Source organism: Tamandua tetradactyla, chromosome 19 (assembly GCF_023851605.1).
Source record: "Tamandua tetradactyla isolate mTamTet1 chromosome 19, mTamTet1.pri, whole genome shotgun sequence".
In the NCBI taxonomy this organism is placed as follows: Eukaryota; Metazoa; Chordata; class Mammalia; order Pilosa; family Myrmecophagidae; genus Tamandua; species Tamandua tetradactyla.
Genome location: NC_135345.1, coordinates 70,726,743 through 70,854,105, shown reverse-complemented (window position 1 = coordinate 70,854,105; position 127,363 = coordinate 70,726,743). Strand labels below are relative to the sequence as shown.

Sequence of the window (127,363 nt, the reverse complement as noted above, 5' to 3'; positions counted from 1 at the left end):
TTACCAGTTTTGTTAACCCTGCCTGCATCTCTGTCAATAGCCTCTTCATTAAATTATCTTTAGTCAAACCCTCTAGAGTAGAATTTTGTTCCTTCAGGGCACCTGACTACAATCAAGTACTTTTTTTTTTAACAACTTGGACTACGGAAGACCTTTCTATCTAGGACTCAAATTCAGAGATAAATAAATTTGACCGCATTAATTAAATAGTTCCCTTGAAAAAAGTCAAAACGTAAGTGGCAAAAAGGGAAAAATATTATGCACAAAGGGATAGTCCTAATCTAAAAAATGAGAACTAGTCAAATGGAGAACAAAGGTGAGAGAGCATTTTGTGGTATATCCTTTTATACTTTTTTTAAAAAGAAAAAAAATTATTCAAGATTAAATTAAAAAAATAAAATACAAAAACAAACCCCTGAGTAAATGAGATAATATGCACTTAAATTAGTGACTTGCATATAATGAGTCCAATGAACATTATTTTGTTAGAGCTAGGACTTTCGTCTATCATATAGAACACATGTTCTATTTGGTGACATCAGTGTTTACACTTATTTTTATCTGCAAATATGGATGGTGTGACATTGCCATAGAGACTGAAGGGAAATGTTTTTGAGGCCCCAAATTAAAATTTATATATATACATCTACAATCCATGTAAGAAGTGACTGATTGTAATCAGTAATGTTGAAATCCTTTACTATTTTAGGAATTAAATCACATGATATAAAATCAAGGTCTATGTTCAACTTTCCAATTTGAAGAATTCCTTATATTCTCATAAGCAGTGGGACAACCAAATCAATAGGCTGAGCCCTCATTCTTTGGATTCACCGTTATGAAACATTCCCGCAAAGGATGAGCTAAGACTGCTTGTAATTATGCCTAAGAATCATCCCCAGAGTGACTCTTTTATTGCTCAGATGTGGCCTCTCTTTCTAAGCCAAGTCGGCATATAAACTCACTTCTCTCCCTGCTACATGGAAGATGACTCCCAGGGGTATAAAACTCCTTATCAACTTGGGATACGACTACTGGGCTAAGCCAGGACCTGGTATCATGGGATTGAGAAAGCCTTCTTGACCAAAAGGGGGAAGAGAGAGAGAGAGAGAGAGAGATTCAAAAATCACAAATTGCAAATCACAGTTTATAATCTTTCTGTTTAATATCATTCTGATATAATTTGGCAATTTTCCCTTCTAAAAATGGAGAATAAATAATTGAAGAAGTTTATATCATGGATATACAGCTTCTGAAACTGAACATATTTCTCCCATTAGGGGCACTCTAGGATCCCAATGGCAGGGATAAAGTTTCCAAAAAAGAAACTGGAAACCAAAGTGAAAAACTGTCAGGAATTATCTCTTTCACACATCTGGTATTTGCTCCTTGTCCTGTATGGTTTCCTCTACTCCTCGACTCACAAAGCAAAAGGAAGTAGGCTTCTTAGGTTTCCTGCTTGATTACATGTCCAAAAGACCAACTCAAAATGATTTAGAATTGCTAGGTTCAGTTATCCAATGCATAATCTGATTAGCCCAACCTTGGTGGAATAGTTAAGGGTCACTTTTACAAACTTAACCATTGAAGTTCCAACCCTGTAGAATTCAGAGCATCATTTTGAATTGGAAACATACCCTAAGAGAGGTTCATTACCTCTAGAGATTGTGATAAGCTTTTTGAATGTTTCATTTCATATAATCTTCCAGAAGCCCTATGAAGCAGTTACTGTATGATCCCCATTTATAGATAAAGCTCACAGAGATTAAATAAATAGCTCAAGGTCACAGTGATTAAGTGATAAAGCTGTCCTACTCCAGAGTCAGGCTCTAGACCACTATCACATGCTCCTCTATAGAAGTTTGGCTCAGTGGAAGCTATTCATTAAGGGAACAAAATGGTTCATGCTAAATCCATAGCTCTTTGTGATGTGTCTTAATCCAGGAATAGCATTTTAAGTATCTAGAGGAACAGATGAAATCACCCTTTTCAGAAATTCTCCATGAATATTGTTTATCATAACCAGACTTGTGATAAACATTGGACAGCGGAGAATTCAAAGCTATTCACTTTGGCAAGGTAAACCTAATTTGTTCTTTCTAGCTTGAGCAGGATTCAGAGGCAAGCATCGGACAAAGGAAGTGATGTTTCAACAAACCAACATAGAGAGGAAGCCTGGAGATTTTCCTGTCCCCTCAGACCTCTGTACTCACTGATTTGCTCAGCCAGGATCCAGCTGACGCATATTAAAAGAAGATGTGAAAGAGTTTTGCAGTGAACAAAGTGAACACAAAAATAGTTCATTCAGTATTTGGCCTGTCACGTAGTGACAAGAGATCATTGTTGCTGTATTTTACGGTGAGAGATTAAGTCAGGAAGTTAAAATCATCTGGGACTGCTTTCCTTACAATAAGTAGGCCAGACAGTCTCACTCTCAGGTCTGAACTCATTTCACTACCTGGGGTTGTTGGGTATTGTACTGAGAACATCATGAACTTCAAGCGGAGAAGGTGACTAACATTTGATTCCTCATCTCAGTGTATTAAAAATCTAGTACACATTACAATATTATAATCCATATCAAACATTCTCCATATCACTACCAGAGTAAATGTTCACCTGAAACTTTAAATTTGACCTTGTTTCTCCACGGGTGAAGCCTAATTTTCCTCATCGTACCAGCTGCAAACTTTCATAATCTTGTTCCTTATAATGATTACATATGCCTGGGGCTCTTGATACAGGAAATTTTATTTGTCCTATAGAACTGTTTTGTTTCTTAAATCCGTCAAAAGCACATAATTCCTAAATCACTTTAGTATCCCCTATGACATGTTTCTAAAATGCAGTCTTCTTCCCTTGTATTAATATTTGTCACCTGTGTTTTGACATATGCTAATGTGATCATTATGTATTCATTCTTCAACAAAAGTCTAGAGATTCATAAAGGCAAGAATCTGTCCATCTGGCCTACTATTGGTAGCCGAAGCCATTTGGGACAAATTTAGAAAATGACAGGGACTAAATAAGCATTCATTTTACTGAGACAATATATAAATAAATGCAATATGGTGTAAGTACACTCAGTAATTGTTTATATAACATATGTTGAGTTTTGAGAGGGAGAAATTACTTGTTATTAGAATTCAGAGCAGGAATTCTAAGCAATGGGCAGTCCCTGAGGTAATGAGGCCCAGAACTCAGAAGAAAAACTTTAGCTTCTTTTATCTGTGATAAAAGGAAATATCATCTTTTTTTTCTGCCTTCCAAAGGTTGAACCATTGTAGTATAATAAAGAAAAAAGCTTCAGTTGTATGAATGGGTGTAGATTACAACCACAGAAAGGAGCAAAGATTAACCAGCCTTTTCTCACCTCAGGAAAATAAAACATGGAACATTGTTTATGAGGAATCTGATTTGAGGCATATTATGGCCAGAATTGCCTGAATAGCTTCCAATTGCTGTGGACTTGGCTCCTGAAAACTGACTTTAGTTTAGAACTTATTAGTGGTTCTGTTTTGCTTTGACCTCCTTAGTAATAATGACAATTGTAAAATTGGAATGCGATCTCTTGCAAATGATTCAGTACCATTGGCTTGAGTTTTAGCTTCTTCTATTCAGTGTTAGAAAAGGGAATATCAGAGCCATTATCAATGTGTGGAGTACAGATTTTTATCTTAATGTCATATTAGTTTTTACTAGGTATGGTCTACTTGGGAAACATAATCTGTAGAGTCATGTTGATTCTTACATTGTTGTGTTCTTAGAACTGTTTATTTTCAAGACTCAAACCCTCTCAAAGTTTAGGTTCAGGGGATGACTTTACCCATGAAAGGTAATATTTTCAGGCCTAATATTGCCATGTCTAGGGATCTTTGTAAATGATCACATTCCCAGTCTTCTTAGAAATCTAGCCCTTGGACTAGAGTTAATGATTTAGCAAACAAAAATACAGAATGCTTAGTTAAACTTGAATCTCACAAAAACAACAAATAATTTTTGAAATATAAGTATGTCCCATGCATCTGGGAAATTTTTATACTGAGCAATATGCTGTTTATGTGAAATTCAAATTTAATTTGGTATTCTGTATTTTATCTGGCAATACTACCTTGGATCTCTTCTCTTATTTATCTCCATTAAGCAGACAGTTGATTACTATGCAAATGAAGGCAAGCATTCACTTCAATAGTCTATATATTTTTTGGTCTGTTGAGAAGTGCTAGATTCTGCAGGTCATAGAGCAGACAAAAAGCCAGAGCAGGCCTAATGCATATAACTCCTTCAAGAAAACTAAGAAAAGATACCCCTGATTCAGGGCACTTTATCACTGGTGGCTAGAAAATTGCTATACTATATTGGTTTAGATTTTAGAACAAGATAGTTAACTGAGTGACAAAATTGATACTGTAAATTTTATAGTAAACATACAAATCTATGATGTGCATGATAGGAATGGTGCCCTGTCAGATTTTTGTACTTGACTTCTGTAAAGTAACATCCTAGGGTAAGAAATTATTAGATTAGGAAGTATCCCAGAAGGTCGTCTAGGTTCATGCAGGATGGCAACTGATCTCCAAAGAAAGCACCACGATGAACCGTGGGGTAGCTATGTTTGCCTGAGACTCATTTTTGACAAATATAATAGAGCAACGCTAATGCCAATCATGCGCTGTTCTCAGCCAGCCACATAGAAAGAAGGAATCAAATCTTCATCAGCAAGCATTAAAGTTTAATAATTTACGGTTTACAAAGCGCTTTCACATGCAGTCATTTTAGCCTCCCAGTAGAAATATATGAGTTAGACATTTTCTTATCTTCCAAATAAGGAACTCAGAATAGTTTGGTGATTTGTCCAAGAACTACAGGGTTACTAAGCAGTGAGAACAAGTGCTATCAGCCAGGGGTCTGACACACACTCAGAGGCTCCAAGTGGGATGCTATTCAAACCCGTACATGCATGTAGCATAATTCCTGGACTATAGTAAGCCCTCTTGAAATATTAGCTGTTATCAGTGCTTAGCTATGATTTAGCAGTTTAAAAGATCCGGGTGGTTCAGTGATAGAATGCCGGAGACCCTGGTTCTATTCCCGTTACCATACACATACACACACACACACACACACACACACAATCAGCGAGAGTTGGGGCCAGGGCAGGCAGGGACTGCCCGTCAGAGACTCAGAGTCCTCGCCACGCCTGCCCACTGGTTCTGGCCAGGGCTGAGACAGCGGCGGAAGCCTGGTGTCCTGATGGCCATGGCAGCCTCCCGACGCCTGCATCTCACCCTCCGCCCAATTTCCCTGCCCCAACATGTGGCACAGGGGGCATGGCTGGTAGAGGAGAATGTCTGCTGACTTGAGGGTTCCAGAAGGCTGGTTTGTGCAGACTCCAGCATGTCCATCGCCTCAGGCTGCTGAGCTTTGCAGATCTGAGACCAGGGAGACAAATCAGTTCAGTTGGATGAAATGCCACCTCATCCTGACAGGGACGGGCAAAGGCCTTAAGGGGCCTGGTGGGAAATGAAAGTTTTCTGAAAATGCCTGAAATGGACCTTAGACTGCTCTAAGGAGGACACAGATGCATACTTGTTCTGTGAGTTAGAGGACAGGGAGCATGTGCCAGTTTGAAAGCATGTATGTACTCTAGAAAAGTTGTGCTTTAATCCTAATCCCATTTTGTAAAGGCAGCCGTTTCTTCTAATCCCTATTCAATACTGTATGTTTGAACCTTTAATTAGATTATCTCCCCGGAGATGAGACTCAATCAAGAGTGGCTGTTAAATTGGATTACGAACAGACGTATCTCCACCCATTCTAGGTGGGTCTTGATTGGTTTTTCTGGAATTCTTTAAAGGAGGAAGCACTTTGGAAAAAGTTAGAGAATGACAAGAGAAAGTCATGCTGTCTGAGACAGCAGAGAATGCCGCAGCACCACGAAGCAGAGAATCCACTAAGCCAACAATTTTTGAGATGAAGAAGGAAAATGCCTCCCAGGGAGTTGGAGAGGAACCTAGCAGATGACACTGTGTTCGTCATGTGCCCTTCCAGCCAAGAGAGAAACCCTGACTGTGTTCACCACGTGCCTTCCCACTTGAGAGAACTTCATCACCCTGAACTTCATCAGCCTTCTTGAATCAAGGTATATTTCCTTGAATGACTTAGATTGGCATTTCTACAGACCTGCTTTAATTGGGACATTTCCATGGCCTAAAAACTGTTAACTTGCAACTTGTTAAATTCCTTTTTTTAAAAGTCATTCTGTTTCTGGTATACTGCGTTCCAGCAGCTAACAAACTAGAACAGAGCAGAAGGCTGAGAAGAGGAAGAGAAGCAGGTCAAACTGGTCTTATATAGATGATATTTTCATATTATAACCATTGTTTTGAGTGTGCATTTTATTCCTCACTCTCTATAAATAGTTGTCAATGCTAAGTAGTTTTTTGAAATATATCCTCTTCTTAGATGTTCTGCAGTGCCTGACATATGTTAGAAAGAAAGATGATAAGAGAACACATTTTTAAAAATATCTTTTTGTTAAAATTCATCTGAAATATTGTGGGCTTTATTGGAATGACGGAACCACCTCTCTGAGTAGTGCACATTTTGTGCAGTGGTTTGGGGGAGGAGGGAGAAGTAAGATAAAAGGGTTCTGTGCCTGCATGTTTATTGACACAAGAGTAACCATTGTCCCTATGTTTGTGCATTTGGTTTTAATTTGCTGTGTATATAATGTACAAACAAGGCCTAATTTACAACATCTAACCTTCTAGATGCTAAAGACGTTGCCAGGGCATGACAAAAATAGTAAACTAGGGTGGGGCAACAGTGGCTCAGTTGCAGAATTCTTGCCTGCCATGCTGGAGACCCGGGTTTGATTTCTGGTCCCTGCCCATGCCAAAAAACAATATATATATATATTTATATATAGTAAACTAATATATATATTACTATATATTAGTTATATATAGTAATATATATAATATATAATATTATATATTATATATAATATATTATTATATATTAGTAAACTAATATATATATTAGTTTACTATATATAGTAAACTAATACATTCTGTGTTAAAATTCCTAGGAAAGATTGTCTTCTGAAATTTTGAGCATTATAGCCCACAGGTTTGGTGGAGGAGGAATAAGAGGGAGGGGTCCTAGACTACAATATTCATATTTAGAAGGCACCTTCAGATTATAACTGCTGCTACATGTGTGCAGTTTATTCAAGGCTGCTCTGTATACAGTGGACAATCTGAGTCTTTATTTGAAATATCTGGTCTGTCCAGATGTTTAAAAGTGCCTGATGCATGTTAAAAGTAGTAGCAAAATATTACTTTGTAAATATTGTTTTGCTCAAATTCATAGAAAATAGTGTCTTTTGGAAATGGGATTGTTAAACCTTCTCTGTGGGCAGCATACTGCAGCATACTTTCAGCGGTTTGGAGGAGTTGAGAGGGAAGCAATTGCAAAAGTTAATATGCTAATGTCTTCATACTTGATCAATCACAGACAAAGTTTTTCTGTATGTTCTGTGCATTTTATTTAGCTGTATAGATAGCGTATATAATGGACAAATGAGTCCTAATTTTACATCTAGTTCCTAAAATGTTAAAGAGGTGGCCAGTATATGACAAAGAAGAGTTAATCAAATTAGCATATTTTGTATACTTTGCATTGAAATTCATTGGAAAGCGTGTCTTTTGTAAATGACTTTTGGGTGTGAATTTGTTCATCCACTTCTAAGCATTATATTTGCCTGTACTTGTCCACTGAACTGGTGGTAGAAAAAGGAGTTGAAAGGGAAATGGCTTGAGGCCAAGATGACCATGTTTAGGAAATATCTCAGTTTATAACCATTGTTAAATGGTGTGCAGTTTTATCTAACAATACTATGCATGTAGTGAACAAGTATGTTCTTATTTGAAATAACCAGTCTTTCTAAATCTTTAGAAGGGCTTGATATGTTTAAAGATAGAGGTAGTAGGATAACACTGTAAATAGCTTTTAAAAAATATTGGGAAATTCCATCTTCGGAATGGAATTGTTAAACCACTTCTGAACATTGTACTCTTGTACTTGTTCATTGGTTTAATTTGGGGTGGGAAGAAATTGCAAAAGGTGTTTTGCTCGTGTGTACTAGAAATTTTCTGATGGTCCATTGCCTTGCATTCTATATGCATCCATTTAACTTTGCTGTACTGTATATATTGTGTATATCCTGGACAAATTTTTATAATATCTAATCTCTAGGCATTAAAAAGGTTACCAATGTATGACAAAAGTAGCATTTGTAAACAACACATTTTGTATACTTTATGTGAAAATTCTTAGAAAGGCTGTCTTCTGAAAAGGATTTTTGGAAATGAAATTGCAAAACCACATCTAAGTGACACATGTACCTGGCACTCATCCACTGGGCTTGTGGTGGAGGGAAGGAATCAGGAGAAACAAAGGGCTCTAGATCAGAATGTTTCTATTTAGAAGACGATTTCAGATATAACCATTGCTACATGTATGCAGTTTATTCAACACTACTATATACATGGTGAACAAATTTAAGCCCTTTTTGAAACAGATGGTCTTTCTAGACGTTTGGAACTACAAAATATGATAAAAGTGGAAGTAGTAAAATAACACATTTTTAGATGTTTTTGGTTGAAATTCATATAAAATGCCTTTTGGAAATGAAAGGGTCAGACTTTTCCAGAACTCTACATACTTTGTGATGTTTCAGGGAGGCCGGAGAAGGAAGTACCAGTAAGTCTACAGTTGGGCAAGACAAACAAACCATCATCCTATGTGTTCTGTGCATTTTGCTTTACTTTACTGTGCATATGATGTATATAATGGCAAAATGAGTCCTAATTTTATATCATAGTCTTTCTACATGTTAAAGAAGTTGCCAGTGTAAGACAGAAGTAGAGTTGGTAAGCTCATACATTTTGTTTTAAAATTCATAGCAAAGTCTTTGTTCTGAAAACAAGGGAATTTTGCTTGTGGAGCCAAAATTGTTAAAATCCCCTCTAGGAATTGCAGATGCAACCACTGGGTTGATAGAGGGAGAAGGAAAGATTTCTAAGCCAGAATGTTCCAATTTAGAAAATACTTTCAGATTGTTTCCTTTGTTATATGTGTATGGCTTATTCAATGCTACTGTGCGTATTGTGGACAAATTTGTTGTTATTTAAAACATCTAGTTTTTCTAAATGCTTACAAGTATACAACACTTGTTAAAATTAGAGAGTGTAAAATAACACTTGAAATATTTTTTCTGTTCATGCAGAGGAATGGCTGTGTTTGGGGAATGGCGTTGTAAACTGGATGTTTTGGAGCGCTATGCTGACAGGGTAATGATGGGGCAGGGAAGGAAGTACAGAAGGAAGGGTTCTTTGCTTGTAAGTTGTTAGGCAAGTTCAGATTGTCTGAGCATAGTTCTATATAGGTATTTTAGTTGTTGCTGTGCATTAAAGGTCAAGTCCTAATATCCAAACTATATTAAAAGTTAAGGTAGTAAAATAATCCCTATAGAAATGTCCTTGTGTTAGTTTATAGAAAGAACTTTCTTCAGGAAATGACCTTTTTAATCCACCTCATGGAACTAAACATATTTCTGAACTTAGTTATTAAATTGTTGGAAGAAGAGGAAGGGCAAAAGAAAGGTTCTTTGTTAGTATCTCTATATCTTGAAGGCCCAATGTTAGATTATAACCATATTTATGTGTGCATTTTTTTTTGTTAATATGCTGTGTTTGTTATGGATAAAGTTCATTCTTGATTTCACAACATCTAAATTTATTAGGTATCTTGAACTGGCAATGTGTGATATAAAGTAGAGCTAGTGAATTAATAAATGTATAAATATCTTTTTGTTAAATTAGTAGAAAAGATGCACATATGACATAGAATTATTAAACCATTTCTGAGCAGTATACATCAGGACTTGTTCATTAAGTTGGCTGCAGTGGGGCTGAAGAAAGTACAAGAGGAGGGATGTATGCAGATATGTACATATTTCTGTTTTGATGTAACAACTGCATGTGTGCATTGTATGTGGCTGTACCAGAGGAAAACAGCATTATGTAATGCAGTAGAAAAATACCTTCTTGCTAATATTTGATTACAGATCTTTTAATAAATTCTCTTCGAAGCATTATATTTATTGTACTCTTGCTTTATGTCTCATTTTATCTTGAGCATTAAGGAAATGCAGTATTTGTAACACTACCAATGCTTATATAGATAGGGCTGTTCTTATTTGAGTCATTTATGAAATTTTTGCCCTTAAGAAAGGCAGAAATACATTCCCCCCCCCCCCGAAAAAAATATCAAGGAGGGACTTTTTTTTCTTGGGACTAATAATCTGCCTTGGGACTTAGGTCTTTCTCTTTCATTCTCATACCTGAATCTTCATCTCAGTACCTTATTTTCTCTTAGACAGGAACTCAGAACTCAGATTTGCTTTTTTTTTTTTTTGTCCCCCTGTCTGCCTCGGAACTAGTCCTGTTCCCTAAACTTCAGAATTGTAGCAACACCCTTACCATCTGCTTAGCCCTTTCTGACCCTGTCTGTCTTTGACTGTACAACCTGACTCTTAGAATACCTCTACTTCTCCTTGCTTCAATTCCTGCCTCCTCATACCAATCTGCTTAGGACCTACTACCAAGCTCCCTCATTTCCATTGTCCTAGCATTTTCTGTCTGTCTTCTGTGGGATTAATTTTTTTGATCAAGAAATCTAATGCCTTCGTTTTAAAAATGAAGAATATACATTCTAGAAAATAGAATTAGGCGAACTCCTCACTACTCTCTTTTTATAACAAAGCTTCTTCTTGTGTGTGGATTTCAACATCATAGGTTTGTCTTTCCACCTACTAACAGCTGACCAAGTCTTCTAGGACTTGACTCCATATGGTAAATGTGAAGATAATGGATAATTATGTATAAACTATGTGTTACATAGTGGGCGTTCTGTAAATACTGTATACTTCCCTCTCCTCCTCATCTTCTCTGTCTTCTATTTCTTCTTGGTATTATTTTCGCCACAGGTGCATGAATAAAGAAGGAGTCCAGGTTACAAAACTAGGCTAAAATGTTATCAACAACAATGCTCTTTCATTTTTAAGTCAGAATATCATTCATTCATTTATTGCTTTGTAATTTTTTTTAGTTAGAGAAGTTGTGGGTTTACGGAACAAATCAAGCATAAAATACAGTATACACATATACCACCCTATCATTAGCATCTTGCATAGATGTGGTATATGTGTTACAATTGATGAAAATACATTTTAATAATTGTAATATTAACTATAGTTCATGGTTTAGAAACAATACTGTCTTACTGTTAAATTTTGTTTTGCTAAAAAACTTCCTCCAGTTATGTATTTGTCAAATAACAAAGAACTGTATGACACAAATAATGAACCTTACTGTAAACTATGAACCTTAGCTAAACTGTTGTGTTGATATTGGTTCTGCAATTGTAACAAATATACCACACAAATGCAAGACTATTACTAATAGGGGAAGTTTTGTGTGTGTGTGTGTATGTGTGTGTGCGAGAGGGTATATGGAAATTCTTTGTGCTAACTGCTCAATGTTTCTCTAAACCTAATACTACCGCTCAATGTTTCTCTAAATCTAATATTCTTCTAAAAATGAAAATTATGAAATATGCTTCATCACACTGTCATTATTACTCCCTTATCAATAGTGGATTCTTGTTATTTATAAAACAGACACTAAGATCCTTGGAGTCAACTCAAAGGAAGCAAGTGTGTGATACATAAAAAAAGAAAATACCCAATGACAATGTTTCCAGTGTGGATCCATAACTCATCAGGAAGGATGACTTGGAGGTAGCTATTTTATCTACCGATTGATGCTTATCAGCAGAGTGAATCCTCATTATTTGGAAGATTTTCCAAGGCTAACTATGTTTTGAACTTCTGTCCTTGCCAGCATCACATAATTTAGAAGCATTAGTAACATTCTTCCCACAACTGCTTATATGTAAAAGACAGGAGACTGGCCATAGGTTAAACCTGTTTTATACAAATCAGCCTTCTGGTTGCAAAACTGTTTCTGCTAAACAATGAGGAAGACTCACAATCCTTATCATTAAAAATAACAATAGTAGTTTTGTTTCTTTCTTAAGAGTGAAACTATGCCACAGAGTTAAAAATTAGTGATCCACATTAAGTTTGTATAGTTAATAAAAACAATGGTTTTCACACACCTTTTATTTGAATTCAAATGAGTTGACAGATTACATAAAACCAAATATATTCATATCTAAAGTTGAGCCCCCTGGTCACTCCTGCTTTACCTTGATTTTCTATCATGATAAGCCCACATCTCAGAAACTATATATATATATAACTCTTTATATTTTGGGTAAGGCTGGATGTTGTTGTCTTTTATAACTACAATTATTATTCTCTTAATTTCTTATCTTTCTTGTCAAATCAGCTGTTTTCATTCAGTAAATATATATTCAATGCCTAGCGTGCTAGACTCCAAGCAGTGTAATGATTATAGAGAAATATCCTGTCTTCAAGCTGCCATCTAGTACAAATAAACTTTTATTATAGCACAGTGGATTAACTGTTTGATGTGAACAGTGGAAAAACATATCCAACTTGGTCTTGCAAGAGTTGGAGATGGCTTCCCCAAGGTAATGTCATCCAATTAAAATTCAGAGGCAAATGAGATTACTAACCCGGCTGGTTGGAGGTATTGCTGGAGAAGGACAGGCAGAAGAAGGAATGTTTTCAGTTGAGGTCAGAATAGGTACCGACACACGAAGAAGCAAAAAGTCAAATGTTAGTAGATTCCACAAACCTTTGGCCTCTTTTGTTTCCCATGATTTTGTTTCATCCAACCGTGTCTGAAAGTCCACCGTATACAATTAAAGAAGCCAAACAACCCAAAGGTGAGTGATATTTATATTCTTTCTTTAGCTGTATTCAGCTTTTTTTTGCTTTTTAAGGCAAAGAATTAAAAGGCAAATCTTTTAAATAGAAGTTTTTTTTTCCAACTGACTTGTCAAGACACAAGCAACTCCTACAAAACCTTCTTTGGCAGTCCTCAGTAAACTGAGTTACGTCTCTAGATCTGAGGTCCTTGCTGTACTCCAGGTTCTTCCCTCTCACTTCCTCCTTTCCTCTCACTCCTCTAACTAGTTGATTATTTTGGAGACAAATCCAGCCTATGTCATAATTCATCAGCAAGTGAGTAAGGGACTCTCCCTTCCAATCTCTCTTATGTTTTGCCCCAGACCCTTCTTCTTCCTCTTTCTCGCCACTTCTTCACCCTCCCTCTCCCTAACCCCTTTGATGACTGTTGGCAAATTTAGGAATTTGACTATGAGCCAAAGAATGAAAAATAATAGCAGAGGCTTTCTATATCTCTGTATGAATGAACACGACTCTGTGTGACGAGCTGTATTTGCATGTTTGTATTCACATCTATGCTACTCCATTGCATCACAGCCTTCATAAAGCCAAGCCCCACAAATTATTCTCCACTTCCTTTTCTGGCCTTCAGAATAAAACCCACAAGAAACATTTCAAATGCACAAGTAGTACTTATCTTCTTTCAAAGCCTAAGACCTGTGTCGAGATTTGAAGAGATCATTCTGTTTCTTTCACAGGATCATCTGTCCAGGTTGTATTATGATTATGATTATTATTATTGGTATTAATGATCAGATTTTAGATATAGAAAGTACAGAATGTGAATTATGTATTATAAAGCTGTTAAAATACAGAGAAAATAAATTCTTTATTGGCATTTTGGTTAATAATGTCTAATGAATTTAAAGCTTTGCAAAGTAATTGGTCACTAAAAATAATATATTTTATAGTGCTTTGTTGTTTAAAGTGTTTTAACATAAAATGATAGTATTATAGCTAACTTGTAAGTCTTGCACACTGAACATGTTCTCTATTCTTCTGATGAGGGAATAAAACAAGATGGGTAGAAATAGGTTGAGTGGAGACTTGTCTTCTACTCAGGTGTTCACTCCTGCAAATGTACTAGAAGCAGTCTAGTAGTATTAGGAGCTTTTCCAATTTTACTGTGACCTTTGAGCAAGAGTTCAGATAAATTTAAGGGAAGTCCAAAGTTCTCAGTAAATCATTCAACAGTGCATTGTTTTTTAATTTTGCTTTAATATAAGAATCTATAGTAAAAACTAGAGAGTCCAGAGAGACTTGATTTAACAATTAAATTGAACAAATATTTTTGAGCATCTACTTTAGGACAAATATGGTGCAAGGGTTTGGGACAGAATGATGTACAAAAGGATAATTTCTGATCTCAGCCACTTTGCCCAAATTCAGGCTCCACATTTGCACCGTAAAAATTGTCATGATTTTTCCACTGACATGTTTTCAAACCAGACTTGAGAATAAATAGTACTGTTTGCACACACTGGAAATGTTAATAAAGATTTAAGGCACAAAGAAAAGAGGGGTGGTTTATATAAATGCGGGACATGAGGTGCAGAAGAATGGAGACTACAAGCAATAGTAGTGGAATATAGGTGACAGAAAATAATTAATGAGGAGATTTATGCTATTTTAAATACAAAGAAATTGTTATTTTGTGAATCAAATGTATGACTATCAGAAAATTCATATGATTCAAGGTAATATACACACGTGTGTGTGTGTGTGTGTGTGTGTGTATACACACATATAGGCAAAAGAACAATTTTGTCTGGATAATAAAACTAAATTGTATCAGTTGAAGTGAAGACAAATAATTAGCTAATATTTACAGAATAGTACAGAAATGTGCAGTTAAACTGCCAATTCATTTTTTTCTCCAACATTTGTAGATATACGAACACTTAGATCTCTACTGAGAATATCTCCATGTTTCTATGAATTCCTTTTTATAAAGGAAAAAATAATTAAATTGATTTTTGTGTTACTTTCTATTACTTTCTATTACATAGTTGCAGGACAGAAGTAACTATAGGCTCAAGATGACATATGTTTTTTCTCAATGAATATCTGTCCTTATACATCTGACTTGGTATAAGGCAAATTATTTCTTAGATGCATAACTTCATTGAGACCTAGATAAATTAGAGTTTGTAACTCATGCCATGTATTAAAAAGAAAAGGACGAAATATATTTTCTTATTTTTTCCTAATATATATATTTATATAAATTTGCACGACCGAGTCTTTACTTTTGGTGATTATCAGTACATTAAAGTAAAAAAAGCAATATACAAGTTCTTGAATTCTATCTGGTAATTTTTATTAAGAGAATCTAAAAGCAGCCCAAACAATTGTTCTGGTATTCATTGTTCTAACTCTCAGCCAGAAAGGACTATTTTAAGGCTGGCTGCTACTTCATACAGGCTACAAGTGAGTATATAAATACTTTCTCATAGGTAAAGCCCCGACCTTTAAGAGAGCCTTAGGGACATAAAATATTTAACCCTTTTCTTTCTTCAAGTGCTTTATGGTACTAAATTTAAAAACAAAAAAGCCAATATTGACATATATGTAGCTTGAAGCTAAACTACATAGGAAAGCAGACAAAATATGCCCATTAAGATATGAGGCAAAAAGATGAAATGTTTGGATAAGTCTAAGTCTGTACAAAGAAACCAGGTTTTCCACTCTAGAAAAAAGTGAAAGAAACTATCATATAACATGCAGAAATAATTTAATATCTTTCCACGAGAACATAACTCTAGCTTTGCTGAAGCTTCATATTTCATATGAGGACATCTAAAAGGCCAATCCATGGAGCAGGCACTCCTCCCTTATCTATTTATGCAGTAGTTTTCATGGATTTCTGACTGGATGTTGCAGACAAAGGCCAAGAAGTCACCTAGGACTTCCTCCCTGTTCTGGAAGTAGGTATGGAAGACAGTCATCGTCTCCTGGGTCTCCTTCTCCACCATAGTGCTACACTTGCTGTGGGATCCCAGAGCCACAGCTTCTTTGGCCTTCAACTCTCTCTCTGCAGGTGGTACTGTTCAATTTCAGCCCAAGATGCTTCTTTGGACTGCTCAAGCCTCTGGTTCTTTCGCTTTCAAGCCTTGGACACCTTTAAGTTGGTGCTCTTCTCAGTCGACAGCAGCTGCTGGAAGCCCTGAGACAGCCCAAGCATGGTGGTGGTGGCTCTACAGGTCAAAGCAAGTGGCCTAAAACTATATTTTTATATAAAATACATATATATATAACCTGGAATTATACTGCACATAGCATACTATCTTGAAGTCTGTGGTATTCATTTAAGAATACATTATTTCTTTGGCAATGAGTATTTTTCCTCAATGTCATTTTCACTGGTGCATAATGAGGCATCACAAAATGCCTTCCCTATTATTCCATGTTTTTGCTGTTCATAGTTTTTTAGTATAATCAACAATCTCTTGATGGGTATCACTAACTACATATATTTGCAAAGCTCTGATTATTTTTCCAAAGAGAGCTTCCTAGAAGTGGAGCTTCTGGATCTACATTCCTGAACTTTTTCATTTTATTATTTTTTTATTACAGAAATTATAGCTTTACAGAAAAATCATGCAGAAATCACTTTTTAAAAAGTCTTTGGAAAACACAGAATTCCCATATACCCTCCCACCTGCATTATTAATGCTTAGTGTAGTAATTTGGTTAAATTTGATAAAAAAAAGTTATAATTATATTATTAGATATAGTCCATAATTTACATTAGATTTCAATGTTATGCAGTCCTATGTTGTTGTTTTTAAATTTTTATTCTAGTATGATATATACAACCCAAAACTCCCCCTTTGAACCACATTCAAATATGTAATTCAGTGGCGTTAATTACATTCATGATGTTGTGCTTCCATCACCAACATCCATGTTAGAATTTTTTTATAACACCAAACAGAAATTCTGTACCAATTAAGTATTAATATCTAAATCTATAAAAGTCATATTTGATTTAATACCAACTTACTTTCAATAGTTCACACATGCACTGTTCCTATACCCTTCTTTTCCCCCATCATCTTTTTGTACTTGTCACAAATTCTATCTTTGTACATTGTATGTCCTATATCACAGATTAGTCACTACTTTTTACATGTTTGCACTTTAGTAACTGTAAGAAGCAAAAAGTGGAATTATATATCAAAACAACAATACAATAAAACAGGCCTTTATAATTACCAAAATAACTTACTTTACTGGAAGTCTTTGTTTCTTTAGGGAATTTCAATCCACTGCATAGCATCCTTTCCATTCAGTCTGAAGAATTCCCTTTAACATTTCTTGTAGGACAGGTCTTACGGTAACAAACTCTTTCAGCTTTTGTTTATCTTGGAATGTTTAATCTCACCCTCATTTTTGAAAGACAGTATCACTAGATATAAAAGTCCTTATTGGCAATTATTTTCTTTTAGCATTTTAAATATCTCATCCCACTGCCTTCTTGCCTTTGTGGTTTCTGATGAGAAATCAGCACTTAATCTTATTGGGGACCCCTTGTAACACTGTTTTTTTCTTGCAGCTTTCAGAACTCTCTCCCTGACCTTGGCATTCCACCAGTTTGACTACCATATGTCTGACTGTGGTTGTCTTTCAGTTCATTCTGTTTGAGTTCATTGGTCTTGAATAAATCATTTCCATTGTCTTGTTTTCATGGTCACTAATTCTATCTTCTGCCATATCCAATCCTCTCTTGAAACTCTTAAGGGAATTTTTTATTTCAGTTTTGCAGGCTTCAACTCTAATATTTCTGTTTAGAAATATTTTTCAAATATTTGAAAATTTCTTTTCAAATTTCTATGTCTTTATTCAGATTAATGTATTATTCATGCATTTTTTCCTAAAATCTGTTAGCGCTGTCTCCATTATTTCTTTTATCTTCTTGAGCATATTCAGAATCACTTTTTAAAGGTCTTCATCCAGCATGCCCAAAGCTCTTTCTTCTTCACTGAAGTTTTCTGGATTTTCATCTTATTCCTTTGGATGGGCCATCATTTCCTATTTCTTTGTTTGTCTTGTGATTTTTTTGTTGTATACTGTACATTTTAATATTTTGAAGTGTTAACTCTGTAGTTTAGTTCCTGAGCTGCCTTCTCCTTAAGTTTGTATTTATCTAGTGATATGATAAAGATTTCCTTTAGTGCCAAGAGCTAATAAAAGCAAGCAAGCAAACCAATGCAAAAAAAAAAAAAAAAAACACCTTTCACAATCTTTTCAAATTGACTTTAGAATGGCTAGTGCTCTCTTTTATAGTTTAACTTCTATCAAGAAGATCAATTGAAGATACATGTGAAATACAGTATGTCTTTTCTGAGCCCTGGATTTGTGAAGGCTCCTGACCTTAGAAATACCCTTATTTTTAGAAATTTGGATGCCTTCTCTATTCCCTATGAAATAGTTTTCTCTTTCTCCCTGTTGTTTTGTTGTATGCTTTAAAGTAGTTAATACTTTGCCACTAGGCATTTTAACTTAATTGTTTCTTAAACAATCAAACAGCAAGCTGCTTCTGCCTGCAGGCAAGTTCTGGAAAGGTGATCCAGTGACAAGTTCACTGCTTCAATCTTTCTGGTGGGCATGATTGAAAGGTGACCAATCTATTGGCACCTACAAACAAGGATCCCATTTTGTGTATAGGGATTACTCTGTTCCTCTGGACGAAGGTCAGGGTCACATAATGGGAGTGCAGTCTGGCTTTACACCACAGGGGGAAGGGGTGAAGAAGGGCCAATAAGGGCACTATGAGAATTTTCTTGATTTGGCTCTTACCCAATTAGTGCAACCCTTTAACTCTTTTTCTTGAGTTTTGAGGAAGATAGCTCTTCTGGTTTTTGCTAGTGGTTGAAAGATTCTGTGTGAGGAAAGGTACCCTAAAACATGTTATGTGGTCATCTTCATCAACCAGAACTCTCTGATTTTTCAAATACCTCTTTCACATACCTTTACCCCCTATGTGCAGTAACTAGGAGATGGTAGATACTTAGTGTATTAGTTAGGTTTAGGTGTCAACTTGGCCAGATGATGGTGCAGTTGGTCTGTTGCTGTGGACTTAAATAATCAGCATATTACTTTATCTATGACTAATTACATCTATGGTCAGCTAAGAGGAGTGCCTTTCTCAATGAGTGAGGCTTAAAAGGAGAAGTAGAAGAGAACTCAGCAGCTCAGATGTAGATGTTTGGAGATGCAAAATAGAATTGCCCTGGGGAAAGCCAGAAGTCAGAAGACAAGGCCAGCAGACATCACTGTATGCCTTCTGTGTGATATAGAAAGCAGAGGGAAGCCAGCTGCCTTTCCTCTGATGAACTGTGAATTTGTAACTAAATAAATCCCACTTATAAAAGCTAGTTCATTTCTGGTGCATTGTATTCTAGAAGTATCAGCAAACTAAAACAGCTTTTGGTACCAGAGAAGTGGAATGCTGTTCCATTTTCAAACACCAAACATGTTGGAATGGCTTTTGGAATGGCTTTTTAAATGGTTAAAAGGAGGATTCTGGAAGAATTATGAGGAGCTTGATAGGGAAAGCCTAGATTGTCTTGAAGAGACTGTTGGTAGAAATATGGACTATAAAGATACTTCCATTGAAGCCTTAAAGCAATGTGTTGCTGCAAATTGGAAGGAAGGCAACCCTTGTTTTAAGATAGCTGAGATTTTGGCAAAATTGTATCCTGGTGCTGGATGGAAGAGAGAACTTGAATGTGATGATTGAGAAAATTTCCAAGCTAAATGTGGAGAATGCAGTCTGGTTTCTCCTTGAAGCTTATAGTAAAATACTACAAGAAAGGGATAAACTGAGGACTGAATTGTTGGGTGCAAAGAAACCAGAAATTGATGGCCTGGAAAATTCTAGGCTTCTAGAAAGTTAGACCCCAGAGAATAGTGCTTCTCATGAGATTTACTCGAACGTGGAACCAGTCAGCCATTACAAGACAAGCCAGGCATGGAGATTCAGTTATCCAGAAAGGATCTGTGGAAGGTCTTATTGTCTGAAAGCTTTGATCCCCATATGCTATGTGCCTAGCCAACAAATTTTTGTGAGGGCTGTATGAATGCAACCACTTCTGGTCTGGACTGGAAGGTACAGAAAATGGACATGTAGAAGGAAGAATAACCTGAGAGGCAGAACTATGAAAGCTATATTCTGTAGACAAGAAAACTTAGGCTGGGATAGTGGAGCTACCTATTCCTGTTCAGGGGGTGATTTTTCTTTGAGGACAGAGGGTGGGCCTTCCACCTTGATATTCAGGAAGAGTTTTGGTTTCACCTCAATGTTCAGAAAGAGTTCTGGTGCCCCAGGCCTCAGAAAGGGTGGAGCACATTTCACCCCAAAGAAAGCTGTTTGAACCCAGAAGTATAGAGGGAGGGTCAGCAGATGTCACTTTGTGCACCCCCATATGACAGAGAAAGCTACAGGGAAGGTAACTGCCTTTCCTCCAAAGAACTGTAAATTTGTGACTGAATATATCTCCTTTATGAAAGTCAGTCCATTTCTGGCATATTGTATTCCAGCAGCATTAGTAAACTAAATCACTTAGGAAGACCTGAATGTACGCAATTAGTATGGATGGTAAAATGTTTTTCAGTCTATGCAATGTGGAAAACGTTTTTTTCTTTCAGTGTTCCAATCTATGATGGATTCTTCCAATTATAACTACTCTGAAAACTTTAGTATAGTCCATGGGTTTATAATGTATAAAGAATTTGCCAAATATTGGGATGCTGTGGAAGCATTCCAGGCAAGACCAGATGATGTTGTCATTGCCACCTATCCCAGATCTGGTAAGTCTCCTACATATATTGGGGTTGTTTCTCTTTCATATAGAAATGATAAACCTATCTTGAATGGTAAACATTCGACAGTTCATTTCTTACTACTCCAACTAATTCCACCTATTAAATAAGGTCAGATGTGGTAGTTTTGTATGAACACAGAATAGCAACATAGTATGGCTCTATTCTGTGACCACAATCTGTACCTATAAGCTGAATAGTACTTTGACAAATTTATATGTTGGCCACATTAGAAACTATTTAATAGTGATGGATGAATACAGAACCATCAATATAGTCAAACTATAAACTATGTTTGACTTATGTCATTAATGTCAACTTTGCATATACAAAATATAAATACTTTTCCTTGAATACTTAAAAAAATCTCTTATAGTTAACCTGCTCTTCTTTAAATCTATCCACAAAATTCCATTATTAAGGAACACCTTTTTTTTTTCAGAGATTAGCTAAACTTTCCATCATATTTCTTGTGATATAAAATCACAGACATTTAGAAATCAGAAAGGCCCATTCCAGGCTTCCTCTATTTGGTTCCCCTGAGCATTTAAAAAATACTAAAACTCATCATTATCTATTTATTCAAGTCTCCTTATCTTTTTTTTTTTCCAACATGGGCAGGCACTGGGAATCGAACCTGGGTTTCCAGCATGGCAGGTGAAAACTCTGCCAAGTCTCCTTATCGTTATTGCAAAAATTGAAGTCCACAATTGCCAGTCACCTTTAAAAAAAAGTCACAATTCATCATGGGAAAATCTGTACTCTTACCCAAACAGTTTATTAATGCAATATTCATATTTATTTATTGAAACTATTTTTAGGTCCTGTAAGAGTATATTTTTAAAGGAAATATTTCTTGAGTCTTGTGACTTTTCCAACACTTTCAAACAGCATTGTATCTTTGCTTACAAATAACATTCCATCAGTACCTTCTTTAACTATAATTCCAGCACTCCCTTCATTAATCCTGCATAGTTGGCAAGAGACTCATTTTAGATTTGCTTCATTCTTGCAGGCACAACCTGGGTTAGTGAAATCATATACATGATCTATAAAGAGGGTGATGTGGAGAAGTGCAAAGATGCTATTTTTTATCGAGTACCTTACCTGGAATGCAGATCAGAAGGCCAAATGAATGGTGATGTTCAATTTTTTTTTCAATTATTAGAGAAGTGTACGTTTCCAGAAAAATTATGAGGACATAGTGCTCCTGTATTATCACCACCATACACACAGACACAGGCAATTTTCCCTATTGTTAACACTTTACATTAGTATGGCATATTTGTTACAATTGATGAAATGATATAACCAAAATTATACTATGAATTATAGTTCATAGTTTATGTTAGGGTTCACTTTGTTGTATAGTCCTGTGCTTGTTTGTAAATTTTTATTCTAGTAACATATATAACCTAAACTTTCCTCTTTTAAACACCTTCAAATATATAAATCAGTGGTATTGATCCCATTCATTTTGTTATGCTACCATTTCCACCATCAATTGCCAAATTTTTTCAGTCATGTCAAACAGAGGCTCCACAAATTAAATATTAACTCTTCATTCCTTATTCTCACTCAGATACTGGTAACCTATATTCTAGTTTCTGACTTTATGAAGTCAAATTAATGGTAATGTGACTTACAATAATCCTACAATATTTGTCCTTCTGTGTCTGGTTTATGTTACTAAACAAGATGTCTTCAGTGTTCATGCTGTTACATGTATCAGTCCTTCATTTCCTTTTAGGACTTAATAATATTCCATTCTATGTAGATAGCACATTTTGCTTATCCATTCATCTGCCGATGGACACTTGGCTTGCCTCCTTTTAACAATTATGCATAATGTTGTTATGAACATTGTGTGCATGTATGTGTTTGAGGCCCTACTTTATATTCTTTTAGGCAGACACCTAAAAAGTAGGATTGCCAGGTCATATAGAAATTCAATATTTAAATTTTGAGGAACTTCCAAACTGCTTTGCACAAGGGTTGTACCATTTTACATTCCCGTCAACAATGAATGAGTATCCCTCTTTCTCCACATCTTCTAAACACTTATTTTCTGCTTTCTTTTGTTTTTAAATATTAGCCCTTCTATTGGGTGTACAATGTTATCTCACAATGGTTTTGAGCTGCATTTTCCTGATGGCTAAGGATGTTGTTTATCTTTGCATGTACTTTTTGGCAATTTGTATCTGTTCTTTGAAGAAATGCTATTCAAGTCTTTTGCCCATGTTTAAATTGGATTGTTTGTCTTTTTGCTGTTATTACATTTCTTTATAAATTTTGGATATTAAGCCATTATCAGATATGTGGGATTTCCAATGTTTTCTCCCATTTTGTGGATTATCTTTAATATCTTAGAGTGTTAACTTGGGTATTTTGTCCCTCTTAGTAATTACCCTAAAATTAGACTTAAATTGGAATTCCAATGTCCCTTTTACTCCCTATGAAATAGACTCCCCCCCCCACCTCTTGAATCCTCTAATGTATTTCTTAAATCACATACTCCTTTGCTCCAAGGCCTGTTGACTTAATTGGCTCCTAAATTACTTTAGCTGTGCAAGTTTCTTCTGTTTGGGAGGGTGAGGTAGAGACATGTTTCCTGTTTATTCTCTCTGGCAGCCACCCAATAAACTGGAACCTACCTACACCCCAGTACACACATTGGGATATCCTTCTCCTGCTGTAACAGGGTCAAGTTCCCACCATGGGACTGAGGACTTGTTGAGTTGGGAGAGTGGTCAAGAAGGGCGCCGTGAACTTCTCCTACCATATTTAAGGCTGTGTTTTTTTGATACAGCTCTTGCCCAGTTACTGCTTTGAGGAAGAATGCTTTGTTAGTTTTGCTAGTTGTTCAAAGAAACAGTGAGGAAATGGGACTCTGGAGCATTTCATGGTGCCATCTCTGTTGATCAGATGTTCTCAAGTTGATTTCAAAAGTGATATACATGCACTTTAAGGTGTGGATATAGAGAACACAAGAAATTAATTTTCAGCAAGGGTAGCAGTTAGAATTATGTATTCTATATAGAAAAGCATGCAAATTTAAATTTAAATGTTGACAGGGTTGATAGTATAACACATATTTGTAATAGTTTGAATAATGGCAGTTCCTTTATGTGTTCAGTGAAGCCAAGTTACATGTGTTATTTATCTCTCTACGGGCTAAACCTAGTAATACTTTAAGCACTGGGAAATAGCCATACATTTTTAAGAATAGATGAAAAAGGATATTCATCACAGATTCTTTTAAAATTGTGGAACATTGGAAATAACCTATAGATTAATTAATGAAAAAAAGTTAAATGTGGTACAATAACACTATGAAATCTGTAAAACTTTTAGGATGTTTTATTTGTTATGGAACTGTAGTTTAAGTATAATATATTAAGGGGAAAAAACAATAAAAATATATCAAAAATACTGACTGTATTATGGTATCTTGGTTGTGAGTCTGGGCATATATGGAAGGCTGTTTATTAAAATGTTAATGTCAGAATGTTTTTTTCAGGAGGTAAAATTTTAATTAATATCATTTTTAAAATAATTTCTTCTATCTTTATATTTTTTCATATCAAGTATCCATTATCATTATGAACACAATATAAAGGTCACTTCCTTTTAAAAATAAGTATATATATTCATTTAAATTATAAATACATATAAATTATATATTTTTAATTCTGATGTTGTCTGACACTCATTTTTTAAAAATCAGGAGTAGAACAATTAAAAGAGATGCTGTCACCTAGAATAGTGAAGACTCATCTGTCCTCTGAACATCTTCCGAACTCATTTTGGGAAAAGAACTGCAAGGTAACTAGGGTCAAGTATTCCTAAAACTGCATCCAACTAAAAGTACTAATAAAATGATCAAATCATGTATCACTCTAACATAGATTTTAGGTATTTTTTTAATCTATAAGCATTTTAAAGATGTGGGTTATCATCAGTATAATTAGAGAAACCAGAATGCATTTTCAAATCGTATATGGTGTGAGGTAAGGGTCCACCTTCATTCTGTGGTAAATGGGCATCCAGTTTTCCCAGAAACATTTATTCAAGGGAGTGTTCTTTACCAATTGAGTTATCTTTGCCCCTTTGTCAAAAATCTGTTATCCATAAATCTGAAGGTTGATTTCTGAACTCTCAATTCAATTCCATTGGTCTGTATGTCTGCCCTTGTGCCAGGACAATGTTGTTTTAAATTTTTGTGGCTTTGTAATAAGTTTTAATATCAGGAGGTGTGTATCCTCCAACTTTGTTCTTCTTCTTCAAGATTTCTTTGGCTATTTAGGGCCCCTCAGCCATCCATATAAATTTGATGATTAGCTTTTCCATTTCTGCCAAGAAGGCTATTGGAATTTTTATTAGGATTGTGTTGAATATGTAAATTGCTTTGGGTAGAATTGACATCTTAATAATTTTCTTCCAATCCATGAACACAGAATGTCCTTCCATTTTTTTAGGTCTCCTTTAATTTCTTTTGGCAATGTTTTTTGTAGTTTTCTCTGTATAAGTCCTTTCATTCTTTGATTAGATTTATTCCTAGAAATTTGAATCTTTTAGTTGCTATTGTAAATGGATTTTTACCTTGATTTCTTATTATGACTGTTCATTGGTTGTGTGTAATCTCTACTGATTTTGGGGTGTTGATCATGTACCCTGCCACTTTGATGAATTCATTTATTAGATCTACAAGCTTTTTCATGAATTTTTCAGGACTGTCTTGTCTTGAGCTTGTACTTGCTAGTTGCATAGGAGTCCCCCTGTTTATATGAGTTTGAACGCCTCTATTTCCCATGTGACAGACCTCCTTTTTCTCTCAAATGTTTCTTTTTTTAACATTTTTAAATTGTGAAGTATAACACATATACAGAAAAGCAGTTAATTTCAAAGTGTATCATAACAAGTAGTTATAGAACAGATTTCAGAGCTAGGTATGGGTTACAGTTCCACAATTTTAGGTTTTTCCTTCTAGCTGCTCCAAGATGCTAGAGAGTAAAAAACATATCAATATAATGACTCAGCACTCATACTCATTTATTAATTCCTAACTTCTCTAACTCCTCTTTCTCCCTTGATTTCTCTCCCAGTCTCTAGGGGTATTTGGTCTCGATCTATTCCAACTTTTTCATGTGGGAAAGAGCTGTCAACAATATGGGATAGGGAAATGAAACTAGTTGATGTTCTGGAGAGGCTGGGTCTTCTGGGTTTCAGGACTTATCTGGCCTGGGAACCTGTCTGGAGGTTGTAGGTTTCTGGAAAGTAATCACAGTGCATGGAACTTTTGTAGAATCTCAGATAGAGCCTGACATGTTCTTTGGGGTTGACAGGAATGGCTTTGATTGGGGTTTGGTAAACCATGGCAAATAGCAATATCTAGCTGAAGCTTGCATAAGAGTAGCATCCAGAATAACCTCTCAACTCTCTCCCAAATGTTTCTTACACTGTTTTCATTGTCTCAAGCTGCTTTTGCATGAAGATCAAATTCTGGGAGAGGGACATGCTGTGGAGGAGGTTCCTAAGTTAGTCTTTCCTAGATGGAAAAAGGCAGGAGACCCTTAGTGGAGACATAGACCAGTTCCAAACTGTCATGGAGAGGGGATGAAGGACAGGCCAGGAAGAGCTTCTTCCATGGCTCCCAAAAGCTGATTTTCTTGACGCCCCAACAATGCAGCCCTTCATTTGTCCCCAAAGCTCAAAGGAAGCCTAGCATCTTTAAAGTTCCTCTGCTGCCTTTGTCCAGAATGGGTTGGAATAATGGTCGCCCTTAGAGTTGTGTCCCCAGTGATCTGAAGTCACTAATCAAAAGCTGTGATAAGTATTTGGGCTTTGCCTACCCTGGATCTTGGGGAAGTAGATTTTTATATCCCTTTCTTACACCCACTGTCTATGTCAGGGACCAGACCCTACTGTGGGCTGCAGAGACAGTGTGGATAGGTACCAATATCTGCTGCTTCAAGTGATGAGTATACTGATATTTATTGTAATTAATGAGACTCTTCCTCTTGGTTTTGGTGGATGCTACACAGTGTTCTACTGGATTCTGAAATTTCAAATAGTTGGTTCAGATAGTTCCTGCACGCATAATAGTTGTTTTAGTAGAGGGACTGATCCTTAGATCTTCCTACTCTGTCATCTCCCCACAATCTCCAGAAATTGACTTTTGACCAGAAAGTGCATTTTTATTCTGTAATAATTGGAGTGTTTTACAGTAGATCCTTAAAAATATGAGGCAAACTTTTCAAGAATAAACTAGAAAATTACTTCAAAATTGTTCGGAAAAGGAAAAACTTGAGTAAGGCAAAGTATTGCACTAATCAGATCCAATGATCAGTGCAAAGTCAGGAGCATCTCTCCTAGAAAGCATTGGTTAAGTGCTGGAAGGAAGAGGAGGAGGCCACAACTACAGTGGAATTCACTTTTGAAGATCTTTTTCTGGAGCATTATATATCAGATCTAGACACCATAGCAATTTAATCCAACTCACTTACTTAGTGAAAAGAAAATTTGGTCCAAAATGATCAGTGTTTTGCAAAGATTACAGATCTTCTTAGTCCAAGAACTAGCAAATAAACTATAGAAATCTTCCTGGCTTCTAGTTAAATGGTGTTTCCACTGTATGTCAAACGGAAACTCAGCAATATGAGGGTAGAGATGATATTTTCACTGATGTAGATGTATGTTTAAATAAACCCTCAGAAACATGCCTTTTTCCCAATATCACAAATGAGGAAACTGCAGGACTCTTTATATCTACATACAGTAGTACGCATTATGATGATGCAGGATGAAGACCAGAGGATACATTCTTGTTTGCTGAATGATTTACTGTTATCATGCCCTCCAATTGATTTGTTCTCTACAGCTTCAGTTTAGTTTCTCCATTTAAATTTAGGATAGTTATAATCTAATTATCCCAGTCTACATCAAGGGGATTTGGGAGACTCAAATGAGCTATTATATGTGAAAACTGCATAACTAACAATGGACCAATCTCTGTTACTAGATTATGGAATGTGTGTTATTCTCTAGACTTTTAAATATTTTATACATTTTCTAGAATGAATATGTATCAACTTTGTAGCTGGAAACATAAATGCTTTCTTTTTAAAGCCTGATGAGACTATATTTAAAACAAATGAAGTCATCTAATATATAATTTTTTCCCATTAGATGATCTATGTCTGCCGGAATCCCAAAGATGTGGCAGTTTCTTTTTATTATTTCTTTCTAATGGTACCTATTCACCCAAATCCTGGAACCTTTCCAGAGTTTGTGGAGAAATTCATGGATGGACAAGGTAAGAAACATTTCCTTTTGCTTGCCCTCTTCAAAGTAAGTGATATTAAGACAAATAACATCTCAGCCCACAGATTTCTGTTATCTGTTATCTTCCCCTATCCTTAGTAGAAGCACAGAGATTTTAGAGGCCCTTGAAGATTATTGCAAGAATAGGGTATCTAGATGTGGATGGAAATTTGCAGAATCTTGTTGCTCTAGTCCAGCTACAAATAAATATATAGAAGTGTGTTTGTCTCTAAGATTGAGACAAAGTGACCAGTTCTGTCTCTTGTCTTTTTTTTTTTAATTAGGAAATTATTTCACACTGTTACCACAACTCCTTTGAGCAGAGAAGAAAGCAATAGAAGAGAAAAAATATCTACTTGTTTCAAAGTATGATTTCAGGTCTTTTAGCTGTATTATTCTGTTTAACAAAAGAAAGCTGGGGAATGGCTCATAGAATTTAAGGCTATACAGGTGGTAATACTGCCCACAATCCACAAAGAAATCCGAAAGTTTGGAAAGCCCTTGCTCTTTCTATCCAGATGGAGTCTCAATCTTTCAACCAGATTTCTTGGACAAGTTCAAGGTGTCTTAAGAAGAAATTCTGGGAACTTTTGCCACTACATTTAACCTCAGGCTAAAGCAACTGAGTATTTAGATTTAAGGAAGAAATGGTATAGGATAGACTAGTGTTCGCTAAAGAAGGCCGGTCTAATGCTGGAATAATAATTATAAAGAAAAATTGCACTAATGCCATTTTGTACACAGAGAAGATAACATTGACCCAATAAAAGCAGGATATATGTGCTTTGTGTCTTTTGGAGGTAATTTGTGTGGAAGCATCAGGAATAAAACATATTTCCCCGAGATAAATGACCCACTTTGTAGGGCAGAAGAGAAATGATACACATCTACAAGAGTAGTGAATAATGATATTCTATTTATCACTATATAACTCTTTCTGTAATATCAGGTAAAACAAAATTACCGAAGAGGTATATAATGACTTAATGCAAAGTAGAATACTTTGACTCAAACATATGAATGGTCAGCTTTTTATTGGATGAAATACCCATATATGGGTGAGAGAAGATAAGGGAAGAGAAGAGACAGCGTTTGGTCATATAATATCATCTCCAAAATCTTATAACTCTAGAGAGAATCACACTGAGTCCCTAAGATGAAACTCCTTACCATCTAACCTGCCAATGTGTAATAAATACTTATATAGTAACTAGTTCCAGTTGGTAGAGCTAATTTGCAAATGGTGCATTTGAGACCTGGATCGACTCATCTATCAGAACTTTGATAGTTCTATTACCTCAAGGCCCTTTACTAACAACCTGATTTTGACCACATACATATAATCAATTTCATAGTGTCTCATAAGTTATATTATAATAATGAAACTTGAGAATGAGTTTCTCTACATGAATTATTCAACATACTTTTCCTCTATTGCGTAGAGAAATTTGTTTAAGATGTGAGGTTGTACTATTAGTTCTTATCCAATGATCACTCATTTATTTTTATGCTGTTTGATTGAGCACTCATTTTCAAGCTGTACAGAGATGACACTATGCCTTTATACTGTTTTCTCTCTGATTTTAGTTCCTTATGGTTCCTGGTATAAACATACACGTTCTTGGTGGGAAAAGAGAAATAACTCTCATGTGCTATTTCTTTTCTATGAAGACCTGAAAGAGGTGAGAACCTGGAAACACTCAGGCAACTTAATTTCTAAAATGTTAGCATTACACTCTGGAGTGTAAAAAATATCTGACTCTAAATATATAATGGTAGCCTCCTCCAAAATTTTTAAAGGAAGAGATCACAATAATTCTGTTACTTTTGCACAGACTTGAAGCTAGTAAATGAAAATTTTCTGTGAATGAATACATTTCAAAAAAGTTCCAAAAATAAAATTGAGAAAAACTTTAGTTCATAAAGCATAACACAACAAAACAACAACAGGAACACACACACAAGTTATCACAATGGACAAGAAGAGTCAATGGCTTCCAAATCTACAGATGCTGGAATTATCAGATGAGACTATAAAACACATATGTCAAATATGTTTAAATAGATAATAGAGGAAATTAAAAACTTTACAAAGAAACAAGAAGCTACTACAAATGAAGGGATGATTTGAGAAAATAGCCACATAAAATTTCTAATAATTACAAAAAGGAAGTAAGAAAATTAAGAAATGGATTGAATAATGGATAAAATATAACTAACAAATTAATGAAGTGCCAAATGGAGGCTAGTGAATTCCTTAGAATGCAGCACAATAAGATAAATAGGATATTTGAAAATGAGAGTAATGGATATGTAGGATAGAGCGATATGTCCACATATATTAAATCAAACTTACAGAGAGAGTACTGAAGGTATTGGAATAGCAATCTGCAAAGGGATGATTGCCTCAGGTTTTCCTCATAATCTAATTTTTCCTCACTTCATTAGTAATACGCATAATTCAAAATAAAAATCATTGTGAGGTACATTTTCACACCCACTAGGCTGGCAACAATTGAAAAGCCTGAAAATAACAAATATTTGTCAGGATGTGAATCAGTAAAAAGATACAATCATTATAGAACAATTTGTCATTATCTAGCAAGGCCAAACTTGCACATAACTTGTCACCCAGAAATTCTACTCTTAAATTCATACTCTTGAGAAACAAAGGCTTGTGTGCATTACAAGTACAATGTTCACAACAGCATTTTCCATAACTGTAAAAGTTGGAAGCTATCCAAACATAATTATATCCAAGAATGAATGCATAATGTATGGTATAATCCTACTGCAATGTTGCAAATAAAAGGAATAAACTTTGAACATTACACATCAATATGGGTGAATTTTGGAAATATAATGTTGAAAAGAAAAAAAACCAAAAAGACAAAATATATATACATATACTTCAAAACTGGTAAAACTGAACTATGTATTTTCTAGGGACACACATGCAAGTTTGAAACCTATAAAATAAAACAAAAGAATGATTACTCCAATTTGGGGAGAGCAGTATTTTGTTTGTGGGGGTGGTGTGAGAAATGAGAGTAGAAAGCGAAAAAAACACAGACAGAAACTTGCAAATGAGAAAACTCAAAAACTGTGAATTTCTATTCCTTAGTTGGGTTGTAGGTAATGAGTGGCAGATTTATTTTTATTCTTTAAGCAACATATCTACACACACTTCATAATTTCTATCAATAATCATAATTTTTAAAAAGATAGAAGAACATCATCTCTTTATTAAGAAATGAGAAATTTATTTTTCTCCCATCTTTTATTAGCTAGCATCAAGAAAGCAACTGATCTCTATGCCATGATCAAATCTTTGCATAGTTATTAAAATACATCACTGTGTTGAAATCATCCAGAATTGTTTTCCTGTAGCAGTTTTTTTTTCTTTTTTCTCCACATGGGCAGGCACTGGGAATTGAACCCGGATTTCCAGCATGGCAGGTCAGAATTCTGCCATTAAGCCACCATCATACTGCCCCATCCAGAATTGTTTTGATGAGGACATATTTAAAAATATATTGTTTAATACTTTAAAAATTGAATTATTTCTCTGTAGAATTTAGCACAAATAAATGTAAGAGAAAAACAGTCAGGATGTGCACTTCATTATGTTATATAATATTGTGTCTGTTAGTAGATATCAAACGCAATTAGTAAACTTAAAATGCACACAAAGAAAATTTGTTAGTTAATCCGCCCATCCCCTCACCCAAATTGTACAATCTCTCTCTCTTATTCCCTAATTTGGTCAATAATGGCCATATTTAGGTTTTCTCTACATTTAAATCAATAAAGAGCTGAAGATTGACTATTTTTTGTTGTTTTTACAGTATATGAAGAAGAAAGAAAACAAGACATGTTAAGAATGTATACAAAGATCCATCTTGTGAGGAAAATAGTCAAGTAAAATAAAAATTATAAGACTTCTTATATTGTAAAATAGATATATGATAATTTATGGGATCAAAAAGAGGGTCATCCAACTTAAACTGGTAGCCAAGATGATACTTCAGCTGAAGTTTTCCAGGCAAGGTATAATGTGTTATGCAGAGAAGTTAGGAACAGCATTCTGTGTAGTTGGTACTGCAAATAGTTGCATTGGGTGGTTTGGCAGGATAATAAGGTACACTATAGCAGTGACATGTAGATGTCTCCGATAAATTAAGAGAAAAAAAAGGAAGCCATGTGCATATTCTTAGCTCCCAAATTTGATCTTTCACAGGGGATATTAGTCTTTGCGAATTTATGATCATATTCATGCGTATTATTTATTAAGCACATACTAAAATACTAAGCACTTAAACACCATCTCATTTAATTCTTCTAACAATCTTAATGCATCTCATGTATCCATTTTATGGATGGAGTTAAACTAAATCACTTCCCCAAGAAGTGGCATTTCTGTTGTCTATTGTTTCTTGTCATTGGAAGTCTAATTCCAGATTAATGAAAAAAGGGAAAGATTATCTCTTTTTAAAATCAATCCAATTAGCAATTTTCTCAGTTTTTAGCATTTTTTTCTCCTAGGATATCAGAAAAGAGGTGAAAAAAATTATGCAGTTCTTGGGAAGGAAGCCATCAGAGGAGATTGTGGATAAGATTGTACGCCATACTTCATTCCAAGAGATGAAGAACAATCCAGCTACCAATTACACAACACTACCAGAAAACATGATGGACCAAAAAGTGTCTCCTTTCCTTAGAAAGGGTGAGGAAATCATGGGGTTTGCCTCCATTGCTTTCGGAAACTACAACTTGAAATGGTGATAATTAAAAACCTATTGAGGTCATTTCATGATGTATCCATGAGGTTTATTCAGCTTCCGCTTTATTCAGGGCTAATGCCCTTTCGGGTACTCTCGTGAATGAGCTATCAGTACCCAGAAGCATAAAACATTTTACTACTGCTACTACTAAATTGCTGTTATTCTTTATTATTTAGTATATTCAGAATATAATATTAAGAATAACCAGCAGCTTCCCCTGCATCAGCATGAATACATCACTCTACCAGTTATCATTTACTAGGCCTAACTATGTACCTTGGTGTTGTGCCAAGTACATTACATGGATATGTTTCTTTAAATTCTAGTGATCTTCTTTTTAGAAGAAGCAGAAACAGAATGAAGAAAATGTTACTCTTTGAAACAAATTATCAGCGAGAGTCAGAGGATTTTTAAAACAATATGAAAGATGACTTGCCACTAGGTAAAATCAGGGAGCCGCTGAACAGGGAGCTAATTCTCAAATTACCTACTGAGTTGTAATTATCTACTACTCAGATTAACTCAGTCTCCTTTTCCAAAACAACCACATATATTTCTAAAATAAAACATTGAGTTTAAAATAATTGTTATGCTTGCAGAAGGTTGCCTACTGCTATTCATTCAGACTCTGACCAACCCTCGGGTACACATTTCCTTTCTTCTGCTTTTTGGGTTATCACAGCATGAAAGCTTAGAACTAAGAAATTGGAGGTAGGTAAATCACTGACTAATTTAAAGAGGAGGGTTACTTCTGTCTGCCAAGGGAATGTTCGGTGTGTTGAAAACAGAATGGAAATGGCTTGTTCAGTTTATATAATAACTAAGGATGGAAATTCTGAGAAGCTTCCCTAAGTAGCAGTGGCAGCAGACATAGCAAGGAGACAATGGATGTGGAGAGAACATGAATATGAATAAAGAATTAGATATTAGGATTAAGGGGAAGAGTGATAACTTCCAAGTTTATCCTCTGGATAACTTGGTGTTGCCATTAATCAAATGATGGAAAATGACACAGAGAAAACAAAATTTGGTGGGGAAGAAAATGAATTTATTTTTGTACTAGTTGAATTTGGGAGGCTTCTAAGGGAGCAATGCCATATAAAGATTTGAATATGGACGTACAAAGTTGGATTTGAGTGTTATGAGCATGAAGGTGATACTTACGATCTTGGGAGTGGGTGAGAAATAGATCACATTCTAGTAGCCCAGCACCTGAAGGGGGTACTGGAGAGGAATTACGAGGTCGCGTAAGCGAAAAGAGTTAGAAAATGAAACGTGCTGTACTTTTATTAAAAAAACGAAAACGAAGACAAGTGCACCTTTACAGGTTAAACTATGTCTATCATTTATGATATACATTTCATTATTATAATTGAAAATTATAAAAGCAAAATTTGAGTAGGAGTTCTCAAAGTTAATGAATATTAGAAAACCTCATGGTTGTGGCTTGAGGACATAATTAATATTTATTGTTTTTTATCCTCTTTTGTTACAGGTGTTATAGGAGACTGGAAGAATTACTTTACTGTAGCCCTGAATGAGAGATTTGATATGCATTATGAGCAGCAAATGAAAGGGTGTACACTGAAGGTCCGAACTGAAATCTAAGAATGTTTTCTTTCTTATTATTTCTGAGAAAAAATTTCAGAAAAAAAGAGAAGAAAATTGAAAAAGTTATTTTTAATTGTTCCTAGATTAAGAAGTGTAGTAATAATTTCTTTCCTGATTTTTTTTTCACTTTCTGCAAAATGGCTTAATTTGGAATTTATCTTTCCCTAAATTGGTGACTAAAGTTGGCCCTTCTTTTTGAATTATCAAGCCAGGTGTGAAAGGAAACCTATAACTGATTTGTGTGGAAAAAATAATGTATTTCATGAAGTATTCTAAGTTCTTTGTTCCAAATCCCAAAATATTCTAAAAGATCAATATTAACATAGTAAAGAAAGCCTGCTGGTATTTTCAAGCCCATCAGTCAAGAGTTGGATTAAGCTACTATGTTTTAGGATAATTTGTAGCACTGCAAAATATAACTGATCCAATGTGGAAACAAGATATTTGCAGAAACTAGTTTCATCTCTCCACAAAATACAAGTCAATTACAAAGAGAGAAATGGTGACATCAAGGTGGACAAGCCTATCATTCTTCAAATTGATCAAAGTGGCCCCGGGTCTGTCTTTCTCTAGTCCAACAGAAATTAAACTTCATGAAGGCAAGGGGTTGTTTTATTTACTGATATAAACCAGGGACATGGAACAGAGACTTATACATAGTATGTTCTCATAAATATTTACAAGAGTTTCGGAAGGAAATTTCTTATGCACACTCTTTTCCCAATTAAAATACCTTTTCCTCATTTTTGTCAATTATTGGAACTGTTGAATGATAATTTTAACTGAATTATCCAATCCTTTTTGTTCACACCTCTGAATCTCAAGATCAAAGTTGTCTGTGAAGAAGCAGAGTTATTATACAACTGCAACTATTATTTAGAACAGCTACTCATAGGTAAAACATTACATTTAAACTAGTCTTCATCTTAGCAATTATTTTAAGAAAGGTCTATGAAAAGTAAGTGTATTTGTTACCTTTGCTGAAGCAACAAACAATCCCAAATCTCTCATTAACTGCAACAATATGATCACATTACTTTTAGGCTGCCACATGTTTTCAGGCTTTAGACAGGGTATGACTCTGATGGATGTATTTTTCATTCTGACACCCAATCTGAAGGAGCCATCCCTTTGGCAGACATGCATATTCTCAAGGTGAAGGAAAGAACAACAGACTAAATATAAATGTGATTTCTCTTAAAGCATCATTGGAATGTTCTCACTTCTGTTCACATTCCATTGGGCAAAGCAAAGAACTATGGTTAAAGTCAAAAGTCATTTGGGCAGAGTCTTAATTTCCTGGAAGCTAAAACAAATAATATACAATAGTTTGGCTTAGACAACATGAATTTATTGGCTCACAGTTTGAGGCTAGAAGTCCAAATTTGAGGCATTAGCAAGGTGATGCTTCCTCCAAGAACACTGTGACATTCTTGGGCTGGCTAGCAGCTATCCTTGGTTCTTAGCTTTTCTGTCAGATGGCAGTTTCCTCCAAGAATACCATGACATTCTCGGGCTGGATAGCAGCTCTCCTTGGTTCTTAGCTTCTCTGTCAGATGGCAGTGCGCATGGCAATGTCTTCTTCTTTCAAGATGAATGAAGGTGAACCTTGATCCAATATGGCTGAACTCCTTATAAACAAAGGAAATTGGGCACAGAAAGAAAGAAGCCATGAAGAGCAGCCAGAAGCTGGAAGTCAAGAGAACCCAGAAGAGAAAGAAGACATAATCCATCATTAGAATACAGCATGTCTTTTCATTTATTTCAATCTTGTTTAATATATCTATGTATTGTAAGTATATAATCACAGACTTACTTGCACATATATATATATATTTATATATACACATACATATGCATTATATACACACATAGGTTCTGAAAGTTTGTGCAATTCATTACTAGAGAATATTTTATATAAATATTTCAATCAAGTAGGCAGTGATTTATAGATCAATAATAATTAGGATTTGGGAAAGTGGACCCTCTGAAAAATGACATTCATCTTGAGCACCCCTTAATGACATCTTTGAAGTTCCTATTTACAAGTGAGTTTCACCCACAGGACCCGGGTTTGGGACCTGAACATCTTTTGAGAGAGACATTATTCAATCCCCAACACTCAGAAAATTACACTCCTCCCAGAGGCAAATGGAGACAGAGAATATTTGTTAACATTAATAAAATTAACTGTCATGGTCTTCTGTTAACTTTCATTGTCAAAACTGATGGCATCTGTTTAATATCTTACAATAAAATTGAGTTATTGAGAGATTGAGTACATCTTTGTTTCATTCTTAACCCCCACTCACACCTAACACATAGTCATTTATTCATTTTCTATCTATGGAGTTATTGACTGCATCTCATGGTACTCACATTAAGGCTTCTGACATTCCCAGTGTTTGGCCCAAATGCCAGACCGCAGGGCATTCATTTGAGACTTCTGGGCCACAGATAAAACATCAAATGTCCCCACACCATAAAGATCTTCCATGGCCCATATTGCCAGACTAGTGCATTTGGGAGATCTTACTCAAGAGCTTCCCATTGACGTCAAAGAAAATATTTGTTTGGCATGTTCACAGACAATTATACTTTATGTTAGTGTATCTTCATATTTCATTGGATTAGAGTTTTAAAATACACATTCAAATTTCATTATTAGACAAATTGATAAATTTGAAGATTTGAAAATCTTTGCCTCTAGTCAGAAGCATCATTGAGGAGCTGTAGACAAAAAGGAAGCATGTCTTAAATAAGATTTTCAATGGAGAATGACAAGAGTGATTCAAATCAGTTCTATTTTGAAGCAGATGTTATGATCACAGTCACAGCCAATACCAAGAAGTTAAAAAAGGTGATATACCAACTTGCTTCTGGCTGGTTTAGGCATCATTTAAGGAGCAGGTTGCACCCAAACTTTTCTTGACTGCACTGCCTCTTCCATTTCCTACGACTCAGAGAACATGCTCTTGTCTGTCTAACTTGCTCATACAGTTCTAGAGGTACAGACAAATCAACTTGCTGTGGAAGTTTCTTATTAGAACACTGGAGCCATGAAACAGCATCTGTGTTTTGTTTGGCTTTTATGGTTGAAATTGGAATCGTTTAAAGTGGAATTATAGGGCCTTTATTTACTAAATATAATTATGTGGTAGCAGAAATTCCAGATTCTAAGCTTAGTAGATTTCCACTGAGCTTTGATTCATTCTACCTGTGACTGCAACCAACAACTAAAAGCCTGCCCTTAAGTCTTTTATACTTAAAAGAAGAACAGATTCGGAACAGCTTAATCAACAACTTCACGCAATTCGTTAGACTTCATCTTTTGCATTTTTAAGGTGAATAAATTTTGGTCAACTGTAAGAACATTCAGAAACGTCCATTAACCTGCTGCTGCAGAAACAAAATTTGGACCTCCAGCTTCTTAAGACAGGTAACTTGTACATGATTTAGCAATTTTGTCCTTAAAGTGTCCATATTTTAAATAATTCTGAATTCAAAAATTAAAAAAATTAGACAATGAGGAATGGAAAGTTATAGTAAGGATTTTGTTGTTTTAAAAGGGAAATATTTGAGAATTCTTAGGTCCAGATCTCTTATCATGTAGACACAGGGTTAAGTACAAATTTAAAATTGTCTTGAGGTATTCTGCTTTACCAATTTTTGTGATTATAAAGTTAAAAAAATAATTTTAAAGCATATTAGTCTGCACATTCTCAGTATTTCTATTTAATTTCAAGGAAAATTCTTGCATGGTCTACTGCCAGGTTGAGTTTTAAGAAAATCTGCATGTCAGAATATAAGAACCAGATTTAAGCAAGTATGCAGTTTTCAAAGTCTGCTTTTATGAACTTCTTCTTATTCCCCCAAATGTATTTATACATTTGCCTGTATAAATGCTAGGCAAATGCATTTGCATTGATGAGTACTTTGCTTTCCCTTTTCTAAAATATATTGCTTCTATGGCATGTGTTTCATTACAATATGTGTACAATCTTTTTTTATAATTCAATCTGAGAATCATTAGAGTGGTGTGTTCTTCAAATTCATGGAAATTCATTAGTTCTTAAAGGATTTTGAAATGAGGTTTGAGTGATCTTCTTTTATTCACATAAGTCCTTTTATTGTCACTGTAATTAATAAACACTTCTTGGACTCTTATACATCCATTTGTCTTTTGATTTTGGTTTGTTTCCAAAGCCATATTCTTCTTTTTTTGTCTTTCATGTAACTTTTTATTAAAAATAGTTTTTTATACTGGATGTAAGTTTACAGATAGACTTTTAAAAGGCAAAGGCCTCAGGCATACAAATGTGGGCTCTGCTTTAATCCTTTGAGCAAAGATACAAATTAAAGACATTAAAAAAACCTCAGATGTGCCTGAGGTAGTTATTTAGGACAGTAGCTAACGTAGAATCTTCATACTTGTTCTTTCGAGGGATATTTAAGTCTTGTTCTTGTATCATTGTGGGTTAGCATACTCCTATACTATTGAAACGTATTATCCTGTAATTCAAGAAAACATTCACATTTCTCTTTGAAAAAAGGGTTCTGATGATGATGATGATGATGATGATGATGATGATGATGATGAAATATTATTTCAAACTTATGGTAGTTCTTCAGAAAGGAAAATTAAAGGAACTCTTCATAAGATATAAAGATGACTCTTCCTACCGGAACCTAAACTACAGTTATTTAATTAGGAAGTGTCAAGAGTAGATAAGGAAATGTTTCAGGGACCCGGGCCTCTTAGATTTCAAGAATAAGTGTAATAAGAGCTTGGAACAGAAAAGGGACGTAAAACTTCCTTGAAAGAGAATGTGTTTATATGGTATCTTTACTTGCCATATAAGGTGAAAGTTTCTTTTCATATGTACCTTTGATCAGAAAGGTGAAAACAGTGTTCCATTCTGTGGTGCTACCAAAACCATGTTCTAAAAGACCCATATCTGTTCAAAAAGTCCTGCTAAATGAAGGCCTTATTGTGTCTTTAGTTGTTTATTCTAGTAATATGAATGTTTAAATGTTCTATTTGACAACAAATCTAAAAGGCTTAATACGGATTTTAAAATCTGAATATTTTAAGCTAAATAATTCTAATGTCAGATTGTTATATTTAGGTTAATACCTGTGGCCAATCAATATAAGGTCTTTCAATCACCATTAAATAAAAGGTGTCAATATTTTCTCAGAAAATCAACCATTTATTTGACATTTATAACCTAATGTTCTGAAATTACATTTTCATTTTTAATGGAATATTTATTTTTCAGCTCTCAATGTACATAAAGTTACACTAGTAACACTATACTGAGTTCCTAACATAATGTGGATAATATAGTTTTAATTGGAGCTTTTTGATATCAAAATTTCTAAATATACTGAAAGAGGTTTTCATGTGATTAGAAAAAAGTTTATTTATTGGGTCTTATGACTCATTTGGTATTTCATACCATACTTAGATTGTTCGTTGAATCTAAGAGAAACTTCCTCTTCTTGTGTTCCGAAACTAAATACAAATAAGCTTAAGAAAGTGTTAGAAACTGATTTCAAAATTTGATAGGGATAAGCTTTAAAAAGCCTTTCATAAAATTTCAGAATACTTTCAAGGATTTGTGGCAGGCAGAATGTAAGATGGCTCAGTCTTTCATAAGCAAGTAGGCTAGAGGAGGCAGCTATCTTCTTCTCTGAAGAATTGAAGGACAGCTTTATTAAACAGCACAGTGTATACATCTTATCGCATCTCATGTCACTGCTTCCTAAGAATACATTTTTAGAGAGGAGGAAGAATAGAGATAACATTAATCTTTCCTGGAGAAGAGAAATGTATTGCTTGGAGAAAAGTTTTGCTGTGAAGTCTGAAGACTCACATTGCCAAAATAATTTTCTTTGGGCCTGATTCAGCCCTCCATGAATCACTTTGCTATCTACTGCCTGTGAACATGTGGATTTAAGTCTAACGCTAACTCCAGTTTTATCCTCAAGTTAACATAAATGATCAACACTTTAAGCCTTTATAAACACCATTGTTTCTCAAAGGCAATGAATTGTTTACTATCCTCAAAAGAAACTATTGCTAGAAAAATTACAGTACTCCCAGAAGTATAGACGGGCAAGGAAGAAGGAAACAATATAGAAAAATTTTTATAGCAAAGCTTATCCATTTTGGCTAAGAAAACCAAAAGGAATTGGTGCCACCAATTTTAGAGGAAACAAAATTTGTGTTAAAAATGTTAATGAAAGGCTTTTCTGCAAGACAGCATGTGGTTGAGAAGGGATTGTGGGAAGAATTGACCTATGTTCCAGAAATAAAGTTCTGCAACAGATAGAGTGGAAGAACCCACCATAGAATCAAAGAAGCATTTTCAACTCAGAGTAACAGGGGCTGCAGCTGACAAGATGTGCACAGTCATGGTGGGACAGAACTTCATTCTGTCTACTGCTTTTAACAAAGCAACAAATACAAGAAATCATTTATAAATAGAATCTACCATAGAGGTGACTCTTCATTCACTGTTGATTTTCTTTTCCTTATTCTTTTATTTTCTCTTCTCTTTCCCTTTTATTTATCATTTATCATTAGAATCTACCATCATGGTGACTCTTCATTTAATGCTGACTTTATTTTTTTTGTTTGTTTTTTTCCTTTCTCTCACTTTCCCTTTTATTTTTTTAAATATACTTTATTGTTTTAGAGTACTTGGAGATTTACAGAAAAATTACACAGAAGGTAAAGAGTTTCTGTATATTTTCTCCTACTCAGGCAGCTTTCTCTATTAATAAAATTTTGCATTATGTGGTACATATGTTACAGTTGATTAACCAGTAATGTTAGAATTATATTAACTCAAGTTCATAGTTTACATTAGGGTCTTTTATTTTAACCCAGAATATAAAACTCTGAGAAGTACAAGTGTGCTAATGGAAGATAGGAAGTATTTCTTTGTGACCTACAAAATATGGTTCCTTCAAAACTGATGGAGGGGGAGGTGAAGCTAGAAATAGAAAGGAGAGTATGAAAAGAGAGACAACACCACATAAATGAGAATTTTCTGGCTCCAAAATCCAAGAGCTTGAAAAATGCTGTTTGTTTGTATCAGATGCCAGAGCAGGGGCTTATAAATTCACATTTCAATTTTAGTTTTATTAGTGAATGCTTAGAAACGTCTAAACGTCTTTGGTGTTTGGGAATCAGAACCCCTGTCAATTCCTGTGCAAGTTGAATTCATTTGTAGAAGATAATGCTACATTTCTGTAAATCTGCATCATGATATAGAAACTTTAAATACATATTCAGTAATTTAAAATCCCTGCAGAACATCATGTGAAGTAAAGCATTATGCTTATAATAAATTTCAGAAAAGAAAAAAAATTAAAAATAAAAAGTATAAAGAAGTGACATGATATTTTAAGATTAAAATAATGAAAAACATCTTTTAATAAAAATACTATTAGATTGGTTTAAAATCAAAACAGATCATATATATATATTTCAAAGGACTTTAAAATAAGAATGGGTTAAGAAATAGACATTAAAAAGGCAGTAATACAGTGTTTCATAAGATAGTATCGAAAACAATTGAGATAGAAATATCCATTTTTAATAACAAATATTATATTAAATAATAAATACAAAATTTACTATGTTTAGTAATAAAAATAATCAGTCAAAATGTTATGCTTTTAAATAGCATACCTTCAATATAAAAAACTGCATAGATTTTGTATGTTAAAGATACTCAGAGAAATTCCTATTAATATAGCCAACAGATTAACTTTTAAAGGGATTTAGTAGATTTCAAAATATAACGATATTTAATTCATTTGCATGTGTGTGTGTAAATATATACATTGATACTTATAATATCAACAGATAATATAGCTTTCAAAACAGTGATCATTTATTGGCACAAGAAAATCATGATCAAATGCAAATGTGGAAATTGTGAGGTTAGCATTTTTTGGAGATGCAAATTAACATAAAAAATCTAATTGAAAAATTATTTGTAAAAATATAAGATCAGAGAAGCCAAGATGGCAGCTTAGTGAAGTGTGGGATTTAGTTCGTCCTCCAGAACAGCTAACAAATAGCCAGAAACAGTACAGAACAATTGCTGGGGCCACGTCAGTGACCAGACAAACAGCGTACCCCAGTCTGGACCAGCTGGATTGGCTGCGAGCCCCCCCCCAGAACCATGAGTTCCCCAAGCAGTGGTGGCAGACACCCCTTCCCCACAGGCTGCTTCCCAGAGGAGAAAAGAAAGAGGCTTTAACAGCAGCAGGGGCTGAGCCAGACCAAACGGTAATTGTGGAATTAATTAACAAATTCTGAGTACTAAACACAGGCCCCCGCCTCAGCTGAACCTCTAGTAAAAGCTGAGGTTGATGGTTTTTCCCCCAGCACAGAGGGGCCAGGACTGATAGAAAAAGAAAAAGAAAAAAAAAACAAAAAACAGAGGTTTTTTTGGGTCAGACAGCACACAATACTTGAAAGGGTCTGGCCCCTGCAGGAAAGGAGGGGGCACATAGGACCTGGAGGTACACAAAGCAATGTACCAATTTAAGCTCTTGATTGGTAAACCCGAAGAAGTGGGGTCCTTCTCGGAAAGGGATTTTATTTATTTACTTTTTTGTGGCTGTGTTTCTACAGCTTGACTGCTGTTTGGATACAGCTGTAGGATTCTCAGGCTACTGCCCCAGGCATGAGCAGAATTAAGCTTGTTTGTGAGTTTGTCTGGAGGTTGTGCCTACCCCAGGAGAGGGGTGGGGCCCAGCTCAGGTGGATTCCCTCCCTCAAGGAATTCACACCCCAGGGTCAGGAAAACTGGAGGATTAAAGCCAGCCTGCAACTCTCCTCTGTCTTAACCACACCCCCAGCAGGGAGAGGCTGCTGAAGTTAAAGGTATCACATCACCTTATGCTGGTGGGACCCACAGGCAGACAAGCGCCACATACCTGGCAGGATAGGAAAAACACAGAGTCCAGAGGCTTCATAGGAAAGCCAACCTGCTTTCCTCAGGGAAAACTGAGAAAGGTGACTCTTTCCTCCTGAGAGGAGGCCAGTTTAGTCTGGGAAAATCTGGCTGGGGTCTATAATACCTAAGCAGACCCTCCTAAGGGGGGAAAAAAGGCACCATACAGGCAGGGTAAGAAACAAGAAAACAAGAACTGAAAAGTTCTGATCTGTTAAACAAAACCTAAGCTAGAGGTATAGAATAAGCTGAAATGAATGTCAAAGAACAGATAGACCACAAAGTCATCCAGCAAGAAAATCCTAGATAAAAAAAGTGAAAACAATCTCCGGAGTAAAGTAATTAAGGAAATTAAATGCCTAGACATCAGCAAGAAAAATTATTTGTATTACAGAAAAGCACCAAACTGTATTTTCTTTAAACATTTCTATTGGATCAGCAAAGTCTTTATGTATTAATACATAAAATAGAATATAATGAAATTTCTGTAATTTGGCCAAAACTGTGACCTGTGCAAAATTCAAAACCTTAAATGTTTTTATAGTGGATTAAAAAACTAATCTTTAAAATTAAAAAACAAAAACTAGGGGCAACAACCACACAGCACATGGGACGAAAACTTACCTCTTTTAAACCCTCCACTTACACCAACACACACAAAAAATACCAAAGTTGGGAAGGAGCAGTAAGGATGAAGAAAATAGTGACTTCAAAAAACAGAGGGGATAAAATAGAAATCCTAAATATATTCTATAGCATAACTCTTGGAAATGAGCAAAACGCTGTTCACCAGTAGAAACCTTTTCAACCTCGAGTTGAAGTGCATTTCAGTAGAGGAAAGAAAAGAAAGCTCTAAATTATATTTGAATAGAGTCTCCAGTTAGCCAAATGAGCTTGCTTTTTCACCAGAACGGAACAGCAGAATGAGGATGGTCTGTGAATTTTTACTTTACTTACAAGCTGTTTGACTTTGGGTAATGGTAGTAACTTCTCCCAGTCTCATTTTCTTCTTTTGTAAAACAGAGATAAACAAAATCTATCTTTAAAATTGCTATAAAGATAAATTATTATTATTGTCTATTTTTTCTGTCTTTTTCATAGGCTCGATATAAAACTATAAGGCATTTGGTGACAGAAATACAAAATTATTAAAGAAGGATAGAAAGAAAATAAAATAAAAAGCACATATATGAGCACACATACATACAATTATTTTTTAGATGAAGATGCATGTTATTATCCTATTTGTAACGTGTTTCTTTTAGGCTGCTAAACAAGCAAGACCTACTATAAAGTTGAGTTGTTTAAGCCTTCAGGAACTGTGATAATGATCTAATCAATCTCTTCCATTATTGCGGTGGTGCTGAAAGAGCTGTTTTCCAGTTACTAATTAGGCCTTAGGTCCCAAATCAAGAGGAATATAATGAACTCTTTCACCATCAAATATCTTCCTTAATAAAAAGAGCAACATAATGGTCTTTTTTATCCCCTTTGTTTTGGGGCAGGCTATGGAGAAGATGATGAATTCAATTTTGAATATGTCTAATTTGAAGTGCTACAGGATATCCAAGGAAGAGTTTCTGCAGACAGTTTAATATACAGATCTAGACCTCAGGAGCCTAATCTTTTTTTTTTTTCTTTCCTTTTTTTTTCTTCGCGTGGGCAGGCACCAGGAATCGAACCCGGGTCTCTGGCACGGCAGGCAAGAATTCTGCCACTGAGCCACCATTGCACCACCCTGTTCTGTTTTTAAATAAGGATTTGAGTGTAAGAGCTTTCCTAGGCAGATGGTGCAGTATCATCAGAAAAGAGAGTCTGCGATTTGGGGATGTGTGAGATCTAGATGCAAACCAACATGGAGGGATTGAGAAGAGGAAGTAAAAAAATAACCCTGTAAAGGAGTTTCAAGATATGAAGAGGAAAACTAGAAGAAAGTAGTACAACTGAAGGCAAGGGCAAAGAACATTTCAAAGATCAAATGGTCAAGTGATATAAGGAAAGTAGATTCAATTAATCAATTAATTAGATTAACAGGAAAGTATAGCTTTGGGGAGTTGTCAAAACACTGTGACATCCTTCCTGAACTTCTCCACAGAGCAGTTTGGAACTGGCCTGCTCCCCCTTCGTGGGTCCCTGGCTCTGCTTTGCCTGAGAATAGTGATTTAGGAAAGTCGTCTCCAGGGTGACCTCTTCCCATAATTTGCCCTCCATGTAAGTAAATAAAGGATCAAAGAATTACCCTCATCTCTGGGCTCCAGGTATTTGACCTATGAATTAAGCTGTATATGAGGTCTTTTATTCATCTGCCTTGTTTTACAACTGCTTAACTACATGGCTATCTTCAAATTGTAAACTCTATGAGGAAAGAACCATTCTTTGATGGTTTTGTAAATAGCAGAATCAGTGGAGCAGTGAGGGAGAATAATCCATGTCATCAGGATTGAAGAGTAAATAGGAAAAAAAGCAATAGTTGCACCTGGTATATATGATTCCTACGAGCAGTTTGTCCATGAAGGGACAAGGAGACCTAGCATTTTATGTAATGAATGATTGGTGGACACATGACAAGAAAAGTCACAAGCTCATTAAGTTTATAATCTATTTTGCTGCCCTTCAGTGCTACTTTTGATGTTGCCTTATCTCTTGGCACTGTGCAAGTTGCATGATAAGTTACTCAGAATTTCAGATTGTTCTTACTTTCAGGTGGTTAGGAAGGATCTGGATGAAATTTCTTAGCAATTCCAGTTATCCATAGTACTTTTATCTGAGTTATTTGTCCATAAAGCATGTCTATTATGGAGAAATTACATTGTACTTTGAAAGCATGCTATTATCAACCACTCTTTTGTAACAATGGCGATATTGGATAGGCCTACAAACAATTTTCATACTAGACATTTGCTGAGTCTTTATCATGCAGCAATCATGGAACTAAGAATTTCACACATTATCCCATTTAATCCTCATATCAACAATGTTCGTTGAATATCATATCCTATTTTTCTTCTAAATGAGGAAACCAAAGTATCATGGCTAGATTTTCAAAAATATTGTAAAACCAAAATTGGTATTTAAATCCCTAAAGCACTAAGTCACTACTTTTACTTCCTCAGACCACTGTATAATTCAATAAGGAAGTCCATGAATCTACTCAGCATAACATTCCAGGGCTACTTTATTTTCACAAAGTGAAATAAACTTTGCTCTCAATTCTACGTTAATTGTGTAGGATAATTATTTTCACTCATTCTTTTTTTTATGCAAAACCTATTCTTTTGAATAACTGTTATGTACAGTAGGTCTCTATGACAGATATAGTGGTTGGTAATAAGATGAATCAAAAATGGATTCTTTCCTCAAATAGCTTACAGTTTTGAATGAAGGCATCCATGTAATTAAGTAGTTACAAAACAAGGCAGATGAATAAAAGACCTCATACACAGCATAGTACAGAGGTTAAATGCCTGGAGCATTTAATTCTTTGATCCTTTACTTATTTACCTGGAGGGCAAATTATGGGAGGAGGTCACCCTGGAGAGGACGTTCCCAAATCAGTATTCTCAGATACAAAATAGAGCCAGGAACCCACAAAGGAGGAGCAGGCCATTTCCAAAAAGCCCTGTGGGAAGGGTCAGGAATGATGTCAAAAGCCATTTTGATAACTTCCCGAAAGTGCACTTTCCTGTCCTGCTCAGCAGATAGCATACTTCAGCAAACTTTTTCCCACAGCCCTGAAGAGGCCCTGCTTCTTTGAACTTCCATCATCTATGCCCTGGTTAAGAGTGGGGTTGAAACAATGGCCATGGTAGTCTTGACCCCAGTGGGCAAAAACCGTGATTCAGAGCCAGGACTCAGTGATCAAAATTTGCTGATCAAAAGCAATGATCAGTGCTCAGCTGTGCCCATTCTTGGGGAAGATGCCTTCTACATCCATCTCTGTCTGCAGCAGCCAGCTAGAAACCAAAACCAAGGCCATGGCAGTCCCTGCTGAGTAATTTACTCAGTTTGTTATCACAATGTCTCACCCTCTTTGTCCTGCTCTTCCCTGGGTACTGAACAATACTCCCTTGGCCTCTGGAGTCCCAGAACTGTTTTTTTTTTTTTTTTTTTCAGACAGTTTCTGCTTATCTACTAGCTGTTTTTGGAGGAGGAGTAAGCACCCAGTTCTGTACTCAGTCATCTTCCCTGGAAGTTCCAGAATTTATTTATTGATCAAACCAAAAAAGTCATATTGTATTAGTTAGGGTTCTACTAGGAAACAGAATCAGCAGGAGATATCTGTAAATATTATGAGATTTTCATAAGAATTGTCTCATGTGACTGTGGGGATGCAGAAATCCAATCTTCATAGGGCAGGCTGCAAGTCAGGAACTCTGATAAAGGTCCTTGATGAGTTCTCCAGGAGATGCTGGCAGGCTGGGGTCAAGATAGAAATTCTTTCTTCTGACTGCCAAAATCATCATTTCTCCTTCTAAAGCCTTCCAGCGATTGGATGAGACTTCTCTCATTGTTGAAGGTAGTCTCCTCAGTTGATTGTAGATGGAATCATCCTTAGATGCAATTGACTTACTGATAATTTAAGTCCATAAAATGTCCATACAGTAATAATCTAGCCAGAGCTTGCTTGGCCAAACAACTGGAAACCATAACCTGGCCAAGCTAACACATAAATTTAACCATCACAACCAGTTATCTTTTTTTTTTTCCACATCAGAGCTTAAAACTTTGATAGTTAGGTTCAGGTGTCAACTTGACCAGGTGATGACGCCCCATTGTTCTGTTGCGGTGGACTTAAATAATCAGTATGTGAAATTCATTATGGCTGATTGAATTTGTGGTTGGCTAAGGGGAGTGACTTCCACAATGGGTAATTAGATGGAAGCTTAAAAGAGAGAGGTCAGAAGAGAGCTCTGCAGCTCAGCCTACCTCATCTCAGCATTCAGAGGTCAGACCCAAATGTTTGGAGATGCAGAAAGGAATCACCCCTTGGAGAGCCATTTAAACCCAGAAGCTGGGAGGGAAGTCCTGCAGATGTCCACCATGTGCCTTCCTATGTGACAGAAAAAGCCAGAGGAATGAAAGCTGCCTTTCCTCTAAATAACTATACATTTATAACTAAAGAAATCCCCTTATTAAAAGCCAATCCATCTCTGGTGTGTTGCATTCTGGCAGCTTTAGCAAACTAAAACACCATGTTTCTTTGATATGGCAGGAAATACAAAATGGGATTTAAGAAACTAGAAATAAAGTCTGCTTTACTCTCCTAGCTCTAAGATACTCATGGTTCTCAAATTATACAAGGTTGTTCAATACATGCTGAAAGTATCTAGGGACTGGGCAGCTTAAGGCTCTTATGAAAGGAGGTAGATCATCCTGCTAACGCTTTTGGGATAGAGTAGCATGAATGAGTATATCTGTAGAAGTGGAGTCATCAGGAGTGATGGTCACAGACTCTTAAAGGTTGAGGAATTTCCTACAGTGTTATTTATCATAAACAAAGTAAAAGATGTCAAGCGATAGATAATTTGACTGCATAAAGGAGTAATATTCCTAGCTTCACATCATAGCCCATGATTTAATCTTGTTCCTTGTTTTTTATTGATGAAATTTGACAACTGACCTTCAACTAGGATTGTTTGTAAGATATATCATGTAGGAAAATAATATGGCCTCATTTATTATATTCCTAGGAATACAAAAAAACAAAATAATAGACACGTATAATCAGGTCATTTATTCCTATGATAAGCTACTGAAGGTTATGTACAAAAATGTAAGGTAGTATTTGCTTTGCTTTTGAGTTCTTATAAATGTAGGGTTAGAATATCCTGAGCAATTTTCTAACAATAAAGGAGTGTTCTTTTAAGCTGTCCATTACTTTCCTATTTTTGCAGTTATGACTTGTTAAACATACAGTTTGGTAATAAAAGAATGTTAATTTTTCTTAGAAATACATAATGTTGGAAGTGAAACAAATGAAATACCATTTCGTACATATTCTTTTCCAATGAGGAACATATTGTTTAAAAATATGAGATAAATAGGATCGTACTGCTGGTTTGTAGGAGAGATGGACTCAAATGCTTCTCTTTAGGCTCCCAATTGTGGCACATAAAAGTACCTCACAAATACTGCATTCTTCATCTTTAAAATATTTTAGCTTTTACATTTATAAAGCAGAGTAATAAATTTTTCCTGTGTATATCAAGGATCTGTTGAATATCAAAATATCATTTTCTGTGAAAATAATATTTTGCTTGTATCTGCTTAACATTCACTTTTTATGGTTGAGACACATAACCCTTAGGCACAAAATTTCATTATTTTAACTTACGAATGAGCATAAGAGTCAGTAGTTTTGTTCAGGTAAACATCGACTGTTATCAGCATTCAGAAGATTAAACTGTATCCAAGGTCCTCTAATTACCCTCCAGAGAAAGTTATATTTCAAGGGACCTTTTCAGAAAAGTAAACAAAAGAGGCCTGAGGGAAGCAATCATCTTCTTCCACCATTTCCTGAGCTTTTACCAACTCAATTTCTCTCACTTAGTAAGTTATAAGCCACTCAAGGGTACTGTCCTTTAAATTATTTTTTGGCTCTGATTTGTAATCTGAGGATATTCATTTCAAGATCTCAGGAGTTTAAAGGTAAGTTAAATTGGACTGCATTTCCTCCATGAGTACTTTAGTCGTTTGTTTTGAAGGAGTCATAATGCTAATATAGAATATTGACATTATATGAAACATCTGACTCAGATATAAGAGACATTAAGAGACATTCATTACCATTGATAAAATACTTTTCTATATGATCTATAATAATCAAAGGTGACAAGACTATAGTTATTTAAGGAATAGCAGAAGGTTCAAAGAACTGAATATAAATTCAAAAATAAATTCATTATACACTTAGCACACATGTAATAAAATTAAAAATGACAATTTATCCTTTCAAAAATGGCTCAAAATAAAATTTTAAATCATATATAATCAGGTAAAATGTGACTATTGACTGAAGACAAATATTATTAAAACAAATTAAGTTAGATTCATGTTTTTTAAAAGAGTCACTGCATTTTCTTTTAATATATTAAGTTCCCATATATTTGTAAAGCACTTTAGTATGTGAAACGTTGAGCAAAGAGGAATCCTATATTTCTCTCATCAAATTCATGGCTAAAATAAAATCATACCACCTGCATTGTACCTTGTCACCCACAGCACCATAATTTGGCACTTTTCTTAGGTCACATTTTATTATGATTTATTTTCTCATTTTTATATTTAGAAGGGAGTATAGAGTAGTGATTAAGATTACAGCCCCTGTAGTAAAATCAACTGGGTTCAAAATCCAATCTTGTCACTTAGTGGCAATTTGACCTGGGGCAAGTTACTTAAGTTTCTCGGTGCTAATTTTTTCCTTGGTAAAATGAAAATAATAGGATTTATAAGATTTTTTATGAGGATTAAATGACATATTACATCCAAAGCACTGAAAGCAAAAGATCTAATGATTTTAAATAATCACTTAGAATATAAACTCCTCATTTGTTGGGTCTATGACTTACTGATAGTTCCCAGTATGTTCAAAAGCTCTAGTTTGATGACCCAAATCATAATGTGAGGATAAAATAATTCAATCCATGTTTGCTCCACTCAGTACATGGGGAAGCTTCATTATATTTCAATGTACGTTTATTAACTTCAATGAAATATATGCTTTGGAACTGCAAAGTCAAATTTATGTCCCAATATTGGGACAATGATGAAAACAGACATTGGAAACAGATAATAATGCAGCATGTGATACTTTGGAGGTGTTAGGTGCACCAGAAAAGGCCACGTTCTTTTAATCCATTCTTGTGGGTGTAGACCTGTTGTGGGCGGGACCTTTTGGTTAGGTTGTTTAATCAAGATATGACCCACCAGTTTAAGGTTATAATCCTTTACTGGATTCCTTAATGAGACAGCAAAAGGCAGACACACCAACAGAGAGAGTTCAGAGAGAGAAACACCCCAGAAATGCTAGGAAAGGACACGCAGAATCTCAGAGAGGAGGCCCCTGGAACCAGGAACTGAAAACAGGGCAACCAAGAGAGAAGGACCAACAAATCCCAGCCATGTGTCTTCCCATGTGACAGAGAAGTCCCAGATACCAGCAGCCTTTCTTCAAAGAAGGTATCTTCTTGTTAATGCCTTAATTTGGACATTTTAATGGCCTTTGAGTTGTAACTTGTAAACTAATAAATACCCTTTGTTAAAAACCAGGCTATTTATGGTATTTTGCATTCCTGCAGCTTTAGCCAACCAAAATACAGTGCACTATGTAAAATAATAGCAGTATATTCAAGCTACAGAAATAGGGAAGAAAAAAATAACACTAATTTGTCTGCGACAGAAAGTTTTTCCAGAGGTTGTGATATTTTGAACAGGATTTTGAAGAATGAATAAGAGTTTTCCAGGTAGACAAGAGAAGTAAGGAGTATTAACTCAAAGACAAAGAGGCATGCAAGTTCAACAGCTTGATATAAGGGAGGGACACTATATCTTTATTGCTCTATTGCTGGAGGCTAAAGTTTGAAGTAGAAAGGAATGTAGTTAGAAAGGGATGATTAGGTCAGTTTAAATGTAAAAGCCGCATTAAAGATTTTAAATTTTATCCTTAGATTGATTATAGGAGTGTAATTAGGTTTTTGAGAAATCAAAGTGAGGGTTGGTGGGTGGAATGGAGGAACTGAGTTTGGAGACAAGGGTAATAATTTTAAGACCAACGCCAATATATGGGGTGGATGACAAAAAGAACCAGATATTTTCTGAGTAATAATAATGGTATTAACAGAAGCTAACATCTACTAAACATGCTGTTCTATCAACATAGACATTGTACCCATCAGCTTATTTCTCTATCACAACAGCCCTAGGTAATAATAGTATCATTATCTCCATTTCATAATTGGGAAATGGAGACTTAGACTGGTTTGTGATTTGTTCAAGGTTACATTGGCAGTAAATTTCAGAGTCCACATTTCTATTCTGAATCTAAAAACTCTGGACTCTTAACCATTAAGCTAGCTCATGAAGAGAAGCTGGTGTTTCCAAGGATACCTCGAAGATGAAAAAAAAAAACAATTAGATTTGTGAGTCAGTTGGAGGTAGAAGAGTCACGGAGAAAGCAGACTCTAAAATGAATTTCAGATTTCTGATTTGAGTGATGGTGTGAATGTGGTGTCAATGAAGAGCAAAGTTAGTAGCGTATGTGATTACTGAATCAGAGATGTCTGCTATCTGGAGGAAGATGGGCAACTGCAGTTGAATATATAGGTCTGGGGCTCAGAACAAAGAAGAAAACTGAAGATAATTCTACATTTGAGAGGGATCAGCTTATAGTCAGTATGATTCATTTACTCCTTGCTGAACATATCTCATACTTTTTTCTTTGCATTTGTTCATGCATTGCACACTCTGTTATGAATATTCATAGTGACTAGGCTTGTTTAAAATTCTACCACTCCTTTGTGCCTGATCTTAATGCGACCATTTTTCTCTAGGCCTCTCCTGATATGCCTTCCTTCTCTGAATCTTTTTCACAATGTTATGTCATTTTATGAGACATGTATTCAGGCAGCTTTGTAACAGTATTTTACTTTCAAGAATTGCACATTTGTTAAGATCAAAGCTTATAAAAAGAAGCAATATTTGTGTATATGTTAATACATAGCATATGATGAGTACTTTAATAACTATTGACTGTGATACAAGTAAAATATATTTTAAAGCTTGAAATAAAGTACTGGTTTATCTCATAAGCACAATGCAATACTTAATTGCAGTGAAAATATATTGTGATAAAATTTCTTGAAAAATTGCCTGATACGTTTGAGTATATTTCTTTTGTTAGGCTTAGGATTTTCAGTGTCATAATTTGGATCATATCCTGATTCACATATTAACCAGCCCATAACTTAGTATCTAAACACCCAAAAATTCATAGAGGGGGTGCCAGGATAGCTCAGTGCTAGAGTTCTTGCCTGCCATGTTGGAGACCTGGGTTCGATTCCCAGTCCATGTGCTTCCCCCAAAAAACAAAACAAACATGCAAAGCAAACAAAACACAACCAAAAATTCCACAAATGGTGCTGCAATAACAGGATACTCACATGGAAAAATAATGAAATGTGACCCTGCCATACAGCATGCAAAAAAAAATTCATAGAAAAATCAAATTGGAAGATTCTCAGACATAAATATTTTTCTCCTCGCATTTTACTTTACCAAAGGGATGAAGTGAAATGCTTAGGAGCTCATAAGAAAATTATGTTCAGTAAGAAGGGAAAATATGGCTCTCCAGGCAAATGAACTCAAGCCAGTTTCAATGCTATAGGAAAGAAAGTCTTTTACTACTATAACTTTGAGATGATGTCAACCAGTGGAGATACATATTGTGTTGCTTAGAGAGAATATGTGTATTTGAGATACTTGAAAGTACAAGAGGGCTATGTTTCCATTCAGAAGAGCATATCTCATTTTGGAAAATTGCATTTCTGTTTCTCAGAATTTAATATACTATAAATCATCAGATATACATGTTAAAGCTTAGAGAGGATGGTTTTATGTTGCTGATGGAGAGATTTTTAGTGAGACTTGTAATCAAGTTAAGACTTAAGCAATATGTACACCACTCAGGATGATTCATTCAATTACATTTCAGAATTAATAAAGTATCTAATATGGGCAACCACTCTTTTTTTCATTCTGAGGTTTTCCTACCCTTTCGAAATTTAGTTTCATGGAAGAGGCAAACTTGCATGCAGCAAATTAATATATTTTCTGACAAATTCTTAGATTCCTAGGATTACTGCAATAAAGTACCACAAGCATAGTGCCTTAAGACAACAGAAATTTATTGCCTCACAGCTCTGGAGGCAAAAAATCAAAATCAAGGTGTTGGCAGAGCCATGATCCCTTCAAAGTCTGCAGGGAAGAGTCTGTTCCATGTCTATTCTGCTGCAGGCACACTACGGTACTCTCCATCACAGCAGTCACAGGGCATGTTCCTTTGTATCTGTTTTTTTATCAATGTCCAAATTTTCTCTTCCATAAGAGCACCAGTCATACTGGATTAAGGGTTGATTCTACTCTAGTAGTTGACTAATTCCATTATTAATGACCCTATTTCCAAATAAGGTCACATCTTGAAGTACTGGGAGCAGTATATCAACATATATTTTGGGGGATACGAATGAATACATAACGAATTTTATAATAAAAGTATGTATAGGGTGGTATGACAGTGGCTCAGTGGCAGAATTCTTGCCTGCCATGCCGGAGACCTGGGTACATTCTCAATGCCTGTCCATGCAAAAAAACAAACAAACAAACAAAAACACACACACACACACACGCACGCACACACACACACACATATATATATATATATGCATAAGATACTATGATAGCACAAGTAGAGAGGGACTAAATAATAAAAACATACTCTACCTAAAATTTAGGCCTAAACTTTGACCAGAACATGTATTGAATCTTAACAGAACTTTTCCTTATCTTTTATTTATCATTCTTGTATATTATTTCCCTTAATATTACTTTTGGGACCACAAAACTTAGATTTTTGCCCCACTATTAAATATATGATAAAGCAATTAATCTCAGACACTTAACTTCCCAAAAAAAATTCACAGAGGCATTATTTAATTTGTTTAAATCTATGTGACTTATTAGGACAGAGAAAAGGATCCTTATTAAAATATAATTTCCTCAAAGACACTAAAATAGTGAACAGCCATAGATCTTTAGCATGTGTGCATTTATACGTCTGCTTTCCTTTTTGCTAGAGATGTTGTAGGTTGCAGAACAAGCATGTAATTGCTCTGTAACAATCGTTCAACAATCACACAATACAGGATTCCCATATACCACCCTATCATTAGCACCTTACATTGGTGTGGAACATATGTTACATTAAGGAAAGCGCATTTTTATAATTGTCCTATAACTGCAGTTATAGGATCTTTGGAAATTTTTTATTCTATTCATATATACAACCTAAAATTTCCCTTTTAACCACATACAGTTATATAATTCAGTGCTATTAATTATGCTCACAATGTTGTGCTACCATCACCACCATCCATTACCAAACTCTCCATCATCCCAAATAGAAACACTATACGTTTTATAGCTTTTGCTATTCCCTTTCCCACACCGTCTCCTGGTAACCTGTAGTCTGGATTCTGACTCTTATGAGCTAATTTATTCTAATTATTTCATATCAGTGATATCATACAGTATTTGTTCTTTTGTGTCTGGCTTATTTCATTCAATATGATGTCTTCAAGGTTCATAAAAGTTCTTGAATGTATCAGAACTTAATTTCTTTAAAGACATATAGGTCTTTGATTCATTTTAAGATGACTTTTGTATATATCTATTTTACTAGCACCATTTGATGAATAGACTATTCTTTCCCAAATGTATGGTGGTCTTTGACTTTTTGTCAAAAATCAGTTGGCCATAAATGTGAGTGTTGATTTCTGAGCTCTCAGTTCTATTCCAGTAGTCTGTCTGTCCTTGTAACGGTAACATGCTGTCTTCATTACTGTGACTTTGTAATAAATTTCAAGATCTGTAACCATGAGCCTCCCAGTTGTTCATGTGTTTCAAGATGGCGTTAGCTATTCCAGACCCCCTTACCCATCCGTACACACTTGATAATTGACTTTTCCATTCCTTTGAGAGGGTTGTTGGAATTTTGGTTAGAATTAATTGCTTTGGAAGGAATTAACATTTTAACAATATTTAGTCTTCCACGCTATGAACATGGATTTTTCTTTCATTTGTTTCATCTTCTTCATTTTGTTTTAGAAAAGTTTTATAGTTTTCTGTGTACAAGTCTTTTCCATCCTTGGTTAGATATGCTTCTAGATAGTTGATTCTTCTATTGTACAATGTATTTATATCTTTGAATTTAAGGTGAATCTCTTGTAGATGGCATATATTTGGGTAATGTTTCTTTAATTATTCTGCCAATCACTGCCTTTGACTGGAGTGTTTAATCCATTTGCATTTAAAGTCATTACAGGACTTTCTTATGTCATTTGTCTATTTAGCCTTTGTAATTCTTACACCTCAATTCTTCCATTAATGAATACTTCCATATTTATTTGATTTTTTTTGTATTGTACACTTCTCATTTCTATCTGGATATATTTTTCATATATTTTCCTTGTTATTACCATGAAGTTAAAATTTAACATCCTATGTGGCCTCATTCTCTCTAAGCCCAACTCTGTAAGTAAAATCATTGCTTTCCCCACTACATGGGACATGACATCCAGAGGTGCAGATTCCCCTGGCGATGTGGGAGATGACTCTCAGGGATGAGTCCAGCCCTGGCACTGTGGGATCAACAATTCCACCCTGACCAAAAGGGGAAAAAGAAGACTAATGAAAAAAGTTATAGGTGACTGAAAGAGTTCAAATAGAGTCTAGAGGATACTCTGGAGGTCACTCTTGCACAAGTTATAGTTAGACATTGCTACCTATCATAACCTGCCAAACCCCAACCAAAACCATTCCAGCTAATCCTAAAGAACACCTAAGGCAATATGTAAGAGTCTACAATGTTACATGCACTAGTGTAACTTTCCAGAAACTACAACCTCCAGATGGGTTCCTGCGCCAGGCAAGTCCTGAAACCTAGAGGGCCCAGCCTCTCCAGAACATCAGCTCGTTCCATCTCCCCACCCCATATTATTGTCAGTCCCTTCCAACATGAAAAAGTTAAAATGGCCATAGCCCAAATACCGCTTAAGAGAGGGCTAGAAAGATCAAAGTTGATGGTGGAGTCATAAAGAGAAACTAGGCTTTAACAAACAAATACGATTGCTGAATTAGTAAATTGATATTTCCTTTAATATCCAGTATCTTAGAGCAGCTAGAAATGAAAAACCTAAAATTGTGGAATTATAACCCATACCAAACTCTGAAATCTGTTCTACAACTAATTATTATGTGCTTAGAAATATCTATTTTTTGTATTATTTATCACAAAAAAGATAAGAAAAATTGATTGTGATGATAAAAAAAATATTTATTCCTTCTAGCCTCCTATATTCTGAAGCAGTTAGAAAGAAAAATCTGAGAGGGTGGTATGATAGCCCATGACTCTGGGATCTGTCCTGTTACTACTTGTTGAAGAGTGCTTTGAAAACTATTGCTTTTTTCCTTCTTTCCTTTGAATATATATTATATTATACAATAAAAAAAAGTTTAAAAAGTTTAACATCCTAAATATATAACTGTCATCTGGCTTGATACCAGCTTGACTTCAGTTGCCTCACATATGCATTTCCTATACACTTCCATCACTCCACCATTTTTTGTACTTATCATTTATATCTTTGTATATTGCATGTCCAAGACTTTAGATTTATCATTACTTTTCATGAAATTGTATTTTAGCTCTTGTAGTCAGTAAGAAGTAGAGTTACATACCAATCAATATGATACAATAACACTGGCAATAATAATTACCTAAACGATTACCTTTACACAAGTTTTTATTTCTTTATTTCTTTTGAACCACTGTCTACTGTCCTTTCTTTTCAATCTGAAGAGCCCCCTTGTTCTTGTAGGGCAGGGATAATGATGATGGTCTCCCTCTGTTTTTATTTATTTGGAAATGTCTTAATCTCTCCCTCATTTTTGAAAGAAAGTTTAGCTGGATATAAGATTATTGGTTTGTATTTATTTTCTTTCAGCACTTTAAATGTTTTAACCCACTGCCTTCTTCTTTCCATGGTTTCTGATGAGAATTGGCACTGAATCTAATTGGGACTCTCTTGTGCATGACACTTGGCTTTTCTCTTGCAGCTCTCAGAACTTTCTTCTTGTCCTTTACATTTGACAATTTGATCAATATGTGATGGGATGGATTTTTCTTCATGTTTAGCCTGTTTGGTATTCTCTTTATTTCTTGAATGAGCATATTCATGTCTTTTACTGGGTATTGGAAGTGTTTGGTCACTATATCTTTAAATGTTATTCCTACCCTTTCTCTCTTTTTGTTCCTTCTGGGACTTCCATAATATGTATCTTGGTATGCTCGATGGTATGTTGGAGGCTATTTTGCTTTTTATAATTCCGTTTCTTTCTGCTCCTCAACTTGACTCATTTCAAGTGTCTTGTCTTTAAGTTCACTGTTTCTTTCTTCTGCCAGGTCTAATCCATTGTTATAATTCCTCCTGGGGATTTTTTATTTCAGTTATTGTGGTCTTCAATTCCAGTAGTTCAGTTTGGTTACTTTACTATTTCTATCTCTTTATTGAGATTCTCATATTGTTCATTCATTGTTTTCCTTACATCCTTTGGTTCTTTCTCTGTATTTCCTTCAACTTTTGAGCATATTGAAGATCATTTTGAAAATATTTGTCTGATATATCCATGGTCTGGTCTTCTTCACTACTGTTTTCTAGATTTTAATCCACTTCCTTTTAATAGGCCATCATTTCCTATTCCTTTGTTTGTCATAAAATTTTTGGTTTTCAGGTGCTAAGTCTTGGATTTATTCCCTGGGAAGAATTTTACTGATTGGTAAGGACAGAAGTTTGATGGCTGTGAGTTTCATAATGAGTGGAGAAGATGAAGTGAATATGGTAAAGGTACAGACTACATGTAGATAGTACAAATGAAAAGGGATGCAAGATCTGTTTGTCTGTGTGTATTTTATTTGTTTTAGCTTTTGTTGCATGAGCAGAAGCAGCTATAAACTGAGGGAGAAAAAAAATAAAAGAAATGATCAAAAGAACATGATGGTATTCCACAAAGTTGATTATCCAAGCTCAGAGAGGTCAAGAAGACCCTGGCCTCAGAACTGTGGGTTTCTGATTAGCCTCAATTGATTCTGAAGCAATCAGGTTTGTTTTGGAAAGATACAGGATTAGAATAATTTTTATCTTTGTAATAATTACTCAGAGAAGTGGGAAAAAAGATAGTAAAATGATTTGGGGACATTTCTAAGTTCTTAGATGAGATAAGAGACTACTCATGCAGTATCACTAATCTTTCTAGTTGAGTAGAACTCTAACACTCATGAAGCTTAGAACATCAATTTTAACATTGGTCCAGTGTTTATATTTTTTACCCAGGAGGAAAGTGAAGTAAGATTGAAATAAATAAATAGAATATTTTATTTGAACAAATTTAGGTTACCAGCTAGTTGGCAAAGAAAAGAAGCTATAATAGGCTAATATTTGGGGAAAAAATTGAAGCTTTAAAGGAGTTGTTAGGAATGAGTGCATCATAAGTAGAAAAAAATGGCAATCAGAGAGTAGTATATTGGTACTTAAGATTTCAGATGTGGGTTAATTTTATGTTGGGTAACCCCAGTTTGCCAAGGATAGTCCCAGAATAATTATTTATAGCTACCCTTGTCACAGTCAAAGCCATGCTCTTTGGACAATTCTATACATCTCCCTCATTCCAGGAAACTACAAGATTTAGGGGATTTGGTGGCTGAAGGGGAATACAGGTAAAAACTTAAGTTTAAAAGGGTAAAAAACTGTGAGGCAAAGATTTTGTATGAGTGTTTCACTTAGATATTAAAGTCATTGGGGTGATAGCAAGTATTGATATAAAGATATAGACTGTGTGCTAAATGTCAACGTCTTAAGTGAATGAGTGAGTATTTCTGTAGGTAGATCTCAGAAATTAGGAAGAATAAAGGGAGAAATAAACATTTAATAAACATCAGAAGGGAATGTGCTTAAACGAAGATGCAGGAATAATGGCTTGGAAGTAATGGAGACCAGGCAAATGGCATTTCCCTCCCAACCGCAAGAAAGGAAACTATATATTGAGGAAAACTAGTATATTTTCTAGAAGACCATAAGGTGGTGCCTTCATAGTTGACCTATGGGTTTCAACTGAAGCAAGAAGTTGAAGAGGATTAAATGATGGGAGAAGCACAGAGCATTATGAGAGCATAACAAAGACTTGGCTGGTGGAAAGGGGAGGCTGACATATAATTATTTACTGTGAATTATAGGGATGTATGGCATAAATGGAATTGGGTAACTTCAAATATCCCAAATTTAACCCAAATCTTTATGACCTCATAAGTGTTTGAAGCATCTAACCACGATCTTTCTGAGCTTTAAAGAGGTAGTCATTATGAGTGTTCCCCCAAGTTGCAGAAAATTCCCTGCCTGCAAAGTGCTATCTCCTGGTGGACAAACAGGAGTGACCCCACATTTCTGTCCCTGTCACATTCAGGTGACACTTTCAATCCAAAATTAATAAATGAAATAACTTAATGAATTTAAGGAAATGTATTTCTTGAAAAGGATATAAAATAATGAAATAGAGCTTCAGGAAAATTAATCCTGCAGCAGCATGTAGATGTTTTGTGAAGTAGATAAACTTCATGAAAATCATTCCCAACTATCACTCATGTATTGGCCCTTTATTATCAATCCTTATTATTCTTGCCCTTACCATTTACCCCAACTCTTTTCACCCTACCCCTGACAATGATTTATTTTCATCCATGATACTTATTTCCATATAACATAATATCTCTTTACAATTTGTTTTGAACTCCATCATTAGAATGTAAGCTCCGTAAGAATAGTCATTTTGCCTGAAATTTTCCCTGTACTGGTCAGGATATGATGAGTTATACTACGTTAAAAATTAAACGCCTAGCTCTTGATGACTTAACAAGGGCTATTCTTCATTCTGTCACAATCTGAATAGGAGTGGGTAGCTTACCTCAGTCTTGTAGCTAAGCATCTAACCACAGACTCCCAGGGCCCTGTGCTAGTTTGAAAGGAAGTATGTCCCCTAGAAAAGCCATGTTTTAATCAACATCTCATTTCATAAAGGTAGAATAATCCTTATTCAATACTGTATGCTTGAAACTGTAATCAGGTCATCTCCCTAGATGATGTGATTTAATCAAGAGTGGTTGTTAAACTGGATTAGATGATGACATGTCTCCACCCATTTGGATGGGTCTTGATAAATTTCTGGAGTCCTATAAAAGAGGAAACATTTTGGAGAGTAAGAGATTCAAAGAGAGCAGAGAATGCTGCAGCACCATGAAGCAGAGAGTCCATCAGCCAGCGCTTTGGAGATGAAGAAGGAAAACACCTCCTGGGGAGCTTCATGAAACAGGAAGCCAGGAGAGAAAGCAAGCAGATGATGCCATGCTCACCATGTGCCCTTCCAGCCAGGAGAGAAAACATGACTGTGTTCGCCATGTGCCTTCTCACTTGAGAGAGAAGCCCTGAACTTCATCGGCTTTCTTGAACCAAGGTTATCTTTCCCTGGATGCCTTTGATTGGACATATCTATATATGTGTTTATGTAGATATATAGATATATATACCCTTAGAACTGTAAATTAGAATCTTATTAAATTCCCCTTTTTAAAAGTCATTCTGTTCCTGGAGTATTGCATTCTGGCAGCTAGCAAACTAGAACAGGCTCTAAGACAGGGGAAGGGAGGACTGAAAGACCAAGGAAATATTTTACATCAATCAAATTCCATCAGCCAGAATTGTCACGATTCCAATCTAACTGCAAGGTAGACAGAAAAATACATCTTCTATGTGTCCAGGAAAAGGAAAAGGTTTTGTGAACTCACAACATTTTCTCTTTCCCAGTCCCCTTCTCTATTATCAGTGACTAGAATATGTAGTACCCAGCAGTAAATAGCAAATGTTTATTGATCTTTTAAAAATATTTTGTTGTAAAAACTTAACATATAAACATACAAACATTCTTGACATACAAATGTTCCATACAGCGTGTACAATCAATGGCTTACAATATCATCACATAGTTGTGTATTCATTACTGTGATCATTTTTTTGAATATTTGTATCACTCCAGCAAAAGAAAGAAAAACGTAAAAAGAAAAAACTCGTACATACCACACCCCTTACCTCTCCCTCTCATTGATCATGAGTATTTCAATCTACTTATTTTAACCTTTGTTCCCCCTACTATTTGTTTATTTTTTACTAATACGTCCATACCTTAGGTAAAAGGAGAATCAGACACAAGATTTTTACAATCACAGTCACACTGTAGAAGTATATTATTATGCAGTCTTCAAGAATGAGGGCTACTGGAACACAGTTCAACAGTTTCAGGTACCTACCTCTAGCTACTCCAATACAGCAAAGACTAAAAAAAGGGTATCTATATAATGTGTAAAAATGACCTCCAGGATAACCTCTCAACTCTGTTTGAAATCTCTCAACCACTGATGCTTTATTTTGTCTCATTTCTCTTTTTCCCCTTTGTGGTTGAGAAGGTTTTCTCAACCCCTTGATGCTGGATCTCGGCTCATCCTGGGATTTCTGTCTTACGTTGCCAAGGAGATTTACACCCCAGGAGTCATGTCTCACATGGTGGGGGAAGAACAGTGAGTTCACTTGCCAAGTTGGCTTAGAGAGAGAGGGGCCACATCTGAGCAACAAAAGAGGTTCTCTGGGGGTGACTCATTGACCTAATTTTAAGTAGGCTTAGCCTGTTTTTTGCAGGGATAAATTTCATAGGGGCAATTGAGGGCTTGGCCTATTGATTTGGTTGTCCCCACTGCTTACAAGAATATCAGAAAATCTTCAAATGGGTTGAATATTTCCCACTTTCTCCCCATTCTCCCAAAAGAAGTTGCAAATACTTCTTTATTCACTGTCCAAATCACTCTGGGATTTATTGGGACATCACATTAATGTGGACTAACCAACAAAATTCCATGCCCTATTCAAGATTCCATGTACTTATGGTGGCAATTATACTGGCCATACAAGTTAAATTAGGAAATGTAATACCCAAAATATAAATTTTGCACCAAATAAACATCTCTCCCCTTGGTCTCCATAGATGTTGAAGTTTTAAAATATATATGACACATTCTTTTGTCCAATCTTCTGGTCTACCTTAGTCTGATCCAGATCAGCCTCATTCATATCTCTACTTGATGTCTGGTCACTTTTTCAACTTTTTAAACAGTTCCTGTATGGGGTACTGCTGACTTTTGTCACTTCAGAGCTCTAATGCTGAGTCTCAGGTGTCACATAAATACCCGGAGTTTCTGGGAAAGACCATTCTATATGCAAACAACTCAATATCTAAGAATTTAGAATTAACAGTTACATCTCCTGAATATATATATGACTACTGTAACAGCTTACAGTCTAGGACCCTTCACAGTATGCCCCAACCTGATAATCCATGCTCTCAACTTTAGTGCACTGAATTTTTATGTTATAGTTAGTTCATGTAATTGAGATATGAGAATATTTGTCTTTTTGTTCCTGACATTTCATTCAACATGCAGCTCTTAAGTTTCATTCATCTAGTTGAATGCCTCACAACTTCATTTGTTCTTGTGGTCACTCAGTAGTCCATTGTATGTATACACCATAGTTACCCCTTAACATTCCTCAGCTGTATCCTTAGGTAACCTCCTTTCATTATGAACCATGTACACTGCACCAGCGACACCAGTGTACAAATGTCCATTCATGTTCCCACACTCACCTCCTCCAGGTATATGCTGAGCAACCAGGTTTCAGGATCATATGGCAAACCCACCCCTAGCCGCCTGTGGAACCAACCCACTGTCCTCCAAAGGGCTGCACCTCTCATTTCCCTACCTACAGTGAATAAGTACATCTCTTTCTTCACATTTTCTCTAGCACATGTTTCTCTCTGTTCATTTTTAAATAGTTATATTCACACATCATATAATCCAGCCTAACTGTGTAGATATGCCTTTGCCACCATACTATATCTGAAGACATTTCTTTTTCTTCCACAAAGAATCCATACTCTATTCCCAATCCCTCTGCCTGTTGACATTTAGTTTTGGGATAATGCTTTTGTTACATTCTTATTTTGAAGAAATAATTACATATTATTATTATTATTATTATTGTTATTTTGAATGGGCAGGCTCCGGGAATCAAACCTGGGTTTCTGGCGCAGCAGGCGAGAATTCTGCCACTGAGCCACTGGTGCACCACCCCATATTATTTTGAAAGAAAAAATCCTGTTAATAGTTTTTAAACTTTACATTCCTTATTATTTCTTTTCATATACAGATATCCATGAAATTTGACAAACATTAACAGAAATTGTTGTAATACCAATATCATTGGATCATAACACAATGTTGCCTAAAATTTAAATTTAAGATACAGCAAACACAAAAATAAACAATATTATTTGTTGATATTGAAACTTTATGGCATTTACAAGTCCCAAGAATTTTGTTAAAAACGAAAGAAAAGTAATATCTTTAATTATATACTCCTCCCCAATGATACTAGGGGATATCCCAGAACCAGCTACATATGACCATGCTTTCATATTAAGACAGAACTACTGTTGAAGCTGTGCATAATTGCTGGTCAGTGAATGCTTCCTGGACTGGTGGAGACTAATCAGAAATCCAGTATAACCTGCATACATTTAATTAACCACTTAATTACTCAGCTATAACCTTGAATTCTCTAGTAATTTAGAACATAATTTGCAAAGTATTTATTTACTTGTCCTCTCTTTCTTTACTCCAGACACAGGCCTTTATTTTCTTTCCCATAGAGAATCTTTGCTATTCTATGGCTGGAAAGTTTTCTTCTCCAAATTAATTCTTACTCTTGCTTCAGATATTGGTTCATTCTTCAGAGGAGATATTTGTAAGTAAACTGCAAATTCTCCTACTTTCTGATATGCCTCTGCTTGCTCTTACTGCTGACATTTTCAGTTCTTGGTATGACTGCTCAACACCTATCACTCCCACTTAGGCACTGTGAAGATAAGGATCCATGCATTTCCCCCCTCGCCATTAGATTCCTAGTGCACGATGTCTATGAAATATTAAATAGTAGTGTTTAATAGATGTTTTTAATTAATTAATTTTAGCTTAAAGACAATTTACTTTATTTTAGTATTATGAGTGAAGTGATAAAAATAAGTAACAACAAAATTTGGTCTTATAAAAAAACTAACACTAATCCTGGTAGCTAATCAAAGATTCCCTGTCTATCTTGTATTTTTCTCTCGTTGATATTGATATAGTGAAGAACATAGATGAAAAAACCATTGCTAGTTCACCTGTTAGAAATGTTAACCTTGCACAAGCTGCAAGGTTAAAAAAACAATTTGTTAAATAAAGAAGATGAGGCAAGAGTTTAGAAGTTGACAGACATCATGGGACTGAATATATTGAAGGAGTTTCCAGTACTTTTTGCAAATGTAAAGTGTCAATGCTATGTAATATATATAAAAAGCAAATATGAATTTACATGAATTCAAATAAAAACCGTTAGTTTTTAAAATACCTTCTCTTCTTCTACTGACTTAATGACCCCTGATGATAGTACTGTGGCCTGACACTGCCAAATCTAAAGTAGTGGCAATTGAAATATTAATTTATTTTTTAATTTGATTGATACTGTCAAATAAAAGACAAATTTTAAGAATTTAGAAAAGACACAGTTTATTTATTAAAAGGAGGCAATTTGCAAATGGGAGAATGCTCTCTGCCGAGACAAAAGCGCTCTGCTTTCTCCCAAGAAAGAGGTAGCTGATAAAGTAGATAAGCTGAGGTTGCACAAGGAAAACGCATGATTAATTAAACAAAAAGTTTTTGTAAAGCAAGCTTTGTAAGAATGAAATGCTAACTAAAAAATTGTATTTATTATTGACAAAAGTGCAGATTTTGTGGAACTCAAGGTACCGTTTCAAAGAATTTCAGAACATTCTAGCAGTTGTGTGTAGGACAGTCTAGATAGCTTGTATCTCAGATAACTTGTCTTAGGCACATGTGAGTGATTTCAACACGTACGGACAACTTGGCTATTGCTTTAAAAATGTATGGACAAGCTGTCCAATCCCTTGTCAATTCCTTTAACAATACTATTAAAAAACCCACACTTTTCAACAACCTACCCTTTGTTTAAACTCTAGTCTCTCAAAAATGGACCAGCAGGATATCTTCAGGAGGGAGTTGGTCGATGTTCAAGATGTGCCCCTCTTTTGGAGCATGGCTCAGGAGTGGTCCCAGGTGGAGTCTTTTGAGGCCCGACCAGATGACCTTCTGATCGCCACCTACCCCAAATCTGGTAGGTCTTTTTCATTCATCTGTGCTCTGATTAAGTAATGAACGATCCACTTGTATAAACCCACAGATCTGCAGATTATTAGCTAAGACTTCCCTGAGTGCTTTAATTTATTAAGGGACACAATGATTAAAAAAAAAACAACCTGACTTATTTGTATTAGATAAGAACAATCTCTTTCTTGTTCTGAAAGGCTAGCAATAGAATGGAAGATTATTTGAGGGGAAATTAATGCTGTGATCTTTTAAAATTCAAATAAAAGTTATTAAAATTGTATATATGCTAAACATATGCTGACCTCCATATAAGACACTCAGAAAGGAGAATATACATTAACTCAATAAGAATCAACAAGTTTTTCTTTCTCAAGATCATAACAAAGAGTCTAGATGTGCAAAAGGATATGTGAGGTAAGGCTTTCTTTTGCCTTTTATCCAATTAATTTACTTGAGCCCATAAATCCATCAAATCTTCTAACAAAAACTCTTAAAAGATTTGAGGAAAAAAAGATTTTAAGAAATATATTGATCACTGATTTTTTTTTTTTTTTTTTTCGCATAGGCAGACACCAGGAATTGAATCCGGGTCTCCAGCATGGCAGGAGAGAACTCTGCCACTGCGCCACCATTGCCCACCCTAAAAGCAGTCCTATTGAGATAAATTCACACACCATACAATCCCAAGTATACAATTAGTGGCTTTTAGAATAATCATAAAATTGTGCATTCATTACCATAATCAATTTGAAAATATTTTCATTACTCCAAAAAGAAAAATCTCATACTCCTTAGCAGTCACCTCTCTATCCTTCCCAAATCCTACATAACCACTAATCTAATACTGTCTCTAATAAATGTATGTACATTTATATTTTATATAAGTGGAATCATACAATATGTAGTGTTTGGTGTCTGGTTTCTTTCACTTACCACAGTGTTTTTTTTTTCATTAATATAATTTTTTTACAAAAAAGTTGTAGATTTACAGAAACATCACATAAGAAATGCAACTTTCCCATATACTCCCTATTTTGATACTTTGTATTAGTGTGCCACCTTTGTTATAATTGGTTAATGAATATTCAAATATTGCTGTTATAGTCCATAATTTACATTAGGTGTGTATTTTTTCCATATACTGCCCTATTATAAACACCCTGCAATATTGTTATGCGTCTGTTATAATTTATGAAAAGACATTCTTATATTTGTGCTATTAACCATTGTCTACAACAGGGGTCACTGTGTTATATAGTCCCATGTTTATCTTCTAACTTTCCTTCTAGTAACATATGACCCAAACTTCCCCTTTCAACCACATGTGAGGCTGGGCCAGATGACCTTCTGATTGCCACCTATCCCAAATCTGGTAATATATGACCCAATCTTCCCCTTTCAACCGCATTCAAAAACATAATTCAGTGCTGTTAATTCCGCTCACAATAAGGTGCCACCATCACCACTATCTACCTCCAAACATTGACAATCAGCCTAAATAGAAATGCTGCACAAATTAAGCATCAGTTTCCCATTTGCTACCTCCACTCTATCTCCTACTAATCTATACTCTAGATTCTAACTCTATGAGCTTGCTTAATACAATTCATTTTAGTGAGGTCATACAGTACTTGTCTTTTGTATCTGGCTTATTTCACTCAACATAATGTCATCATAGTTCATCTATGCTGTCACATGCTTCAGAATTTCATTCCTTCTTACAGCTGAACAATATCCCATCATATGTATGTATCACGTTTGTCCGTTATTTGATTGATGGACACTTGGGTAGTTATCCTTGGCAACTGTGAATAATGCTGCAATGAACATCAGTGTGAAAATGTCTGTTCAGGTCCCTGCTTTCAGTTCTTCTGGGTTATACACCTAGCAACTGGATAGCTGAATCATGAGGCAATTCTATACTTTGCTTCCCGAGGAACCACCCAACGGTATTCCACAGAGGTTGTACCATTTTTACATTCCTACCAAAAGTGAATAAGTATTCCTATTTCTCCACATAATCCCCAACACTTGTAGTTTTCTGTTTTCTCAATAGTGGCCATTCTAGTAAATATGGAACGTTAGCTCATTGTAGTTTTGTTCTGCATTTCTCAAACAGCTAGTGTTGTTGAGCATCCTTACATGTACTTTTCTGTCCATTTGTATTTCCTATTTGGAAAAATGTCTATTAAAGTCTTTTCCCAATTCTTAAATTGGGTTATTTGCCTTTTTATTGTTAAGTTGTAAAATTTTATAATATATTCTGGATATTATAACATTATCAGATATGTGGTTTCCAAATATTTTCTCCAATTGAGTGGGTTGTTTTTCACTTTCTTTGCAAAGACCACTGAAGTGCAGAAGTTTTGCTTTTTTTTTTATTTTGATGAGGTCCCACTACAATTTCTTCTTTGGTTGTGTTTTGGGTGTAAAGTAAAATAAATGATTGCCTACCAAATGATCTTGAAGATGCATCCTTAAGTTTTCTTCTTGGAGTTTTATGGTCCTGGATCTTATGTTTGGATATTTGATCCATTTTGAGTTACTCTTTGATAAGGTGTGAGATAAGAGTTGTTTTTCATTCTTTTGCCTATGGATATTCAGATTTCCCTGCACCCTTTTTGAGTAGACTGTTCTGTCCCACTTGTATGGACTTGGCAGGCTTGAAAAATATCCATTGGCTATAGATGTGATGGTCTGTTTATGCACTCTCAATTAAATTCTATTGGTCAAGATACATATCTTTATGTCAGTATTATGCAATTTTGACTGCTGCAGCTTTGTAACATTTTTTAAAGTCAAGACATGTGAGTCCTCCAACTTTGTTCCTCTTTTTCAAGATGTTCTTGGGTATCTGGGGTCCCTTATTTTCCAAAGAAATTTGATAATTGGATTTTCTATTTCTGTAAAGTAGGCTGTTGGAATTCTGATTGAATCTGTAAATCATTTTGAGAAGAATTGAATCCTAAAAATATTGTCTTCCAAATCATGGACGTAAATTGTTCTTCCATTTATTTACATCTTCTTCAATTTGTTTTAGCAACGTTTAGTATATTCTGTGTACCAGTCCTTTACATCCTTGGATACATATACCCCTAGATATTTGATGCTTTTAGTTGCTATAGTAAACGGCATTTTTTCTTGATTTTTACCTCATATTGTTCATTATAGTGTATAGAAACATTACATGATTTTGCATATTGATCTTGTTTCATACCTCTTTGCTGATTTCAATTATTAGCTCTGGTAGGTTTTTGTTGTAAATTTTTTGAGACTTACTGGATATGGAATCATGTCATCTGCAAATAGTGCAAGTTTTACTTCTTCGTTTTCAATTTGGATGCCTTTCATTTCTTTTTCTTGCCTAATCACTATTACTAGACCATCTAGTACAATGTTGAATAACACTATTGTATAACAGTGGTGACATGAGATCCTTGTCTTGTTCCCAATCTTAGAAGAAAGCTTTTAGTCTTTCACCATTGAGTACACTGTTAGCGGTGGGTTTTTCATATATGCCTTTTCATGTTAAAGGCATTTCCTATCCTTTTGAAAGGTTTTTATCAAGAAAGGATGCTGAATTTTGTCCAAAGCCTTTTAGGCATCAATCAATATGATCACATGGTTTTTCCCCTTTGATTTGTTAATGTGGTGCTTTACGTCAATTGACTTTTTGTTGAACCACCCTTGCTTACCTGGAATAATACCCACTTGATCATGGTTTGTAATTATTTTAATATGCTGTTGGATTTCATTTGTAAGAAATTTGATGAGGATTCTTACATCTATATTCATTAGAGAAATTGGTCTATAATTTTCTTGTAGTATCGTTATCTGGCTTTGGTATTAATATCAGAATTGGTATTAATTCTTCTTGGAATGATTGGTAGAATTCACCTTGAAACCATACAGTCCTGAGTTTTTCTTTGTTGGGAATTCTTTGGTGACTGATTCAGTCTTTTTACTTGTGATTGGTCTATTGAGATATTCTATTTCTTCTTGAGTCACTGAGGGAGGTTCATGTGTTTCTAGGAATTTGTTCATATTATTTAAACTGCTTTATACGCTGGCATACAGTTGTTCATAGTATCCACCTATAATCCATTATATTTCAGTGGGGTCAGTAGCAATGTGCCCCTGCCCCTCTTTTTTTTTTGGCATGAGCAGGCACCAAGAATCAAACCTGGGTCTCTGGCATGGCAGGCAAGAACTCTGCCTGCTGAGCCACTGTGGCCCACCCCCTCATTTTTAATTTGATTTATTTTTATCTTCTCTCTTTTTTTCAGTCTATCTAAGGATTTGTCAATTTTATTGATCTTGTCAAAGAACCAACTTTTTGTTTTGTTAATCCTCTCAATTTTTTTTCTCAATTTCATTTATTTTTGCTCTAATCTTTGCTATTTCTTTCCTTCTGCTTGCTTTGGAATTAGTTTGCTGTTCTTTTACTCATTCTTATGGGTATACTATTAGAGTGATTTTAGGTCTTTCTTTTTTTTAATGTAGGTGTAATGGCTATAAACTTTTCTCTCAGCACTGTTTTCACTGTATCCCATAAGTTTTTATATGCTCATTTTCATTCATCCCCAGATATTACTGATTTCTCTTACAATTTCTTCCCTGGCCCACTGATTATTTTTAAAATGCGTTTGTTTAACCTCCCTATATTTGTGAATTTTTCAGTTCCCTCCCTGTTACAGATTACCACATTCATTCCATAATGTCATATTAAGTGCTCTGTATAGCTTCCATCTTTTTATATTTATAGCGATTTGTCTGACCTTGAGAATGATCCATGAGCCCTTGAGAAGTATATATATTCTGCTGTTTTGGGGTACCAAGTTCTTTATTTGTCTTTTCATTTATCATATTATTCAAGTTCTCTCTTTCCGTATTGATCCTCTGTCTAGATGTTCTATTTATGATGGTAGTTTGTAGAACTCTCCAACCATTATGGTAGGGTCGTCTGTTTCTCCCTTCAGTTTTTCCAGTGTTTGCCACATGTATTTTGGTGCAACCTGATTAGGTTCATATAATATTTATGATTGTTATTTCTTCTTGGTGGTTGATGCTTTTATTAATAAATAGTGTCCTTTTTTTGTCTCTTATAACAGCTTTGCATTTAAAGTCTCTTTTGTCTGATAGTATAGTTACCCCAGTACTCTTTTGGTTACTGTTGCATGTAATATTGTTTTTACAGTCTTCCATTTTAAACCTATTTTTATCTTTGGGTCTAAGGTGAGCCTCTCATAGACAGCATATAGATGAAACATACTTTTGCATCCATTATGCCAATCTATGTCTTTTTGGGGAGAATTTAATACATTATCATTCCATATTATTACCATAAAGGAAGAACTTATGCCTTGGTTTTTATATGTCATATCTTACTTTTGTCTCTCTTTCTATCCTTTTAGTTACTCTTACTGATACTCTTCATTTCTGTACTCTCATCCAAGTCTCTTTCTCCTGTCTTTTCTTTTCTGTCGCAGAACTCCCTTTAGTATATCTTGTTGGGTTGGTCTCTGTTGAAGAACACTCTAAGTTTCCATTTGTCTCTATTTTAAACTTTCCCTCATTATTGAAGGATAGTTTTGCTGTAAAAAGAATTTTTGGCTGGTACTTTTTCCCTTCTAGAACTTAAATATATCACACCATTGCCTTCTCACCTCCATGGTTGCTGATGAGAAATTAACACAATCTTTTGATGATTCCTTTCATGTGATGAAATGCTTTTCTCTTGCTTCTTTCAGGATTCTTTCTTCATCTTTGGCATTTGATGTTTGGATTAATAAATGTTGTTTGGAGCATGTTGTGCTTCTTGAGCATATATGTTTATTCATTTCATAAGAGTTGGGGCATTTTTGACCAATATTTCCTCAAGTATTCATTCTGGCCCCTTTCCCCTTCTCTTCTTCTTCTGGGACACCCATGATGTGTATGTTTGTGTGCTTTGAGGTATCATTCAGTTCCCCAAGAGCTTGCTCTATTGTTTCCATTCTTTTTTTTTCTGTCTGTGAGATTTTGATTGTTCTCTTCTAGTTCACTGATTCTTTCTTCTGTCTGCTCAAATCTGCTGTTGCATGCCTCAAGTGTATTTTAATCATGCCTTTGTGCTTTTAATTCCCATCATCTCTGTCTTTTCATATTTTCAAATTCTTCTTTATGCTCCCCCTGTCTCTTCTTAATATACTTTATCTCTTTATCCATATTTTCCTTCATCTCCTTGAGTTGATTTTGGAGATTTGTTTGAACATCTTTGATTAGTTCCAGATTCTGTGTCTTCCTTGAAGCTTAATTTGTTACTTTGACTAGGCCATATCTTCTGGTTTCTTAGTATGGCTTGCACATTTTTGCTGATATCTAGGTATCTCATTATCTTGGCAGGTTTGAATCAATGGCCACATTCTTCCCTGCCTAGGCAGGCTGAAACAACAGCCTCAGAACCAGGACCCAGTGATCCAAATTTGCCATTCAAAAGCCATGATCAGTGAGGGTAGATGTTCCCTCTTCCCCTCTTCCTGTTTTTGGGGAAAAGAACTTCCATAGTCTTCTCCAACTGCAGACACAAGCCAGCCAGGGACTAGGCCCAAAGTGGCCCACCTTGAGTGTGGAGATGAACACTGGCAGCTGCCGTGAGCTAGCTACTCACAGTTTCTTAGCCTCTTCCTCCTGGTCTTCACTGGATGCTGTGCCATGCTACCCTGACCTCTGGATCTCTGGAATAGTTGTTTCAGATGGCTCCCGCCTGTCTACTAACTTTTCTGAAGGGGAAGTAAATCTTAGAGCTCCCCACTCTGCCATCTTCCTTAGAATTTCTCCTCAGCCAGTGAGCTTTGTGCTCAAAATATTAAGGGAGAGCAAATATTAAGGGAGAGCAAAGGGCTGATAGTAGAAAGTAAAGAAATGCAACATGCAGACCTTGGTGGATATAAAAAAGAAGTAAAGTTTTGATAAAAAATCTTTTTTCTTACTACTTTACATTGCTCTCTTAGCGGTTTATAAAATCTCTACCATTTAGGGTGATAAACCACTTTACATTTTTTAAATGAGATACAAGCTTAGAGATCCTTGATGAGATACAAGTTTAGAATAAGGTTAGTTAGTGAAAATATGCATTTTTTTAGTTTTTGCCATTTTTAGATGTATTTTAAAGCAGGATTCTGTTAAGAGACTATTATGATAATCTTTGGAAGATACCATTGTAAATAATGGTTAAATAATAGTATAATAGTTAATTATAATTACATAATAGTTAAATAATAGTGTAAATGAATAGTAATACAAATAGCTAAATGATGTGGCTTTTCCCATAGATCAGAGAAAACAAACATTTCCAAGCAAAGTATCCTAAATAAGAAATTGCCATTTCTTTCAATCATATATCATGACCCACAATTGAGCCACCTACTAGGAGACGGTAAAATATATTATATTGTATTTTGGAATTCAGATTTCTTTTTTTCTATGCATTGTACTTAAACCTAAGCCATATTAAGCAAAGAAAAGATGAAAGATAGTATTGATTTTGGCTCACCATTTTTGCGGTACTGTTATTGTCTGTTTAGAAAGGTAGGGGAAATTGCCTAGTATTCATGATTTAGGGATAGGAAGGGGAAATTTTTGTCTACAAGAAAATAAAAAAAGAATACCTAAGGTACTTTAATATCTGGAAGAAATCTAAATGTGCAAAGATGCGTAGGTCATTCTTCAAAAAATTGCTGCTGTGTAAATGGATTAATTGCTTAATTAATTAAATATTTGGGTTATACCCTTAACTATTAAATTAGGAACTATCCTTATATTTTTGATAAAGAAAGAGTTGGGAACAGTTAAGATGCTTTTCTCCTACATCGTTTAATTATTTTCTAGCAGTGCCTCAAAAATCTCATCATTGACAATGGAGCACACTAAATCCTCACATGCTTTAGATCCATTTCTCCAAAAGCCTGGTAAGACACAATATCATGAAGAGCAGAGTGATTTATTCCACTCTACTCTATCAGGATCTGTTCTCTTTTGTCTGAGGAGCACACTGGTGACCACCAATGAAATTAGAAAGTTCTTCCTGTTTCCTTCACCTCTTTTCCACTGGATGTTGAACATTTCACCTTGTATACTAATCATTCTTAAAACCCAGTAATTGTTTTGGTGTCAATAGGAATTGTCCAAATTGATGGTTACCTTCATTGAAGTTGGCTGCAAGGTGGTCAGACTTCTCTTTCCCCATTTATTCTACCCAAGGGAGTACATAATCATTACTTATATAATGAAATTATCATTACTTATACCTTTAACATTTCCTGTTTTACATCCTATACAAGTCTTGTTTTTATAATTATTGCAATCAAGTTTTGTACACATGCAACACATATGTATGTGTTCGAGGCAGTGAAAGGTGAGTCTTAGGAAAGAGGAGAAGAGGGAAGGGGGGAGGATGCAAAGAGCACATTTTTGCTTCAGTTATGCAACTTTTCTCCTCTTATTTCCCTTCTCATAATGTTTTAGACAGAAATGTGTAGAACTTCTTCCCATTTTTTTTTTAAGGAACAACCTGGATCAGTGAAATATTGGATTTGATCTATAACAATGGGAATGCAGAGAAATGTAAAAGGGATGCAATATACATACGAGTGCCATTCATGGAATTGATAATTCCCGGAATCGAAAATGGTATTTTCCCTGAATGTTTCTTTTCAGCACAGGAGTAAATCCTCCTATCTTTTCATGATATTTGGAGTGTGTATGTTGGAAAATGATACAGACAGAGCTTGGAGAGTTGAATCATGAATCTATAATATAGTACAGTCACAATCTGGCTAAGTGAATAACTATTTTAAACTCTTGCTCAATTCAAAAATAAAATCTGCATGTGAGAAAATTTCAATGCAGCATATTTTTCTTAATAGAGAGGGTGGAAGTCTTCAACATTTAAAGTATTGTGTGATAATTACATAAAGATAATTCAGTGTTTTATCGAATATAAAATCATATATAATGCTAGTTAGTTGATGTTTATAGCCTCCAGGAGAGGAATTATGGGGATATATGGTTTTGCATCATTAAAATTTTTAAGACAGGTATGAGCTTCATGATTTAATTTGATCTTAGGATTTGAAGAAAGGGATTTTGAAATCCTCTGGTTCAACTTCCCTATGTCATAAATGAGAATAAGAGGAAGATGAAGAAAAAATCAGGGCATCTTGACTTTAGATGCACTGCTGTTTTCATGCCCACAATGTGTTACATTTGAGGATTTTTAAAAGATACTTAGGTAGATAATAAACTACTGTCACTCATAGGCAATGAAATAGCCTAATAATAAAGTATTTATTATTTTTATCTCATAGTAAATTTTTAGAGTAACAGCCTATCATTTCAGATTAAATTTCAAAAAATCTTAGATTATATTGTAATTGACTTTTATGATACCATATTTTTAATGCCGTTTGTTATATTTTGGGCTTCTAGGCATTGAACAGTTGAAAAGCATGCAGTCGCCTCGATTAGTGAAAACACACCTACCTGTCCAACTTCTCCCTTCTTCATTTTGGAAGAATGACTGCAAGGTAGCAAATTTTAAAGAAAGCCAATCCTTATTTGTTTTGCAATTTCTTTTACTAAGTAGGAAGGAACACAAGAAAAAATAATGCTGCCTCTGGATAAATCATTGTAAAAGTAATAAGTGAACCCTGTATCCCTGGGATCAAAATAATATCAATGTATATAACAGTGGCTTGGACACCAATTCTCTAGGCAGGAAATAGACTACCAATGTCCAATATTAAGAAATAGAATGTTCTTAGCACCCCACAAGCTCAATTTTCTGCCCACTTCCAGGATGTAACTCCCATCCACAAAGGTAACCATTATTTTGAATGCTTTGTCATAATTTAGTTTACTGGTTTTGCCTATAATAGTCAAGTATGTACTCTTGAATGTTTCACTTATTTCATTCAACATTACTTTTGTGACATCTGTCCATATCATGCTTGTACCTTTGTTTTTTTGGTTTGCTTTTCTCTGACCAACAGAAGCATTATGACTTGAGAGCTTGTTAGATATGCAAATTTTCAGCTCTCATTTCGGACCTATCAAGGCAGAAACTCTGGGGAGAGGATTCCCAGCAATCTGAATTTTGACAAGAACTTCATCTGATTCATGCTAATGTCTGAGAACCACTGATGGTAGAGCATTCAATTAGGTGGATGTGGATATTCCACAACTCACTTATCCGTTGAACTAGTGATGGATAGTTGGGTTATTGCAACTTGTCAGTTAGTAAAATAGTCCTGCTATGAACAATCTTATACACGAGCTTTATTGCTCTTATATATATACACACTTCGGTATAGCTTGAGATGGAATGACTGGATCTTAGTTCATTTGTTCAGTTTTAGAGATGATTTCAAACAACTTCCCAAATAATTTGCACAAATTTACACTTTGAGTGGCAGTGAATGAGAATTCAAGCTGCACCACATCCTCCCTAACGCCAAAAGTCACTCTTAATTTTAGCCGTGCAGGTGGCTTCTCACTGTGGTTTTACTTAACCTGAATAACTAATTAGGTGAAGGTCACTTCTACACTGAAGTAAAAGGGAAGCAGAATTTTGTAAGGAAATTGCAGGTAATAATGATTGAAAAAAAATACTTGGTGCATTACTAGAATTTATATTGGAATATGGAGTAATGGGGAGCATTTATAGGGTTTAATATTTTCTCAAGAAGTTACGTCTGCAAGAGAATCTTAACACTTAGAACTCTGTGCACAAGTTTTTGAGATGTCCCTTTCTGTCAACTGCCTTCTTTACTACATTCTTGTCCCAGACTATAAGAACTAATACCAGTGACTTGAGAACAGGAAAGTCACCATTTCCTTTGTCTATCTGTTGGGAGAATAGGAGTAAATTTTGATCCTACATAGATGAAAGGAGATATTTTCCTGAGTGCATTTTTCCTTAGAAATATATTTGCTGCATGGATGGCTGGGTCCTCAGTATTATTAGGTTTACTACAAGAGAGATGGGTTTAATGAATTTTAATGGACTTGCCTGAAAATCTAATTACCAATGAAGCATAACAAGATCATTTCTATTGAGAAATATGTTCAAAATTTCAGCCCTTAAGCCGACTTGAGGGCTTCATTCATAAAATAAATTCTAATCTTACACAGGTCACTATAAATAAAAATTATTATTATATAGCTATTATTATGTAGGTATGATCATAGACGGAATGAAAGATATGGAATTTTTACTTTAAATTTATCTAAGTACTGGTTTATCTTTAATAAAACATCAGGCATGAGCATTTTTGTGATTTGTTTCTTCATTTTAATTATTAATTTTAGTTTGTGATACAGAAAAGTATTCTAAATATAAGGATAATACTATTCAATTAATTTAATATTTATTCTAATTCTTCTTATATTGGTTTTTCATGTTTGAAGAGATACACCTGTTTTCAAACACTAAAGAAAAATGTGGAATGTGAGAGATGAGCGCTCGCTTTGTTAAAACAATGTATACTTGAGAATAATCTATGTTAGAATATAGTTATAAATGCCTATATTAGAAAATAAAAAAGAGAAAATAAGCATTCTGTCAAGGCAAGCAAATATCTACAAACTATTAAGTAATGTAAACAAAATGATGATTTTTCTGTGTCTCTCCACAGATGATTTATGTGGCTCGGAATGCCAAAGATGTGGCTGTCTCTTACTATTATTTCTACCAGATGGCAAAAATGCACCCAGAGCCTGGCACCTGGGAGGAGTTCCTGGACAAATTCATGTCTGGGAAGGGTGGGTCTAACTCTTCCTTTAATCATCAAATTCCATAATGAGAGAGATTTTTTCAGGTGGATTATAAAGTTTAAATAGAAATCTTGTGCTTATTACAAACTTAATATGTGTTCAAGACTTTATTAATGCATTGTGAAGAAGATAGCCTAAAGGATTGTAACTTATGGGGAATACTTGACACATGGATTTCCCAGTGCTTAGTCTCTGTTTCCTAAAGGCTCAGTGTCTCCTGCCAATTTATTCAAATGCTTTCCTCTCTTAGCATCCATGACATTGTATTATTTAAATTTTATACCTATTACTTGGATTATATTTTTTCTACCTTTCTTTCACTTTTATTATATGAATTGTCAAAATTCTTGAGTGAGGGCTTTATCCTCAATGTTCCACTTTTCTACCTGTGTTTTCTTCTTCAGAGAAACAGATTTAAACCTACATTTAGAGTATAACTCTACTGATTATATCCAAATGGACATTTTACTTCCTGACTTCCCATGTGTTCTAGTTTGCTAACTGCCAGAATGCAATATACCAGAAACAGAATGGCTTTTAAAAAGGGGAATTTAATAAGTTGCAAGTTTACAGTTGTAAGGCCGAAAAAATGTTCCAATTAAAACAAATCTACAGAAATGTCCAATCTCAAGCATCCAGAGAAAGATACCTTGGTTCAAGAAGGCCGAGGAAGTTCACAGTTTCTCTCTCAAGTGAGAAGGCACATGGTGAACACAGTCAGGGCTTCTCTCTCAGCTGGAAGGGCACATGGTGAACACAGCATCATCTGCTAGCTTTCTCTCCTGGCTTCCTGTTACATGAAGCTCCCAGGAGGCGTTTTCCTTCTTCATCTTCAAAGGTCACTGGCTGATGGAGTGTCTGCTTCTCATGGCTATGTCATTCTCTGCTCTTTCAGAATCTCCTCCTTTCTCCAAAATGCTTCCTTTTTTATAGGATTCCCATAAAGTAATCAAGACACAATTGGAATGGGTGGAGACACATCTCCAACTAATCCAGTTTAACAGCCACTCTTGATTGAGTCACATCTCCAGGGAGATGATCTAATTAAAGTTTCAAACATATAATACTGAATAAAGATTAGAAGAAACAGCTGCCTTTACACAATGGGATTAGGATTGAAATGGCTTCTCTAGTGTACATACATCCTTTCAAACTGGGGCACCATGTAAGCATTAGATGAAGTATTTGAATGCTTACAAGTTATACACACTTTGAAAATCTATTTGGCAAGTTTAGCATATTTAAAACTTGTATGTAGATAAGTCTTATAAAGCCTATATAAGTTTTATAAAGTATCTCTAACTTTGCTTTTTAAATACCTCTTTTTCATCAGTGTTGCCAACATCTTTCTGGTGTTGTGAGAAACAAAACCTTTTGAAATTGTTTCTCGACATCAATTATCATATTAAATCTCAAATTATACCTTTTAGATTTCTTATTACTATAATAACTGAAATTCTTTGTTTCCATTGTGTTTGCTTCAACTTTGGGCCTTTATGACCTAACTTCAATCATGTCTTAATGGGGTTTCTGTACATTAAAGCCCTAAAAATGCCTTTCTGCTGGAGATATAGATTTGAAGAGCATATGATCGTTGTTTTAGATTATGAAAGGCTAAAATGTAAGTATGAACTCAACTCAATGCAAAAAGAATGTTAGAACTTTGCAAGTTCTTGAAAGAAGTAGAGATTTCAATATACTCATTGGAAGAAATATACTATATGGATCAGAGAGTGGAGAGACAAAATGTAGGATTATAAATTAGAATACATTCTCAGAAATATATTCTGATCTAATCCCAGTTGTTAAAAGTGTTTGAGGAATACAATGTAATGTGTGTCCATTTCCTCTCTTCCAGAAAAATCTTCAGCACTATTTCCCGATAGCAAGACACTTTTAAGATGAACCCGTTCTAAGCACAAAATCCTCAAGTTTTCATCTAAGAAGTCATATCATTTAGCACTGATTTCCGTAACACTGATGTTAGCCGGCTCTCCCAGAGCATTTTACCCATATCGCCACTCCTTAAAACTATCTTTAATGGCATCTGATTGCTAAAAGAAAAAAAAAAAAACACCAAAAACCAAAAAAACAGTATCCCCAATTACAAAGAAGGAGATATATATATATCACTTTACATCTACAAGTTTAATTCCCAATATTCACCTATAAAAGCCCTCTTCTTGAAGCAAATACATCCCACACATATCTTACATTTCTGACATTGTTTTACTTCTGCGGTTACTTGGACTATTCTCTGTGTATAGAATGTCATCGTCATTCTCATCATTTTAAATGCCCTATTTTTCTTAGATCAAAATATACTCTTCTTTCTCCACAGCATTTTTTAACCACCCCATCTCTATGATTTTCTCTCCCTCTCCTGCAAACCTCCAGACCACTTATTATCTTCATTACCCATTACCTAAAACCTTGCTCCTGAAATTTTAGTTCTATTTATTAGAAGTATTTCTTCCTTTCCAAATAGATTATAAATTCAATGAAAAAAGGGATTATCTCATGTACTTATATTTAGCATTCCTCTTTCTTGAACTAAAAGATATCGATTAAGTATGTATTGATAATGATAACTTGGGATGACATTTAACAATTCTTTACTTTATGTAAATAGTTAGAATTTGGAAACATTTTATCTTTCAATTCAGTGTGCTTTGGTTCCTGGTATGACCATGTAAAAGGGTGGTGGGAGAAGAGGAAAGACTATCAGATCCTTTACCTGTTCTATGAAGACATGAAGGAGGTAAGAGGCTAGGGTGAGTTATTTTTTCCTTGATTCTGGAAGGAAATCTAAGATTCTTCTACTTTGCTTCACACTTTGCTTTACTCCAAGGTGAACAAATATAGCTGATTTACCATCCTATCAGTTATGCTCCCGAAATAGATCTTATATCCATCTACTTTACTAATACTATGCTCCACAACAGTACTGGCATCTATCTTGTCTTCCTTGGACCATCTTGTCTTTTCATTTCTATTATCCACTTACAGAGAATTTACTTGGTTAACTAAGGATGGGTTATGTACATAAGAAAGTGAAGTTTTAAAATGCACATGATATATAAAATTATTTCATATACTATATTTGCATAAATAGAACACTATTAAATGCTTTACCTGTTAATTAATAAATCTGTCTGAAATGAACCTTTTTCTTTCTGACTTCTTTAGGATCCAAAGGGTGAACTTCAGAAGTTATTAAAGTTCCTAGAGAAGGACCTGCCAGAAGAAATCATGGATAAAATCCTCTATCATAGCTCTTTCGATGTGATGAAACGGAACCCCAGTGCAAATTATACCACCGTGTCAGCCAATGAAATGGACCATTCTGTGTCTCCCTTCATGAGAAAGGGTGAGGATGTCATGTAGCAAGTTTTGTACAGCTTCTAATCACATCATGAAGAACATGGATGGACAGATGAAAGTGAAATTGTAGGAAATGGAAAGAGATTGTGTTTGCTGGGGACAGAAAAATGAAAAAATATATATATTAGAGGAAACAAAATCTATTTCTTCTAATGAGCTAAGCCTTCTAATGAGAAATGTTTACTCAATAACCTGTGCCTTGTTGGTGTGGAGCAAGTTGCTATATGGTACATAATGGGAACACAGCCTCAGACAAAATAGAAACTTTAAGCAAATGGCAGATTTATTACTTAAACAGACAGCACAATGGGTCCAAAAGAGCAGGGGAAGACATTCCATCATGGCTGGTCTCTCGAGACCAGCAGCTCCATTCAGGGTCGGTGATGGCAGGTCCCCTTGGAGGCCAGCCACAGCTTGGGTTGCCTGTTCTTAGTTTCCAGATTTAAGGCCCAGTCTTGTCCTTTCTTTACACCTAACACCTTCCTGCAGGTTGTGGATTGGATATAGACTAACACATTGGTACACAACAGAAAAAGAGGTGGGGGGTAGGTGAGGACTGGGAGATGCCCACTGTCACTGTGTATCTGTGACTTTTCCAATATTAGTATCCGTGACTATGTCAAAGGATGACTGTCACTATTGTGAATGAAATAGATCTTCTTCATCTTCCTTAAAACTTTTTTTAGAACATTAATCATTTTAATGTCATTTGATAATTTAGCTATAATCATTTTTTAATTTATTTTATTTATTAAATGTACCAACATACAAACATAAACATTCATACCATTGATCATTCCATTCTACATATATAATCAGTAATTCACAATATCATCACATAGTTGTATATTCATCATCATGATCATTTCTTAGAACATTTGCATCAATTCAGAAAAAGGAATAAAAAGAAAACAGAAAAAAAATTCATGTATACCATGCCCCATACCCCTCCCTTTCATTGATCACTAACATTTCTATCTACTAAATTTATTTTAACAATTTTTGATCCATATGTTTACTCATCTGTCTATAAGGTAGATAAAAGAAGCATCAGACACAGTTTTCACAATCACACAGTCACATTGTGAAAGGTGTATCATTATGCAATCATCTTCAAGAAACATGGCTACTGGAACACAGCTCTACATTTTCAGGCATCTTCCTTAAAACTTTTGCAGTGCTAGATAGTAGCTTAAGTGACATATGGCAGACTAATAAGGGAGAATGTCAACTCTTTGAGGTTACTGCTGTGATTTTGTACATCATTGTACCCTTAGCCTTGAACTCAATGTATATCATCTTGCACAAAATAGGTCTTTAAACAATATGTATTGAACTGAATTGTTTATGAGAGAGAGAGAGAGAGAGAGAGAGAGAGAGAGAGAGAGAGAGAGAGAGAGAGAGAGAGAGAGATGTCCTGGTAGTGTATGATTTCTCAGCTTTGCATATAATAAATATACCCTAGAATTCAGAGACTTAAAACCATACAATTCATTTTCCATTTATTACATGTTGGTGGATGCTGGTCAGTGATGGCTATGCATATTTGTTCAACTCTCTCTGCCTCTGTTCAGTTTTGCTTAACTTTCTTGAGCTCATCTCCTCATTTTTTTCCCTTTTGAAAATCCAGGCTTAAAGAACTGCTCTTATGTGGGACATGCCCAATACAGTAAAGAGGAAGAAGAAGAGAACTGGCTCTTATTCTTGCAATGTCTTTCAAAGTTTTTGCTCAGATGTGGCACATGTTGCATGTTCTAGTTTGCTAGCTGCTGGAATGCAATATACCAGAAACAGAATGGCTTTTAAAAAGGGGAATTTAATAAGTTGCTAGTTTACAGTTCTAAGGCTGAGAAAATGTCCCAATTAAAGCAAGTCTATAGGAATGTCCAATCTAAGACATCCAAGAAAAGATACCTTGGTTCAAGAAGGCCGATGAAGTTCAGGGTTTCTTTTTCAAGTGAGAAGGCACATGGCGAACACAATCAGAGTTTCTCTCTCATCTGGAAAGGCACATGGTGAACACAGTGTCATCTGCTAGCTTCTTCTCCTGGTTTTCTGTTTCATGAAGCTCCCTGGGAGGCATGTTCCTTCTTCATCTCCAAAGGTCACTGGCTGGTGAACTCTGATTCTCGTGGCTATGTCATTCTGTTCAGCTGTCTCTGAATCTCCCTCATTCTCCCAAATGTTTCCTCTTTTATAGGACTCTAGAAACTTGTTCAAGATCCACCCAAATGCGTGGAGACATGTTGTCACCTAATCCAACTTAACAACCACTCTTGAGTAAATCACACCTCCAGGGAGATGATCTGATTACAGTTTCAAACATACAGTATTGAATAGGGATTATTCTGCCTTTATAAATGGGATTTATATTAAAACATGGCTTTTCTAGGGGACATACATCCTTTCAAACCAGCAGATTACACATACTCAAATTCCATCTGCGAAATCATTTTAAAAAACAAGCTCAAAGTTAATAAGGCAAGGACAAATGGGCACAGCACACAATGGACAAATATGTAAAATCTTAAAGTGAAGTCAGGAGTGAATAATTATTGACGGTAATATAATGTAAGGCAGTTTTTGAGAGATAGATTCTAGTGAGAATCTACAAAGGAAAAATTAAAGGCAATTTTAATTTTATCTAAGGAGGTCCTAGAGATTTTTAGAAAGTTAAGGAATGTGTTATAGATAAATCTTGCTGAAAATAAAACCAAGTTTAATTTTTGCCTCCCGGGGGACATTGGCAATGTCTGGAGACTTTATTTTCCATCTTTTTGTTATAGTAATATATTTATGCAACTCAACATTTTCCATTTTAACCACTTTCAAGTATACAATTCAGTGTGTTAATTACAGTCATAATCTTGTGCTATCTACCACCAAAATCCATTAACTCCAATTTTTCATCACCTGAAACAGAAACTCTGAAATACTTAAGCAATAACTCCCCATTTCCCCAACTCCCAGTCCTTGGTAACCTGGAAACATTTTTGATGTTAAAACTGGGGAAATGCCCCTGGCATCTGATGGGGGAGGCATGCTGCTAAATATTCTACAATGCACAGAACAGTCCTGCCTCTCACCAGAATTGTCTGACCCAAATTTCAAAATCTGAGATATATAATTAAAATGAATTGTCAAGGTTGAGGAACCCTGAGTCCAACTCACAAAATTATTTTGATATATCTTCTCTTTTTCCCTGAAGCTGGATTTCTAAATGTTTCTTCTAGGTAAATTTGTGTGAGGTTTTTTGAAAATGGCATTAATTTATCAAAAGTTCATTGAAAATGCTGTATTCTATATCCTTTTAACAATATTTTTATATGGTTACTATATTGAAGACTTTGAACAATCCTATAGTAAATAAATTTGCTTAATTACACGTAACTCAGATATTCCTAATCTTATTTAGTCATAGAACTTTTTTCAAGACAGAAATTAATATCAGACTTTAGAAAATATAGTTTAAAATGACTGAAAAATGCTCTGTATCATTTGTCAGCAAGGCTCTTAAAACCAAAGAATCAGAATTTTGAGAAATTGGATTTTATCCCAGTGACATTTCTCAAAACTATTTAGGTATACTTTTTAAAATATTTGATACTGAAAAAAATCCATAGAAATCATTGTAATGCTAGGAACGTCCAGGCATCTGGAAGAGGTAGTAGGAGGTGAGGAAGACTACTATGGAGTATGTATAACACTCTAACATTAAAAGTTTAAAAATACAACTCAAGTAATTTCACTCAAAACTGATCTATAATCTCATAGTTCTATTTTTATTTTTTCATTTCAGGTATTTCAGGAGACTGGAAGAATCAATTCACTGTAGCCCAGTATGAGAGATTTGAAGAAGATTATGAAAAGAAAATGAGTGGGTCTACCTTAAAGTTTCGATCAGAGATCTGAGTAATACCTGCTTTTTCTCCAATTCTTTTAGCTGGCACCTAAACAAAAAGAAAAGAATCACTTCAAGCATTTAGTGAAAATAAATTCTGTATGTGATATTTCCTTAATTACTTAGTGATTTTTAATAGAATAGTCAAAGAATTTCAAAATATGCCTAGGAAAATCCAATATGATTTTAAGTACCTTCCCACAATATTTTGGTTTCCTTAAAAATTAAATCCTGGAATGAAGTTTTGAAAGCTACAAAGTTACCTACTTTATTATTTTTTACTTCAAAGAAAGATAAGTTCTGGGTCATCATCCTTACAGAGAAGATATTTAGGGGAGATCCCGAGATGGATTTGAACCCAATTTCTCACTAAAAGACTATAACTTCTCTGCTATACGTTTATAATGATACCAGTGTATTATAAGACCAATTTTTCTTTTTTGTGCAAAGAGTTCAATGAAATTTATTGCCTTAAAATGGTTTACTATAGACGAACTTTCGGATTTGCTAATCATGTCTTCTACTGTTATAATTTAAATGTTAAAGATATAAAATAATATTAAAATGTAATCAATAAATATGTTTCTGAACTATTGTCAGAAAAATAATTCATTATCTACTGTTAAAGACAAAAATCAATGGACTGTTATTTATCATAATATCAAAGTAATCAAAATGTATTAGATATCACCTATGTATAAATAAGGTGCCTTAGGAATAACCAATAATAAAACAGGGATCCTGAATTCAAAGAACTTTAAGTTAGGGAGAAAAAAATTACAGAGGAGTAATTGTAAGGAGAGCATTAGAGACAGCCACTATACTTATATCTGATATATTTAAGAGCTTATTATATGCTGAACACTGCTACACATTTTACATGGATTCATGTTAACTGATCTTCATTCAGTTTTTAAGATAGGTATTCTAATTTTTCCCAATTTTACTGACATGTAAACTAGCAGAGAGAGTAATTATGCACATAGAATATTGTCAAATATTCAGTAAAAGCACAGAGAAGGGATTGCTTGATTTCTTATCCCTTTCCTTTTTAACAGACTCAGTAATTAGTGGGCTCCCATGATCTATAACAAGCTTATTCTGCCTCTTTCATATCCTCAAATCCTCGCCATTCCATGTTATTCATACCTCATCACTTCTATCTCATCCAAATGTGATTATATTTACAAAGATAACTGAAAATTTTCCTTGTTTTCCTGCAGTGGAAAATAGCGCATATTCTCAAATCTCATTCTTATTTGATGCTCTATTCTAGCAGTCACTGAATTTTAATGTTCACTCACCATTACAGGAAAAAGTTCTGAGCATACCCCAATAATATATACATGTTTATTTCTCTGTAAATTATACACATGTATGATGTGCTAATATATTTTGAACTCAGTGAAACACATATAAATAGAAATTAAGAGGAAATAAATATGAAATAACTTAGAATGTATTATTTATTAATTTATTACACAAAATACACTTGCTCTTACTAAAATATTTTTATAGTGATTGTGGACCAAGTTACTACACAGTGCTTAGTGGAAACAGAGGCTCAGGGCACAACAGAAACTTTCCACAATTGATTTCCTTGTTATGTAGTAAAAAGGGTCCAGAAGAGCAGGGAAAGAAACTTCATCATCTCTGGTCTGCAGGGGTGGCCAGACTACTCAGGTTGAGATTAGTCAATAGCAGCTCCACGTGCCCCACTTCATGTTGGAGAAGAAAGAAAAACCTGTGCTGCTAAGGGTGGGGTGTTTACTCACCCTGGGGGGGATGGTGAGAATTCCCACCTTGCTTAGCATCTAGAGCAACTTGTTCTAATTTCTGGGTTTAAAATTTGATCGGGCCTTTTCATTAGACCTAACAGTCCCTTAGATTGTGGAATGAAAACAGGTAGAAACATCTCACATAATAGAAGAGGCAGGGGTATGTGAGGGCTGGGTGGTGGCTGCTATGAGTGTCTGTGACTTTCCCAGCAGTCCACCCCAGGCCGAACCTACTCCTCCACGTTATCTTCCAGAACATAAGTCCACCCCCACCTCAGATATGAAGGTGGAGACGGGCCGGAGCCTGCCAGCCTTGGGTCTCAACAATGTTGACAGTAAAGGTTTGGGAACATCAGCAGAAGCAGCACAACAGGAGGGCTTCACCTATGCATACCATTACTCCACGCTGGGAGATCAGGCCTGTCTGAAGCAATGGTTGTATCCATACTCCCCTAACACCTGGGAGAAGCTGACACGGTCCCGAAGAGAATCTCTTTGTACACTTTGAAGCCATTGGGCTTGCCATTAAATTTTAGTCACCTTCTGTTCTACTTCCACTGAGATATTAATCCATGCATAGAAGGAGGTGTTACCAACAGCACATGTACCCCTGCTGGTCTAGGAAGAAGCCTAAGGCAATGCAGTTATCAGATACTACATTGGCTAGAGAGTCTTTTGATTTTTCTGAGTCTGAAGGACTTATGCTGCAAACTCAGCAATATCAGCCAGGGTAGCTGACAGATTGCATATGACATGTACATTGGTGAATAAATTGAAAAGATGATTGAGCCCTTTGTCAGTTTCATTGCATTGGGAGTTACTGCACCCCAACAAGTTGTCCAGAGGTATAGAAAGAGTGCACAGTCAATGGATGTGCCATTATTTTGGAGGCAGGGCATAAATGAAAGACTTCTAGTGTTAGTTCAAACATGAAGCAGGGAAAATCAACTCCTTGAGTGTCGATCTGAGCTTGGGAAAGAGGAGAGAGAAAGTGAGGGATCAGATGATAGGTCAATATTCCCTGCATCACCTGGACAAAGGTGTTTTCCTTTCAGGTTGCTGCTGGGTCAAAAAAAGTGGGTGGCATTGCCACCACTTCCCATGGAACACATCTCTCTTGGCCTATTTGCAGTAACTTATTTTTTCCTTCTCGGGCCACCCAGTCTGTATGCCCCTTTCCCTGATTTATAATTTCATCCCTTTTCCATTGATCTGAGTGTCCTATCCATATCTTCAGGCCCACATCTACCCCTCCCTGACAGAAGAAAGTTGTCAGAACTCTTCAAAGGTGTCCCAAGACCATTCCCTAACAAGACAAGTGGCACAATCAGGAGTAGGCTGATTCCACTAATCATCCACTAATCAACAATATACTTGTGTCAGACCTCCCAGGTCCAGCGCTTCTTGGCCTGCTTCTGTCATCCCACCCTGCTACCTACTGGCTTAACTTCCTACCATCCTGAGGATCATGTGGAGGGTATAATGGGCAAAAAGCAAGATGATCCCCTGATAGTGGCTGGAAAGGAAAGTCCTTAGTGGTGTGTCCTTTGTTCCCCTTTTGGGGCCAATCCTTATATCCACTGATGTACAGGTAAATTAAAGACTGGGTTCCTCCCCAATTCTATTCCCCTTCCTGAACTGGAAAGTGGGATGAGGTCATGCTTTCCTTATGGAGGAAACTGTTGAATTCAGCTTCCAGAATGGTTAGGTAAGGCAGACAGTCCATACAGTAAAACAGTTGTCAAAGTATAGATGACAATGTTTCTTTTACTGGAGGTTATTAAAGTTCTCCACAATCCCAGCTGCCTGTGGGTGACATGGAAGGCCCCTTTAATTCTGTGAGTCTGGGCCCATTGTTGAATGGACTGTGCAGTAAAATTGGGTCCTTCATCAAAGGAGATGTCATTTGGTACACAAAAAGTGGTAAAACCACTTTTCCATGGCATCCCTTATATGTATGATAAACTAGGAAGTAAGACCATAGTGTGAATAGGCATCTACTGTGACTAAGATACAGGATATACCTTGGGATGGTGGAAGAGGACCAATGTAGTCAACTTGCCATGAGTGGCCTAGTGCTGCTTGTCTGGGAATAGCTTGTAAATGCTCTTTTTAGGGTATGGCTTGTTGGTGACATCTCTCATATTGATAAATGACAGATTGGCCTTGTTTTAATGAAAGAGGTACTCCGTGTTCCTGGGATCATAATTTCATGGTGTTGGAATTTCTGCCTCTGCTTCAGTGGTGAATCCACACAGCAGTGGAAGTATCCATGAGAAATTCAACTATTCCATGGATGTCACTGAGGGTAAGTTTGTTGTCCTCATCCCCCAGGCAGAGCTCATCCTCTGCCTCTCTCCCAGGAGTATCTCCAGCCTTGTTGAATGCAAAAAAGCAGCTCTGTGTATCCCTTATCAGCTAGGTCACTCCAATTATGTTTATCATGATATGGGCCCTTACCATGTGCATCAACATGGGTAAAATAGATGGTACCTTTCTATGCCACCAGTTTTCCAAAGGTCTCTTCTCTACATGAGGGAAATTGTAATTCTCCAATTGTATTCTGTCTATGAACCTAACCAAACAGCTAAGCTCTTGGTAAGTTAACAGGTACATTGGGGTGCTTGGGTATTTCAGGGCTAAGAGGACCACTCACAGTTCAGCCCACCTGGCATTTTTTTCAGTGTCAAAGTTGGTATATAGTCTGCCTGAGGTGAGGGAAACAGCAGCTGCTTCCCAGTGGATGCCAGAGGGCTTCAGCTTAGCCTGGGGATCCATCAGTGAACTAGCACTGAGCATATGGTTGGGCATCCTTGAGTCAGTGTCCTCAAGATACTAATGCAGACAGGAAAAAGTTGGGCATCTTGTGTTGCAACAAGATCATTGTTGAGGGGAGCCTCTGCCCCTGGGGAGAGGCATGGTTAGGCAAGCACAATCCAGAATACACCACTTCCGTTTCATAATTCTGTTGTTGATCACTGCCTGAGTGAGTGTTCTGATTGCCCAGGATGCAAAACATGAAGGGGTTTTCTGGCCTCCAGGGGATCTGAGAAACCTGGGTGATCCTTTCCATTTCCACCAAGGCCCAATAGCATGCAAGAAGTTACCTCTCAAAGGAAGAGTAATGCTGGACTGCATCTGGAAACTTCTTCTTCCAGAATTCCAAGGTTCTGTGAATTTTTGTTCCTCTGTCCTTCTGCCAGAGAAATCATTCAATGTGTGTCTGGATTGTAGAAATCTGTGACTCAAACAGATATCCAGGCTCTAAAGTTCCTACAGGCAGGGTGGCTGAGCCACACTAGGCTATTATAGGCAGACATGGTGGAGAGAAGAATACCTGCAGACAGAAGTGACATTGCCACTGCTGGACAATGCAATGAAGAGATGACAGCATTGAGGGTGCCTGGTCTGTCACTAATTACTTATGATGGCCAGAATTTGTTGGGAAAGGGGAGCATAGCCTCTTAGTCAACATTGAGAGGTTCAGTGGTGCATTAGATCAATTTCTATGATGTAGTCCCTAGAGGAAAATATGACCACAGAGACAGCTAAAAGGCCAGAGGGACCAACCCACAGGGTGGCAGCAACTTTCAAAGATTTCCAGTGCTATTTGGTGACCTCTCCCCTCTGTATCTCCTGGAATAATAGTGGCTTGGATATCCCTATCCAAGAGTGCCATAAAGTTTGTTCCCTGCCCTCTGATAGCTCATGCACTAGAGAATAAGGACTTTGGCCCCTTGTAAGTGAAATGGCCTCACCCCTAAGCCATTTTGAATTTATTCAAGTCTGGGTAGAGAGTCCTGGGGGCAGGACTCCTTGATAAGGCTGAAGGACTCTGCTTTTTCCACTTCGTGGATCTTGGAATTATGAGAAGGAGGTCAGGCAGGGGAAGATTACCCTGTAGAGTCTGCAGCCTTACTTCCAGTTTATATATTTCCCAAAGTTCTATAATGGAGATTCCATCTATGGTGTCCTTTGGGGTCTCTTGCTCTAGTAACCTCAAAACATAGCTTGGTGAGTGGAGATCTCCAGAGGAAGGGATACTGGTGAACCAACCAGTGGGTCTTAGAGCCCACCAGGTTAGCAGTCATATGCCCACTGCCCACAGATCTGGCTCCACTGCAGTCACCATTGGGGCCACTCTGCTAGCATGGGAGGCCCTCCCCTAAGTGGGGAGGGCATAATAAATCTGCTTAATCGATCTCTCTGGGGTTAGCAAATCAACTTGCTGCTCCATTAATGGAGGGCCTTTGTAATAAAATTACCAATGTCCCATCAGGACATGGGAATCTCATGAGGGGAGAAATCTCTTTAGCAGAGGTGGATTGTACATGCTCTAAAGCCTAGCTGTCACACAGTGACCACAGCTTCCTTTTATTACTCCAAGGCTTAGTTGGAATTTGGAGGAGATAATCCTGAGTGGGTTATGCTTGTTTGACTCCCTTTAGGTTCCATTCAAACAAAGGTTGTGGCTATGCCATGCCTGACTATGGCTCAGCCCTGATGGCACCTACCACACTCTCTCTAGCCACTGCTTCCTCTTCTCTTAACTCTTAATGACTGAGAGCCTGTTGGAGGATGGGGGTGGGCATAAGGCAGCCAAGACTCTTTCACTCATCCTAGTTGATCATTTTGGTTATTGCCCTTATCATAAAGTCAGTCAGCCATGGAAAAATCAGGAGAAGTCACATCTCCTGGCTTCTGCCCATATCTATCTTTCCTATCCCTTATCTTCTTTATCTAAAATATCACACTTTTGTTTTCACCCCCATTTCCCCACCTTCATTAATAACAGTCTCCTGAATAATACTTGGCTTCTCACTAACCTCAAAATCAGTCTGGATGGCCAGAGTTTTGTATGCCTGATTCCATAATGATAGCGGATATAAGAAGCCATGAGCCAGGGGAGAATATGCTAGGCAGTAGAAATCCCAACCTCATTGATCTGAGCATGAAATCCAACTAGCCAACAGCCTGGTAGTCATGGGGCAAATTCCAAAGTCACATTTATCATCACCTGTAACTCACAGAGTGGAGGCAACATACCCTAGGTCCTCCAGCCATGGGCTGGCCCCTCTTCCCAGGCTGGTAGTGTGGGCTGATCCCTTACTTTAGGCCATAAAGACCCAAGTCCTGTGCTGACTAAGACACTCCTGTAAAAATAGAATGTGATAAAAGGTATGACCAGTTAACCAACCCACTTCATACTTCCCTGTGCCTCCTATTTGCTGCACCAAAATCTGTGGAGCAAATTGCTAAATGATACATTGTGGGAACAAAGGCACAGACCACAATAGAAACTTTCAGTAACTGAATGCCTTGTTACTTAACACAGCACAAAGTCCAAAAAAACAAGGAAAGAAATCCCATCAGGCCAGTCTCCTGGAATGGCCAAAACTGCTCCAGTTGGTGTTAATAGACGGCAGGTTGGCACACCCCACTTAGCATCAGAGAAGACAGACAAATCTGCGCTGTTTCCTGCCTTGATTAAAATTTCTGGTTACTTCTTCTTGGTTACTGGGTTTGTCTGGTCATGCCTTTTCATTAAACTTAGTATCTCTCCCAGGTAGTGGAATGGAAGGAGATCAAAACAACATAGACACATTCTAGAAGAGGCAGCAGGAGGTAGGAGAGCACTGGGAGATGGCAGCTCTATGTGTGTCCATGGTTTCTTCAGCAATGTTACATTAAGATAAGAAAAGTATGATTTAAATTGTTTCATGATTTTCTTTAACCTTTGTTTAACACTTTGATTTAGAAAACTAAATTCAGATAATTTTAGGACTTGGTTTTAATGACTATAAGAGGTAAATAATATTTTACACTAAAAATCATACATCTAGATAGAAGAAATGCAATTTTTGCTGTGCTTAAAAAATCATGTGCCAATTATGAGGATTAAAATTTGGTGATAAATTTCTATCTTCATGCAATATGCCGTATTTTAGGTGCTCTATTTTAATGTTTTTAATGAATAAGTTCAAAATACATTGAAGCACTATAGAAAAAAGTTTGTGTTAAAAAATTCTGGTTCACCAATGAGGAAAGATAGACCATGAAGACTGAGATGGTATAATCTAGGAATGCCTAGAGTGTACAATGATAATAACTAAATGTACAAATTAAAAAATGTTTTTGCATGGGAAAGAACAAAGGAATGTCAATATTGCAGGGTGTTGAAAATAGATGGTCATTTATATTTTAAAACTTCAACTTCTGTGTGAGACTAAAGGAAGAAATGTTTACTTGGTACAAAATTTATATTTTAACTAGTACAGTTCCTAATTCAACTTATTGGACAGTCAAATTGAACACCATAAGTAAATGAACCTTTGAAAAAACATGAGATTTTGTTGGTTTGTCCAGGTTAATGTGATGCCCCAATAATACCAGAGTGGTTTGAACATTGAATAAAGAAGTATTTGCAAAGTCCACTTGGAGGAATGGGGAGAAAAGAGGAAAAATTCAACTTCCCCATTTGGAGAATTCCTGATATTCTCACAAGCAGTGGGAACAACTAAATCAATAGGCCGAATCCTTAATCTTGAATTTTGCCCCTATGAAACTTACCCCACAAAGGATAGGCTCAGCCTACTTAGAATTAGGTCTAAGAGTCACTCTCAGAGAACCTCTTTTGTTGCTCAGCTGTGGCCTCTCTCTCTAAGCCAACACGGCAAGCGAACTCACTGCTCTCCCATCTGTATGGGACATGACTCCGGGGGGTGTAAACCTCCCTGGCAACGTGGGACATAAATCCTAGAATAAGATGGGACTTGACATCAAGGGATTGAGAAAAGCTTCTTGACCAAAAGGGGGAAGACAGAAATGAGACAAAATAAAATATCAGTGGCTGAGAGATTTCAAACAGTGTAGAGAGGTTATCCTTGAGGTTATTCTTATGCATTATATCGATATCCCCTTTTTAGTTTATGGTATATTACAGTGGCTAGAGGGAAGTACCTGGAATTCCAGTAGCCATGTTTCTTGAGGATGATTGCATAATGATATAGCTTTCACAATGTGACTGTGTGATTGTGAAAACCTCATGTCTGATGCTATTTTTATCAGTATGGACAGTTGAGTAAAAAATATGGAGAAGAAATAAATACTAGGGGGAACACAGGTTAAAATAAATTGAGTACATTGAAATACTAGTGATCAATGAGAGAGAGGAGTAACGAGCATGGCATGCATGAGTTTTTTCTTTTTTTTCTTTTAGAAGCTGAAGAGATGCAAATATTCAAAAAATGATCCTGGTGATGAATACGCAACTATGTGATGATATTGTGAGCCATTAATTGCAACCTTGTCAAGAATGTTTGCATGTCAAAAATGTATGGTTGTTTGTTGTTTACAATAAAAATATTTAAAAAATTTTTAAAACGCTGATATGAGTTTTCCTAAGTGAGACATTTACATTATTTTCAGCAACAAAATCTTATAACCATAAAGGGAGTTCTAAAATGTTCAAAATGCACCCTCTTTAGGTCATTTTTTATTTATTTTGTTTCAGAAAGCCCTTATTTTCCACTCATTGTTAAAACATCAAAGTCTTTGAAATCATACAACTGATAGCCATTTTCTTTGTCAAAGAAAGGTAAATAATTTAGATCTCTTTAAAGATAATTTAAAGTATAACAATTTTTAAATTCATGTAAGTACTTTTCCATGGGAAAGCTTTTGTGTGTTTAAAGGATTTCTATAATTAGTATAGCATTTCCTATTATTTAAATAGGAACAAAATTTACAATACTTGTTGCTATAATATTGTTTATGTATATGACATCATATTGTCTGCAAACTGTAATCCATTCCAATTCACTGAAAGTAGAAACAACTATTGAGAATGCCCTTGTCAGCCCTTCTGATTCCTTGAACTCCCCTCTTGTCTTAGAGTAGTTGGAGTACTATTGTATATAATTCATGATCATCTGACATAGAGACCACATGAGTGTACCAGGGTGAATCTGCAAATTGATAGAAGTAAAGCTTAATTTCTTCCTGTTTTTGTAATAAGTGATTATATAATATATAATCACTACATTTGCATATATGTGTGTGTGTAAATAAGTATACATCTACATGTATGTAGTGTGTATATATGTTTTAGAAAAATGAGTTAAATTTTTCTTATTGAAATTTATTATATTCATTTGGGTACTTTTTGGAGTACTTGCATGCCACTTGGGAGATCCTAAATCACAGCTATAACTCCTCTACTTGTTCCTTGCCTTTGAGGAAGAGTTATCAACTAATTTCACCCCCACTTTTTTGCTGTCAATATATGATTCTTAGAGACTCCCACTGAACCACCTTTCAGTGAAGAATTTGGCATATATCTATACTTAGTCTTTCATGCTCTTAGAACCCAGGTTTCTGAGGGATGTTGTTTGCCTTAGGTCATCACATAGGTTACACATAATTAAACTCACCAACTCAATCAGATGTCATTTTATACTTAAACACATTATGACTTTGCCATAGGCAATTTAATTAATTTTGTAATGTCAGGTTGCCTCATATTCCCTTTTTTGGCCAGTTGAGAGTCATAAAATTTTAAAGGATGGGATAAACTACTAATTCTCTGATACCTAAAGGAGGAAAAGCTAGGTTGATCCAATCATTTCTAATCTTCATGTCACACATTCTGGCTATTGTGAAATTATACTGCTGTGGCTACTGATATGTGTCAAAGTATTCACAACAATTACCATTCTTTCCAGCCTATCATCTGCAATGTTGTCAGATTTACATTGCCTCTGTCAGGATCTCTATGCACAGTAAATTGCCTTTCCATCAGACTTCTTCCCACCACAACTGGCTTCTGGCCCTCATCAGAGCACACTTGCTCTAAAATTGCTCCTCTGGTTTTAACTATTTTAGGTTGAGATACAGAGCTTCCTACCCAAGATGCACTATTCAACAATAAAAAGAAGCTGTTGATGCACACAACTTGGATGCATCCTTAGGGAACTATTCTGAGTAAAAACAAACAAACAAACAAAAAACTAACCCCAAAAGGTCAAATACCATACAATTCCATTTATATAATGTTCTTGAAATGTCAAAATTACTGCAGTGGAGAATTGATTAGTGGTTGCTGGGGTTTAAGTAAAAGTCTGGAGAGAAGTGGGCACAGCTATAAATGAATAACATGAGGGATGTTGCAGTGGTAGAAATATTCTTTATCATGACTATATCAATGTCAGCATCCTGGTTTTGGTATTGTGCTATACTTTTGCAAGAGGTTGTCATTAGGAGAAACTGGGTAAAGGGCATAGGGGATCTTTTTCTTGCAACTGAATGTGAATTTACCATTATCTTAAAATTAAAACAAAAAAAAAAGAACAGTTTTAAGCAAAGAGTGGTAACTATAGCCTGAAATGAAATCTAGTCAAAGAAATTCAATATGGGGTAACTTAAGGGGTTTCTAGGGGTATTGTAGAAAGATTGTAGAGTACAAAGCTCCAGTAATCAGTATAATTCACGAAAACAACAAATGGATAGGAAGGAGCTGTCTTAATCAGCTATTTGACAAGTCCAGAGTCTAGTAGAATACTGCAGTGTCACAGGAGGAAAAGGCCAGTCAATTTTGGTAAATACTGGTGAATTCCACCCTCTGTTATAGCTATAATCCTTCATCCCTCAGCCTCATGGAGGCTGGGAAGTGCAGCTCAGGCTCCTGGCACAACTTGCTCATGCCAAGGTGGGATTCAAAGACCTAGTCTTCCAAACTCAGTCATATATGTTCTGACAGCTAAGGGTACCCATTGTTCCAACATCCCTTAGACCAAGATACCAGAGGAGTCTTAAGTACAGTAGCTGTGTCAGTCAGGGCTCTCTGGAAAAACAACTAACAGGAGAGATTTGTAAATATGAGATTTATGCCCATTCACACAAGCATGGGAATGAAAGAGTCCAAAATCCATAGGGTAGGCTGTGAAGCTGGCAGCTCCAATGAAGGATCTGGATAAACTCCATAGGAGAGGCTTGCTGGTTGATGAAGTAGCGCGAGTCTCTCATTCCTTAAAAGTCTTCAACTGATTAGATTATCTCCTTGTGGAAGACACACCTTAGTTGATCACAGATGTAATCAGTCACAGGTGCAATCAACCGAATAATGACTTAGTACACCAGCTTTCCAGTTTATCAACCAGCCAGGAAATATCCTTGCAGCAACAGTCAAGCCAGTGTTTGCCTGACCAGACAACTCGGCCTAATCATTTGCAGAAATGGAAAAGCCAATCATCATATTTCTGTGGAAGGGTAAGAGGCCCTGCATAGTCAAAGTCATTTGAAAAAGATGAATGAATTGGGGCAATTCACACTTCCAGATCTTAAAACTTATTACAAAGCCACAGAAATTAAAAGAACATGGTGCCTGCACAAGGGCAGAAATACTGACCAATGGAATGGAATTGGTAGTTCAGAAACCAATCTCACATTTATGACCAACTGATTTTCATCAAGGGTGCTGAATCCATTCAATTGGGTAAGAATAGACTCTTCAAATAATGATCCTGGGAAAATGAGATTTCTATATGTAAAAGAATTAAGATGGATGCCCAACTTATACCATATGCAAAATCATCTCAAAATATAGCAAAGACCTAAATATCAGAACGTGAGGAAGCTTTTTCAGGATATTATATTAGGCAATGGTTTCTTAGACTTTACACCCAAAACACAGGAAACAAAAGAAAAAAAAATAAATAGGAACTCCTCAAAATTGAACTTTTGTGCCTCAAAAGACTTTATCACAACAACCTATCCAATGGGAGAAAACATCTGGGAATCACATCTCTAATAAGGATTTAATGCCAGAATATATTTTTTTAAAATCTTATAGCATAATTTAAAAACGGACAAAACACTTGAGTAGATACTTTTCCAAAGAAGATATCCACATGGCCAAAAAGAACGTGAAAAGATACTCAACATCATTAGCCATTACAGAAATGCAAATCAAAACCACCATTTCACACCCAATAGAAGGCTACAATTAAAAATAGAAAATTAATGAGTGTAGGAGAGGATGTGAAGATATAAGAATGCTCATTCATTCTTGGCAGAAATGTAAAATGATGCAACTGCTATGGAAGACAGTTTGGCAGTTAGAAAATTAGGTATAGAATTACCATATGATCTGGCAATCCCACTACTAGGCATTTTACCGAAAGGAATAGAAAACAAGGACTCCAAAAGACATTTTCATACTGATGTTCATAGAGGCATTATTCACAATTACTAAAAGATGGAAGCAGCCCAAATGTGCATCAATCAATGAATGCATAAATAAAATGTAGTATATTCATACAGTGGAATTCAGCTGTAAAAAGGGATGAAGTCTGATACATATGAAAACGTGGATGAACCTTATAGACATCATGTTGAGTGAAATAAACCAGACACAGAAGGACAAATGCTGAACGATAGCACTGATAAGAAATAACTAGAACAAGCAAACTGTTAAAGTTAGAAACTAGAATATAAATTACCAGGGAGTGAGGTGGGAGGAGGGAATGCGGAGTTAATGCTTAAAGTACATAATTTCTGTTTCCATTGCTGGAAAAATTTTGGTGTTGGATGGTAGTAATGGTAACAAAACATTGTGAACATAACTACCACCACTGAATTACATATTTGAATGTAGTTAATAGGGAAAGTTTTATGTTGTATATATGCTACTAAAATAAAAATTTTAAAACAACGACATAGGACTTTACATAAAACAGTGCACCCTAATGTAAATTTGGATTATAGCTAGTAGTACAATTATAATAATGTTCTTTCATCAGGTATAACAACCATACCACACTAATGTAAGGTGTTAATAATAGGGTGGTATTTTAGAACTCTGTATTTTATGCATGATTTTTCCATCAGCCTATAACTTTTTAATTAAAAAAAACCAAAAAGTGTATTACAAAGCTTAGTTAAGGGACATGCTAATGGTAAGCTCCAAAGTGAAAGACTGCTGAGTGCTAGGCACTGGCTAGGACTTACTTGATTCTGGGCCCTGGATGTACAAAGATGAATATGCCCTCCTCTTAAGAAGTTTGCAGTCCTGTGATAGAAACAGGCAAGAATTTAAAAAATCAACATAGAAATTTACCCAAACTGCTATAGTTATCTTGACTGAGCAACTATTTGGGCAGAGGGAAAGAAGGGGTTGATGGTGGTGCTGAAAAGGTTTACAAATGAGAAGCACTTTAGCAGGTCATGGTAGAAAGAAAGATTTTTTGCCTCACAGTAGGGGGTCAGGAGAAGTAGCTACAAGAATTCCATGCCAAGAAAACAGCAATGCAAAGGGTGGAGATGAAAAAAGTGGATGTGTTTTGAAAGTGTCAGGAAATTAGAAGGAAGGGATTGAAAACTATTGGCAATATTTAAGGAGAAAAATAGTACAAAATTATCCTAATATGTTGATTCAGAGCATCTTCTCCTATGACTTTGGGCGATTTTATCTTTATCTGTGTTCAAAGAAATACATCTTGGTGAAGAATGTTCCTCAATTGTAATGGCAGAAATCCTTCAATATCCATGCTGGCCTATGGGTTTGGCTGCCCAACCAGGGGAATTCTTTTCTTCTAGCCTGAGCCCAGAAAAGTAAATGGTAGGGTCTGAACCTAGCATGTGGATGCATGAGAAAAGAACATCCCATTAGCTAAGACTTTTCTTATCTTCTAAGAAGTTCACAGATTGTATAGTCATAAAGCTAATGATAGTTTCCCAAATACCCAAAGATTTCCTAATTCTGGAAAGCAAAGTATACACAGTAAAGGCTTTATGACAAGGAAAGGATCTTGGTATTTTCCAATTTTATTGGCACAATTTTGTCCATAACACAGGAAATCTGCACTCTTCATGCTAAAATCTTTGTATTAAAAAAATAGATAAATTTCTCTCCTGTGCCTGCCTTTAAGTATTCTTTTAATTATCCCTGGTAATTTTCTGTTTGCTAAATTTCCCATTCATTATTTTATTGTGTGGACTGCTTTTGGCTTCTACAGGTAAATCTGATCCAAAGTTTTGCCTCTTGGAAATTGTCTTAGAATGTGGAATGGATTACTCTTGCCCTACTGAACCCATAATGTACCAGGCCTCTTTGGCCCTTGGCCTATCTTGCTATTATCTTGTCCATTCAGCCAGTCCTCAGATATCAAGACCCATTCGTTGCTCTGACTTTGAAGGGTGTAAACACCTAATGTAAACCAAGGACTTCACATAATATTATTGCATTTAGTGACTGGAGACTGTTTCACACATTTCAAGGTTCTGTAAGGGATTAAAACATAAAGACCTACTACTAAGGAAGAACGATAAAAAGGTTACGGACAAAATATAATAATACACAGTATAAAATGAGTTAAAAGTTCAAAACAAGGGTAGTGGTATTTCTATAAGTGTCATATGAAAAGGTTAGTGAAGGTTTTATATAGGAAGGGTGCCATTTGTCCAGTAAATATCCTCTACATGGTAAAATCCTCTCTGATTACAGTTGAAAATGTGCATAAAACTTGTTTAGGTGAGAATAGAAATTATCTTTGCTGCCAACACTTCTAGGGTTTTCCCATTCTAAATACCCTGAAGAAAGAGACTTCCTATTTATTTGGAAAATCACTATTTTTCAGTGACAAAGATACCAGAAATATGGAAATAATGTTTCTTAGGATTAACCTCTGATCTTGACAAATGCACTTTTCAAGCAGAGGTGTTGGTTCCTCTCTCCTCCTGGTCCTGGGGCAAGACAAAGCACTTTCTGCTTGTGCTCAGAGTCGGACTGATTCTTCATAGTGACTTTGATAGGAGCTTTGGGGATGGTTATCCAACAAGTTGATACTTTGCAGGAAGACCTAATATTACCCATTACTCCTCTTCTTATTTCTTTTTTAAAAAGTGAAGGGGAGAGTGAACCTTAAAATATAAAAAAGGAACATAGAATTAAACAACTTGTCAAGCTATTTTTAACATTTCACAGGTTTTTCCTATGGGTATAGCTCTTCATTGTTGGCAAACTTTACTTACTCTTTTCTTACTTAAGAAAATTGTCCCTCTTTGAAAGAGGGAAAAAGAACATTTTTATAGAATCAATTTTATGTCCAAGTTCGTTGAAACCAAATGCCTTTCCCCTCACCGAGTTTAATTCTGGGATCCTCCACTTCTTGACTCTTATTTCTGATCAATGGGAAGGGGATAGTATGATTGTCTCAATTGTTACCTAGCATTTATTTTTCCATTTTGCTATATTTGTGTATTTCACGTTTGTGTTTTCATTGTCTATTTGGGAATGCGATAACATTCAGTAAGAATGCATCGTAAGAACTGTCTAATGAAATTCTATTCTTATAAATATCCCTTTTCCCTTCTTCCTTTATACTGATAAAATATTTCCTTTTCTAATTTGGAGAACACAACTAATATTTCTATACTTTTAATGGTTACCTTTATATTTTTAGCATCTATTTAAATATTACTTATTTTTATTTTACCAGTATTAAAAATAATCTCTTTATATATCTTTAATGTCTTTTTTATACTCCAAAACAAGGCAAAAGACCTAATGTGCTTTAAATATCATCCTATCTCCCTCTCTATTTTCTATCACATTATATGAATTTTTTGCTTTAAATATCATCCTATCTTCCCTCTCTATTTCTATCACATTATATGAATTTTTGCTTTGCTACGAACATCTTTTCATTATTAGTATTATAATAAACATTAATTATCACATTTTGGTTGTGTTTTTCTCATTATTGCTTCTTATATTTTTTTCCTCTTCACTGGGTTCACTATTCTTGTGGAAATGTGCAGTATATTAAACTAAGTCTCCTTTGGAGTAAACCTTAAAGAATAAGTGTGTTCATTTTTGGTGCTCTCCCAAATGAGACCTAAGTAAAACCTCAAGCAAAATCAAGAGGTAGGTATTTGTTTGCCCCTCTTCCCTGAGTTATCCTCATGATACTCTCTAGATGACATTGATAATTCACTGTGTATCTTTCCCACAATGCATAGCTTACATTTTCTTAGATTTTTGTGCCCCATCAGAATTGGTCTGATCTGTGTCCCTCTTGTGATAATTGGGCTTTCTGGGCATCTTCTGTTGGAATGGGTTGATAACAATGTTTTTGTTGTGACAGGAGCTGCAGCAGAAGTAGATTTACATAATTCTGGTGGTTGGTCACAGCTGTTATTGAACTATGAATAAATCTAGACAGACGTTGGAAGAGGGAGTGGGCTAGGAGGAAAATTAATAGGAGCCTAATTAAGGACTCAATGAGGAGGAGGAGTGTATCTTGTAAAGGGGTGGAGAAGAATGAAAGAACATTTGAGAGAAAGGTGAAGGGATGAATGATGAAACCAGTTGCTATCCTTGGAGAGTTTAGCGTCTTTGGGTTCAGAGCTGCTTTGGAATTGGAACAATTTGGAGTTTTTAAGTTTCTGAAAAATAAATTTAGTAAGTAAAGTTTTGTAGAGTGTAGGAAATTTTTTAGGGTTTCTAGGAATCCTGTTGCTTGGGGTGTGCTGTATTGTGGCAGTTTGTAATATTTGGCTGAAGTTTGCATATGAATAATTTCCAGAATAATCTCTTGGCTCAATCTGAAATTATTTAGCCATTGAAACTTTTTTTTTTTTTCCTCCTTTTGGTTAGTTTATCCATGATGTTAGGGCTAATTTCATCGTTGGAGTTTATGTTTCACTGTGTTAGGGTCGTTATGTTTCATAATGCCAGGCCCTGCTACGTTTCATGCTGCCAGTGCTGACCTTACACTCCTGGAAATTATGTCCCACGTTGGGGGGGAAGCTTAGAGTCTAGCTTAGAGAGACACCACATTTGAGCTAACAGCAGAGATTTTCTGGAGATGACTCCTAGGCACTAATTTTAAGTAGGTTTTTTTATTATTATAGAAATAAGTTTTATAAGTTTTATATGAGGCTTTGGCCTATTAAATTGAGCATTTTTTGTTTTTGTTTGTTTGTTTTGCTTAAGAAAATGTTAAGCTTGTCCACCTGGGGAATTCTTGATAGTTTTATTTTTCCCACTTTCTCAAAGGACTTTGCAGACACTTCCTTTTTTTTTTTCCTTGCCCCAAAGATGCTGAGGAGGGGGTCTGAGGGAGCTCTGCTTCAAGAGTTCCTTTTGCTCTTAGAATTCTCTTTCTGAAATCCAATAAGGAGTGGGGTGTTTTATGTCCTCTAGGGTAGTTGTACCTGAACCTCCATCATATTAGATATATATTTCATTGATTTTTTTAAAAAGTTTTCATGTAGGCAAGTTTTTGTATCTACAAATTTCATTAAGGAGAGTAAAGAGGGTATTATAAATAGTATTTGTCATAAAAAGTAGACATTATGACCAATAAGTTGGAAAACTATCAAAATAAGTGTCCAGTAGTGAAACCATGCTTTCTCACTGCCTAATTAAGATGTTTTGCTTCAATCCTTTTCCATTTATGGTTTCATGTCTAAGATACTATTTAGATGATCATAAGCATTGTTGTGAAGGCTATGCCTGTCATATATGCCATATGAGACTTGTGGAATCTGCTCTCTAGTTACTGTGGGCTTCTTGGGATGATCTCTATGGTGACTGCAGCTGTATCTGAACAACTCCTGTTTTTATATCTTATATCTGAGGGAAGATTGAGTCAGATATTCTTCTCAGTGGTTTGATCTTCATTTTGAAGAATAGCAAATGCAGAAAAATACCTGTTAGCATTCTGGTGACATTTTAATAATAGCTCGGTATTATTCAATTACATATATATGTATGATTTATCTATTATTACCTTATTTGGAAGAAGTTCTTGTAAGCTGTTTAAAGTGATTGAATTTCCCAGGAAATTTTGAAATTTCATTTCAAAAAATGAAAATTTTTGTAAAAAAAATTTACACTCAGGCTGTTCCCCCCCCCCCCCCAAAAAGAATCATTTTCATGCAGTGGAATAGAGATTGAATCTTTAAGCCAGGGGAGTTGATGTTTTCTTTCTTTCCTGGGGTGAGGGTCATTGTTTATTTGTTCTTTTCTATTATCTACACTTTTGCATCCATTCGACAAATGGGTATGACTAGCCAAAATGGTCTCTAAAAGGTAATGAAATATGCAACCTATTTCTAAAGTACTGTTTTTGTGTCAGATTTTGAAAATTTACAATGCTTTATTTTATATACAACTACAAACCAAGTGCAGATTTTGCTCACCTGCCTTAGTAATTTAACTATGTCCCCTATATATTTTTCACTATTAGATTTGCTTAAGAATGTTTGTCTAATCAACTGAAATATACAAATATGAAATTTATTCTTTCTAGATGGAAAAAAAATATATATATATACACAAACACATACATGATATATGGGAAATAAGACCTTTGCAATTTTAGCAATAAAAGAAATTTCACAGGCAATTAGCAAGCAAAAAATGGTGAATTATAGTATAATTGAATAAAGTCTAGAGTTTACTTCATGATTAAATGAAAATCCATATTTACAAATGTGAAAAAACTAGTATATTGTTTGACTGAAAGACTTTTCTGTGACATTGGGCCACAATTTGTGATTTTCTCTTTAGAAATCATTGGTAATTGGCCAAAACTAGACCCTACATAAGCTCCAGTGTACTGCAGATAGGGAAATACATGGCAAATAATTTAAATTTAGAAAATAATGAGGTTGGTTTATAATACAAATAACTGACACCTGCTTTCCTGATAGTTTTATTTTTGAGGTCTCCACATCCACTTAAGACAAGTGATTAGACGCTCCAACTAAGGGCACACGACACTTGCAAAACTAAAATGAAGATGCAAAGTATAGATACTCAAGATTTAGATTGTGGGTGGTGGCTCAAAGCAACTCTCCTATTATGTTGCCATGAATGGGTATACGGTCATTTCTTTTGTAATATTAGTGAATTTAGCAAAACAACAACCTACTAATACGTAAATTTAAATAAAGGCATTCTAGTTTACTATATAACTTTATAAAGTATGCCAAGTACTTCATACATTTGTAAATCATACAAAATTAAAATGATGTATATATATATACACACACACAGCACAGACACACACAATTAATTTAAATATATACATATTCTACCCCAAATGGAAACATTTAGAAAAACTAAAACCATAAATAGAATTTTTAAGGAATCACTAAAAGAGAGTTTTTTCTACAACTTTCTGTTCTTGGTTTTCCTCAGCCAATCAATATACATGTTGATCTGTGTTTCTATCACTATACTAGAAACAAAATTCAGAGCACATGGCTTCTGTCTGTCTTTGGGGTATTTCCAGATGACTGATATCAAAGGAGCATGTTAGACTGCATATTAAGTGTTAAACTGCCTTGTTTGGAGTATAAGTATCTCAGGAATTTAGATATGCTATTAACTTCAGCTGGAATAAAAAGAGTACAGATTGTCTGCTGTCATCTCTTTTTGTGTCTAAAAGGAAACAATTGGGGCTTTTACTTTAGAATTTTATAAACAAGAACTTTCTAAACAATTAATTACTGCTGTATACATCAAAGAGCACAGACTGGGAACATGTGGGGAAACTCATTAGAATCAAACTACAAATGCATTCAGATAAGCATTTGTATATTAACTATTGTTAAATACTAAAAAGGGGGACATATTTTAAAAACAATTTTAAAGAGTTGGTGAGAGAGACAAAGATTATTTTCTATACATAGTATCTCTCCCAGAAGATCATTACATCATAGGTGGGAGTGAGAAATTTATCCTCCATCACTTCCAATTTTTTCTCTTCCTTAGAAAGATAATATTTACCAATATTAATGCTTACAAATCAGCACTTTTCTGTCCAGAGCTCTTTGCAAAGTATAGGATTATACATGATTTCTTAAACAGATTAAATGAAAAATAAACGTACTTTATTAATCCTGCATATTAGTATGCCTGTGTTTCTTTTTTTTTTTTCAGGTGGCAATCACTTAAGAATATTTTTCATAAGAAAAGGTGGCTATTTTATATTTCTTATCTTAACCAAGGAATTTAGCTAATGCCCTTCTATGTAAATATAAAGCTTTATGATTTCAGCCAAAAGTTAGAATGACCCCTGAAAAATTAAAATAATACCTGGTTTCCAGTTTGCAGACCCATGTAGATAGTACAAATTTAGTCATAGACTCACATGCTGACTGTTTATTGTAACAAACTCCAAAGCAGTGTTATTAATTTTAGTGCAAAACCAGGACAAGGAGAGACGAGTTTCATGGTGAGGCTTCTTTGGTTTCATTAGCTTAGCAATATTTGTTCTGTTAAATTCTATTTCATAGTAGAGGGATTAAAAAACTAATTTGTCTGCCTTATTTTAAAATCCTACCTTCGTGTATTCATTTTTCCCTCTCTGATTTATAGGAATCACTGGAGACTGGAAATCACTGTCAAAGTGGTGAAGAATTAAAGATTTGATGCATATTTATGCAAAAAACAAAGCTGTAATATACAGAAATTTAGAAAAGAAATTTGAAGCAGCCCTGGTTTCAGTACTGTATCACGTACTGATGAATTGTGGTGGAGTTTTATTGCAAATAATATTCCCAGAAATGTTTCATGAAGCCAGAGTTCATCACTTCTCAGCTGCAGCTTCACTTGGCAAAGAAAACAGACATTTTTATGTTAAGCAACCTTTAGTAATTATGAATTCTCTTTAATAATTATGAAACCATGTGTTCTGCTTCACTCTTAAACCATAAACATTCTCAGTCTAAATACATTATCAGAGGGGACTAACATCTGTGTTTACATGGCTTTGACAGTCAAGGAGGGTGCATTGAAATTTGTGCCCTACTTACATCCCCTCATTACATAACAGCTAAAGATTATAACATGAGATAATCATAAACCAAAATCGTAGCCTAGGGTAGAAAGCAACTAACTTGTCTTTAAAAAGCAAAATAAATTGTCAGTAAAAAGAAGTCACAATTCCCAGTTTATACCATTTCTTTGAGATTCTCTCTTTGACTCTGGAGAAGTTTGTAATTTCTCTTCAGAGGGCTTGTTATACTATTCCCTGACATGGATTCAGTAGACTTGCTTTTGAAATGTAAGCTCTAACCACATGAAATTGCCATTTTGGCAGTTGAGATATGGTGGCAGTTGAGATATGGGTGAATATCAGAAGTTGCATATGATTCAGAGCGAAAGAGTTATATACATTTCTTCTGGAAGACACTAAATTGAACAATGTTAAGGGAAAACAAGCCAGTATTACAAGCTTTTGCCATTCTTTTCTCTCTGATGTTGATAAGAAATCAACCATAGCCAAAATCCAAGCCTTTCACCTGATAATTCCTTTAAACATTCCTCAAACTTCTCCGACTTGGAGGCTTAAAACATGCATCTTTCCTTGAAGTTTTATTTCACCACCAAGAAGCAGTAGGTTAAAATCTTCCTAGTTTAGAGTTACACATAATGGTGTTTGACAGTGTTTTAGTTTGTAAGCTGTTAGAATGTGATATATCAGAAATGGAATGGCTTTTATAAAGAGAATTTAATAAGCTACAATTTTCTGTTCTAAGCCTATGAAAATGTCCAAACTAAGGCATCCAGGGAAGATACCTTAAGTCAAGAAAATCTGATGCATCTGGAATGCCTGTCAGTTAGGAAGGCATGCTGGTCCCATGCTGGTCACTTGCTCCTGGGTTCCATTGCTTTCAGCCTCTGGTCCTTTGTGTGTGGGGGGGTTCCTCACTTTGGTTCTCTGGGGCTGCTTGTCATCTATTGGCTTCCCCAGGCTCTCTCCACATTTTGGCTTGCTTAACACCTCATGTCAATGTCTGCCAGACTCCAAGCATGTACGAATATCTGTCAGCTCTGCTCTGAAGTTTCTTGTGAGCTCTGTCATTTCTGAGGTTTCTCCAAAATGCTTCCCCTTTTAAAGACCCTAGTTATAGGGTGGGTGCATGGGTAGTTCAGTGATTAGAATGCCCACCTTCCATGCAGGAGACCTGGAGTTGATCCCGGATCATGCACATGCACGCGTGCGCGCGTGCACACACACACCCACCCACACACACACACACACAAAGAGCCTAGTAAACTAATCAAGACCTACCCAGAATGGTTGGGATCACATCTAAATCTAATCAAAAGGCTACACCCACAAATGGGTGTGCCATATCTTCGTGGAGATAATCTAATCAAAAGATTCCAACCTACAGTATTGGATCAGTATTAAAAGAAATGTTTGCTCCCACAAGATTGTGTCAGGATTAAAACATGGCTTTTTAGGGTACATAATAGATTCCAAGATTGTGTCAGGATTAAAACATGGCTTTTCTAGGTACATAATAGATTCAAACAAGCATAGACAGCAGCTATTTCTGAGGGGAGTCCCTCTTTTAACAAGGTTATTGCTATCAGTTTTATTTAGAATATCTCCCTTTAAACACTGATAATATCATGCTCTCATCAGTGTGTTAGGCAAAAATGTAGATATAAAACTCTTTTTTTCCCATAGACTATTTCTCACAAGGAAAAAAAAGAATAGAGAGATAACATGGAAATGGCAGGATAGTAAATACAAAGAACCTGTGTCATTAATGTTCTTTCTAGTACCTAAATCAGTTAATACAAATACACTACTGTCCATCATTTAGTATCATACAGTTTCTTCCATTTTCATGAAATGAACACAATCAAACAGTTGTGGCCATAAAGGAGAATTCTAAAGCAAGTTTTCTGTAAGCCCCCGTATTAGTTAAAAGTGTGACTATTTGCAAGTGATAGAAAACCCAAAATAACAATGGTTTAAACTAGATAAAATATATTTACTTTCTATGTAAACATAGGAAGTCCAAGGCTTGTGTGGCTCTCAATGATAATCCAGGACCAAGTTTCCTTCTATATTGTTGCTCTATCATTTTCAATCTACACTTCCAACTCATTCATTAATGTGATGAAACAAAGCTCGGCTCTTTTAGAGACTTGCACAAGATAGTGGGGAGCACATATCAGAGTTTTGCCACAGGAGAAAGGAAACTGAGGTATGCACCCTTTGAACTCCATCAATATGAGCTGAGGGACACTCTGAGACTTTCACTCACCAACACTATTAGCCTGTCCATGTGGGAACTGAGGAAAATTTCTCAAGTAGAGTGATGAGTTACTTGAATAGGGCCCTCTGCCTATATTGGAAAGATGAATACTGAGGGATATGGGCAAGGCAGAGGAAACATCTGTTACAACATACCCATAGCTTCCACTCATTCATATATGGATTGAATATTCATAACAGATCTGTTCCCAATAGTCCAAAATTGGAAGTGACCCAAATGTCTATCAAATGGGGAATGACTAAGCAACACACAGGGCCCCCATACACTGGAATCCTAATCAGCCAAAAAAGGAAAAAACTACTGAAATGTGCAATGACATGCATTTATTTTCAAAATATTATGCTAAAAGAAGCCAAATGTAAATGACTATATTTTGTATAACTCTATATGAAATCTAGAATAGGAAAAACTAATCTATGGGGGTGAGAGAATATGGAGAATCAGAAGAGTGGTTACCCTTGAGAGAGCAGAAGAGAGGAGCAGAGATTAACTGGGAAGAGGTACAAGGAACTTTTCTCAGCATAGGAAACTTTTTATGTCTTGATTGGGTGGTGGTTACCTGGGTGTACCGTCCAACTGTTCAATTAAAATGTGCGTGCGTTTTATTGTATGTAAGGTATTCTTCAGGTTCTCAGTCATCGCCTTTCTGGTCAGCATTCCATCCATGATTACGCAGACAGACTGAACTGAGCCATGGCTGACAGGACTTGCCCTCTTCCATGTCCTGTGCCCACTGCTTCACTTGCTTCTCATTCCAAAGTTATGAACTGCAGATTGGGCATTTTCTATGCCTAGTAATTTTAGTCTATTGTGCTAAATATATCAATGAAGTAGCTACAATGAACTGGAGGTTGTTTTCAAAACACCAGTATTTTGATTAAGATTGATGCTAATATCTATAGTATTTTCAGCTCCACTGCTCTTCAATGCCATGATTATTGTGATTATGTGGGTATGAAAGACTTTGAATATAATGACTGATCTGAGGAATTTACAAGAGAAAAGAAAAAGAAAGAAGAAGAGAAGGAAAGAATAATAATAATATAACAGTTACTTTGGATTTGTATGTTAGTTTTTTTCCTACACCATCGTTTCCAAAGTTCAAGTATACATGTTATAGGTATTCTTCTTCAGCAACTGATTCATGGTTTGAAAAGGTGAGATATTCTTTAAAATTATGAAATCTTCAGTGATAGAGCACATGCTAAAGCTGGTTTTTAAAACAAACACTAGTATTAATCAGATTCGTTGAACATATATGTATATTTAGAATGTAGTGTTTCTAGTCAAACTGTGTAAATAGTCTTTAATTATAGCCTTTCATAATTTGCTAATTAGTTCACACCACTTATGTAGTTAGTATTAATTATAAAATGCTAAGTCAATATAGAAATGTTAAACTTAAATAATATTTAATGACATTCCACTTGTGGGCGCCATTACGTATTTACCAAGCTGTGTTTTCTAGTCCGTGTTCTCAACCAAGGGTGATTTTGTTCCGCTGGGAACATTTGGCAATGTTTGAAAACATTTTTAATTGTCACAACTGGTGGGTGCAACTGATGTTTAGTGGGTGGAGCCCCAGAATGCTGCTGAACATCCTACAATGCACAGGACAGTCCCTCACAACAAAGAATTATCCAGCGTGACGTATCAACACTGCCAAGGTTGGGAAACCTTGGACTGGAGAAGCCTTTTTAAAAAAGACTTTGAAAGCAAGGTCTTGAAAAAATATATTTCAGTTTAATATTCCAATTCTTATGACTTAGGTCTCTGTAAACATCCGCACAAGACCTGCCCTATCAAAACAAAATAAACTTAGAACCTACTTCACTTTTTTATAATGGTTAAAAATGTTAAGTAATTGAAACCATTAAGTCAAGATTCTACAGAAAAGAATTTGTTGAATGAGTCCTTTGTTTTTATTTTTCAGGATGCAAAATTAGAAAACCAGAAATTGTGAATGAATATTTGAGCTTTTTCAACTAGTAGAATTTTATGAGGAATAGAAAGATTGCTTGTATTCCTTCTTAAGTTTCACATTTTGTTTTCCTTTACTTTGAGTCCTCAAGAACACAATGCTATCACTTTTAAAACAGTTATAACATGACATCATAATATTTACATTATCAAATAGTTCATATACAATAAATTGTTGGTTCCTTTCAGATCTGAAACTTTAACCAGAGAATGGCAGGACATGAACAGAGATCCAAAACTTTTAAAATACAGTGCCTAATAAAGGGAATGGTATTGACTCTTGACTTTGCTCTTAGAAAAAATGGATTGGGAACTCTTATTTTGACAGGATTTTCCCCCCAAAGTGAAATGTACTCAGATTTCAAAGGGAAAAAAAAAAAACTTCAAATGAAAGAATTTATATTTAGCAGTTTAAAAGTTGGCTCTTTCTTAAATTGTAAAATTAAATTTCAAAATTCAAACTGTAGCATTTTATAAGCAATATAAGTGTGCTTAGTAGAAAAAAACATTTCTTGAATTTTGACTTTAGTTTTAGAATTAGACTTAAGTTTTCGTGATAAGTCCGCTGGAAATTTTATCCTGAAATTTTTAGCAGTCTTTGGTTTGTTAAGTTTTTCCACTGAACATTAAAAAGTATTTAAAAAATAACATTTCGCTGTTAAGTCAATTTTTAAATGTAAAGTTATCCTATTTATCAAGGATTGTGTGTCTGGTATCCTGATAACATGCCTAATTTTGCATTTCTGAAGATTACTAGTTCAGCATGTTTAATGGTATTAGGGTTTCAGAGGAGTTCACTGTATCACGAGTTCATATTACAGAACATAAAATAAAATCAGACCACTTATATTCAAATTGTGATATAAATATACAAGAATGGTAGATGGTAATACTGAGTTAGTGTGGAGTTCTGCCACTGTAGGTTTGTTTCACACCTCTCAGGCCTTTGTGACAGTGCCTGATAGTAAGAAATGGAATAAGAAATGGTTTGAGAACATGGATTCTGGTCTTGGTATTGTCAAAGTCAGCTGTGATATAGTTGATTTAACAAATGTAAGAAAAATCTGTAGAAATTTTACATTTTCACTATCCATAAATTATTTTGACTATCTAAATATGGAACAACAGTATTTTGACTAAGTCTGCTTTACAATGAAAAATACTGCAACAGTATTGTTAACTTTGCCTTAACTTTGTTGCAATGTTAATGGCTTTTATCAATGTATAAACATGGCATGGGGTCTTCTTGTTTTGTTTTCTTTTTGTATTTTGGACTGGGGATGTGGAGGGCACTTATTGGGTCTGTTTCAAAAAAACAAGCTTCACTCATTTTTGAATTCATATTCAGTGGCTTAAATTGCAAAAAAAGAAAGAGTACATTTCAATAATGTTGGTTTTTATAAAAGGACTTAACAATGTAAAATAAAAATTTTATTTAAAAAAATTACTCATTATAAATGGACTTGGCAATTGACAGTTTTGGGCCTGTCACTTTGGCCAGAATTTTGCCCTGTTGGCAGCCAAGGTTTTTGAGCTCCTTGAGGTAGGCCTTCCTTGCCTTTTATCAATAAGCTCCTTTTATGATGGTGGTTCTATGAAATCATTGATGACTATTATTTTTATTTATTCAGTTGTCAACTACTGCACAGATTCCAAAACAATGTTTCATGTAGATTGCGAAATGATCTCCCTCTGTGTTTATTTTGGCAGGCCAACTGGATCCAAGGCTCTGTGGAAGCATATTCAACATCTGCTTTGTTTTTCTGGAGGATTCTGCATTCACTTTTCCATTGTCTCCTTAATATTTAATGATTTCAGAGATATTGTGTATAATTAATTTTATTATAATTCATTTAAGTTAAATACAGCTGCTCCTACTGTATTTTATTCTTTGAGGGTTAGTACATATACTGTACCACAAAATACATATACTTTGGATTATATGTATAGTTTTCTGTTTTAAATAGCCTTAATTATAAATTAATTCAATGAGCATTTTCTAAACTTTAAACAAATGCTTATGATTATACTAGGTATTGTGGGATGCGTTACATCACATTCTTGACTCTGGACCTGGAAAAATATGAGGGCCCATTTGGCCCAACTTGTATTTTATATGAGTAAGGCAGTGCCATTTTATACACAAAGCAACTGAGGCTGAAAGTTGAAGTAGACAACCCTTTCCCCTTCTTCTGAGTTACTTAATTTCAGTGATAGATATTTTTTCAATTTTATTGACATATTCACACCACAGAATCATCCAAAGTGTGCAGTCACTAGCTCACAGTATCACTACATAGTTGTGTGTACATCTTCATGATCAATTTTAGAACATTTTTATTATTCCAGAACAGAAATAAGAATTGAAAACAAAGCCCAAATCCTCCCATTATTGTTGACCCTGTTATTGTTATCTCCCCTTACTGTTGACCAATAATATTGGAGTAGATTTGTTACTGCTGATGAAAAAAATACTAAGATATAACTGTAAACTATGGTTTATAATTTGCTATAGCTAGGTTTTTTCCTATATTCCCATCTATTATTTTTTACATTTGTTCATGCAAGAAGTTATTTACACAATGACTTTAAACAACCACTTTCAATCAAATTCCCCTTCCATTCATCACTATTATTTGTAATCCCACTAATGAGCTACCAACACTTCTACCTGTGCCCAAACATTTAAATTCAACCTCACTAATAATTCTCTACTTACTAGGTAACCATCTCCCTTCCCTCGCTTCAGTCTATATATAGGTACCCTATTTTCTATATTTTAAGATTCAGAGTTTTCATGTTCTAGTTAGTTCATATTAGTGAAATCATTTAATATCTGTCCTTTGGTACCTGACTTATTTCACTCAGCATTATGTCCTCAAGTTTCATTCATGTTGTCACATGCTTCAGGTCCTCATTCCTTCCTATTGTTGCCTAAGATTCCATCATATGTATAATCCATATTTTTCCTATGTTGATGGACTCTTGGACTGTCTCCATTTTTGGCAATTGTGAATAACACCACTATGAACATTTGTTTGCAAATGTCTGTTTGTGTCTGGGCCAGTTTGAAGCCATTATGTAGTCCAGAAAATCTGTGTCCTTTTTTCTGATCCAATCTTGTGGGTGCGACCAAATTTCTTTTAATCCTGATTCGATATTATGCTGACAAAGCTTTGAGCAGAATGTTTCCATGGAGTTGCGATACAACCAGTTGTGGGTGGAAAATTTAATTGGATTATTTTCATGGAGATAAGACACACCCAGTTGTGAGTGTGGCCTTTCGGTTAGATGGAGATGTGACTTCACCCATTCAAAGTGAGTCTTGATTAGTTTACTGGAGTCCTTTAAAAGGGGAGACATTTTGGAGAAAACAGAGTTGCTTCAGAGCTGACAGAGACACAGACATTTGGAGATGCTTGGAGTGTTGACAGAGAGAGAATATACACCTAGACATTGGCATTTGGAGATGAAGAGCCCAGTGGATGTGGCCATGTGCCTTCTCATGAGATGTTAAGCAAGCCAGAAGTCAGATTTGTGTCCTGGAGGAGCTATGTGAAGGTCCACAGTTGCTCAGTGAGGAAATCATGAGCTTCAGAAGCTGGAAGGAATGGAACTGGGAGCAAGGACTAGTAGATGCCAGCCGCATGCCTTACCATGTGACAGATCTCTGTCTTACTTGAGTAAAGGAGTCTTTCTCTGGATGCCTTAGGGTGGACATTTTTATAGGCTTAGAACTGTAAACTTGTAACTTAATAAATTCCCATTTTAAAAGCCATTCTATTTGTGGTATATTGTGTTCTGGCAGTATTTTAAAAACAAAAAACATTTTCCCTATGTTCATATCTTCTAGGTATATACCGAGTGAAAGTCCACAGTTGCTCAGTGAGGAAATCATGAGCTTCAGAAGCTGGAAGGAATGGAACTGGGAGCAAAGACTAGTAGATGCCAGCCACATGCCTTACCATGTGACAGATCTCTGTCTTACTTGAGTAAAGGAGTCTTTCTCTGGATGCCTTAGGGTGGACATTTTTATAGGCTTAGAACTGTAAACTTGTAACTTAACAAATTTCCATTTTAAAAGCCATTCTATTTGTGGTATATTGTGTTCTGGCAGTATTTTAAAAACAAAAAACATTTTCCCTATGTTCATATCTTCTAGGTATATACCGAGTAGTGAAATTGCAGGGTCATATGGCAAGATAATATTTAGTTTTCTGAGAAATCACTCAACTGTCTTCCAAAGTGGCTCTACCATTTTACATTCCCACCACCAGTGAATAGTGTTCTAATTTCTCCACATCCTCTCTGACACTTGTAGTTTCTTGTGTTTAATAGCAGTTATCATATAGCTGTGAGATGATATCTCATTATGGTTTTGATTTGCATTTCCCTAGTAGCTAATGAAGATGAACATCTTTTCATATACTTTTTAACCATTTGTGTTTCCTCTTTGGAAAAATGTCTATTCATAGCTTTTGCCCATTATATAATTGAATCGTTTGTCCTTTTGGTATTGAGTAGTAGAACTTCTTTATATTTAATGGATATCAAACCTTTGTCTGACATATGTTTTCCAAATATTTTCTCCCTTTGTGTTTGCTGTCTTTTTACATTTTCAACAAAGTCCTTTGATGCACATAAGTGCTCTGTCTTGAGGATTTCCCACTTAACTATTTTTTTTCTTTCATTGCTTGTGCTTTATGTTTAAGGTCTAAGAAGCTGACTCCTATTACTAGGTCTTGAAAATATGTCCCTACATTTTCTTGTAGGAGTTTTATGGTACTGGTTCTTATATTTAGGTCTTTCATCTACTTTGATGTTTACTTTTCTATAGGGTGTGAGGTAGGGGTCTTCTTTCATTTTGTTGGACATGGATATCCAATTTTCCCAGTCCCATTTATTGAGAAAAAATTCTACCCCAGTTCAGTGGGTTTGGAGGCCTTGCCAAAAATAAATTGACCATTGATCTTAAGATCTATTTCTGAACTCTCAATTCACTTCCATTGATCAATATGTCTATTTTTGTGCAAGTGCCATGCAATTTTTACCACTGCAGCTTTGTAATAAGCATTAAAGTCAGTAAGTGTAAGTCTCCCACTTCACTCTTCTTTTTTAAGATGCTGTTGAATATTTGAGGCTGTTTTCCCTTCCAAATAAATTTAATGACTGACTTTTCCAAATATGCAAAGTAGGTTGTTGGAATTTGACTGGTATTGCAATGAATCTGTAGATCAATTTGGATAGAATTGACATTTTAATGATTCTTAGCCTTCCTATCCATGAAACACAGAATGTCTTTCCACCTATTTAGGCTTTCTTTGATTACTTTTAGTAATGTTTTGTAGTTTTCTTTGAACAAGTTCCTCACATTCTTGGTTAAGTTTATGTCTAGATAGTTCATACTCACAGTGCTATTGTGAATGGAATTTTTTGTTAATTGCCTCCTTAATTAGTTCATTAGAGTATATTGAAACCCTACTGCTTTTTGCATGTTTCTCTTTCCTGCTAATTTGTGGAATTTGTTTATTAACTCAAGTAGCTTATCATAGATTTCTTAGGATTTTCCAAATATAGGATCATGTCATTGGCAAATAATGGGAGTTTTTCTTTTTCCATTGTGATTTGGATGCCTTTTTTTTCTTTGTCTTGTGTAATTGCTCTAGCTAGAAGTTTTAGCATAATATTGAATAACAGTAGTAATGGAGGGCATTCTGGTTCCATTTCCAATCTTAGAGGAAAGTCTTTCAGTCTCTCACTGTTGAATGTGATGCTGGCTGTGGGTTTTTCCCACATATAGTCCCTTTATATTATTTAGGGAGTTTCCTTCAATTCTTATCTTTTGAAGTGCTTTTATCAAGAAAGAATGTTGAATTTTGTTCAATACCTTTTCAGCATCAATTGAGATGATCATATGATTTTTATCTTTCAATTTGTTAATATATTGCATTATGTTAATTGATTTTCTTGGGTTGACCCACCCTTGCATGCCTGGAATAAACCCCACTTGGACATGGGGTGTAATATTCTTTTAATGTGCCATTGGATTCAATTGTAAATACTTTGTTGAGAAATTTTGCATCTATATTCATTAGATTGGTCTGTAGTTTTCCTTTCTTGTAATATCCTTATCAGGTTTTGATAGTAGAGTGATATTTGCTTCATGGAATGAGTTAGGTAGTTGTTTTATTTTGCTAATGCTGCTGGAATGCAATATAGCAGAAATGGGTTGGCTTTCATAACGGGGATTTATTAAGTTACGTGTTTATGTTTCTAAAACCATAAAAATTTCAAGTGAAGGCATCCTGAGATATATACCTTGACTCAAGAAAGGGCTGATGTCTGTCACATAGGAAAGAATGTGGCTGGCATCTATATCCTCTCCTGGTTTCTGGTTTCAAAAGGCTCTCTCAGCCCCTGTGAATCCTTCTGACTTCTGGCTTGCTTACCTTCTCATGGCAGTGTCTGCTGGGCTCTATATTGCCAAACATCTGTGTCTAAGACTTTGCTCTCTCTGTCAGAACTCCAATCATCTCCTTCAGCACCCCCAGCATTTCCAAATGTTTGTGTCTATGTCACTTCTGAGATTTCTCCAAAATGTTTCTCTTTTTAAAGGACTCTAGTAAACTAATTAAGACCTACCTTAAATGGGTGGAATCACATCTCTATCTAATCAAAAGCTCACACCCCAAATTGGGCATGTCACATTCTCCATGAAAGTAATCTAATCAATGGGCCATGTCTACAATTGAGTGGGTCAATCTCCATGGAAACAATCTAATCAAATATTCCATCCTAAATAATATGTCTGACCCCACAAGATTGGATCAAGATTGAAAAAATAAGGCAGGCCATGGTGGCTCAGTAGGTAGAGTTCTCACCTGCCATGCCAGAGACCTGGGTTTGATTCTTGGTGCCTGCCCATGCAAAAAAAAAAGATTGAAAAAATGTGGCTTTTCTGTGATACATAACAGATTCAAACTAGCACAGTAGTGTTTCTTTTCTTCAATTTTTTGAAGTATTTGAGCAGGAATGGCATTCATTCTTCTGGAAATGCTTGGTAAATTTCTTCTGTGAAGTCATCTGGTCCTGGGCTTTTCTTTGTAGGGAGATTTGATGTCTGATTGCATCTTTTTACTTGTGATTGGTTTGTTGAAGTTTCCTATTTCTTCTTGAGTCAGTATATGTGGCTCAGTATTTCTAGGAAATTGTCCATTTGGCATATATTGTCTAGTTTTTTGGCATATACTTTTTCATTTTTTCTTCTTAGGAATTTTTTTTTATTCCTTCAGGGACTGTGCGGGTTTGAAACTTTTTTGTACCTCAGAAAAGCCATGTTCTTTTAATCCTAATCCAATCTTGTGGGGGCAGACCTATTTTGGATGTGGAACCTTTTGATTAGGGTGTTGTTGTGGAAATATGACTTTGCCCATTCAAGGTGGGTCTTAATTAGTTTACTGGAATCTTTAAAAGAGTCAACACAGAGAGCTGATACCAAACACAGATGCTTGGAGATTCTAAGAGAACTGTTTGAAACCAGAAGCTGAGTGAGAAGGAGAGCAGACACTGTCATTTACCTTACCATGTGACAGAGAAACTCCAGACTTGATTGGCCTTTCTTGAGTGAAGGTGTCCTCTTTTATTTATTTATTTATTTATTTATTTATTTATTTATTTATTTATTTATTTATTTATTTATTTTTTACATGGGCAGGCACTGGGAATCAAACCCAGGTCCTCTGACACGGCAGGCAAGCATCCTTTCCTGCTGAGCCACCATGGCCCACCCTGAAGGTGTCCTCTTGGTAGTGCCTTAATTTAGACATTTTCACTTATTTAGAATTGTAACTTGTAATTTAATACTTCCCCTTCATAAAAGCCAATCCATTTCTGATATGTTACATTCCAGCAGCTTTAGCAAATCAATTATTTCTGATTTTAATTATTTTCATTTTCTCTCTTCTTAACTTTGTCAGTTCAGTAAAGGTTTGTCAATCTTGTTTAACTTCTCAATCAGTCTACTTAAGGGTGTGTCAGTCTTGTTGCTCTTCTCAAAATGAAAATTTGGTAGTTGTTTTGCTCCTTCTTAAATTCTACTTATATTTAATCAAACATAGCAATTTTCTTGTAGAAAATCATGCTCATTTCATCCCACAGGCTTTTTTTTTTGTTTTTTTTTTAGCTCAGATGCAGCTTCATTCAGTGTTTTAACATGATTACTTTACAATTAGGTATTATTGTGCTGTCCATTTGTGAGTTTTTGTATCTAGTCCTGTTGCACATTCTGTATCTCTTCAGCTCCAATTACCCATTATCTTACCCTGTTTCTAACTCCTGCTGGTCTCTGTTACCAATGACATATTCCAAGTTTATTCTCAAATGTTGGTTCACATCAGTGGGACCATACAGTATTTGTCCTTTAGTTTTTGGCTAGACTCACTCAGCATAATGTTCTCTAGGTCCATCCATGTTATTACATGCTTCATAAGTTTATCCTGTCTTAAAGCTGCATAATATTCCATCGTATGTATATACCACAGTTTGTTTAGCCATTCTTCTGTTGATGGACATTTTGACTGTTTCCATCTCTTTGCAATTGCAAATAACGCTGCTATAAACATTGGTGTGCAAATGTGCGTTTGTGTCTTTGCCCTTAAGTCCTTTGAGTAGATACCCAGCAATGGTATTGCTGGGTCATATCGCAATTCTATATTCAGCTTTTTGAGGAACCGCCAAACTGCCTTCCACAGTGGTTGCACCATTTGACATTCCCACCAACAGTGGATAAGTGTGCCTCTTTCTTCGCATCCTCTCCAGCACTTGTCATTTTCTGTTTTGTTGATAATGACCATTCTGGTGGGTGTGAGATGATATCTCATTGTGGTTTTGATTTGCATTTCTCTAATGGCCAGGGACATTGAGCATCTCTTCATGTGCCTTTTGGCCATTTGTATTTCCTCTTCTGAGAGGTGTCTGTTCAAGTCTTTTTCCCATTTTGTATTTGGTTGGCTGTCTTTTTGTTGTTGAGTTGAACAATCTCTTTATAAATTCTGGATACTAGACCTTTATCTGATTTGTCATTTCCTAGTATTATCTCCAACTGCATCCAATTGTAAGTTTCGTAAGATATCTCCCTACATTTTCCTCTAACTGTTTTATGGTCTTAGACCTAATGTTTAGATTTTTGATCCATTTTGGATTAACTTTTGTATAGGGTGTGAGATATGGGTCTTCTTTCATTCTTTTGCATATGGATATCCAGTTCTCTAGACACCATTTATTGAAGAGACGGTTCTGTCCCAGGTGAGTTGACTTAACTGCCTTATCAAAGATCAAATGTCCATAGATGAGAGGGTCTATATCTGAGCACTTTATTCAATTCCATTGGTCGATATATCTATCTTTATGTCAATACCATGCTGTTTTGACCACTGTGGCTTCATAATATGCCTTAAAGTCAGGCAGCGTGAGACCTCCAGCTTCCTTTTTTTCCTCAAGATGTTTTTTGCAATTCAGGGTACCCTGCCCTTCCAGATAAATTTGCTTATTGGTTTTTCTATTTCTGAAAAATAAGTTGTTGAGATTTTGATTGGTATTGCATTGAATCTGTAGATTAATTTAGTTAGAATTGACATCTTAACTATATTTAGTCTTCCAATCCATGAACACGGTATGCCCTTCCATCTATTTAGGTCTTCTGTGATTTCTTTTAGCAGTTTTTTGTAGTTTTCTTTATATAGGTTTTTTGTCTCTTTAGTTAAATTTATTCCTAAGTATTTTATTCTTTTAGTTGCAATTGTAAATGGGATTCGTTTCTTGATTTCCCCCTCAGCTTGTTCATTACTAGTGTATAGAAATGCTACAGATTTTTTAATGTTGATCTTGTAACCTGCTACTTTGCTGTACTCATTTATTAGCTCTAGTAGTTTTCTTGTGGATTTTTCTGGGTTTTCGATGTATAGTATCATATCATCTGCAAACAGTGATAGTTTTACTTCTTCCTTTCCAATTTTGATGCCTTGTATTTCTTTTTCTTGTCTAATTGCTCTGGCTAGAACCTCCAACACAATGTTGAATAATAGTGGTGATAGTGGACATCCTTGTCTTGTTCCTGATCTTAGGGGGAAAGTTTTCAATTTTTCCCCATTGAGGATGATATTAGCTGTGGGTTTTTCATATATTCCCTCTATTATTTTAAGGAAGTTCCCTTGTATTCCTATCTTTTGAAGTGTTTTCAACAGGAAAGGATGTTGAATCTTGTCAAATGCCTTCTCTGCATCAATTGAGATGATCATGTGATTTTTCTGCTTTGATTTGTTGATACGGTGTATTACATTAATTGATTTTCTTATGTTGAACCATCCTTGCATACCTGGGATGAATCCTACTTGGTCATGATGAATAATTCTTTTAATGTGTTGTTGGATACGATTTGCTAGAATTTTATTGAGGATTTTTGCATCTATATTCATTAGAGAGATTGGTCTGTAGTTTTCTTTTTTTGTAATATTTTTGCCTGGTTTTGGTATGAGGTTGATGTTGGCTTCATAAAATGAATTAGGTAGTTTTCCCTCCACTTCGATTTTTTTGAAGAGTTTGAGGAGAGTTGGTACTAATTCTTTCTGGAATGTTTGATAAAATTCACATGTGAAGCCTTCTGGTCCTGGACTTTTCTTTTTAGGAAGCTTTTGAATGACTAATTCAATTTCTTTACTTGTGATTGGTTTGTCAAGGTCATCTATTTCTTCTTGAGTCAAAGTTGGTTGTTCATGTCTTTCCAGGAACCCATCCATTTCCTCTAAATTGTTGTATTTATTAGCATAAAGTTGTTCATAGTATCCTGTTATTACCTCCTTTATTTCTGTGAGGTCAGTAGTTATGGCTCCTCTTCCATTTCTGATCTTATTTATTTGCATCCTCTCTCTTCTTCTTTTTGTCAATCTTGCTAAGGGCCCATCAATCTTATTGATTTTCTCATAGAACCAACTTCTGATCTTATTGATTTTCTCTATTCTTTTCATGTTTTCAATTTCATTTATTTCTGCTCTGATCTTTGTTATTTCTTTCCTTTTGCTTGCCTTGGGATTAGTTTGCTGTTCTTTCTCCAGTTCTTCCAAGTAGACAGTTAATTCCTGCATTTTTGCCTTTTCTTCTTTTCTGATAAAGGCATTTATGGCAATAAATTTCCCTCTTAGCACTGCCTTTGCTGCGTCCCATTAAATTTTGATATGTTGTGTTTTCATTTTCATTTGCCTCTAGGTATTTACTAATTTCTCTTGCAATTTCTTCTTTGACCCACTTGTTGTTTAAGAGTGTGTTGTTGAGCCTCCATGTATTTGTGAATTTTCTGGCACTCTGCCTATTATTGATTTCCAACTTCATTCCTTTATGATCCAAGAAAATGTTGTGTATGATTTCAATCTTTTTAAATTTGTTAAGACTTGCTTTGTGACCCAGCGTATGGTCTATCTTTGAGAATGATCCATGAGCACTTGAAAAAAAGGTGTATCCTGCTGTTGTGGGATGTAATGTCCTTTAAATATCTGTTAAGTCTAGCTCATTTATAGTAATATTCAGATTCTCTATTTCTTTATTGATCCTCTGTCTAGATGTTCTGTCCATTGATGAGAGTGGTGAATTGAAGTCTCCAACTATTATGGTATATGTGTCTATTTCCCTTTTCAGTGTTTGCAGTGTATTCCTCACATATTTTGGGGCATTCTGGTTCGGTGCATAGATATTTATGATTGTTATATCTTCTTGTTGAATTGTTCCTTTTATTAGTATATAGTGTCCTTCTTTGTCTCTTTTAACTGTTTTACATTTGAAGTCTAATTGGTTGGATATTAGTATAGCCACTCCTGCTCTTTTCTGGTTGTTGTTTGTATGAAATATCTTTTTCCAACCTTTCACTTTCAACCTATATTTATCTTTGGGTCTAAGATGTGTTTCCTGTAGATAGCATATAGAAGGATCCTGTTTTTTAATCCATTCTGCCAGTCTATGTGTTTTGATTGGGGAATTCAGTCCATTAACATTTAGAGTTACTACTGTTTGGATAATATTTTCCTCTGCCATTTTGCCTTTTGTATTATATATATCATATCTGACTTTCCTTCTTTCTACACTCTTCTCCATACCTCTCTCTTCTGTCTTTTCGGTTCTGACTCTAGTGCTCCCTTTAGTATTTCTTGCAGAGCTGGTCTCTTGGTCACAAATTCTCTCAGTGACTTTTTGTCTGAGAATGTTTTAATTTCTCCCTCATTTTTGAAGGACAATTTTGCTGGATATAGGAGTCTTGGTTGGCAGTTTTTCTCTTAGTAACTTAAATATATCATTCCACTGTCTTCTAGCTTCCATGGTTTCTGCTGAGAAATCTACACATAGTCTTATTGGGTTTCCTTTGTATGTGATGGATTGCTTCTCTCTCGCTGCTTTCAAGATCCTCTCTTTCTCTTTGACCTCTGACATTCTAACTAGTAAGTGTCTTGGAGAATGCCTATTTGGGTCTAATCTCTTTTGGGTGCGCTGAACTTCTTGGATCTGTAATTTTAGGTCTTTCATAAGAGTTGGGAAATTTTCAGTGATAATTTCTTCCATTAGTTTTTCTCCTCCTTTTCCCTTCTCTTCTCCTTCTGGGACACCCACAACACGTATATTTGTGCGGTTCATATTGTCCTTAAGTTCCCTGATACCCTGTTCAAATTTTTCCATTCTTTTCCCAATAGTTTCTGTTTCTTTTTGGAATTCAGATGTTCCATCCTCCAAATCACTAATTCTATCTTCTGTCTCTTTGAATCTATCATTGTAGGTATCCATTGTTTTTTCCATCTTTTCTACTTTATCCTTCACTTTCATAAGCCCTGTGATTTGTTTTTTCAGTTTTTCTGTTTCTTCTTTTTGTTCAGTCCATGTCTTCTTCATGTCCTCCCTCATTTTATCAATTTCATTTTTGAAGAGGTTTTCCATTTCTGTTCGTATATTCAGCATTAGTTGTTTCAGCTCCTGTATCTCATTTGAACTGTTGGTTTGTTCCTTTGACTGGGCCATATTTTCAATTTTCTGAGCATGATCTGTTATCTTCTGCTGGCGTCTGGGCATTTAGTCAGATTTCCCTGGGTGTTGGTCCCCACAGATTCAAAGATTTTTCTGTGAAATCTCTGGATTCTGTTTTTCTTATCCTGCCCAGTAGGTGGCGCTCGTGGCACACGTTTGTCTATGGGTTCCACCAGTAAAAGTTGCTGTGGGTCCTTTAACTTTGGAAAACTCTCGCCGTGGGGGAGGTTTGGCAGCCGAAGCGGCTTGGAAGAGTGCCCGCCGGCCTGGGGGTCTGAACGCGGGAAGATCGCCGGCCGCCACAGCCCAAGGGGACCACCTGCCCAATTCTGCCAGCTGGCCTGGGAAGGAGGAAGGGAGGGACTCCGGCCGCTTGCCGTCCTGCCCGGGAAAGCCTGCGCCCCTCGGCAATCTCACCGTAGCTTGTTCTCCCAGACAGTCAGCCATTCCAGGATGGGGTATGCCGTCCCTTTGATCTCTGTCGTGGCTCTGGGAGCTGCTCTGTATCGTCTCCACTCCCCCAGTAGCTGTTCTGGAGGAGGAAAGGTGAGGGTGGCAAGGCTGTCGAGGACGGTGGCGGAGGAGCAGGTGAAGGCGGAAGAGGACATGGTGATGGTTGGAGAGCCGCTGGAGCAGGAGGAGAAAGGGAAGGATAAGATGGCAGATGGAGCGCCGCCTGAGCAGAAGGGGGAAGAGGGAGAGGAGGGCGGGCTGGCTGGCGGGGCATGAGCGCCGTGCCGGGCCGGTGGACAAAGAGGGAGAGGAGGGCGGGCTGGCTGGCGGGGCGTGAGCGCCGCGCCGGGCCCCATCCCATAGGTTTTGATGTGTGGTACTTTTCTTGTCATTTGTTGCAAGTATTTCATTACTTGTATCTTGGTTTCTCCTATATAATCTAAGAGTTACATAGAAAAAATACTTTTTAAAGATGTAAGATATATCATTTTGGAGGCTGATTTATAATTTAAGGCATATTTCCAGAAAAGCCATATGTGTAGTGACTTTGCTCTACAACTTCAATTTTATTGTTTTGTGTTTTATTATTTTTTTTGCTGAATGCACTTTTATTTGAATATTTGATAGTCTTCTTAGTTCAAAGAGTGGTGAAAAAACAAGCATAGATAGTCAATGATGTATTTCTCTCATTATTTAAATTTAAAATAAAAAATGTTATAGAAAATGTTTATAATTGTTTGCTTTTTATTAGAAAATTGTGGGTTTACAGAAAAAATTCATGCATAAAATACAGGATTCCCACACACCACTCTACTATAAATACCTTGCAGTGGTGCGGAATATTTGTTACAAATGATGACAGCCCATTTTTATAATTGAACTATCAACTATAGTACATGGTTTAACTTAGGGTTCACTGTTTGTGTAGTGCAATTCCACGGATTTAAAAAAAAATTCACTCTATTACCACATATGTAACCAAACTTTTCCCCTTTTAATCACATTCAGTTATATATTTCCATGGCATTAATTACATTCATAATGTTGTGCTTCCATCACCACCATCTATAACCAAAACATTTCCTTTGTTCCCAATAGGAACCCTGTGTATTCTAAGCCTAACTTCCCATTCTCTGACCCCATCCTGTCCTTTGTAACTTATATTCTAGATTCTGACCCTGTGAAGTTGCTTATGCTAATTATTTCATATTAATGAGATCATACAATATTTATCCTTTTTTGTCTGGCTTATTTCACTCAACATGATGTCTTCAAGGTTCATCCATGTTGTTGCACGTATCAGAATGTCATTTCTTTTTAAAGTTGAATATTATTCCATTGTGTGTATATACCAGATTTTGTTCATCCATTCTTTGGCTAATGGTCATTTGAATTGTTTCCATCTTTTGGTAATTGTGAATAAATATATGTTTAAGTCTCTGTTTTCAATTCTTTTGAGTCTTTATATAGCAGTGAGATTGCTGGGCCATATGGTAATTCTATACTTAATTTTCTGAGAAACTGCTAAATAGACTTCCACCATGGTGACACAAATTTATGTCACCACCAACAATGAATGTAGATTCTTATTTCTCGGCATCCTTTCCAACATTTGTAATTTTCCATTTTTTGAAAACAGTCATTCTAATGGGTGTGAAATGATATCTCACTGTGGTTTTAATTTGCATTTCCCTCATGGCTAGTGATGTTGACCTTATTTTCATGTGCTTTCTGGCCATTTATATATCTTCTTTGGAGAGATGTCTATTCAAGACTTTTGCTCATTTCTTGCTTGGGTTCTTTGTCTTTTTGTTGTAAGTTGATGGAATTCTTTTTGTATTCTGGATATTAAACTTTTATTGGATATGAAATTTTCAAATATTTTCTTCTATTGTGTAGGTTGCCATTTTACTTTTACAATAAAGTCTTTTGATGTGCATAAGTTTTTTTATTTTAATGGGAACCCACTTATCGACAAAAGAAAAAATATAATTTTTAATGATTTACATAAACACTCATTAAAATCTAAACTTGATTGGAGTATTTCAATTTTTTTTCATGAATACTATGATAATATACCTTGTATTTCTTTCCTTACATTGGAATATACAAAGTAGTTAATTAATTTCTCCTCTTAGTCTTATTCACAGTTCATTCTACTCTCAACTCCTCAATTTAATTTTTAAAACATTGTTTTTCACTTCACACCATTAACTACACAACTTTAAAAATGGATCATATTTCTTTTCAGGCACCTCAT

At 35.6% G+C, this 127,363-nt stretch overlaps 2 protein-coding genes and 2 pseudogenes across 5 annotated transcripts; 3 read left to right on the top strand and 1 right to left on the bottom strand.

Moving 5' to 3' along the window:
* Nucleotides 1-12,737: 12,737 nt before the first annotated feature.
* LOC143663307 (sulfotransferase 1E1-like) lies at nt 12,738-36,827 on the top strand. Of its 2 annotated transcripts, none has more exons than XM_077137033.1 (8): nt 12,738-12,945; nt 20,621-20,782; nt 21,810-21,932; nt 24,522-24,619; nt 27,983-28,109; nt 29,705-29,799; nt 32,663-32,843; nt 34,397-36,827. In XM_077137033.1, exons 1-8 carry the CDS (start codon nt 12,834-12,836, stop codon nt 34,507-34,509), a joined length of 1,011 nt encoding a protein of 336 aa, XP_076993148.1. In that variant the 5' UTR covers nt 12,738-12,833; the 3' UTR covers nt 34,510-36,827. The 2 variants fall into 2 exon arrangements, with proteins under 2 accessions (XP_076993148.1, XP_076993149.1); XM_077137034.1 differs by lacking the exon at nt 12,738-12,945 and adding an exon at nt 13,431-13,679 and having other exon boundaries at nt 34,397-36,817.
* On the bottom strand, nt 15,802-16,151 carry LOC143663747 (V-type proton ATPase subunit G 1 pseudogene; annotated as a pseudogene).
* Nucleotides 36,828-37,060: 233 nt separating the features above from the next.
* On the top strand, nt 37,061-86,329 carry LOC143663308 (sulfotransferase 1 family member D1). 3 transcript variants are annotated; one of them, XM_077137036.1, is made up of 8 exons: nt 37,061-37,951; nt 66,498-66,652; nt 75,190-75,315; nt 76,114-76,211; nt 78,321-78,447; nt 81,126-81,220; nt 81,649-81,829; nt 85,643-86,329. In XM_077137036.1, the coding sequence occupies exons 2-8, from the start codon at nt 66,508-66,510 to the stop codon at nt 85,753-85,755; spliced, it is 885 nt and encodes a 294-aa protein (XP_076993151.1). In that variant the 5' UTR covers nt 37,061-37,951; nt 66,498-66,507; the 3' UTR covers nt 85,756-86,329. The 3 variants fall into 3 exon arrangements, with proteins under 3 accessions (XP_076993151.1, XP_076993152.1, XP_076993150.1); XM_077137037.1 differs by lacking the exon at nt 37,061-37,951 and adding an exon at nt 49,992-50,141; XM_077137035.1 differs by lacking the exon at nt 37,061-37,951 and adding an exon at nt 51,452-51,671.
* Nucleotides 86,330-110,203: 23,874 nt separating this feature from the next.
* Nucleotides 110,204-110,650, top strand: LOC143663418 (transmembrane protein 18 pseudogene; annotated as a pseudogene).
* The last annotated feature ends 16,713 nt before the right edge of the window (nt 110,651-127,363 follow it).

What these genes read in the sequence shown, in the direction of transcription:
- LOC143663307 (XM_077137033.1), top strand. Translation starts at nt 12,834, where the DNA reads ATGTTAGTAGATTCCACAAACCTTTGGCCTCTTTTGTTTCCCATGATT. An exon ending in ATCAGAAGGCCAAATGAATG is followed by an intron (nt 21,933 to 24,521) that starts GTGATGTTCAAT and finishes TTTAAAAATCAG; the next exon opens with GAGTAGAACAATTAAAAGAG. An exon ending in GTCTCCTTTCCTTAGAAAGG is followed by an intron (nt 32,844 to 34,396) that starts GTGAGGAAATCA and finishes CTTTTGTTACAG; the next exon opens with GTGTTATAGGAGACTGGAAG.
- LOC143663308 (XM_077137036.1), top strand. Translation starts at nt 66,508, where the DNA reads ATGGACCAGCAGGATATCTTCAGGAGGGAGTTGGTCGATGTTCAAGAT. An exon ending in CGCCACCTACCCCAAATCTG is followed by an intron (nt 66,653 to 75,189) that starts GTAGGTCTTTTT and finishes TTTTTTTTTAAG; the next exon opens with GAACAACCTGGATCAGTGAA. An exon ending in GTCTCCCTTCATGAGAAAGG is followed by an intron (nt 81,830 to 85,642) that starts GTGAGGATGTCA and finishes TTTTCATTTCAG; the next exon opens with GTATTTCAGGAGACTGGAAG.